The 144,179-nt window shown below is 39.8% G+C and overlaps 4 protein-coding genes across 15 annotated transcripts; 2 read left to right on the top strand and 2 right to left on the bottom strand.

The window, feature by feature from the left end:
* Positions 1 to 51,455: 51,455 nt before the first annotated feature.
* Positions 51,456 to 62,897, bottom strand: MRPL39 (mitochondrial ribosomal protein L39). Its single transcript, XM_071563030.1, has 10 exons — positions 62,817 to 62,897; positions 61,309 to 61,515; positions 60,936 to 61,075; positions 60,178 to 60,277; positions 58,889 to 58,956; positions 57,592 to 57,704; positions 56,364 to 56,429; positions 55,032 to 55,185; positions 54,078 to 54,125; positions 51,456 to 52,785 (listed from the first exon to the last, which is right to left on the bottom strand). The coding sequence occupies exons 1-10, from the start codon at positions 62,869 to 62,871 to the stop codon at positions 52,699 to 52,701; spliced, it is 1,038 nt and encodes a 345-aa protein (XP_071419131.1). The 5' UTR covers positions 62,872 to 62,897; the 3' UTR covers positions 51,456 to 52,698.
* Positions 62,898 to 72,411: 9,514 nt separating this feature from the next.
* On the top strand, positions 72,412 to 114,630 carry JAM2 (junctional adhesion molecule 2). 5 transcript variants are annotated; one of them, XR_011698475.1, is made up of 11 exons: positions 72,412 to 72,762; positions 92,765 to 92,830; positions 96,323 to 96,436; positions 97,858 to 98,010; positions 99,767 to 99,972; positions 105,175 to 105,277; positions 106,943 to 107,050; positions 108,294 to 108,309; positions 109,235 to 109,268; positions 110,097 to 111,659; positions 111,772 to 114,630. XR_011698475.1 is itself a non-coding variant. In XM_071562961.1 (10 exons), the coding sequence occupies exons 1-10, from the start codon at positions 72,708 to 72,710 to the stop codon at positions 110,127 to 110,129; spliced, it is 888 nt and encodes a 295-aa protein (XP_071419062.1). In that variant the 5' UTR covers positions 72,412 to 72,707; the 3' UTR covers positions 110,130 to 114,629. The 5 variants fall into 5 exon arrangements, 3 of the variants coding, with proteins under 3 accessions (XP_071419062.1, XP_071419085.1, XP_071419080.1); XR_011698474.1 differs by having other exon boundaries at positions 110,097 to 111,961; positions 112,910 to 114,630; XM_071562961.1 differs by having other exon boundaries at positions 110,097 to 114,629.
* Positions 114,631 to 114,792: 162 nt separating this feature from the next.
* Positions 114,793 to 119,385, bottom strand: ATP5PF (ATP synthase peripheral stalk subunit F6). 6 transcript variants are annotated; one of them, XM_071563022.1, is made up of 4 exons: positions 119,302 to 119,385; positions 118,418 to 118,607; positions 117,049 to 117,173; positions 114,793 to 114,901 (listed from the first exon to the last, which is right to left on the bottom strand). In XM_071563022.1, the coding sequence occupies exons 2-4, from the start codon at positions 118,585 to 118,587 to the stop codon at positions 114,873 to 114,875; spliced, it is 324 nt and encodes a 107-aa protein (XP_071419123.1). In that variant the 5' UTR covers positions 118,588 to 118,607; positions 119,302 to 119,385; the 3' UTR covers positions 114,793 to 114,872. The 6 variants fall into 6 exon arrangements, with proteins under 6 accessions (XP_071419123.1, XP_071419129.1, XP_071419128.1 ...); XM_071563028.1 differs by lacking the exon at positions 119,302 to 119,385 and adding an exon at positions 119,212 to 119,301; XM_071563027.1 differs by lacking the exon at positions 119,302 to 119,385 and adding an exon at positions 119,188 to 119,277.
* Positions 119,386 to 119,387: 2 nt separating this feature from the next.
* GABPA (GA binding protein transcription factor subunit alpha) lies at positions 119,388 to 143,760 on the top strand. Of its 3 annotated transcripts, none has more exons than XM_071562926.1 (10): positions 119,388 to 119,587; positions 123,202 to 123,302; positions 124,587 to 124,731; positions 125,605 to 125,689; positions 129,571 to 129,816; positions 133,414 to 133,608; positions 134,385 to 134,441; positions 135,431 to 135,571; positions 136,905 to 137,097; positions 140,925 to 143,760. In XM_071562926.1, the coding sequence occupies exons 2-10, from the start codon at positions 123,226 to 123,228 to the stop codon at positions 141,151 to 141,153; spliced, it is 1,368 nt and encodes a 455-aa protein (XP_071419027.1). In that variant the 5' UTR covers positions 119,388 to 119,587; positions 123,202 to 123,225; the 3' UTR covers positions 141,154 to 143,760. The 3 variants fall into 3 exon arrangements, with proteins under 3 accessions (XP_071419027.1, XP_071419048.1, XP_071419037.1); XM_071562947.1 differs by lacking the exon at positions 119,388 to 119,587 and adding an exon at positions 119,676 to 119,959; XM_071562936.1 differs by lacking the exon at positions 119,388 to 119,587 and adding an exon at positions 119,676 to 120,019.
* The last annotated feature ends 419 nt before the right edge of the window (positions 143,761 to 144,179 follow it).

Below are 144,179 nucleotides of genomic sequence, written 5' to 3'. Positions count from 1 at the left end.
TTTGATTATAAGCATCATAATTTATCCATGAATTATTAAAAACTAAAAATTGTAGATGATATCTTTCACATCTATGTTAAGGAATAAAGTAACATGTTTTAATTAGGATAATTGTGAGAAATGTTTTAATCCTGCACACAGAGGAAATTTTATATTCAAAAGTAAACAGCAGAAAGGTGATCAGATAATTAAACCACCTTCAGAAAGATTTAGAAGAGCAAAAATTCTAATTATTACCAGTAGACTCCATTTTGAAGTCAAGAAATTTATAGACACTTCTGAGTCCTGAGCACATTATGCATTGATCAAATAAGCGTTAAGTACCAGGGGCCTGACAGAATTTATTCAAGAATCCTCTAATAGCTGGCTGATGTAATTGCAAAACCTCCCTTGATGTTTTTTGAGCAGTCTTGGGCATCTGGAAAGGTCCCATCTGACTGGAAGCACAGAATGTAATAGTGAATGGGGTAACATCAGACTGGTGACCTGTCACTACTGGGGTTCTGCAGAGCTCCCTCTTGGGCTGTGTTCTCTTCAAAATCCTTATTAATGACTCAGACAAAGGACTGGAAGGGATACTAAGCAAGTATGCAGATGACATAAAACTGTAAGGAGCTGTTGAATCCCTCAAAGGCAGGGAGGCCCTGCAGAGAGATCTCAACAAATTAGGGTGCTGGGCAATCACCAGCCATGTGAAGTTCAACAAGGGTGTCTTGGTTTGAGATAGTTCTGGATTCTGCATCTGGGATGGGGTAACCCAGGATTTACAGACAGACTGGGGAATGAGATGCTGAAAGCAATGCCGAGAAAGGGGCCTGGTGGTCCTGGTCAACAGCAAGTTGAATATGAGTCAGGAGTACCCTGGCAGCCAGGAGGGCCAACCATGTCCTGGGTGGCATCAGGCAAAACATTGCCAGCTGGTCAAGGAAGGTGATTGTCCCATTGTCCTCTGCACTGAAGCAGCCTCACCTTGAATATTGTGTGCAGTTTTGGGCAGTACAATATAAGAAAGATATTAAGCCATTAGAGAGCATCCAAAGGAGGTCAATGAAGATGGTCAAGAGCCTTGAGGGGAAGATGTATGAGGAGCAGCTGAGGGCAGTTGGTCTGTTCAGCCTGGAGAAGATGAGACAGGGGAGACCTCACTGCAGTTACAACTTCCTGGGGAGAGGAAGGGGAGGAGCAGGCACTGATTTCTTCTCTATGGTGATCAGTGACAGGATCTGAGGGAATGGCCTAAAGTTGTGTCAGATGAGGTTTAGGTTGGATATTAGGAAAAAGTTCTTCACCTAGAGAGTGGTTGCGCACTGGAACAGGCTCCCCAAGGAAGTGGTAACAACACCAAGCCCAAAAGAGTTCAAAAAGCATCTGGATGATACACTCTGGCACATGGTGATGGAGATGGTCCTGTGCAGATCCAGAAGTTCAGCTCAATGATCTTTTTAGGTCCCCTCCCACTCTGCATATTCTATGATATTCTGTGACATCTAACAGCAAGTAAAACTTGAGGAGAATTTGACATAATAATAGTGTTACATCTACCTTTGTCAAAACCAAGAAGTACTTAACATAGCTCAAACATGACCTTCCACAGATACAGAAAAAGAAGCCCTTCCATTCAAATACCTTAGTTGCCAAAATCAAGGCAAATATAAGAAAGAAAAGTAAATTAAATGGTTTTTTTTCAGACAAACTTTGAAGATATTATTCACTTTAACAACTGTATAACTTATTTGGCAATAGGTTCATAAGACTAGAAATTAGTAAATTCATCAACAAAGACATGAAAAGAGGGCAGAACTAATACCAAAACAATAGGAATTTATTTGCAAATGGCAAAGAATTACACATTCTTCATCACATGAAATTGGGTATTTCATTTCTCTGGAAACACAACAGCGTGTAAGAATATAATTTGTGTAAAAATCCTTATTCAAAGCACAACTGTCTCTAGCAACATTGGATTACAAAGTTGGATTAGAAAAATCAATCGTTAGAACAGGAAAAGTATGCAGCTTTGAAAGAGAAACTCTTGGCAGAGTTTAACTACATAAGAGTTAGAGTTACAATCCTGAAAATCCTCTCTAGTCAATTACCACCTTCCACTGATGCCACTTAATTCAGTGCATATTAATGCTTCCCTGTGGACCCAAAAGTAAAAGTACAGTTTCATACATGTGTAGAAGCATCTCTGTTGTATTACTCTTGAGCAGTTCAGCACAAGCTTATCCCTAACTGAGATCCAAAAGTCAGGCCCTCCCCAACTTGTAATTCCTAAATACATCTCACTCACACCAACAGACTCAAGTGCCCCAGAAGATGAAATTACTAGTTACCAATTTATTTTGCGATTGCAATGGTCATCCAGCTGCTTCATGGTCAGAGCACCAGAGCAGGAGAACAACATTCAGTTGCTCTTTGAAGATTCCCATCAGCCAAGAGAGCACATCGAGGATGGTCAACAGGCTGCTTGCTACAGGAACACATCGCACCCATCACATCTCAGACTCTTTGAGCCTGACTCACCAAAACACACCACTTAAATTAAGGTGGCCTTGAGAAGACCACTTGAAAAACTGCACTTAGTCTTTTCCTCTCCTTGTGGCCCAAGAAGTCTTTATTTCATGGGCTGAGGCACACCCCCAACAAGAAGTACAAATTATTACTATGGCTGCCCTTCTTAGGATGTCAATTGAATTTGAATTCCTCCTAGGCAAGCAAAGGAACAGAGATTAGTTTCTCACATTCTGTATTTGCATTCTACTCATCAAGCCACGATCCTGCGTATGTTTTGCTTTTTTCCATGTTTTGCAGAGATTTCCCAGGTGACTCACTAAATTGAGTTCTTTTAAGAAATCAAGCACCTAGGTGCCCAAGTCACTTGTTAGTAATCAGAAAAGTGTCATGAACTTGGCACAAGGGCCTCTAGAAGGTGACATTTTAGTGTCTGAAGGACTATGATAGTGATCACATTTTTTAAACCTTTGTCACATGGGAATGGATATTTCCATGAGCCTTAGAAGAATTATTTTACTGTGTTAATAAAAGAGGTCCCATGTTTATTTCTCCAGACTAAGTGGACTCCTCAGTGGTTATTAAAACTTGATGAATGCTCTATATAGATATTCCAGACATGTCATTGGTATTTTGCTTTCTAAGGAGATCTTACTTTTCTCATTTTCATTTCAGACAAACCATATCCTGAAGATAAAAACAGCAGAAGGAAGCTTGTTTTGCATGAGAGGCAGAACAGGTCAAAAATTACTTTTTTAGCACAATGGAATTAATAAAATTGTCATGTAATTATACAACTGAAAGCCTAACTGGTTTTGTTGTGTTTTCTAGCGCTTGTGCTGTAGTCCAATAAAGTGGAAGTGTTACAAGTAGCAGAATGGAAATTATTCACAAGTCAAAAATTATGCAAAACAGAAAAGAAATTACACAATCAGTAACTATTTTGCTAAGACTATTTCTTCCCTTTTTGAGAAAGCAGAACTTAAATAATTCCTAAAAAAATTTCCTTGAAACAAATAGATCTCCAAGACAACTGACTAAAAGTCCTTTTAGGATACTGTTATTTCAGTTTGCTCACTCCAGTTTTGCTATAGAACTGCATGGGTCAGTAGAAAGTCTTCAGAGAGCATAAAACATGATCCAATAACCTTGTCTAAACCATCTCTGCATGTACAAAATCAATAACTAAACAGTGAAAGTTTCCAGAAATAAGCAAATAAACTAATTACAGTACTTCAGCTTAATTAGCACTGAGTATTTTTCAGCTACCACTGCTATTTATCACTGTTGACCTAAGAGTATCCCTTTCAGTTCAGGAGTTTGCCTTGTGCGGATTATGCAGAAGCGGAGCCAAGAACAAAGGCTTTCATTCATGCTGCTGGACATCTCCAGCTATAAGATACTGAGGGGTTTATGTCATACCAGTAAATCTTAATGCTTAGTATACCAGGCCTTTTTCTCGAATTGCCGGATGATACAGGTAATTGTAACTACTCTCAAAGGACAAAGTAGGCATTTTCAGGATCCTGAGATGACTAACATATCACTGAAAGCAAGAATGTTCTATAAGGAAAATAATCAGCCACAGGAAAGCTTAGTGAGATGCATTTCTGCCCTATTCTCTGTTGGCTTCACTATATATATATATATGAGAAAAACAATGGTGAGGGAACAAGAGGCAGAGATAAATTGTACCATAGTAACTTGGTTTTCCACCCTCCTGCACCTTGATGTGTCTAGATGGAATTACTGGGTGGACAGGCAATGTGTTTGATTCCACAATGGCCTCAGGCCAAGGAGGAAAACGCACAAGGCTGTGAAGCTGTAGGAAGATGACAAGTGTCTTTTAGTGAATACAGGCATCCTCAGATCACAGTAGTGTGACAATGTTATCTTAGCAGATATTGCTGTGCAACTTAGACCAAAATACATCCAAATGAGATGAATGTAATAATTTAAACCCATTTTGCATAACTCCAAATAGAACATTAGTGTGATGTTTTGTAAAGGACCGGCATTCACTAACACTTGCAGAAAATATGGCAAGATTTTTGCATTGTCTGCCATCTCTCCTGCTAGACTGTTCTGAATCCAAGACTCTTAGATCAACAGCTAAAAATCACAGGACCCAAATCGTCCAGCTCAGGACATTTCAGCGTCTACTGCTCTACCATAATAATCCTAACATCTCAGCAGCACTGGGAACTCTAGTCTGAGTCAGAGCTTTCCACCTCCTTCCCCTACAGATAGAAGCAAAGAAATCTTTAAAGCCATATACCTGTTACCTACTTTTCCCTGGGAAAATCAGTAGACTATGAAAACCCAAACGAAACTTTCTTCAACTCTTTACTTGCAAAGCAGATTCCAGATGCTGTGCTGTTCTGAATCACAATATAAGCATTTTCAGAGTCAGAATTTCCCCAGAACAAAAATGCTGAATTTTTAGTTGCTCTCCTGGCAACTCACTTGAACAAATGCATTTTTCTGCTGAAAGAAGCACCTGTTTTTGCAAATACACCATTTTCTTGTTCTGTTGGGGTAGTGGAAAACAGCTTATGTGGAGATATTTTGTGTCAAAACCAACATATTTTTTCTGAATACTGTTTTACAAGGATTAATCCAAAGCTTTTCTATTAATATTAATGAACACTATTAACTTAAATACCCTGCAAAGAGAAGAGAGAATGGACACTATCAGTGCATGAAGTCTTACAAATTGCAGAAGCCCTGAGGAAAATTCAGATTCTAGATGAGTCAGTGTGTGATTGAAAGTGACACATCAGGCAAGTATATTCCATTCCATTTAAATTATTGTCTTTCTTTAGGCTCTTATTCTATCTATGATGTATTATATTTTGTTTGTCAGCGATTCTGTGTTTTCATTGTTAGCAAGTGTGCATCTGCTGCTTCAGCACTCCAAGGTACCAGCTTCAATTAGTGTAATATTCTCATTAAATTAAGATGTTTATAATGCCTACCATGCTAATACAACAGGGGAAGAGCATAATATAGGTCAGTTCATATCTCAGTTAAATCACAGGTATGAGCTTTTAAAAGACAAACAATGTTTTCATTAACACAAATATTACACATATCCAAGTCCCATGTGTCTTTGGTTATGAAAGAGGATTGGTACCAGGGGTACAATAGAATGTATTTATTCTGCTAAATGTGATGCCAAACTTCCATTAAAAAACACATAACACATTGAAACAAAGGCAGGTCACATCTTCCCAGTTTTGGAGCTACCAGCATTTTTTTACAATATTAGTCTTGAACAGCACTCATGAGAAATCAGGCAGTGCTGTGCCTTGCCCATATACATGTTTGTTTTTATGACAGGTCTTTTCCCCCTCTCTTATTTCAGGTTTCTTTCTAGAATTTACTACTTATTGAAGTAATAGACAGTCCTCAAATTTCCCATTAAAATGTGCCTCTAGTCTGCACAACTCCCAGCGTGATGTCATCCAGACTTAGCTTCCCACTCTTTTCACTGCTCTCCTTTAATTCTCCCTCATCACACCCACACAGCCTCAGAACTAAAGGACACCATCCTAAGTAAACAGGGAACAAACGTCCACTCATCACCCCTGAATCTTTCCTCCAGACACACTGACATTCCATCTATGATCAGTATCTTCTCATCCTGATTTAGTAAAAAGTAAATACTACTTCTACAAGATCTACAAGTGAGCTTACTCCATACAGATTGTTCTTTGACGTCTGCATAGTAAAACCTCAAACTCTGAATGAGGGTATCACAGCTGTATCAAAACAGTCCATCCGATTCAGTACCCTCATGGAAAAGTTCCTTACCTCTTTTTTGCTTTCCCAATGTGAGGTTTAACACACACTTGTGCACTTTTCAGAATGACATCTGAAGCTCATGTATAATACCTTATTGAAATCTTTCCCATGAAAGGGGGGAGGGGGGAAATCCTGGAATTATACATACACTATTATTAATAAAATTATCAGTATTATCAGCTAAAATGTATTATCACAAAAATCTGTGATAAAAATGATAAAAGATTACTGAACAAAGGGATTCTGAAAAATGTAACAAGGCCTTAAAAGCTCCAACATAAAATTCAGCAGCAAATGAACCCTACAACGAGAGATTGAATCAGGCACAGGTGCACAGTGTAACAATGATGTACTGGATTTCTTTGTCACTCTTACGCCTTCTAAGCTCATGTAATTCCCCACAACTTTCTTCTTCCTTGTTTAACAACCCATATAAACTCAGTCAAAGCAGTCAGTTCAAAACAAAGATAAAACAGAATTTGTTTGTGACCTTGGAAGACACATACAACTATGTTGTTTATTTTTTACTTTTTAGATTTACTGGCTACAATTAATTGTAATAAGGAATACATTTAACATTGTATTTTGGAGTAAGTTATGTTTTGTTAATCTTCATGTTTTATTTCCCATAATGGAGACTAGGTACTTTTGACGTGCTGTATACAGCAGTACTGTAAAAGTAAAGGTTCTTTAGGAAGAATATACGGGTTTCAAGAAAGAAGCAGATAAGTGATATTTGTAAGCAACTAACTCAGTTAAAATCCACAGGAGCCTGAAAATGAGCATCTAAAATTAGAATGGCATATGAGGCTACCGAGGTAACATTTTCTTCATAATGTCATTGCTTTTCTCCCCTGTGAGCAGAAATTTTAAAAAAAGAAATAAAATTTAAGAAAAAGGAAGTGGAACATTTTGAAACATTTTCTTATATTAACAGCTACCCTCTTCGTTTAGCATTTTTTCATTTAAATTGTTAATATTGATTTTTTTATACACAATCCAGTACAACAGCCACTTGTGGAAAGCTCTGTTCATAATTGCAATGACTTCTGCATTGTACTAGAGAAGATGAATATTGATGTCACTGCACTGAGAATTTATAATGTAATAAAACACTGTTCCATAGAGTGCAGAATTGTCATAGTTCTCCAGCCTCATTCTGTTTAAATAGTTAGAATTCACACTCTATTAGAATAGTTCCTAGTAAATTATATTTTTGCAGGGACAACATCAATCTATGGGCACATGTGTTTTTCTCTTTTGTCACATATGAACAGTGACATGAATAATTCTCTTCATAATTCATTTCAGCTTTACAGCACAGACTAATACACACCACAGTAAATAGAGAAATGCATGGAAAAAGCCATTAAACAATGTTATTCTGGGATGTTTTCTGTACTTTCTGAGGGCCAAAAGTGATAACTGGTTTTGGCTTTAATTCCAATATTTATTTTTGACAGAAACAAATGTTAAGAGATTATTACTATGTATTAGTAATTTAGACAGTCATTACTTATATAGCAGCAAATTAGTTGCAGACCACAATGCTAACGACAAAGGTAAGCATCAAACAGTAACCGTATCTTGCAAGGTTGCGAAGATTAATCATTCATCTGTTTGAAGTCTTAAATAAAAAATAAAATTTTCAAAATCAACAGCTGTACAAACAGTTTGATATCTTCTTGGTCAAATTGTGTGACCCACCATTCGTGGATGGTGAAGAATGTTGCCTTTATGAATCAGTTTCTCTTCATGAAAACCATGGACAGAATGGGAGGCATAATCTAAAAGGATTTAGAGCAGAGCAGCATTCTCACAAAAAATGGCAAGTCGGACATGAGAGGTACAACAAAGAATCTCTGTAATCAGGAAGCACAGGTCAACAAGGGAGATGAGCATGTAAAGAAAGTCACAAAGAGGAAAAATCCTACAATTTTCTCCTGCAGCCCAATCTCATGCAGGAAACAGAGGATTAAAAGTTTTGGATTTATTTACTAACAAAAAAACCCACAGCTACCAGTTGAGGTTACAATTTGAAGAAGCCCCAGCATTTTTCATCTTCCAGCCTGAAAATGCTGATTCCTCTCCTACATCTCCTTTCTTTTCAGGCCTTGGACAATTGGAGTCCTAGGTGTTGAATATTACATTATTTTTTCCCATGATTCAGGGTAACTGTAGCAGAAAATCCCAAATTAGACATGCCTTGTAATGTGGAGTTTGTTCAATGGAGAGGTAAAACAATTGGTTATTCTGGCAAAAAACAGTGGTATTCATAAAGCTACCTTTTTAAATACAGAATATTCTCTCTCTTGTACCAGTGAAAAGCATTCCACAAGTTTCACTTAAGTGATGTTCAGACCCAGAGTAACAGCAGGTTCATGGTCTTGTAATATTACATTTCTAAATTTTTAAACACTGGAAAACACAAAAAAAATCGTGTTGTTCAAGTAGTTCTTGCACTAGAACGTCTCAAATTATCAGATCTCTAGTATTATGTCCAAGAGCAGGTAAATTAGGTGATTTTTAGCACTTCCTATTCCACTTCAGGTCTGTTGTTCCTCAGTTTATTATTGTTGACCTCAAAGCCTGTGTCAGCTCTGTCCTGTTACAGATCCTGTTACCCTCATGGTCACATTCCTGATGGCTCATCCTATCTCCTTTCTGGAATGCTGTATGAAATTCCACAGGATGCTCCCACCACACCAGGAGGGAAGAGGCCTTTTGGCTTTCTCAAAGTGTCCATGGTACTGCTGCCTGAATGTCTACTCTGAACTAATGCTAAAAATATTTTAAAAAAATAATAAGAGCATTATATTTCAAATGAATCACATCATCATTAATGGTACTGCCAAGTGGGTTTAGGTTACGGAAAGTTTTTACAGTTAGGAATCTTCATTTTAATTTGAAGCACAGGGGGTTGTGGAATGGTTGGAGGTTATAAGACAATATTCACTGGTCAAGAAATTAATATTCTTGTCCAGCTATACTCTTAAGTAATGCAATTAAAACATTTCCATGCTGGGGAAAAAAAACGAAAAAAAAACACACAAGACCTTTATGAAGTACCATGCATTTCCATACTAAATCTGAGTGAACAAAAATAAATATTTCATTTGTTTTCACCTGTGCCTCATGGACATTTTACCTTACATCTTTACTTTCCTAATAAGGAAAACAGAGGTTTTAATGTTAATGGCAAGATTTTATCCCTTATTATTATGCCCTACCTGAAAAATGTGTGTCGATATATTTATGTTGATTTATGGGAACAACCCTTACTAGGTAATTACTTTCTATCATTATTATGATTGAGTCCAGCTCATCATTGAAACCTAATTTCTGTTTTTTTCAACAGAAGTTAGAGAGCAAAATGTCACCCTGATATTTATTTTCAACAATACAGATTGGAAAAGTATGTTAATAATGAAAGAGATATCTTTATTAATACTTTAAAAACGCATTTTTACTGAAAAGTCACAGATTCATTTAATGGAAAACTGAGACACAGAGAAGCTTCTTGCAATTTTTTCTTATCATGATCAGTTTCCATTTGTTTCACGAAAAATATTTTGCAAGTTAGGAAGGAAAGGCAAAATAAATGAGTCACTGTCTAATAGTTAGTTCCAACTGCAAAGATCCTTTACACAGACCTTATTACATTTCATGTTCCTAAAAAGCAAGGGCTTATTTTCTTAATTGTTTGTCAAGGATCTTTTTTTTAATTGTATATTCAGTTACTCATCAGTACTCTTCTATAACATGGGAAAATGTTTAAGTGCAGCTAACCAATTTTTCTCTTATTTAAAAAACCCATATTTTAGAGATTGTTTTTAAATTACCTAGTGTTAACTACTGTTACTGCCAACTGCTACCTGAAACAGTTTGTCTTTTCCGAAAACAAAATGTTGATTCAGTGTTAAGTGTGATGGGATTTTGGTTATTCCATGGCTAAGAGTTGTAAATCCAGGTTCTTTTTCCAGGGTAAAGCACTGGGGATCCTCAGTCCAGAGGATGTGCATAGGTTGGACTGGTAGAGTGCAGCCCTTTTAGAATTCCTGTGGAGAGAAGAAATTCCAGGAGAGAGGAGGTGCTGTGGAAAGGTTGTCACTTCGTGTGACAGATTACAGCTGTGCATAGTTTTTCCTAGAAATGTCCTTCATGGTGACACACCACAGTTGGCACTGCCCTTTCCAAGGTCCATAAAATGAATTTTATCTCACTGTATATCTTTGTATTTTCACAAACATTTTCATCTGGCTGCACAAGCAAATGCAGCAGAATGAAATGTTTTATTTAAACAGACTCCCCTGAGTCTATGCACAAGTCTCCATAAGGATTAAGGATGTGCTGAGAGGAGCTGTTGTTCTGTAGTTCAGTATTTACTTTTTCATTTTCTGTCAAATATCAGGAAAATACTGTAATCTTTCAAACCTCTAAAGTCAAATAAATTACTTGAAATATTTCACACACACAAAAGAAAAATAAAATAAATAAATAAATAAATAAACATATCTATATAGAGATATGTACATATGCATATGTATATTGCAATTCTGAAGGCTTATCAAAGCATGCCATTACAAAGCAAGCATGAGGGAGGACCCAGAGAATACTGCCTGGTACATTACCCTATTCAGTGATGGAAATAATTCCTTTCTACAGTTAATGTCATATAGTTTTTGTACGCATTTTGGGATTATAACTACACTGCAGGCAGTAAAAGGATACGCTATCCCTTTCTTCCCCCAAATGCTTAGGAAAATAACAAATGTTCACAGATATTCTTGTTTCTAATTGGATTCCTTCTAGGCCACCTACACAGCACAACACAGTTGCTGATGCCTGCAGCAGCCACAGTGCCTGTATACATTGTATAAATAGCTCTGGGAGTTCAATAAAGAGCCAAATCGCATAACAGTTTTCACAAACAGGAGCCTTCATTTGATAAAGGTGAAAAGGTCAATCCTTCAATTTCCAAATTGTTTTTCCTTTTGAAACACTAGAGGGTAAGAGATAGAGATGGGGACAGAAGGGAGGAGGTTGATTTCTGTTTTTTCTTTAGCATTTATCTAGGTATTGGCTCTAAAATGTATCAAATAAATGTAATAATATAAATTGCAGATGATTATACGCAACATTCACAGTAAATAATATGGGATTATGACAGACAATGGGTATAAAATGGACTAGAATGAGACAAAATACATTGCTCCAGCAAAAAATGTCCAGTACAGTGAAAAGGTTCTGAAATCAAAAGTCCTTTAATAGCATGATGCTGTTTGAACAGCTAAAATGGATTATGATTCCTCTGGGTAGATGTGTGTTTTAGCATCCCACATTGTATTAAAATAGATAAAATTCGAGAAGCAACTGCCATCAAGAGAAAACCTTCAAATAGATTTTCACTGCTGGTAAAATTACCACTTACATTTTCCACTTTAAAAAGAAATACAAAGCTGTGGGTTTGTATTAGAATAGATTTTTATTCATGCCAAGAGATAACTAGATAGCTAGATAAATAGATATCAGTAGACAAACACACCAATATTCTATGTACATGCACATGTGTTTTAGATGCATCTAAGCTTAAAAAAAAAAAAAGGCTATGGTGTGAGGCACCTAAAAGTTTATAAATGTAGAAGTTAAGCTTTTCTGTCAAATTTGCTTCCTTTGTCATAGGAAGTGGTGCTGTCTGTAGGTGTATGCTGATTATCCTGGCACTTTGAATTCTCTAAAATCCCTGTTTAAATAGCTTCCTCAGATGTTCCACATTAAAGCAATCCCTTGATTTGCAGTCTGGAAGGACTAGCTGGGCTAGTACATAGCTTCTCAGAAACACAAATTTAATTTTGCTGACCCTCCCAAAAGAGAAACAGGAAACAACGGGACAAAGAAATGGATAAAGGGAGCAGGGGAAAAGATGAGGGAGGAGATTTTAGATTCAAGATTTACAGTTCCTTCCGTGTCATTCCTTAAGGAATGATTCTAGCAAAGAGCTACCAGCTTATATAATCACTAAGTGGAAGTAGCTGTAGTCAGCCTTGCTTACCAGGTCTTCCTATAGGTACATGGACCAGCACGAGTACTGCAAGATTTTCTCAGCTATGCATAATTGAATCAATTGTGGTCTTCTTTTCCCTAAGAAAAGGCAATGCCTTTATTCAAAAACAAATTCCACAAGAGGGTTTTTCCTAACATGGAAGTGGTGGTTCTTCTAAGTGAAGTATTTAAGATCTTTTTAAAGGGCAAACATACTTTCCCCCATTTACATTCTGGGAAATTAGCTAACCATGCCATTATGTCTCTTACAGAAACAACCCAGCATGGGCATTTTCACTGAGAACATTTTAAGCTGTGAAATCTTCTGAGAAACTGAAAACGGGATCTTAAAACAGAACAGGGACAGACCTTAGATGTAGACCCTGCCTACACATGCAATAGAGAGGGGAATCACCCTGGCTTTACCTTGCTGTTCAATGCCTAAACAAAGATTTTGCTCTGCAGAGTACCAGGTTGGGGCTACGTAAGGAACATGAGTGTCTCCAACATGCAGCACAGCAAGTGGTGGAGTTACGCCAGGCTCATCAGTTGACTTCTTCTGCAGTCCTAAAGCCCCATATCAGCACTGAGGAGGAAGGAGAGGGCAAGAATATTTCTTTCAGTCCAGTGGTTTCAGTAGTGATTGCAGGAATTAGTTGCCAGCATGCCTCTCACCTTCGTGGTTTGCAGGAATGGACCATATTTGTGCATATAACATTACTTTCACCTACTGAGAACAAAAGCCTCCTAAAAGCCCCCATCCTAACACCTGCGGTTGTGAATGGTATCCTTAGGATGCAGGGTAGATAGTCTCTGTTAGGCAGAAGCAGTGAGGCCACACAGACTCCTGTGATCCTACTCGCAATGACACTTCTACATTGGTTCCATCAGTCCACCGCTGAAAATATCTTAAGCATTTCTTTTCCTCTTGTTTACTAAGCAGAATAATACATTATTTTCTGCATTCTTCTCTAAAATTCATCTTCTTGCTAATCCTTCTAATACAAAATTCCTTTGTCTTTCCCATGAGTGTGGTTTCCCTCCACTATAATTTTCATTCATTCTTCTCTGCACTACCCACCTAACCTTTCTGTGCAGTCTCTGATGACATACTGGACACATGCTGTCTCTCCTACAGGACCTTGGTCTCACACAGGGAACTGAGCAGAAATACAGGGAGCACCCACAACTGCAGGGAAAGTCTGTTCAGCCCGTGGGGCCCAGGAGGGCTTATGCACCAGTTATTCTGTGGGATGTTGTATTTATTCACATAGGAAAATCCTGTGATGTGGTTAGAGCACATTTAGGCCAAGAAGACTCACCAAATAATGACATTTACAAACTCTTAACAGAGCTTTGCTAAGTACTTGTATACTGACAATCCTCTAGGCTAATCATATGGTCAAATTTGAGCTCATATCTTAGTGACAGTGAAAATTGCTGATCCCTAAAGATCCTCTTTCTAGTTTAAATGCTTCTTCAAAATACAGATATGCTAGAGATGCCTCACAAATAGCTGTTTAATATTTTTAAGAGGTTTAAAGCTCGTTTTGCTTTCCTGAAATCTTCTAATACTGTTCACGCGTGTCAAGTTGCAGGCAACATTCTGTGTCTGCACCAGCTCTAGGCAAGCCCCTGATAGCACTGCACCTGGTTTACATCCCTTCAGGAGCTCAGAAATTATAGTACTCGCACATTAACCTGCATTTTTAGCATTTTTTCAGAATTCTAATGTGAGGAATAGATTGGGAGAAATTTGTCAGTCCATTAGAACTTTTTACATCATAATTTGATCACGGAAGAAAAACTTAGTTTTCTAAGCAGTTGGAAACATTATGGAGATACAATTTATTTTCCAAATAAGGAAAATATTGTGGAATTGGATGTTAAAAGGGGTTCATTCTTCTGTTAGTACAACACTTCAGCTTTTAACATTAACTATTGCATTTACTCTGAATTTTGGCATCTATATTAAGAGACCTGAAATCTTTAAAATATCTTGCTGTTGAACCGAGTTTGCTTTAAAACCATCAAAACTATGTAAATGCAATGCAATACAAGAAAAATGGGAAAATAGAATGGAAATGCTGTGAAAAGAAACTGATGAGGTTCTCCTGCCATCTTGTGGCTCTACAGAGTTGTAAGAACATAAACTCATTCTTTTCTATACTTAAACTAGGTTTCAGTATTCATTCTCCTGGTCCCTACCTGTGGCACAGGACTGACAATAACAGCCATACACACATGAACTGTTCAGATAAAGCATAGCCATGTTTTACAATAGAAACAATTTCTACCAGGTCAAAATATTCAGAATGAGACATTTTTACTTTGTAGACCTCTTTCATTCTCCTCTGGGCTCCAGCTATGCTTTCAAAAAAAATTATTAGATTTATATAAGCACAAGAATATATATACACATATTACCTACATATAAAAGTATTTTTAATTTTTCTCCTGGAAGAACAGATACCATTTAAAATGTATGCATTTAAATATCTGTGATTCTAAATCAGACCTGTAGATAAAATACGTGATCAATCTTACTTATTTCAATTTCACTTCTTCCTAAGAGAATCAAAACATATGACTACTTCCCCTACAACTGCAGGTTCCAGGACCTACCACATTAAGTCAGACAATCTGACCCGATGTAAGCTATTCGACTCAATTCAACAAACCGTCATGTCTCCCTTCAGATAGATTCAGTCTGAAATTAAATATTGAGCTTGTTCTTCCAATTGTAAAGCAAAACTTTGCTACAGAACTGAAACTTTAGGAATGAAAATTTATACTTTTCAGACTCTGGTCTGTTCAGGTCATTGTGGCACCATTCATTTTTCAATAGAAAGCCCTAATGAGATTTAATCAAAAGCCACTCCCCTGATCAATCAGTATAAACAGAAACTGCTGACATCCCTCATTTCACCTTGGAGCACAAAGACAGAACATGGCAATTTCTCTCTGCCCTGAGAACTTCAGCCCAGATCACATCTGATCAAGGCTTACATAGTACATTTGTCACCAGTTCCATAGAGCAAACACACACACACGCACTCAAACACCAAAACCAGAAAGAAATTTGAGTGTGAAGAATGAGTGGCCAGGTTCCTGGGCCCTGAGATGACTTGAAAAGAGGCTATGATGTGGGATTTTAGCAGATTGCACCCTGCAAAGAAGGCAGATGCAATTCCTACTGCAGAGGAGGAGTAAAGTGTTTACCATTCCACCCTGGACATGTCCTGTGTCAATATATTAAATGTGCTTGATTCTTACATGAAGAGACTGGCACATTAGAGTGCTATCAAGACCCCTCACCTGTAGTCCTCTCTCTTTCTGATGAAAAAGGAAAACTATATCTGGAGAGAAAAGATTGGGTTGGCATCTTCAAAACAGAACTATTAATACCATCGAAGAATTTTTACCATGGTGAAGAAATTACATGTGTTTACTGAGGGAACATTGCTGCTGGTTCACTGAATGCTGTTTGGTGCCACGCAGCACAAATAGTTAGATAACAACAGTCACAATTGCTCACACACAGCTGGGATGAATGGTTAAAATGGAAATTGAAAAACACATTTAACTCCTTGACTCAGAGTAGGAGTGCTTTACCAGTAGTCAAAGCAGTCCCAGCACAGGGTGTGTACTGACTCATGTGATTGGAGAACATGGATCAAAGAGTCTCATTCCACCATCATTTCATCCAAGCAGGTGCCTGGAACTGGAAGACTTCACTCACTTTTTCTAAGCACTGTGACTATGCCTCAAAGGTGTGCTATCCCAGAAGAAAAGGGACTGTGACACATGGTATCAATAGACTGCTTTGCACCAGAAAGTGTCCGGTGTGTAAATGCTTCTCACTTTGATCACATTTGCTTTATCATAGATAAGCATATCACAGGCCTCATTACCCACAGGTGGTCAGCACTGGTTGTAAGTAAAAAAAAATTTTGATGAGTCTTACTTTACAAGTTTATCATGCCCAGGAAAGGGGATTTTTCCAGAATTATAGATCTGTATACCTTGGAAAATATCTCTGGAGGTCATCTGGTCCAACACCCTGCTCAGAGGGTGAATTCACAGCTGGTTGCTCAGCTGAATTACAAACAGCTCCAAGGATGGAGATTGCACAACCTCCTTAGGAAACCTGCACCAATACTTGAATACCTTATTGGAGAAAAAAAGTCCCCTAAAAATTAATATCTAATTGGACTTTCCTATACTGCTCTTCATGACCTTTATCTCTCTCCTTTCTTCCCAGTCAAGATCCAGCCTCTGGCTCAGGTCTCCAGGTTTGACTTTGCTGAACTTTATGATTGTTACTATGAAATATTCTTTGCATATGTTGAAGAAAAAATAACTGGTGATTATCAGAAGGGTGCAGTTTTAAAGTTAGTCATTGTTCAAAAGTATTTAGATGGTTAATATCAGGTCTCTTCAGGTTTCTATAGAATAACTCACCTTAAATATTTGATATGTAATAACAAAATCAACTGAGAGTTTTTAGACACTCTCAGAAACAGACTGACTTTTTTCACTATAGAGTTATGTTTCCAGCCATTTTTATTTTTCTGAACATTTTTTTCTAAATGTAGTCTTCTGGCTCCTATTGTCCTGTTCACAAATTATTGCAGAAAATCTAAACACCATCAAGTGAGAGGTTGGTAAAAATAAATTAACTTCTTCAGTTATAAGAAAATAATTACATTTACATTTATTTGAATGAAATATGTTGGAGGAAAATAAAGCTTTAACTGAATATATAACACATTACACAGTGCTAGACCTCCATGCAACACACTTCATTGGTGGATGACCAGGCCTAATTTTCAGAATGAGGGTGCATATATGTGTTTATCTGTATTGCAGTAGCATGTACCAGAATTGCAGTCACATACCAGGATATATCATCACCAGTATCCTGTTGTACTAGGCACAAGACAAAGACTGTGTCTGCCTCAAACAACTAGCATCTAGGAGCAGGAAAAAAGAACACAGAGAGAAATATTAAACAATTTCTATGACAAGTAAACTGAAAAAAAAATTAATAACATGTTAAGACAGACTAGGTTCCCTATTATACCAAAGGGGTTTTAGATCTTTTTATTTTTTCATTTTTATAGATTTTAGAAGTACTTTTAGCAGTAGTAAAATGTAGATTTACTGTGCTAATATTTTTAGCTGCTTAAGTTCATTGTTTATGTATCCTAACCTCTGCTATTTATCAGTAGCCCAAATTCTTTTAGTTATTTTGTCTTGTTTAGACTCTCTTCAAGGTAAAGAGCTGAAGAGGAGGTCTCACCAACCCCAGACTCAGATCCTGAGGGGTGGAACAGGGGTGGGACCAGGGGCAGAACAGGGTTGGACCAAGAGATGTGTGAACTGGGGATTGGGTGGATCATATTATAAAAGCCATGGAAATTAGAGCTTGCGGGCATGCATGTCATCATGTATTCCTAAAGGCCTTAGGCCTGATATTAAAGGAATTTCCCTTTTTATCTCATCCCACGCTAACTTGGCTCAGAGTCTTGCTTTGTTGGGGTCTCTCACGGCACCACCTATCAGTGAATCAAATTCCCAAGATCAAATTCCACTGAAACTGGAGAATACATGTGAAATTCAGTGGCCTAATAAAAGTTTTAACACCCCAGTCCACACAGAGAATGAGTGTCAGTTTTATCAGTTCCTTTTAGCTTAAATATCAGAATTGTGTACTGATTTAAGAGTAGCAACCTTGCCAATAGTTATGTGTTGCTATAGGGCCTAATTTCCTTTTCTAACTCCTTGTCTTGTATTTTAAGGCCTTGAAAATTATGCATAACTGGATATTTTAAAGTGACTTCTGCAAAATTAAATACATTAAAATTAAGAAACATGAGGAATAAAGTGGTATCTGTCACCTGAATTTCATATCCCTGTTGAATACATTGTAAAAGTCTTAATTATACCACAGATTTATGTTGTACAGATTTATGCCTCTCAGTAGGTGATAGGAATGGTCTCTGGGAACACGTCTCTGATTCACAGCAAAAGAAGCAGCTGTCCGTAAGACTTGGGTGTGGTTTATCATTCACTCTGGGAGGTGCAAACTAAAATAGCAATCAAGAGGGTTTTCTGAATAAGACAGTTGAAATCTGTCCCACCGAATTCCATTTTATCCCTGCCTGTGTCACAGACATGCTCATCAGCTAAGCAGTAAAGCTTTTAAATTATTTTCTCATGTGTCTACTAATTATGAGTTTCTCATTAATGCCCAACTTGAGACTCTGCACTGTGGTCAAAGTTGATCATTCACAAACAAAACTGAAGTCAACAAAAATTACATTTTCAACCTGAAAATTTATAACAGTAAGTGTTTTGATAAAAATCAAGCTCCATATATCTTTGAGTAGACATCCAAGACTGGGATGTTTCAGACCTATAATCTTTGCGTACCTCAGTTTCCCCTCTGTAAAAATAAGTCAACATTTTTAGAGTTCCAGTATTAAGCAAATAAATGTATCACTGCCCACATGACTCAGCATTCTGTCTTCAAGGAAGACCAATTAGAGTAAATGTTGTGTATATACACACCATGATATTAATGAAACATATTAAATAGCTTCTTACTAAGCAAGCATAAATTTGGAAAAACAAAACAACCAGGATATCTCAAAGAATGCATGTATAAGGGTATTTTTCAGCAGTAATGTTTTGCATGCACAGAAAACCTTACTTTTTGCTTTCTTTATGCTTGAGGTAGTTGATCTTGCAGCAAATACGTTCCTTGTTACACAAGAGAGATTAAATTTTTAGTATTTAAATTTCAGGTAAATTCATTCATTCTGGTAACTGAGTGAATGATAGAATAGTTGCTACAGCTTTGCAATACTCAACTTATTTATATTGTGATAGTGCCATCAAATTCGAAACTGGTGTTTTTCTTCAGCTCTAGATTGGGACAAACTCACCATTACAGCTCATCAGTAACAGTTCATAACTCTAAGAGTTCTAAATAAATCGCTTCATTTGATTTAGTATTTTTTGTCTCACAAGATTGTTATTTTTAAAGCTTTTATCATTGGAATAGGCTACAGACGTAAATCAGCTAAAAAACTAAGTGTATGGTTTTATTTTCATAGGAACTTAGCTGTTGTTAATGTGTTTTTAAGCAGACACAAATAATCACTCAGATCCAAAGACAGTTGCACTACTTAAACCAAAGGTAGAAACTTTTATTTACATGTCTGTGTCTAGACTGAGTAACAAGAAAGCCTGTAGCTTTGGTGTAAAGGGAACTTTAGTACACTAATAACATTAGAATTTGGCTTTTTAGAGACTGAATTTCCATCAGCTTATGAAAAATGCAAAAGACTGTCAGGTTCAAAAGTAGTCTTTCATATATCAGAGCTATTTGTGGTGTGCTTGTCTATGGTAGATTGGCTTCAATCCAGCTCATCAACTTGCCTTTTAGCAATACTTTACTTATGATTAAGCCTTTACTCACTGGTTGTACAGATTGCTTAACATTTAAAATGAAGTTTTATTGAAAAGGTTGCTGCTGTGGTTCAGACACCTTTTTCTTTTTTCAAATTACTAATTACTGTAGGGAGAATCCTTCCTACACTGATTACTGAATATTAAAGAGAACAGTGGAAGACTAACCAGAAATATCCATTCCAGAGTTAACCAAGTCTTATGATACAAATGTAAACTTTTAGACTGAGCTATCACAGGTTAAACTGCTAATCTGTGCTAAAATACAACTGATGCATCTTTATAGCCATGTATTACTAAAAATAATTAGAACAAAACTTTTGGATGGAAGACAGCTGACTTGCAAAATTTTGTTTCTGCTGCTCAACCCAAGACATATATACAGGTGAAAAGCACTAGTACTCTCAGTATGGGGAGAAAAACAAAGTCTTGGGGCTTAGAGGATACAGGAATACTGAATATTAGGGCTGCAGGGCACAGAATTCACGGAATTACAGATTTTACTGTTCAGGAGATAGATTCACTCAGGCTACTGAATCTGGATGCTATTGCTTTCACCATGCATTATGAGATGCAAAGGGCTTGGAAATACCCAGTGGAAGCATTGAGAGTTCATTTTGCAGATGCAGAAGACCTTGTATACCTCCTTCAGCCAACTTATTGCAGGAGGGCGGATGTCGTGTCATATCACTGTCGACTCTTACAACACTAGGTACTCAGCATGGCCTGACCTCTTATTCAAGCTACGAAAGAGAAATACGTAGTAGGACCAAGTTTCCTTTTTTATTCTCTTAGAAGAGGAGGGGAGCAATGCAATTGAAAAATTCATTCAGTGATAGCTGTCCAAAAGCCCAATATGCATTTGCAGACAGTGAATTTGCCTTACAGTCACACCCAGAGGGTAAATTCATGGCATCTTAAAAAGAGATCAGTAAGAAAGTAAGGTCGAATCAACAACTGATAGACACTATCTTTCTGTATTATTTATAGAAAAATGCCACATGAACAAATTAGGTAAAAGGAGTCTTACTCAGATTAGCCAAATATCTCTGTTAGGCAGACACACTTGATAAAAACAAATACATTTCTTCAGTGATCAGAACTTTGCCATTTGTTTGTTGCTGCCCCTCAGTGACTGGTATGACTTCTTTGAACATCATTTCTACTACTCTGAAATGTTATAGGATATTTTATAATTTTATTCTCTCTGCAACATCAAAACACATCTGCAACCTTTCACTATAAATGGAATGTAAATTAACTGTTTGATACAAGAGGTCAGGTTTCTCTGGAGACAGAGCTCTGGCACGTGCCAGATCCTTTTTAATTCTGCTCTTTTACTTATTCTAGGATGATCAAAAATTCAACAAATGCTGGCAAGTACTTGGGCACTAAAATGTACCTGAAAATCCAAATATTGCCAGTTTCTTTCTTGATAAAGATTGATATACTTTTGCTTGGAAATCCCTTGAAGAAATAATTTTTCTATAGCTTCTCCATTATTTTCTTATTCTTTGAAGCAGAACTAGAAAAGATCCAAAGTTTTTTTCCTTCCATTCATGTGAGTATTCAGTTTCTTTTAGTCAGGAGGCTAAAAGTGAAAAAAAAAACCAGACTTAGAAAGACAAGGAAAACAACTCAAGTAATATTTTCCAATACTGAGAGGGAAAAGGAACATTTGGGTTTAGATAAGGTTGGGGCTTTTTTTTATATACTTTCTGTTCTCTCTTCAAACCTTGTTTTTAAAAATAATACTGTACAAATATTACACATCTACTAGCTGTCAGTATTAATTGTTTTACTTCCAGCACAAACAAGATTTAAAGAGTAAAAAACACTAAGCATGCACTTCCAAGTTAAAGAAAGACCTTGGAAATTACTACATTAAAATTCACAATATAACTACACTGCTGAATTTGTTGTCTGCAGTTCTTCTGTTTTCCCTCAGGAATGTAATGCCTATGACTTTAAATGAGAATTTAAGTCTATTCCTTATATATGTAACCAGTTATTTCATCTTGTAGTTCAAAGTTTTTCACTTTGTCTGTATTACCAAGGTTATGCATAACAGAAGTGAAAGGTCTGATTAATACTACTATCAGGATCGTGTGCTAATCTCTTCTATCCAGAGAAGATGTAGGTTATTTCCGAGCTGATGTCATTTGTAGAAAAAAAGCATTTTTGAAAATCCTGACATGATTGGGAAATTTATAATCTAAAATAAAGCCTCCTTATGAAGTTGTTGGTTTGGGGTTTTTCTGCAGATTATTCAGTCTGGCCACTTTTGCCCCTTTCATTCTGTGAATTACATCAGGACACTGTTAACAGATATAGCATAAATAAAAGGTCAAAATTGTATTGCCAAAGCAGGACATATAAAAATTAGTGCTTCAGAGGTTCATACTTAGAGGAAGTAAATCACAATCATACATGTGTATTTCCTGTCTAAACAGAAATTATTGCTGTCCTGACAGTCAGCCACAGTACTTATTTGTGCTTAACAAAAATCACCTTTTATAGTGCATGCTCATCCCAACCCAGAGGGCTCTGGAAAAAGGCAGGAAAAAGGCTGTTCCTGAGCTGAGAGTCAGCACTGCTCCACTACAGCTCCAAAGAAAAGGAAGGCCTGGGACTGAGCTTATATTGAGCTCCTGGAGCCACAGATGTGGGTGTATCCCTCGGGTGAGGCTGCTCAGCAGTTTCATGGCTTATTAGTGTAGTCAGGGCCCTGATAATGGGAATGGTGAGTCAGAATGAACTTAGCGATGCCAGACTACACATTCTTGGTTTTACCAGTACAGAAGTACAAACTAAATATTGACCTGACTAAAGCAAGACAGAAGAACACTTATTCCACTCACAGGAAGCACAAAAGACAGTTCTTGATTTCAAAACTTATATAAGCGGCAACTTTTGATTTCTCTGTCAAAAGCCATATCACAGAACCACCAAACCCAGCATATGAATGGATTTATAAACACCATACTGTGCATTCACCTGCCCCAAATGCTGTAGAACTGAAGGTGTATCCTTCCTAACAGCTGATCTTGAAAGTCTCAATTAATCATTCTATAAAGACATATGCCTAAGGTACAGGCACTGCTGGAAAATATTTGGGGGTTTGTGTAGGTTTTTTAATTCAAGAGTTTATGTTAATTCTTTTTACTTTGGAGTCTATTATTTCTTATCCCGTCTATGAAGAACACAGAGAACAGACTGGGTTTTTTCCCCTTCTTCAGTTAGTTTCTTCAGGTTTTCAAGACTGATCCATCACTTCTATCTTTTCCTTGCTGACTAAACACCTCCAGATCTTCCAAGTTTTCCTCATATGTCACAAGTTTTAAGAGATGGACCACTCTTGTTTATTTCTAAATTTTCTCCAGTTGTTCTGTATTGTTTGTGAAGCATGAGTATTGAAAGAAATACTCTGATTGCTGAATGCATGCTAAATACACCGGAAAGCTGACTTTCAAGGCAAAACCCGACATTTGTCTGTATTGCTTTGCACCCTTCATTTCCAGATTTTTTTTCTCAGGTTTGCTAGGAGCACTCCAAATTGCAATTCTATTTTCTAGTGTAGTTGCTGTCATTTGTAACTTCAGGAGTCATACTGCCTATTTTCTCATCATGGACACTAGTGAAAATTTATTCTCCTCTTCTGGTGATGAATCACTAACTAACATTCTGTAAGAACAGTTTCCCAGCCAGCTTTGCACTCTACTGTAGTTTTATCTAAACTGTTTTTCTACTGTTTGTTTATGACAATGTCATGTGAGAAAGTGTCAAAAGATGTAAAATCAAGCTTCTTTCCTAGCAAAAAACCATGTTCACCTTTGTGAATGAAACTACTTTACACAATTTATTCTTAATGAATCTGTACATGTAGGTGTTTATAAATTCTTCATTTCATTATTGGTTTACAAAGATAACTGTGCAGGACTTATCAAGCTATATCAAGCTTTTTCTTGAAGTGTTTAATGAGGAACTCCCTTGAGCCACTCTTTAGTGAGGAATTCCTATTTTCCACTTTGAAGAATGTGTGTTTTAGTAGCCATCAATCTCACATTCCACTGTTTTCAAGCTCACTTCGAGACTTCAAGTTAGTCAGTGATGTTTCCTATTGTATCCATGGAATTCACTGAAATGCTTTATTTCTTTAGTGAAATGCAGTATCTGCAGCAGATCAAAACAGCCTGCCATGAGGTAGCATGAATTAGCTGCATACCCTTCCTATTGTTAAATAGATTAAACCCACCTGCCAGCCTTTTAGGTGTCCATTTTCTAGCCAAGGATGGTTTTTTTTGGAGGAGCTAAATAAAGCAAATATGTCTTTAACAACAATAATCTAAAATAAAGGATTCACCTAGATAAAAGTCATTTGAAAGCCAAGGACAGACATTAAATGTCATAGCTTTTCCATTCCCAGCAGAGGTTATCATGCCTACCTGTGGTCTAGGAGGATGAAAGTTAAAAACCTCTCTAGACAAATTGAGAAACTTGATGCTTATCTTCCTCTTGTGAGGTGGAACATCATTAACAAATTTCCATCTCCAGGTCACATTGAAGTAAAGGCTGAGTTGAAATGAGTGCTGGGAATACTTTCCCAGGACAAACATTCTCTTCATCAGTTTATCAGCTATGTCTGCATACAAAGAGTCACTCTAGAGGTGCTTCAACTGCATTCCAGGAGGAGTTTTTTGAGGAAAAACAGATATACAACAGAAACAATTGTGTTCTAATATACTTCAGTTTACTCCTGATCATCCAGATTTTCAGTCTGGTTTCTCAATAGACTAAGATTGTAGCAAACAGCTTGGAGTTCATGTGCTAAGATTCAGCCTTTCAATGCAACTTCATCTGGTCTGTATTTAAGAGACACATTTTCTTCATCTGCTTTTAGCTTTTAGAGCTAATGTACTAGCTTTCTCCTTGGAAATAAAAAAAAAACAGCTTCATCTTAAAAGTGACAAAATGGCAAGTCACAATTACTTTTTAAACAGCATTATTTTGATTGCTCTTTCTACATCGCTTCTCCACATGTCTCCTGTAGCATCCACTGGTTTGTTGAATTCTGAAAATCCTTCAGAAGACAAATTCCCAGAGACAGATCATTGATAAAGATGTAAAACAGGGTTGTCCCCAGCCCTGACCCTGGGGAACAGCATTTGTGACCGAACACCAACTGGATTTAGTTCCATTCCCTACTGCTCTCTGGGCCCAGCCATCCAGACACTTTTTAATGCAGTGAAGGGTGAAACAGTCCAAGTCATGAGCAGCCACTTTCTCCAGGACAATGCTGTGGGAAACACTGTCAAAGGCTTTATTACAGTCCAGACAGACACATCCACAGCCTTTCCCTCATCCACTAAGTCAGTCACCTTCTCAGAGAGGGCCACAAATTTGGTCAAGCAGAACCTGTCTTTCACAAATGTTGCTGACTGGCTCTGATCCCCTGGTTGTCCTGCACATGCTGTGTGATCACACTCCAGATGATCTACTCCATGACCTTCCCCAGCACCAAGGTCAGGCAGACAGGCCTGTAACTCCACATATCCTCCTTCTGGCCTTTCTTAGCATCACATTTGCTAACTTGCAGTCAACTGGTACCTTCCCAGGTTAACAGGACTGCTGGTAAAGTACTGAGAGTGTGTTGGATAAATAAGCCAAGAAGCCAAGAGGGGTGAGATCATAAAGAATTTTATCTTTTTTTGTTTCTGATGAAGAAAGAGAGGTTTTGAATAGAAGGAGAAAAGAAGGCACATTCATATTTTTTTATCTCTTGACAATGAAGAAAGAAGTACAACAATGAGAAGCCAAGTACTACATGGAAGTGGTATCAACCCCCCACATTGTGGAATGCAGTACCCCAAATCTGGGTAGAAGGGACATGAATTAGTGCAAGAGTGAGAACATCAGCAAATGTACATGTAGGATGATAAAGTTCTGATCTTCACTATAGAGCTGAGATCAGAAATGTGCTGAGATGCAGAAATTCTCTTTCAAGCACTCTTAGAATTACCCTTGTTCAGTGGGAATCCCCATCTAATGTACAAAATCAATGAGAATTGCCAGGATGAATCATAGCAGTGGTCCAACTTGCCCAAGCCAAAACCCAAGATATTAAGTTCCAGTACCTTGGTTTTAAAATCACTAAAAAATATGTTGCTTTTTAAGTCACAGTTCTAATTTGCTGTTATTTCTGTATATATTTCAAGTCCACTTTGTGTAAGCCACATTGCTTTGTCATAGCTTTAAGACTGGAATAATAGAAAAGGGATACATTTATTTATAAATATGTGCCAAACTAATAATTCTTTTTAAATTGTTACCTGTCCATAGTTTGGTTGCAAAATTGACTTTTACTTTTTTTTTCCTTTTTGTGGCAAAAGCACAAAGGTTCACAAAATTAACATAAGCAAATGTCAACAGATGAAAAAATGCAATGGATCAGTGTGATCACTGAACACTATTCATATACATCAAACAGTAAAACATGTCCACCCTGGAACATGAGAAACAGCTGGAATTATCAGGGAACTTAAAGGCAGATAGGTATCCAGAGGCAATAATGGTTCTCTTATGGCCATCACCTTCTCTCTCTATCTGTGATTTAGTGGACTTAAAATACCAAAAAATGACCCATTACAACTGTAGGTCCCAAGAGGGAAACATTACCAAGCTAAAAATGAGATGTAAATGTTCTTTAGGTAATGGCATTTCTGAAATGTTTGTTACAAGGGATCTAAAAAATTATTTCACCATCTTTTCCTGTGCACCACAATAATTTTCATTAATCCTGCAGAAATTCAGGCTCTAATCCTACAGAGATATACTCTAGTTTAAACTTTTCAATAGTCCCATTAGCTATGCTGAAATAACCCTCACATGAAGCCAAGCACTGTTACCAGGATTTCTGTGACTAGAGAAAAGTTTCCAAAGTTCATTAAAGTATTAGTGAAAGAAGCAGGTAGCTCAGTAGATCTCTGCCAGGGCAATAGGAATTAAACTGAAATGTAGGACACTTCATGTCACATTGAGGAGGACTCCACAGACACTGAATATTGCTGAAATACCTCATATTTTATCTGGACATGCTATTGGTATGAAAAAATTTGAAGTGTATTTGAGGAATTAAAAATGAACTAATAAAAAAATGTAGTGAGAACACAGACAAACAGGTATCATTACTTAAGCTACACTCAATTCTTCCCAATAAGATAAAAGATGAACTTTCCTTGGACATGTTAAACAGATCAGTTCCCATTTCTGTGTGCACAACCAATACCATGGTCTTAGAGCCCCAGCTCTGTGGGAGCAGAAGACAGGTTTGGAAGCTCACAGATCCCCTGTGGCTGGTAAGAACCCTGAGTAATTTCATGTTAGCACATGAAGTTTCAGGATGAAAGGTGTAAAAGTGAGAGGTTTTAGCTTTTCCTTGTAATGTTCCCAAAAGAAATATCAAACAAACCCCACACTGATTTTATTAATGAGATTCTCAGCTTAAAATGACTGCCAGCCACTGCAAAAATCAGATTCATTTCTTGAACAGAAACATGGAGAAGGGACATTTGTCTAAGAGTCTATCAGCTCAGACTAGCTTGTCATTCTGATACCTGATTTTTAATTTTAAATGAAAGATATTACTTGAGTTCCAAGTTTAATTAAAATTAAAAAAAAAAGAAAGGACATTTTCTACTTCAAATTTCAAATAGAGAAATCTACTTTCGAATCATTTCTCTAGCTGTTGAGGCATTGGCTAATCAAAAATAAGTCATAGTTGCATGAAACAAAAAATAAGGTTACACAAGATTTTCTATTGAATTTAACAGTATGTTTTCACAAAGTCTCTGAGTAAATGCATGTATTATGTCAAGGTACATATATGACATATATTTCTTTATTTTTAGGAATAGTTTCTATGATAAATATGTGGAATTAACATGAATAAATCCATTCATTCCCTTCAGTGAATCCTTATTAATTTTATGTAATATTCAAAACAATTTAATTATATATTCCAGATGATAATATAGAAATTATTTCTCTTTATTTTATATAATTTCTATGCAAATCCGTTCCAACTGAAAAGTCTGGAAAACTCATATTGCTTTTAAAAGATCAATGGGGAACATGTCCACTAACCAGAAAATTTTATTGTGGTTTTAAATTAAATATTGCACCTATATTTGGTATTTAATTGACAAATTTACTTATCTGGCGCCCTACCCCCCCACACACACACACCCCTCCCCCTGCCAGGAGGAACTGAGCATCCCAAATTTGCATTGACGTAACTGACTGGAATGAAACATTTTTCATTTTCCAAGCCCTTGTAGGTCACTCCACTCCACAAGTTTTGCTGAAATCCAGGACCTTTCTTTTAAATAATTGCTCCTTTTTTATCCTGTGCATGTGCCTGTCTCAGAAGTCAGTCAGAATATAGTAATTTTGTTTCACAGCACAAATGTTGTGGTTAAAACAGTCCTGTTTCTAAAAATCTGATAAAATTAAGTGGCATTTCCTGTTTGAAAGAGGAGAGCAACAGAATTTTTCAGGAGCATGCAATGCCAGAAACCTTCAAGTGGAGCAATTGATTTCATGAGGTGGTTTCTCTACAGCTCAAAAGTAAGAAGGAGTATTCCCTGCACTCAATACATGTGTATTTTCTTACCTATTTACCAGGAGCTAGAAATGCAACATTAGAGTAGGCCATTAGATGAACATCTAATTAAAGGTATAACATGTACTTCTGCAAATCTGTGAGGAAATTCCTTCCCTATCAGCCCTTTTTTCTGTGGCTTTCCTGTATCAGCGGAGCAGACAAGTGGACAGTAAATCCAGTGTACTAACTTTAAACAGAGCTGATCATCTGAGTATGACAAGCCTTTCAGAGCTCAAATATCGTTAACATAATTTGGACATCTGCATGTAAATATCCACAGAAAGTTTTGATGTCTTGATCAAGATAAATGTTCTTTCATTGCACTCCATTAATCAGAAATACATCAGTCAACTAAAATGACTGCCTTTCAAGGATGCCCTCACTATGCAGAGGATGTCCAGTCTCTCATTTGCCTGTGGCAAATAGAGATCATTACAGGTACATTTACTCAGATGACACATTCAAGCTAATTGTACATAAAACTGCAAACTGATAAATTTCCTGCAGGATCTTTCATAAATGGATTTCAGATGTTTTCTTTAGTTTTTTTTAGTCATGGAATCATGCACAATGATTTAGATCATGTTCCAGTAAATTCAAGTATTCATCTGCAACATCATATGTTAAAAATAAAACCCTTTTGGAAAGTAAATACACACCTGAAATCTAGTAGAATAACTCCACCAACATTCTGCAATTGTGTTTTTGTTGCTGAAGTTGGTAATCAGTACTGGATCTTGACCACTATACCTGTATAACTCCCTGTTTGAGGAGAATACTGAGGCTCCTGCACTTTCACTGGACTTTTCTGATTTACCAATGACTTGGCCTGGGCTTGGGGAATAGAATTCACCTGAAAAAATGTAGTGTCTAACTAAGTAGACCTGAGCATGCAAGATAAAGTTATAGATTTTCTTTTTAGTCATGGAGACAAATAGGTCTTCTGGAGCATAAATCATCTCCATCTAAAGTAGAAATCTAAGCCAGGCTAGATGAACTGTGTCAAAAAGTCTGTTTTCTTCCCACTTACAGACCTTTCAGAGAATCCAGGGTAACTAACACAAACACAGATGTCAATACCATGAAAGTCCATTTTACATGAGATTAATGCCTGGTCAAAGGTCTAAAGCTGCCTGAATTCAAGCCCAAATGTTTCAGAATTGCCCTGCTCCTGTAGAAAGTCCCAAGTCCATTAAAATGATTGTCCCTGGGAGATCCCTGGCAAAAAAAGATTCCATTAACAGACTTGTTCACCTGCATGTGCAGCAGTCTCATGCAAGAACTGACCTTTCACATGCATCAAAACCTCCTTTTCATATGAAATAGTTAAACTCTGACCTATGCATGGCATCTCTTGTTGAGATTTTCAAATATCCAATAGCCTGTGCTGGCAAAAATCTGGAAATCTGGGAGGCAAATAAATTACTATACAAATACTACCAATTGCCTAAGACAGTAAAATCAGGTCAGCAGCAAATGAAAGATAAAGGCATCACCCTGTAGTATGACATATAGGAGACAAAAATACATGTACATTGATAAGCTGATTTTAGGATTTTTTTAATGTATATTTTTTTCCAAGGTAAAGCATCCAAATGCCCTAGCAACCCATGTTATACACAAAAGTCTATGCAATATGATAAATGCTGTGTCTGTAAGTAAATGTCCACACATACATATACAGGAATTAAATAAAATCTAAAACAAGAATGAGTGTGAAAGTTTATGAATAAGTGAAAGCACACAAAGCAAGGCATATGTAAACTTATTTTGTGTACTATGAATCATTCTTGACATACAACTGTAACGGCAGCCTTCATTAGAAAGGGGAACAGCAAAAACTTCTAAGAAATGAAGTAGGAATGCTTCCTAACGTTCAGTGGTTTGGCATTCTTTGTCAAGAAGGTGAAGAAAGCATAAACAGAGCCACATGGATTTCATGAGTCACTGCAGAAATTAAAATTTTGTGCATAAAGCTATGTCACTTGGAAAAAATGATATGTATGTGGTGGGCATGAAAATACTAGATATGTTTCTTGTTGCTAGTTGTGAGCTCTGCTTTATAAATGCTCATCTTTCAAAGGCTGAAATTTCAGAGAAACAGGTAATATTTGATATTTTATTCTGGAATGTAGACACATCCTATAGAAATTAAGATAATGCAGTTTTAGGGACTCAGGAAATAAGTGTGTCTGTGCCTGTGTCTGTGTGTTGTAACCTTTATGTCTTCTAGGATCATAAATTAATTTACAGATCTACTGATCCTCCAGCCAATGTCTTATTTTCTCTGAAAATCATTCAGAGATATATTTAGTATTCTGGAAAGGGCACACAGTCATCTGATGGCCATGCACTGGAGCAGAGAGGGAAGGGATGGACCCTGGTGAATGTACATACTTACAGTGACCACATTCAACCTCCAATGGCAGACTGAGCTACGTCTTTACTGTGAAGTCCTAGAAGGAATGGACAGCTACCTGCAATCAACTTCTTCATCCCAAACTACCTTTCCTCAGGCTGAGGAGTTTTACAGGTCTGTCTCTTCTCCAACTAGATCATCCCTTTTCATCTCACCAGCTCTGCTTTGGCAGCAAATTTTCTAGCCAGATGAGTGCTATTGTGCACACTAAAAAGAACTGGTAATTCATATCAATTTATCTCTTTGTAACATCAAACACACAGCAACACAGTTGTCTGATGTTTTAAATAATTAGAAGGTAATGTTTCCCATTAAGTTTCACTTGTGCTCAGTTACCAACTACTGCACGGAGCTGAAATGACAGAGGAAAATATTTTGACTGATGCCAGATCTTCCTTGCTCTGCTCTGCCACCTGTTCTTCCTGCAGGATAAGGGAATGCAGGAAAGAGAGAATAAACTAAAAATGAAGTTGTGCATTGGTTATTTTTTGCTGGACAGAGCAACACACGAAATGCTGAGTTATTTATTGGGTGTTTTCCTTAGCAAACTCGGGCTCAAGAATTCTCAGTAACTTCATATTCCCAGTTTTCACTCAGGGAAGCCTGCAAGCAGGCACATAAACAAACTGAAAACATGACCCTAAAATGCAGAACACATGAAAGAACAGAAAAACCTGTTTCACCACTTCTAAATCAATGTGCTTGCATTTTGCTTCTGACTGAATTTTTTCGCACTTGGAGACATCACATAGAATTCAGGAACATAATGCAATTTTATGACAATCATAGACCTCATGGAAACATTTCTTTTTCAAAAGACTCTCACTAAACAGGGAGCAGCATTCCCTGTGGTTTCCTGCCACCTCATCTCTCTGCCATGAGCTCTGCTCACTGCGGCTTGTGGCCCCAGACTATCACTGCTCTTCCACTATGACTGCATCAGGACCAAACTGCCCCAAATTGAAGGAGTTTTAAGACACCTTAGCGAAATCTCCAGCCTCTCTGGAGGAGGTAGAACTTAGGTCTCTGCTATGTCCCACTATGCAGAGTTGTATGGATTTTTGCTGAAGCCAGACTTCCTCTGTCTCCTGGGCTTTGCACTTCATAGCACATAGGGATGTGCACTGAGGGACTTTGCAACCACTCCTGTGTGTCAGAGACTCTCTGGGAGTCCGATTTCCTACTGCAGTCTGATGGTTGCTGGGAGCAGCCCATGATTAGCCCAGATCTCCAGCTGTATCACACTTGTAGAATCTCACCTCCAGCTTCACTTCACAGGAGAAAGTCCTGTGTACCATTGTCAGCCATGCTCAGGCTGATGAGAAAGCTTGAAACAATGGATCATTCACAGAAGCAAGAGTTATGTGGATACAGACATACTGGGCTGCACTTCCTCACAGTTAGCCACTTATTAGGTGTGATTCTACTTGCTGTTCACATTTTTGCTGTTGAGGCAGGCTCTGGTCTGGAGTAATTTTCTTTGTTTTTTTCCCAGTTCCAGAAGGAGGAAGAGGTGATCCAGGTCCTACCATGAACAGACAGATGTAATCCTATTTATCCCAACAACAGGACTGGCCATGTGAGGAAGTGCTGCTCACCTGAGCAAAACCACAGGGTAGTCCTCAGTGCTACCATGCTCTTCTTTAAAAGCAGCACACACTGTTACAAATACAGCTGTAACTTTACTGGATGTGGGATTGTGTTGCTCTCTTTCGAACAAGACAGATATATTCTTTTGTCTCTCCTTCTAACAGCAAAGATATCAGTTGAGGCTGTGACTCAAAGTAAAACTGTTGGCCCTATTGAAGACCACAGCCTCTCCTTTGAAGACCATGTTAGATGTGACTTAATAACACAATTTTTAGGCACATAATTACTAGTTCGTTTTCCAAGATAACCTGTTGTTGACAACACGTGCTGCAGATCCTTGAGTCTTGATTATTCTAGTTCTCCCATTGCCATTTACAGAAGGCTGTTAGTAGGAGCCCTGGAGATCTTCATGGCACTGGAACACCCTCTTAAATGTAACACCCTGCCCTCTGCAGCCATAGCTTCCAGGTCATCAGCCCAACCAAAGGACACTCCATTTTTCCTTCCTTCTAAAAAGTTAAATAGAAATGTAGTTACAGTAATATTGGTTACAATGAGATCTTACCTATCCAGCTACAACTTAGTTTTGTGTGACCTCTGTCCTGCCTGAAGTCCTCCCTCAGAAGTGTGTTACCTCACTGAAGCCAGCCCTCCCCACTTGTTCATGTGTTGCTTTTGTTTTACTTACCTATTCATACATTTCTTGAATGCAGAGTTCTTATAACTAATGAGAATATTTAATGACTGTGATTCAGCAAATGAGTTATGCATTAAATTATTAGTTATTATTTCTGCTGCTGTTATTAATAGGCCTTATTGATAGTTATTAATAGACTTCACTGATATTTAAAGATAAAATGCAATTTTGTAACAATTTATGAAGTTATTCAGTTTTCCTAGGAACACACAAGAGCATAGAATACATCCAAGCAAGTAATATTTATTCAACATATCTCTCTCTCTGACACAAAAATACTTATTACCACATTACCAGGCAATCTTTTTTCTATTATTAATCCCATGTCTCTGTAGGACCAAGCAGTGTTGTCATTAAGGGCATTTTGGGAAGGAAGTATTCATCACTGAAAAAAAACCACAAAATCCCATGTACTTTACAGAAAGAAAGATCATTGATTGAAGAAGACCAGCTTCTTCAGAAATTTCTGAACTTGTGTGTAGCTTGTAAAAATTCCCCACCCACATTATTCTCTTTGAAGCACACTCTCACAGAGCTGCTCCTTCCATTTCTTGCCATAAAACTGTCAGCTGAGTGTTTCATGTTGTGATACAGCTCTGTCTCTTACAGGAAATCGACCTAAGCAGTTTTCCTGTGAATATAAAAGAAGCAGATAAAATCCATTAACCCTTTCAATACATGATGTATTTACACATTTGTAACTTTGCATGTCTTAGAACAAAGAGAAACAATCTCAGTGGGAAACAGCAATGGTTGCGGGGAGGGTTCTTTTTTCATTGTGAACATATTATTTTCAGCTCATTGGGTAATTTATTTATCCCCAAAAGATATGTGAGGGTGTTTCCAAGAGTGGCCCTTTTTTACAACATTGCTGTTTCTAACAGCTGCAAAATAATTATTTTCATACTCAACATGAGCGTACCCTCTCAGCCTAGAAAATTAACATCTGGTTTTCTTCTTGATTTGGCAGCCCAGTATGTTGCTGAAATAGAGCTGTGCCATGAGCTCAGACCCAGCTCTAAATTCAAAACCTGTGGTAGATATTTCTGATTTAGTTCTTGCTGAAGTCTCTTGCTAGATTGTTAGAGATGTGCAGACTGCAAGAGATTAGGAGGTGTGAATGTAAATTCATAATCCTTATCTAAATTTCCCTAGACATCCAGACAAAGAGAAAGTCTGGAGCTGTAATAAGGATATCTTGCACTGTGGAATTCTTAATAATTCTTAATGATCAGCAGATAATGGTTTATCAAAATACACACTCTCCTAGAACTATCCTAATATTGCACATGAATAAATTTGCAGTACAAATGGGAGAAGACAGCACAGAGGTTCTCAGCATAAACCTTAATAAGAGGTGAGCAGAGCTTGTAAACTCAAGATTCTCAAACCCCAAAATGTGTACTAGTAACTTCATCTATGAGAATTTTTTATCATCTGTCTATGAATTTTGCATTTTTCTCCAATAAATCCTTTATCTGTGATATATTTCATGTGAACTCTGCTGTTCAAACCACTGAATAAAACCAGGTTAGAAGGAACTTCAATTACAAGACCACCTTATCTCATTGTATCTGACCATACTGCAAAGAGAGTAAACAAAACCACTGAAGAGACACACAGATGCACAGGGAGAGGATTTTTGACCTTCCAGTGGCACTCACAAAAAGCTGCAGATAGCCCCTAATCCGGATAAAATACTGACAACTTGTGAGGAAACAAGACACTTGCCTAGCCTTACTTTTGCTTTGTACTCAGTCTTATATTCTCATAAATTCTGAACTACAACTTCTTACACTTCTATTTCCCACGTTCTTGCTGAGGATGTCACCATGTACCTTTGGAATATAATCGTACTTTTTCATTAAGTTCAAACAGTTAATAGTTATTGTTAGAGTGAGCTGTCCCTTAGTCCAGTTTTCACAACTGAAACCACTTATTTGGCAAAAGGTAGGAATGACAGAACGCACAATTTCTTTCACAGCACCAACCTGGCTTATGCAAAAACCTCTCCATGTTTACAACACTCAGAAATACAATAAAATTTCTGAAATAATAAATTCCACAAATGCACGGTTTTCTTCAGCTTAAGTGATCTCAATAATCTATAAAAACATTCTTCTGATTCCCAAAAGTGTAATTCTGATTTTTAGGAGGAAATAAAAACTGAAGGATTTGATATCTAGTCTGTGCTTGGGGGCACTTATGTGTGATCTACGCATTTTTCTGTGTAGCTTATATTAAAATCATATATGTACTGTCCTGACTATTCAGGGCACTTACCCTCAAATGCCATGCAAGGAAGGCATGCAGCACATAGACGGCAGGTACAAGGAGGTTCCCCAACACTGAAGGCAAGTCAGAGTTTTCTGTTTTCCCCTTCTCTGTGAAAGTGCAAGTGCAACAGTTGGGTTAGGATGAGAAAAAGTTCTCTTTTAGTTTTTGGTCTAAGCTTATCTGGGATCCCAATGAAGACACCTACAGGATGTTTTAGCTAAGTGAGGGACCTAAGGGGTTTGTGAAGGTCATTTCTGCAAGTTTAGCCATGTTGTCCCTTCAGCCTACCAAGATTAAGTGTAAAAAACAAGTAGAAACATAAAACTTCCTTGCATAAGGTTACACATCTTTCTGTAAGCTTAAACATCAACTAAACATACTTCTGTGGTGATTAATTTCCTCAATCATATCTTCATTGCCTAATGTAATCATAGACTATATTGCATAGCTGAACAGGAAAGCTCCAAGCAGTTCTTAAAGAATCATGAGCAAACACATGCAAATTCGTTTTTTCTGAACTCTGCTACAAAAATAGCTTTTGTTACTTCCTTACTTAGAGAATGCTCCTGTACCCCTGCTCCTTTTTGCTCCTGCCAAACCCAGCAGAGATTTCTCTTCTACCTGCCATATTGTCTCTTAACTGGTATCTCTAAAGAGGGAGAAGCTGAAGAGGATTACGAATGCTGTGCAGACAGTGAGCACTTCCAGGGGCCAGCCATGGCCCTGTGCTCCTCGTCAGCTCCCATCCCCTCCGTCTCCCTCTGCATCTGCCCTTGCCCCTGGAAAGGTGCTGGAGCACCACTGAGGCTGATCTGTAAAGCACCTGTGCACAGCCAGGGCTGCTTTCCATGAAGTAGTCACTCTGAGTACCAATTCATGTCTTCTTGTCTTCCTTCCTAGCAGCAAAGTGGACAATGCATGGGTGCTAAGCATAATGAAAAATGAAAGATTATCTCACAGTCTGGTAGAGATTAAAATTACTGAAAGGCTGGTTTTCCATCAAGAATAAAAGGCTTTAATGTAGAAAATATCCAGAAAATATGCAAGCTCCAAATGTAAGTTGAGAACAGTGAAAATAACATGAAGATACATATCCAATCATTATTCTTTGATGGCTGGATACAATTTAAAGCACTTAGAAATTACACTTAGTATTTAGGCATTATGAAACATATTCTTAATTATACACAAATTCTATTCAGTTACACTTAGACTTATTATCCACAATACATTAAAAAGCATACTTTATGAGCATAGTACATTCTTCCATGTAAAGATAATCTCAAAGGCAGTTCACAATAACATCCATTCCCTTTTTAAATTAGAGTCTTCCTTACTGCTTCCAGTCTTCATTGCTTTCCAGGAGTGAATCTTTCCCTTTAAGATGTAGGAAGAAGTTTTCCCTGAGATGTAACTTTTAAAACAGCTTTCTCCATCACTGCTGTGTCCTTCCAGGGCCTTGAGTATGGGGGCTCTGAAGTTCATGTCAAATCCTGATTTTCATTTTTTTTTCCACTGGAACACCCTCCTAGCTGCACTCCAGCATCTGTGCAGCCTTCTTATTGTTCTGGCATATCCCAGGTTTCTCACTCTCCATTTTGACACGAGTGGAAGAGGACCATAAGGTTTACCTGAGCCTACACAGCTCCTGGGGCACTGGCTCTTGCTCTAGTTCCTCGGAAGAGACTACAAGTTCCACTGAAAGTAGATCCTCAAGAACATCTTGCTTTTGTGGCAGCTTTAAAAAGGAATATCTCCATTGTATGGACAAGAAGATGGACAAGAAAGAGAAGGCACTATTCATCAGAGTTTAAAGCTGTGCCTAGGACTTAGGAGCTTTGCATCAGAAAAGGAAGATAGATCTGAGCAATCACATTCTGGCTCCTCTATCGCTCGTGAGCACAATTTCAGTATCACAGAAGAAGTGATAGACATTTACAGAGTAACTTGCGCAGAATTTTGGTGACCACAAGAAAAAACTGCTCTCCTGTAAAAGTGACTGTTTTCATCAAGACCCGGTACTGCACAACTGGAAATGCCAGAGGATGTTGGGAAGTAATAGAGGAGTGTTTGAAAGAGCTTCAAACAACTATCTCAAATAATGTTTTAGACTAGGCAATGTGACAAAAACTGATTAAAATATATACAATAATTTTTGGCTAACTTAAATGTTAACATTTAAGGAACTTATGTTCAAAAATATCTTGTCTAATCAATGTCAAAATTTCCATAGAAGTATTAAAAGTGTACTGAAAATAAAGATTTGCAGTCAGTTCTTATTGCATAACCCAGTTTTAGGAATTTTGGAATTTTCAATGCAAAAACCCTCATTAAAGGTATAAAACAATTTCTTTCAAAAGGGAGAAGAAGATGAGTCTGAACAGAGTGAAGAAAATTACAGCTAATTTAAACAGACATTTGCTATATCTAGTTTTTTATTACTTTTTCCACTGACCCATATTTTAAACCTCTGCAGTTACTCATGAACAAACTCTATTTAAAAATGGTACTTATGTCATTAAATAGCTTTAATTAAGTCTAGCATTTCCGCCTTTTGCATTATTTATTTTCTAATAGAGCTTGAGTTGTGATTTGCTTCTGCCTCTGATAGATTTCATTATAAGCCTTAACCACTATCTCAAGTACAGTTAGTATTAAGTGTCACGGGTCTGACCAGTGCCATACTCAGCTCAAGCTCTCCTTGACTTCCATAAGGTTTGGACTGTAGTCCATTCCTTGCATGGATTCATTGCCCTCTGTTGGTCAGGTGTATCTCACAGAGCATCATAGAAGACAGGAAACCTGACTATCTTTAATGTGTCAACCAGGAAATTTATTTTTCTATGTCAGTTGGACAGACTGGAAAGACAACTGGAAAGACTCCAGGAATTTAAAAATATATGGAACACTTGGAGAGACTTTGTTTTTAATTATCCTAAATTTCTTTTCTTTTACATTCTTGCAAGGCATTATTGCTTTGCATCTCAGGGTAGCCACTGGAATCATATTTTCATGCCTGAAAATACAAAAGAACATTTATTCTTTTCCAGAAAATTATGGGAGTGTGAGGTACTCTAGTGCAGAACCAGAGTGACAACTGCTGTAGTGTGAAAAAACAGTTTAGGGAGTGAGACCCAGAGGAGCAGGAATAGAGCTTGGGACAGCTCCAGCAAGGCCATGGGAATACCACCAGACCACCTCACAGCATCCATTGGTCTGGGCATTTGAAGCTGCTTTCCTGCCAGCCTTCAAACAAATGCACACAGAGAACCCTGATTAGGCTACTACTAATTAGGCATCAATGCCTAATTGACAGCTCTCCCGCTACATTATCTGGGCATATTGTTCTTAGCAACATTAAGATTTTATTTCCTCTTTAACATGAAATTGTCTCTTGAACAATGTATTAATTGGTGTTTTTGTGGATTTAACATAATCTCTTAGAAATCAGGTCATTTTGTGAGTGGAGAAAAGAGTAAAACCTCATTTCCTACAGATTTGTAATTGAGTTCCCATGTGGACTCTGATATTTAACAAGAGTTGAACTCAAATGACCATCCTTTCCTCAAGTGGGAATTTTAATAAGGTATTTCCTAATGTGCACATTTGTTTTCACAAATATTATAGGAGTTTCATATCCTTGACATGTCCCTCCATCATCATGGGTTCAAATTAACCCATGATTTCAAGTTATTAGAGAGGGGACCAACAGATATGCACAGACATACACGTGCCAAGTAATTCTGGAGTTCTTATCTATAGGTTTCCAATTTATATTGAAATCAAGTAAAAATGCAAGTCAAAACAAAAATAGTTTGGGTTAAAAATGAAGAAATTGTTGTGTGGGTGGAGACAATCTCAGGGTCTTCTGTCACTGAAATGGATCCACCTTTTTTTGTTCCTATAAAACTGGCCCCAAGGTTTGGCCCTACATCAAGTACCAAGTAAGAGAAGATGTCTAGGGCAGAGAACCGAGGAGCTCAGTGATTGGGTTTTTCCCCCTGTAAGTGCCCCAGAGAAATCCAGCCTCCTTTTGACCCTCAGGCACAGGAAGAACACGGAGAGGTGTCTGTCATAACCCAGCCGCAGCTTCAAACTCTTCTTGGTAACTACAGGAATCAAAATTCATCACACTGTTTATGAGGCATGAGGGTCTGATGGAACCATGTAAGTGCAAACCTGAGGACAAGAACTCGAAACTTATGTGGGGTCAATGAGGAAAATTAAGACATTTATAATTATACACCTAAAGCAGAGGGAAGATTAATGTGTGTAAGATGGAATTTGATAGATTTTTTTTTCCTTATATTTCAGTGGTTGGCACACAGAACTATTGTATACATCCACCTTAATGAGTTCTGAAATGAAAATATCTTTTTTGAAAGACATCACGGAACTTTCTAAGATCGAGGCAAAAGGAATTTTGTTATTCATAATGAAAATGTAGTATTTTGAAAACATAAAACCCTCAATGTCTGAGGAAAATCAGGAGGTAGCTGGCCACAGCTTTCGTTGCTAGAAATTCATACAAACTGTTTTTTTGCGGGAATGTGTTCAGAACCTAAGGACTGTATAAAATGGTATCTCCTGTTCATTTAGGCCAACCTGTCTTTCCTGTCATCTGCAGTGGTCTTCCCATGGTGTTAAAATGCCATATAATTTTAGCAGCAGGCTTCCACAATCCACTTGTTTTACAGTCTTCCACGTAACCCCTAACTTGGCTAGAACCTGCCCCTGGTTTTAGAGGTTTGCAGCTCTTCCAGCTACAGCTGTTGGGTGCCTCTAAACATTTCTTGAGGTTCAATTTTTTCTGCCTGGATCTGCCAGGATTAATTGTCACACAAAATCTGTGCAGGACAGCTCTGGATAAATAATAATACAGAGAAAAGTAAGAGACAGCTCACCACAGTAAACTCTCCAGTCAGATCTCTGAAGATACTGGCAAGAACTCTGTCTTGCACAGCATACCTGCAACTCGTTTAAGTGCAGTTAAACAGTTAAACAATCATTTGCATTTATTACTATTACTCATTTCAGAGGCTGATGTCAAGCTGTCTGAGGGAAGGAAAGTACATAGTGCATTTTTAAAAATTCCTCAATTTGATTGGAGTTTTCTGTTTTCCTTGGGTTTTCTTTTTTTTTTTTTAGTTTCTTCTTTTTTTTTTTTTTAGCTGTGTTCTAAGAAAAGGAAAGGAGGGGATTTACTAAAGGCAAGGCAAGTCGGTTAGTTATGAGTCACCTTCATGACTTATAAAGGGTCTCAGCTGTTTGGAGCGGGCTTTCTTCACCTGACCTGTGCTGGAGGGATATCAGGGGACCATCCACACCAACAGACCTCTGGCGACTGCTGCTGTCTCTGTTTGTGTTTGCCTTCTTTCTCTCTCTTTGTCTCATTCTCCCTCTCTCTCTTTAAGAAAAAAAAAAAAAGAAAACACAAGCCAAGCTGAGTGATCATGGTTAACCTGTGAGATGGAACAAAGGAAGTCTGTGGCCTTCTTGCTGCACTGGTTTTTCTTGCATCTCTGTGTAAAGAAAGTGCCTCGTAGCAGGTAGGTTTTTCAGTTTGCTTCTTTGACTTCTTGGTTTGTTTTTGTGTGTGCTCTTTTCTTTTTTTAAATGAGAAGCTTGTCTGTTACAGAGGATGGGAGCAGGCCAAGGGAGGGGGCCCCAGGGCAGGGTTTAGAAGCCTCAAGAGCCAGGGAGGCTGGGCTTCAAACTCTGTCACCCATGCAGAAAATACTGAGGCAGGCATCCTTACAGGAATATGTCTTCAGACATCCAGGATCACACAGTCTCAAGGGAATACAAACCCAGTCTCCTCACTGTCTTTGAATTCACTTTTGTGGGTCACTTTACATGACCAGTGGCCGGCACACACACTGGAAAGGTGTCTGTGCGCTGCTTTTCAGCTCCTGCATCCCTCCTTTTGCTTGGAGATTAATACTTTAGAAGACATACAACATGGAAACGAATTGCTACAGTGGTTCAGTTACCTGTTTGGAAGAGTTTTATGACTAATTTGCAGCTATTCTCTTGCCTACAGCTTGCCAGAGACATCTTGAGGTGGGGAAAAGTAACTGTACAGATGAGTTTGACCAATAGAATTTTGGCCATATAAGTAGTTTTGGCTATGGGTCAAGTTCTGGTCCTCATTTCATAAATAAGCAGCAGAGAAACACCTTCTTTACAATATAGCCATTAGACTTCCATCATTTAGGCATGATTTGTTTTAATCCCTTTTAAAATGAACCTGTTTAAATTGCCCATGTAAGAATTTACATAACTTTCTTGAAATGCATAACCATACTAACAAAACAGGAGCTCCATGCTCAGCAGTAATACCTGTTTTGAGAAAACGCTAAGGTTTAGTTTGGTGATAAAAATTTGCTCTGGAATAAAATTTTGGCAGCCAATAAACACGATGAATCATTTCTTTCATTAGGTTTTCAATATGGCATTTTTTAATTTCCAAATGAACAAGAAAAGCAGCTGAAATTTAGTATTAAAAGAAAAATTATTAGGCTACTTGAGCCACAAAGTGGAGGCACTTTCTATTTCAGAGGGAAGTTTTCAGCAGAGAAAAGCTTCTTCTATCCATATTCACATCCTTAGAACTCTTCCAGTATCCTAAGTAAGAGACTTGAATTCAGTAATTTTCTAAGCATTTCAAAAAGAACAGCTTTACTTTCTGAAAAGTTAGAGATAGAGGACTTAAAATCTTTCTAAAAATGTAAATAGGGTGTCTGAAAATGGATGTCTGGTATTTTGTTTATATATAATGGCATCTTGTAGGTGATTAAAATTTCGTAGAATGTGCTGATTATATTAACTCTAATTCCCTTTCAGTCAAAATTAGATTTCTGCTATTCAAAGGTAATAACATCTCTGAAACTGGTGCATTTCATTTTGGTCTTTTTACCAAAAAAAGGGGGATGTTCATGACTGCAGAGGAAGACAGATTCAAAAGCTACTCTCATATACTAAACCAAATTTAGTTTTTACAAATGAATGGAAATAGGCTTTTCCAGAGAGCGTTTTGCAATGTTCTAAGAAAGATGGTCAGTACCCACTTCTCTCTCTGGTGAACGCTAAGGAAGGATACAGAGAGACTGCACAGACAGAAGACTTACTTCTGATATAGCTGCAGGTGGGTGACGTGGGTCCCACCTCTTGTTCCCTGCAAATCTATTCGCACAGTCTGCTGGCTGGCACAAGACCCTGAAACTCCTTCAGGTTTTTCCTCCCAGAATCAGGTCTTTGATTTATTTTCAGCAGGTAACCTGACATTGCACTTGTGAGCTGTACCTTGTTTATGTGCAGGCAAATGCAGGGCCTGCTCAAAGCCTGTTGTGGTCTGTGGGGATTTCTGTTATTTAACATCAAAGTCTCATGCCTGAGGTGTACCACATTTTGATTCCTCTAGTGTGCCTGTAAGTTTACAAACTCATGGGCGTGAGCACTGCAGATTTCTGACCTCGGTAATTGCCTTTTCTCCCAGCAAAAAAGGACTTTGTAGCAGAGGTGACAGCACAACCCTAAGCACCATCAGATGAGGCTTCCTAAAAGGCAAGTTCTAAATTCTTTTTGCTGCTTGCAAAATTTGGTAGCCAGTTTAGAAAAGATAAAAGGTGTTCTCCAGAGTTGGAATTACTTTCCTAACCTGCACATGCTTTTCATAAAAGAAATTATATTGGCAAGTACTATCAAAGCAGGCATGTCCTCTTGCTAGCAATCTAAAGAAAAAGGGTTCAGGTTTTTTTCCAGATTCATGGCCAAGGATGTCCTCTAGTTAACCAATAAGTAAATAAGAATTTGGTCATTTGGACTGGAGAGGCATAACTGGCTAATAATCAAACAACAAGACTAATGAGCTGGATGCTTCTAGTCCATCAGTGGGCCAGTGTCAGTCCATTCAGAACCTTGAGGTACAATGAGGTACACACCCAAATACTTTGAAATACACTTATGGTAATTCATCTGAAAGGAATCTGACCTTTTAAGTGGACAGTTCCTGTGGAGACAGTGGCAATGAAAGCAGGTAAGAAGTTTGGAAATGAAAACACAAACCTATCTGAGGTCACTGCAACAGATGAAGGAACAGAAAAGCTGAGTGGATGGTATGTAATGACCAGAAATCAGCAAAATAACATAGGAAGGATACATGTGTTCTTCTGATGTTACTGACTGAAGGAAGAGAGTGCTGGAAAGGGGAAGAGGGAAATCACATCTGATCTTATAAGCTTTTTCTTTATTAATATTGTAAGGGAAATAATAGGGGATTTTATTTCATTATATTTAAGCATGAGTAGATGGTCATTGTTTCCACTGATGGCAAGGCCACATTCTTAGAGCTGTAAGAGCAGACCACAGGCAGCAATACAGCTATTTGTTCATGTAATGGAAACCTGACAGCTGTACAAAAGGCTGTTACAAAGGTTCAGCAAGAGGAAACGCGTGTCATTTCTCACCACTTCCTGATAAAGCATGGTTCTTAATTTTGCCTTTAGCACACAGAAGCAAAACAGTTTGCAAAGTTGGAGATGCTATGCAGCTTTTAAACCCAAAACTGAAATGCTAGCCTAGCAGTCTAGCAAAACTATTCCATTGCCTAAACTCAAGATCATGGGATTAGAAAAGCCCCAAAGTGAGGTCTTGTCTGTGGTTATGTTTATGTGCTTACCCATGGAGAAAAGCTGCAGAGACCAAATGCTGCCTGAAGTCTCTCCCTTCCCTCACTGCTGAAAGTAGACATAGGCAAGTACAGCACTCATTCAGCTTCTTTAGAGAAACAATTATTAGATCTGTGCAAGTGATCAATTTCAAAAACATCTCTTCTCCAAGTCTAAACACAGGCAGACTGAAGAGGAAAGTGCTGTCAACCACAAATGGCTGCTACAAACCACAGATAAAAATATTTGCTTTTTTAGCAAAACCCATAAAAAATATGAAAGAATTAGGGGTTGGGAAGCATAGCATAAAGAGTGGCAACCTGGAATACATTTAAGAGAGTGAAAATTTACATATTCTACAAATATTCTTGGGGCATTAGACTTGGAGGTGACAGAAGCTTCTGATAGGAAAGCTCTTGTCCTACTGCCTACTGTGATCCTTAATGAACCCCAATCTAGTGTTCCCACAAGAGGAACAGATGCCTTGCATCAAGCCCTTCATAAATATGTATGCCCAGTGGGTGATAGCAAGTGATTAAGGATTTAGGGACTTAGAGATATTAAAAGCACAATAATTGAATTAAAGAATAATTTAGGTTGGAAGTGATCTCTGAAGGTCATCAAATTCCAATCCCTTTTCAAAGCAGTTTCAATCCAGAAAAAATTTAGAAAGAAAATAGCCTTTAATTGACAGGAATTATTTATTTGCTTTCTTACTAAAACAATGAAAAAAAGAAAATTAATATCCTAACTTGGATTTCTCATCTTCCTCCCCTGACCTGTGTCCCTTACCCTCCACACACAGCACATACACATTTTATCACAGGTTTAGAAACTGTTCACTTCACTGCCCACAAATGCAAATGTTACACCACAAGTCTGAGTGCCTAACTTCAGTAGGAGTTTAGTCTGAACATTCACCAAAGTTCTGAATCATCACCTTAAATTTGAGGTTTGGAAATTTCTAAACTGTTTTTTTTCTGCCTACCAAAATGTTATATTCAACTTGGAATTTTTGCTTGCCACTTGCACATCACAGCCATGTACCGGTTGGTTTCATTTAGAGTGGCACAAAGTGAAAGGTAATTTCCCTAAAATCTCTAAATTAGATCACAGTCTTACTATGACATTTTGACTTCCTCTTAAAACATGTGCTAGTAACAGTAGGGAAGTTATAAAGGTACATAAGTTTCTTTAAATTTACATATAAAATATCCTCAAAACTGCCTTATATATAATGTCTCATTTCCCAAAACAGGTTCCTTGTTACTTTTTGATTAAACAACAGAAAGGTGATTTCTTGTTTGTTTTTGTTTTTTAAGTGGTTACTGGGAGACCAAACAGAAAGCAAACAAGATTCAACTACTTATGAACTCTGCCCAGGAGCTGATATTTTATTTTAGAAGGATGGAGAAAGAAAAATACATTTCAATCAAGATATACTTAGCAAAGAACTCACAGGGCATCTCTTAGGCCTTTCTAAAACTACTTGGAATGACTGTGTCAACTATTCTACCCTTATTACTGATGTAAGTAACTGAAAATTGTGAAGATAAATCAGCTAATTTGATGTATAATGAGGATTCTCTAACTTTTCTTCTACTGAGTGTATTTCTATTTCATTGTGTGATTTCTTTGCACATTTTGGAAATATTTTTAAGGATTACTGATTTCTTAAACTATGCTTCCTTGTTAGTTTCCACAGGAGAGCTCACAATAGGCTGAAAAAAGTAAAAAAATTGTTGCAATTTCATCAAAAAATTCAGCACATTAATTTATGGCTAAAGCATTAGTTAACAGCCTGGTTAATATTATGAAGTGATTAGCAAACACTGTATTGTTCAACTCAGTTATAATTAAGTTCTTAAACATTTTGGGGAACTAGGCTGATATTAAAAGTCTTCATTAACTGATATCTAAAGGGATATAAAATTAGGCAAGATCGTGCCATCATCTGTATTCCTTCTGCTTCCAGCAAGCACAACACACTCACTGCTCGATGCACTCTGGTTTTCTTATAAAAGTAACTAAAACAATTGCAAGTTTGTCTCATTTTAAATGTACAGCATTCCTGTATATTTAACTAACTACAGTAATTTTCTCTCTGATGTCTGTACTTCCTCTGACATATTTTTTTAATATGCATTTCTGTCTTTTTTTTTTTTTCTTAGGTCTATCGAGGGGAAAAACCAGTGGTTTCAGTTCTTTAAGTCTCATCCTCCATCCTCTGGAGTTCTCTAGGCTGTATGTTGTTAATGCTAATCGTGATAGGGGTTTTTACCTCTGACTGACTCCTACATGTTAGCATTAACACTGTACCAAGCCTCTTACCAGAATTCACATGGAGCAAAGTGCTGCTGTGGGAGGAGAACAGAAATCGTGAATCAGTCAGTGCTGCGCTGGGAAAACCTCTGCTCTATGTGTTAAAACACGAGTTGTTCTGCAGACAAACACACTCACTATAATGCTTACTAGGTTTAGGGTCTGGAAAAGCTGGGAAAAAAAGCAGCTTTGTGTATCAGCAAACCCTTACTAGGCTGTCAAATGTAACATTTTGATCACATCAACCCGTTTTTTATTCCATCTTATTGATCTTTAGCTCTTCTGGCTTTACTTTCCACATGAACATTTGATTTCTTCTTATTTAGGACAGAAAAATGATGAATTTTGGCATGTGTACCTGTGCAGTCTATTCATTCCTATAGATTTTATTATATGTAAGAGAAAAAAATGACAGAAAATGTTTCTCTGAGATTTTATTGTCAGGAGAGATGGGTCAATGTGCTAGTAGGAGCAAATGAAAATACTTTAGGATTACCAGTGCATTCCAACCCTTTAAAAATCTCAGAAAATTGCACAGTATTGCAGTATTTATTTTGTGGAAGGTCAAAACAGTTGCTGAATACTCACAGTCACAAAACCTGAGTGACAGAGCCAGTTTTTAAAACTCTCCTTCTTATGCTCTACTTAAATCTACTTAGTGAATAGTTTATCTATGAAACACTAATTTGATGGGGGAGCAGAAGGGGAAACAAAAAGCCTCAAATTACTCACCATTAATCAATGAATCAGGTTACTGTTTGTACTGTATCAATACGAACACTTCTTCTGTTATCAGTGTTCTGTCTGTAAGCCCTCAGCATGAGGTAAGATCACAGAGCATCCAGACTGCAGACACTTCTGAATCAATGGTCTCATATACAAAACAGTCTCACATACAAAGAGTCTTACTGTATGTGATTTTTCCTAACAGAACCACTGCAGGGCATAAATGTTTTCCAAATCAGGCTGTTAAATTCAGTGACTCTGCTGGGAATGAACACAGCCAGGGGGCCATGACCACCAAAAAGCAATAGTTTCATATCTTCCAACACCAGAGCTACAGCTCTGAGAGAGAAAGCTCAATATGGTGAAGCAGAGTTTGGTAGAGAAAAGCAAAGTCCTATTAGCTTTGCAGGGAAAACGGCTTAGAAAGCAGGAAGAAAATTGTGGGAAAAGAGGAGACTTGATAGAAATTCTCATTTCTTGGGACGAGATGAAACTCAAGCGGTTTCATTTCCATTTGAGGCAACCTTGGCAGTACCAGTTCTCTTGCTGAAGCCAAGATGGTCCCCAAGCCCCAAGCAGCACGGGGGCTCACAGGTCACTGCTGCTTGTCTTCCATGGTGCACTTCCCAGAGACCCAGCAGTTAAGTTTGGTGCTGCCCTGACGCAACTGCAGAACTTACAGTTGCTGCATGACTAACTTTTAAAGATAATTTTAAAGCTAAGATTTCTGTGAAACACAGATCTGGTGATGCTCCTGAGCTTCTCTCTGCAACTTAAATTCCCCCATGGGATGTACAGGTCGAAGTGAAATATTAATCAAGTGATTACATTTATTATGTCAACTGTGCTCACAAAAAGATGTTACATGGTATTTTCCTTGGTTGCTCATTGCATTCAAAGAAGTCTCATTTTCTGAAGAGCCCCCCAAGCCTGCAAACAGTAAGAGATGCTTTTTACCAAAGGCTTGATTAACATCAGAGCAGTGTACCTGAAGTATTCTGTGCTTGTGAGTGATATAGTACTGAAGCAATTACCAGCTGTGACTTCTTCACTTCAACCCACCTTCCCACACCCCAGCTTGGACTTCCCATTGCTATCCTGTATAGACACATGCCAATAGATGGTATTTTAAGGAAGAAAACAGGTCTTACCACTCACCATCCTGATTCATAGTCATGCTATAAAACTCAAGTTTGTTCCCTTACATATTCACTCTTAAAAATGTAAATTGAGTAACCTGCAAATTTAAGAAATAGATAGCAAACATAAATGTGGTCATTAGACCAATTATATGTGTTCTTTCTGCATAGCTGATTCCCCAGAAAAGCAGGCATATTAGGTTGTAGATATTAATTAACAGATATTAAAAAGTTAGGTTTTCTTTTTACTCTGAACAAATGTTAATGCTATTAATGACTGGGGTTAATTCTCGTGAAAGACCACAGCATGATAGCGTTACCATTTTCAGATGGTTGGTATTCTTCAAGAAATATCCAATCAACTATTCCCATCAAACGCCTCTATGCTGCCAAGTTCCCATGTCTGAATTCCTTAAAAAATAAAATAAAATAAATGAAGCAAGTTCACCGGCTTCAAATATAACAAAGTATTGCACTAAGCTGAGTGGTCTAGCACTAGATAAATTACCAAAGAGCAGTAAGGGATTATTTCCTGCCAGAGGTTAAAATAGAAAGGAAGCTCATTCTGGCTGCTGTCATAAAAGGTCTTGATGTCTACTGATGATTGAGTTTTCATCACTTGCATGTGCTCAATTTCACAGGGAAGAGCTTTACTTCCCTGCAAAGACAAAAATAACTCTCTATTGACATTTAACTCCTTCTCTTATGAAGTAAATCAGACTATATCCTAATTGCCTTTTCCATCTACAAAATCCATAACATGACATACAGAAAAAAACCTCATTTTGGTCATACATGTCAGCAGGAACTGACTGAGCTCAACTTTCCTACTGCCACCTCTTAAGATCCATGCACCACGTAGCTTTACCCTTAGTACATTTTGGACAAATACAGTAAATAAAAGGGAAGGCTTAAAAGTTTCAACTCTCTTTAAACAAGGGGCAGAAGGAGGAACAACTTAAATGTGAAAAGCCAGAGCTACTACTGAGATGTGCAGCAAAGAAGAAAGCCTCAGTTCCTGCCTTTTCCCCTGTCAACATAGAATCCTGGAATAGTTTAGGTTAGAAGGGACCTTAAAGATCATCTAGTTCCAATGCCCCTGCCATGGACAGGGACACCTTCCACTAGACCAGGCTGTTCCAAGTCCTGTTCAACCTGAACTTAAATATTTCCAAGGTTGAGATAGTCACAATTTCTCTGAACATGTTCCAGTATCTCACCACTTTCACCACAAAATTCATTTATTCCTTACCAGAATCTGACCACTGTTGTCTTCTGCTCATGTTTGTAGGCCTAAATGACTCTGCTCCCCTTTCTCTACTTTGCAGGATGCTGTCTTCCTAGATTCTTCCTTACCTGTAACTGGCTCTGCAGCTCTTTTACTGAACAGGTAGAATAAAAATTGCCTCTTTACACCCAAAAAGAAATTTAATAAAGAGAAATACTCAAGGAAAAGACTTGGCTTAATTCTGCAGTCTCTTTTGTCCATCTAACCATCCTTAATCCCTGCAGTTTCCTATTGTGTTCAGAATAAAAAATAACAGCATCTACCTTCTTATCTCTTTTTGAACTGACCAGGTGTGATCTCTTATGATGGAGAAGATGGGGTCCCAGGGTAAGCAGGACAGTGCACACACATCCAAAACCCACACTCAACCAGAGATTTGGTCTTTTATATAACCCCATAGCTTTAGGCCATTTTGGTCTTTTATATAACCCCATAGCTTTAACTTTTGTATATAGGGATATTTCCAAGTGTCTGTTGGAGCACAGCTCTAAACAGTCAGACTGGTACCAGCCTACAGTTCAGATGAAGTTTAGAAAACTTGAAGCCAAAAAGAGACTCCAACCCAGCTGCTGCACCAGTCTTCTTGGCAGATAGTTTCAGCATTTCACACGCATTTTACACCAGTCCATGGTAAAATAGAGAAATGGCCCTGAGCTCAGGGTCAGGATCTCCCTGCTGCTCCATGGCTGCCCTGGGCACAGATCACTGCTTCCGTCTGCTCTCATGCTCATCCAAAAAAATATTCAGGACTACTTTCTAGCAGTGCCATCACTTCATAAAGATCAGGTGGGGAGTACTCAAAGTACCTTATGGTCCATCCCCCCCCAAAAAACACAGATGTTTCCCGCTGCACAGGTGGCTCTGAACCCGTCTGGCAGAACAGGGACTCAAATCTACATTCCTACTTCAAAAAGTGTTGTGGTAAGAAAGAAGTGGATACTATCTCCTATTACGCAGTTCTCTTAACTGCTACTATGATCTGGGAGAATCCTGGAGCTTTTCAAAGGCATCCTCCACCTACATCTCTCTTCAAGGAAGACCTGCCCTCAGGAGCTCATGAAAGCCAAGATGTGAACCAGCACTAAGTTCTGCAGAAGTTTAAGCTTCCATGTTTTTAGGTACAGACCACTGAGAAAGGGTCTGCTTCAGACCTCATCAGCTGGCAGACCTCAGCAGCATTTTCAGTGTTGTAGTTCTGCACTCACAAAGCCCCCTTCCCATCTGGTGACTCTCCTGCTCCTCCCCAAGCTGCTGCTCCCAGACAGCCATCGGAGCTCTGCAGATTCCCCAGGCTCTGTGGCAAATTCCCCTTCCTGCCAGTCCCACACCTACTTGTCATAACTCAGTTAAGGTCAGGAAAGGGAAATTCCCTCTCCAGATTTTCAGCCCAGCTATATGCCTTTCAAAACTTAAAACACTATAAAGGCCAAGTTTCCTCCCTCTCAAAAAAAACCAAAAAAACCCAAAAAAGCCACCAAAAAACCCACAAAAAACCCAGAACAGGTCTGAAATCCCAGTAAAGGTTACAAAATTCCCAAAGAAGATGCAGCATTCTCACTCTCCTCTGCCGATGGTGGAATCCAGGAGGAATTCTGTATTGAGAGTAGACATCAGGAGACTGTGTGGGTTCTAATATAACAGGTTTAGGATTCAAAACAGACCTCCTGAGTCAGATCCCACTGGCAAAACTTCACTACAGTCTTGAGTTAACCGGACATGGCAGGTACTGCATTAAAAAGAAAACAACACAAACAGCACACTTTTGTGTTTCTCAGGACAAGAACCAAGCCCTGCTTTTTCAGCAGCACTAGAGCAACAGGTTCAAAGCCAAAGTATGCTCTGGCAAGTTAGGTTCAATACAGAATGTGTAAATGCATGTGTGCACTTTCAAGGTAAAAACTGAATCAAAAATCTTATTTAAAAAAATAAGCACCTGATACCATTATAGAAAGTCCACTGCAACTTTAATGAGGGGGGGGAAAAAAGGTTTTCTAGTACTCTGAGAAGACATGGGCTATAATTAAAAGAAGTGTTGAATTTAACATGTAGAAATAAACACATTTTAACACATACTTTAAGATTTCTGCAATTTCACCAAAAGCTGCTATTACCACTTGCATTTCTTCCATGCCCTGAAACATTCAGCATTTACTGTTCAATTAAGGTAGGACAGACTTCCTTACCTACATGTATTTTACTGACTTGCTAACCTGCTTTCACAAAACTGTAGTGTTAACTGATCAGAAATGAAGTGATGCAATTAATGGTAAAAATAGGATAAAATTTGAATAAAATTCAGAGAAAATATTTGCACTTCAAAAAGTAATTAAAATCTCTCCCATAAAATGACAACAGTTCTAATGAGCCAGAGACAAAAATAGAGAATGTCAGAAAACATCACCTAACAAACCTCCTTGTGAAACTTAATTGAAGTCACCATATTTAAATATCCAGGGAAGAAAAGGCACAATAAATCTTACTGCACTGTGGAGGCAAGTAATGAACTACATTCCTGGTACTATTCTGGAAAACAATCTTGAACTGTACTTGTGTAGCACAAAGAAATCATTAAACTCAAAAAGTTTTTCCCCTTTTACACCTGCTATTTTTGTATTGGTAAAGTTGTGGCCATTACAGTTCTCTACTGAATGGAGACTTTGCAACCAGAAACACAATAAAGTAGCTAATTCAAATCAGACAGGAAATGAAAATTAGTAAATACTATTTTGGAAACTTCTATGGGTATCTTTTTAAAACACTATTTGTCTCAACTTTCTGTTGCAGTAGACAATAACATAGAGACATATATGATTACTGTCATCAAGGTAAGGAGAGGGGCAACTTGCAAGATGAATTATTGCAGATAAAACACTACCTTCCCTACCCTCTACCCATCTTTTTTTATTGAAATCTTTCAAGTGGACTGAAATGTCTCATATATACCTGTCTCTTTATACCTACCTATGATTTAGCTCCACAGAATTCAAATTAATTACCCAAGATATTTTTATATGAGACATGTAAAAATACACATTTTTATTATGTACATTTAGAGGTTCAAGTTAATTTAAATTGATACAGTTTTTCCTTCTTCAGTTCCATCTTTTGCCTCAAGATCTTCTGTTGCTGCTTCCATGTATTTTTCTTCCATGACCTGTAGAAACATAAATTTTGTTATATTTTTTTAAATTATTTATTTCTCCTTGATCCTGAAATTCCCTCAGGCTATCACTGCAACAAGAAACAATAGCTTACAAAGACAATTATATTCTCCAAAACTAAACAACCTGAAGGACAAGAATATTCAAACTAAGTTCTAGGAAAATACTGTGGGGTAGGCTCAGAACACATCTTTGGCTAACAAGTTTCAGCAGACATACTGCACATTTTTCTCCCCCACCACATAAACAAGTAAAATATTTCATTTGAAGGCTACAAAGCATCTGCTGTTCAATTCTTACAAAGACTTCCTATGTTTAAACGTGCCTTGACAGTGAGTGTCTGGTTATATGTAGCTTATGGTATTCCATAGTTCCATTTATCTTAAAAACTTGCCTTTTGCATTTATTCAAAGATTGTAAACCTTCCCTTGGGTAAATACATTTCAACTTTGAAACACTGGTTCTTTAACAGAAGAGTGTTTGCAAGAAATTCATTTGCCATGTAGGTTTTAAACAGGAAAAAAAAAACCTAAATAGTGTATTTATGCAGCTTATTGAAATAGCATTCCCTTTTATCTCCACTAACTTCCACCTAGGTTCAAGGTCAGGCTGGACAGGGCTCTGAGCAACCTGATCTAGTGGAAGGTGTTCCTGTGTCCCTGCCCATGTCATGAGGTTGGAGCTAGATGACCACTAAGGTCCCTTCCAACCCAGACCATTCAGTGATTCTGTGATTCAATCATGGTATTATATTTTATCCCTGTATTTACTCATATGAAACATATTGACATGTGCTCTCTCAAACCTGTGGCAGAAAATATAGATAAGTGTAAACAGTCCTATGTTCATGACTTAAATAGGAAAAATAAATTAAATTCTACACACATGCATCAACATTAATTCTAGAGATTCATCTGAAATATAAAGTAATAATTAACAACAGCTTTAAATATTACTATAAAAAACACATGGAATTCTCAGAAGCAGACAGCTTCTGAGCCACAGATGTAAAGTCTGAAATAAGTTGCTTCATTTTTTTAATTGTACAAATTATATCAATTGAAATGTATTTTTTAATGGCACAATGCATTTTAATAACCAGACTCCAGAAGCAATACTAGCATGTCCTCTACTACACAAACAGTTAGATTTCTGACTTTCCTTCACCTGTGAACATTTCAATTCCTAAAAACACATTCTTGAATATATTACCCACCTCTAATCATTCAAATTGTCTACCATAGCATACCTTTGTATCTGGTAAGCATCACTAATGAAGACTTACCAGCCTCTTTGATCTTTCCAGAAGTTTGTGCCACACGGTATGGTGAGCCTGTGTGAAATGACATTAAATTTTATAGTGAGGTAAAAAATAGTCTTATGATAGAACAGATTCTGACAAATGTATAGAAATGATGGCACAAAATCGTAATAATGCCTAGTTCAGATGCTACAGGTGTCTGATTTGCCCATTATTCCTTTTGGAGACTTGCCCCATCATTGGCAGTGTTCAAGGCCAGGCTGGATGGGGTTTGAGCAACCTGATCTAGTGGAAGGTGTCCCTGCCCGTGACAGAAGGGGTGGAATGAGATGATCTTTAAGGTCCCTTCCAACCCAACCCATTCTATGCTTCCATGATTCAATCACTGTGGGGAATCCTTGAGGGCAAAAATGGCAATTACAGTGAGGAAGGGAACACAGAGGAAGCCTTGAAAACTCCCCCAACTGAGGCAATAGCACATGTGCTGCACCACAGGTCAAAATCACGTAAGTCAACAGGAATGGTAAGAAAGACTACTGCCTACACCTACAGTTCTGCAAGGTCTTTGTTTAAGACTGATTAGCATTAGGACTTCTTCTAGTATTGTTAAGTTTTACTTCGGTGTCTTGGAAGATTTTCAATTATATCCTGCATTATAAGTACAAATTCCAAGTTCTGCTATTTCCTGAGAGTGAATGAACTATCCATGCAGAAATTGCACAACGAAAACAACACTTTCAGTACTGAAAAATAACATCAAGGCCATCTGATGCAAACTCTTCTAGTTCTGATTCCACAACCGTAACAATTCCAGCAAAACAACCCCAAAATATCCAACATGGTCCTCATCATGGACCTTCCTTTTATCTTTTTCTCACCCCTGAATTATGTTCAGCTACCAGCACAGCACATAATAAAAATCAGAAAGTAAGCAAAATGCTCTAATTTAAAGAAGGAAAACCTGCACAAATTAATTACCTTCAAATGGACTGGCAGGGACACACCCTGGAACCTCCTTATCAATTCAGAGTGGTCAGTCTGAAGATTATGGGCTGCCGTTATCTCATACTGGAAACAGAAACTTGTCCTTGGAATATGAGGGCCTTCACTAACATCTACAAAGTCACCAAATCTGATGGGAGAAAAAAGAAAACAACCTATGCCAAATATATTCAGAGAAAAGTATAGGCAGATTAGGTTTTATTTTTGATTGGCAAATTTCAATCAACAAAAAGAAAATCCACTCAAATACCAAACCAAATCTAAACAAAGCCACAGTTCAGCTTTTCTGGGTTTCCTAAACAAAGAATACAGATCACACAATTTCCTTAAATGAACTTAGGAAATTTAAACCTCAAGTCTACGAAAGGATCCTTGGTTTAACAAATCTTTGATGCCACGTTGGCTCTAAAACTTGGATAACTCTGTCATTCAACAGAAAAAGATTTGTCTCCAACATCACCTATTTTCCACAGTATAGTATTTACAACAGGTATTTCCCTTTCAGGTCTTGAAGAACTGCAAATCAATTAAGAAAAGTGAGACACAAAAAGATGTACAGCATAGAAATACTTAGAACAAACCTCTCCCAGAAATCAAAAGGTAAGTCCATTTTCCGTATTATTGAGCAAACTAGACTGGGAGGAAGGAGAGAACAACAGGTAACATTGTCTTATAATTTCAAGAACCATGACTGCAAAGACGTCTGTTCCTTTAGAGATGTGGACTCCAAAATCAAACACAGAACTATTTAGATATCTAGAAAACTCAGTATCCTACGAGCCTAAGCTAGAGAGAAATTCTTTTAGTTGCCTGAGATACAAGCTTCCTCACTGCAGCCTCAGAACCTTGTGTCTTACCCTGTATCCTGGGAGGCTGTTCCATTCTCATCTCCAGCACCACAATGCAGTAGCTTGCCAGTTAGGAAAATCTTGACAACTTTAGCAGAAAAACCCACTATACAATGCTAACTCCTGTTCTCAAACAAGTATTTGGTTTGTATGTTATTAAACAACCAAGCTCTAGAGGTTTATTTAGATTTCATGTAAAAGCACCGAAAGCAGCTAAGACTTCTCTTGCAATTACTACCTTTAACATAACAAGAAATAGAAACATAGTATCATAAAGTATCACAAACTACTGGTTATTAAAAAAATAAACCACCCAAAAAAACCTTAGACAGACTATAAATACATATGATTCTTAAATTTAAAATCATCACAAGTAACTTACTCTTCTCGCTTGCTGAGAGCACTTGCAATATAATCAAATCAGAGAATGATTACAAAATAAGAATTCAGTTTTGCTCACCTATGTAACGTTACAATTCCTTCCATATTTTGGGAAGCTTTTCGTTCTATCATCTCCATTTTGTATCTGACCAAGACAAAAAAATTATTTAAAAAATCCTCACCTGTAGCACCCAGTTCTTTCATGAAAACTTCAGAAACCAATTTAAGAAGCATTCTCAAAAATGTTTATATTTATGTGAGCTTTGAGACAGGTTTTAACTCCTAATGATAACACATATTGTTGTTGGTCCCTTCCTACTGGAACAGTTCATTTCAGTCTACTCTATACTCTCCCTCAGCAGAGTTTTATTCTGAAAGATCAAATGAATCTACTACTTCAAATAATAAGAGCTTTTCAAGGCACATGTAAACCTAGAAGATACCATCAGATCACCTAAACTTATTTTAAACAATGTGTGGCCCTCAACAGCTGGTCACCTGCAATACAGCAAGGTGTTGTCTGTACTTTCTATACATACAATGTCTAAAGCTACAATCAAAAGTCAGCTCCTACCTGCTGTCAGTCAACATAGTGAAGAGATGATGGTCCATATGTCACATTAATATCACCTGCAGCTTTAAGCTAAAAAACTTGCTATTTTTGCAATTTTAGCTTCAGCACAGTTTTATCTTAGTCCACAAAATTATTCTTTAGTTATCATCCCCTCACACACACATCTCTCCAACTGCCAAAAAGCTGTGGATCAAAGAATTATTCTCCCAAAACATTGCTGAAGTGTTTTTTTCTCAGCAAAGACTACGGTGTTTTGAACAAGACTTTCTTCATAGCACAGACCAAAGTATTTCAGCTATTTCTCCCCTGCAGAGCTCAAAACATGCATTTCATCAAATCTTCATCTGAAGATATTAAGACATGAAAAACCTACATTTCTTTAAATATGGAAGACTTTCAGCAAAGGCTGAGTAACTATCATGCCAAGGTTAACCACCAGAGCTTCAATTTAATAGTAGAGAAATCTTGAAGCTCACTAGTGAACAAAAGAAGTTTTACAGTCTTTCAGTTTGTCACATCCAGTAAAGACACCTGGCATTGGCTTCTGGAGAGAGCATTAAAAATTAAATAAGTTAATGTGACAAAAAGAATGGAGACAGGCTGGTTCCAAGCAGTGGGAGAAGTACCTTCTCACTTCACCTGTCACACCTTATTTTAGATACACAAAACCAAGCAGAGATTTGAATTGATTTCTAATTGTCTTTTTGAAAGAAAGGCAACTTCAGACACTTGCCTGTTATGCTGAAACATTTCACGTGCTACTTTTGCTTCCACACACAGTGTTTCAAAGGGCAGGTCTTGATGGATTAACTTTTTGGCATCCCGTGTAAGAGAACGGAAGTTTTCCTAAAAAACAAGGGCATACAAAACTGTCACCACCATTTCTCAGCTGCAGTGAACAGATAAAGCACAGCAAACACTAAATTTAAGTCAAAACCACAATCAACTACTACAAATCCTAAATATGCTACAGATCATCAGAGTTTAAATGGACTGATTGAATGTCAAATCAATAGGCATTTTTCCATTGGAAACAATATATAGAAATTAAACTCCTCACGTTTTCCCTACATGACATATACATATACACACAGTCATGCTACTGTTAAATATTCATCTGTATATCTTGTTTCCCAGAGTGGTGACATCACTTGTAAATGTCCTCTGTTTGGATGGACTCAAACGAAAAAACGGTACTGAATACTTAATAAATAGAAATTGGTCACCTTGGTCCAGAATCTGAAGTTCTGCAGAACTCAGATTTACTGAGAAATAAAGAGATTGTTATGAGGCGAAATTACATTTATAATGTAGTGTGGAAAATATTTCTACATAAGTTACTTCAGCTCCAATATCATATTGAAGAAAAATTCTGCCTTGTACAAATACTGCTTTGTTAGCCACACACAGCTCTGCTGGTATTTGGGCATGAGAACAAGAATGGGCACCAAATGAGTAAAACATTTGTGATCACAAAAGGCTCTGAGATTTAGAAGGTTCACATTATTAGATTTTGCTGCAAAGCACACAAGCTATTAAGGGGAGCTTCGGCTGAATATAGTCATAGTTCTTGTTCAACAACAAACTGATTCTGCTGTAAACCATGAGGTGAAAATACGCATCTTACACACATTTTCACTTCTGGAGGGCTCTACTCACATAATGACTGTGGTTGCACCTACATTACCAGGAAAGAGTGAGCAGGAGCAGATCTGTACAGTAACGGAGATGGCACTGAGAGTGCCCATTAACTGTTTCTGGAATTGTATTTCAGGCTAGAACTTACTCTAACCCCACAGACCTAAAACCTGTAAGCATCTGGAGGACAGCTCAAGGTTTAATTTCATCTGAAAGGAACTCTGAGAGCAACCTGCAACAGAGCCAGTTCATTGTAAATGCAGAGATCAGCTCCCAAAGAGTACTCCTGATACACACCCAACAAGAAAAACAAACCTCTGCCTCTTCTCTCCTATTAAAAAAGAACCACTAGGCAAGGACACAAGTTATAGAACTTTTCAGGCAATGCTTACATTTGTTGGTTTCCATTCATTCAGTCTACTGTCCAAAAGCACATCATAACAGAAAGCTCCAGAGATCACTGCAATTCCAATCCAAACAGAAAAATATTCATGGTTGTAACAAAGTATGTATTTTACTGCCACATTATATTCTTATAGCAAAATGATTGAGAAGGAAAATGGTTATCTCAAGAAATTCATCATAAACTAAAAATTTTCAGCTGTGATTATACAATAAAAAGGCAGAATAAGCCTGTATCATTTTAATTTCTCTGTATGAGAAAGTAAGTTGAAAATAGTCAGAATTATAAAACCCCATTAAAGAGGGGAAAAACATACTGCTTAACAAAACTGCATCTTAGACTGGGAAGAAAAAACACAAAACACACACTGAAAATACTTCACATTTTTTTCTTTGTAAGCATCCTATACTAAACATAAATTTGAAGTACTAAATTATAAAGAAATATTACACAGAGAAATCTGACAATATTAGAGCTGAAGTACAATGTTTATCTATGACACAAGCATGGCACTAATTTCTGATAAAGACAACACAAATTTCTGTGGTAGCTGTTAGAACACTCTTTATCTATATTTGTTCAGTTACTGCCATTTAGAAACCAAATCTATGAACCCAGCAAGCTCACCCTATTTCTACACATACAGTATAACAATATAGTTCAGTATAGCCAAGATTATTCCAAATTCTGGTAGAACTGAATTATCCACCTGTACTTACCAATCAAGACAAATGGTGAAATTGCTAAGAGATTCAGCAGCCAAATTTGTATATCAAATGCATAATCAAGCAGGTTTTGTTATTGAAACAACCTCCTCCCTTGTTCTCACTTTCCTAAATCTTCATTCAGGCCACAGATGAGCAGAAGTTGTTGCTAACCCTGTTTGTAACTCAATAATCTTCCAATTTATTCCACTGTCATTTTTAGTAAGTCAAGTATTCAAAGGTTATGCAGTTATTAGACCAAATTTCACAGAAACACATCACATTGTACCTAGAAACCCTGCTCAGGTCACTTCACAAAGTTACTTACTAAAGCTACAAAATCCTAAGTGGTCTAAAATTCAGTGGCCAAACAGACCAATTTTCTGTACATTGATAACAAAACCAGGTTTAGTATGATTACTATAAATTAAAGGCAACAGCATGTAATACACATACCAACGAGAAGTACCATCAATCATTGGAAAAGGAGTCTCTGATTTATTGGTAATTTTTGTTATTAAACAGTCACTTAAGAAGCAGAAAAAGACAATGAATAATAAATACTTTTTATCACCTGGCACTTCTAGAGCTTTAACGAGGCTAACTGAGTACTCGTCCTTGAATGCCTTCTTCAGCACACACGCCATGATCATGGCACAGGAACGCCAGTACGCCTGTAAAGGGAATTTCAAAACATGGATTTATTCCCGAGAAGCTAACAAGCCATAGCAGCTGAACATCAGCTAATTATTTGAAACAAATACCATAATTTAACTGAATTATGTACAAACCTAGCTGTCTACTCAAGTATTCCATCCCTGAAAGTGTCCATGGCCAGGTGGGATGGGACTTTGAGCAACCTGTTCCAGTGAAGGTGTCCGTGCTCAAGGCTAGGGGTTGGAACTGGATGATCTTTAAGGTCCCTTCCAACCCAAACCATTTTATGATTCTATGATTACTTTCTTCAGTTTTTAAACTTCTATTTAGAGATGATTCTCCTCCATACAGAATCAAAACAAAACAAAATTACACTTAGAATGCAATCCACATGTTTCATTGGAGATAAGTCTGAAATAGGAGAATGCAATAATATAGGTTGAAAGGGATGCCAGCACATCACATGTTCCACATGCTGGTTTAACAATACCCTAATGATGTGCCTACCAGCCATTAAAAGTATCTGAACTTTCATGACAACAAACTTCAAGAAACCAGACAAACATTGAACTGAAATGGGCACACAGAACTAAGTGGTCATAATCAGGGTCACCTGCAATGAGATAAGAGACAGACAACCAGGATCACCTACAATGGAAGAAGACATTGACTTACCTTGTTTACTTCCTCTGGATCTTCATCTTTGAAGGTGAGGAACTGAATTTCACATGATTTGGTCAAGGGTCTGTACATATCCCAGACTTCTCCATCCACAAGAGCCAAAACAGATTTATTGCAATGCCATTCACTTAAATCTAAAGAAAGTGAAAAAAAAAACCAAAATCATTACACAGTTATTAACCATATTTCTCAGGATCAGTTCAGACTCCTGCATTTGTAACAACAAACTGCAAATTTTACTTTTGCAAATCATGTGGGAAGATGAGACGTTAACAGATCCTCCAAAAATTAGCTGTTTCTAGTTCAGTTGGCAGCACAATATTCACCACAAGGGGCACAGTGTGAGTTCACAAGTCCACCCACTTACGCATGGCACAGTTGTAGGGCGTAGACAGAGCCTTGTTCATGACAAATACACTGCCAGGGTGCGACTTCCCGGTGTATTTCACCTCGATTTTCTCAATCCGTGGGTGAAGAGACAACTGCCTCTCTTTCTCTTTGGTGAAGAGCTCGTTACGCATCTGAACCATCTCCTCGGGTGTCAGCTGAGACACGGCTGGTCCAGAGATGAACCCTGGTGGAAGGAAAGATCCAGAGTGAGCAATAATCCTGGAGTGGGCCCAGTGGAGGGCAACAAGGATGACTCAAGGACTGGCACATCTCTCTTACAAGGAGAGGCTCAGAGAATTGGGTCTGTTCAGCCTCGAGAAGAGACGACTGAGGGAGGACCTCATCAATGTCTGTCAGAATCTGCAGGGAGGGATCAGGGGATGGACCAGGCTCTGCTCTGAGGGGGCCAACAATAGGACAAGAGGCAATGGGCAGAAACTGATGCACAGGAAGTTCCACCTGAATATGAGGAGGAAATTCTTTCCTGTACAGGTGATCACACTCTGGAACAGATCACCTGGAGAGAGTGTAAAGTCTCCCTCACTGGAGATGTTCCATAACTGTCTGGACACAACACTGAGTAAGGGACCCTGCTTGAGCAGGGCGGTTGGACCAGGTATCTACTGTGGTCCCTTCCAACATGACCTACTCTGGGACCCATTCTGAGTTTTCAAAGCCTCTTTATAAGGTTTTGGTTTCTAAAAAAGCCGAAAAGGAAGACCAAACTGGCAATCACCCACATGTCTGTCTCAATATGCACAAGGTAAGCACTATCAGCAGCTCCAGCAAGTGACTATGCTTGATTCCCTGCAGTGCCTGCACAAAGTTAAAACACAAGACTCTGAGGAAACAAAAGGGGTCACAAAGATGTCTCAAACATCTGTCTTACAGAGAGACTGCAGGAGCTGGGCCTGTTCAGTCTAGAGAAGAGTGAGAGGGGATCTCACTAATGCATATGAACATCTCAAAGGCAGGTCCCAAGAGGATGGTGCAGGACTCTTTTCAGTGACAGGACAAGGGACAATGGCAGTAAACTAAAACGCAGTAAGTTCCACCTCAAAGTGAGGAAGAACTTCTTTGAGGATGGCAGAGCACTAGAACAGGTTGCCCAGGGAGGGCGTGGAGTCTCCCTCCCTAGAGACATTCCACCTGGACGCGTCCCTGTGTCACCTGCTCTAGGTAACCCTGTCTTGGGAAGGGGGTTGGGCTGGATGATCCCCTCCATTCTGTGATTCTGTGAAAAGGTTGATGTCGCTCCCTGGCTGCAAAGGCCCTTTCCTCAGACAGCCCGGCTCCCCTGTGGCCTCCACAGGACACCTCAGCCCCTCACGGCACCGCCGCAGGGCGAGGACGAGCCCGATCTCGAGCGCGGCCCAGCTCGGCCCTGAACTCACAGCTCCCGCCCCGCTACAGCATGCATTCCCCCTTCCCCGGCTCCCTCCCGCACTCACGGCTCCCCCTCCCCCGGCTCCCTCCCGCACTCACGGCTCCCGGCCCTGTTCCCGGCCCGCAACCCGCGGGCAGCCCAGGACCCCGCCATGTTCCCACCGCCCGGTGCCGCTTCCCCCGGGCCCCGCCGGGAACAGCGGCCGCGGCCGCGCCGTTCCGCTGCCGTTCCGGGGCCGCTGCGCCCTTGGCCGCCGGGCGGGGGAGCTGCCGCTCCGCGCGGGCACCGCGGCCTTGAGACTCATAAAATAGTCACAAGGGAGCACAACCTGAGTGGGGAGCGACCCACAGGGATCATCGGAGCGTGATCCTCTCGTCCTGGTGGGTGAGACATGCCCCGGCCATGTGCGCTCACAGCCCGGAGACCAGCCGTGTCCTGGGCTGCATCCAAAGCAGTGTGGGCAGCAGGGAGGGAGGGGATTCTGCCCCTCTGCTCTGCTCTGGTGAGACCCCACCTGCAGTGCTGCCTTCAGCTCTGGGGTCACAGCACAGGAAGGACATGGACCTGTTGGAGCGAGTCCACAGGAGGGGCATCAGGATGATCAGAAGGATGGGGCACCTCTGCTATGTGGAAAGGCTGAGAGAATTGGGACTGTTGAGCCTGGAAAAGAGAAGGCTTTGGGGTGATCTTATTGTGGCCTTCCAGTACCTGAAGGGAGCCAACAGGAAAGATGGAGAGAGACTATTCATGTGGGCATGGAGTGACTGGACAAGCAGGAATGGTTTCAACCTGGAATTGGTTTAGATTACATATTAGGAAGAAATTCTTTACTGTGAGGGTGGTGAGACCCCAGCACAGGTTGCCCCTGGAAGTTGTGGCTGTCCCATCGCTGAAAGTGTTGAAGGTCAGGTTGGATGGAGCTCTGAGCAACCTGATCATGACAGGGGATTGGAAAAAGATGATCTTCAAGGTGTCTTCCAACCCAGGCCGTTCTATGATTCTGTGATCAGAGTCCAAGTCCTGGGGCTGCACAGGACAGCCCCAAGAATATCATCATGTGCCTGAGAGAGAAGTGGTGGAACCACACGCTGTTTGCCCATAGAGGTTGTGAAGTCTCCTCACCAGAGATATTCCAGAACTGTCTGGACACAATCCTGTGCCATGTGCTCTGGAATGACCCTACCTCAGTGGGGAGGTTGGACCAGATAATCCACTGTGGTCCCTTCCAACATGACCCATTCTGTGATTCTGAAAGTGTTGTCCCAACACTCCATGAGCTCTGGCAGTCTCAGTGCTGTGACCTCTGCTGTGTGGAGCTGTTCTATTCATTACCCTGGGCAGGAATGTCATCCCAAAACCGGGTAACCACCAGCAGCCCCCGTTTCCTGACACTGACCACCTGCACTGGGTTTGAGTGGCCAGGCTTTGACAGTGGCATGTTGCAGGGAAGACACTCTCCTGTATTTTTGTGTGAGAAGCTGCCAGAAGCTTTGCCTATGGCCAACAGAGCCAATGCCAGCTGGATCCAAGGCATACCTGCTGCTGGCCGAGGCCAAGCCATCAGCAATTGTGGTCACACCTCGCAGATAAGAATTTAAGAAGGGAAAAAAGTTACTGTGCAGTGGCAGCTACGGAGAGATAAGAGAGAAGTGAGAATGTGTCAGAGGAAGAGCCCTGCAGGCACCAAGGTCAGTGCAGATGGAGAGAGAGAAGGTGCTCCAGGCACTGGAGCAGAGGTTCCCCTGCCCGCACTGGAGCAGGCAGTGAGGAATCCTCCCTTCTAGGGGAAAGCAGCAGCAGAGACAGTGTGTGATGAACTAACCACAGCCAACATTCCCCATATCCCTGTGCTTCTGGGAGAGAGAAGGAAGTAGGGAATTTGGGAGTAAAGTTGAACCCAGGAAGAAGCAGGGGGTGGGGGGAAGTGTTTTTAAGATTTGGGTTTATTTCTCACTACTCTACTTGGATTTGATCGTCCATAAATTAAGTTAATTTTCCTGGGTGGAGTCTGGTTTGCCTGTGATGGTATGATGAGTGATCTCTCAACCCACAAGCCTTTTGTTGCATTTTCTCTCCCCTGTCCAATTGAGAAGAGGAGGGATAGAAAGGCTTGGTGGCATCTGGCATCTGGCCAGGGTGAAACCCCCACACGTCCCAGCTGTCCTTCCCAAAAGACTGAACCCAAGTGGAAATTAGCAGCTGCCCATTGTTTGGATTAAAACTTATTAAAATTTGTGAAATGAAAGAATTTGTTTTGATGCTTAACAATTTAGCCTGTGGTTATCTTCATCCCTTTCCTCAGATGGCAATGACATAACAATGGTTGTCGAGAAGCAAATTGTCGCAGTCTTGGTCTCTTTGGGAAGGGACCAGACCAGCGACGGGGTTCGCAGACTGCCAGCTGAGTTGTAGTTTGCTGCTATTCCCTGACCCTAGGTATGGTTTGCCTCGCGAGCTGAGAACAAACACCCAGGAGCCAAGGATGGTCTGACCTGATCCAAAGATCCAGGCTGATCCGCTGATCCAACTTTATTGAGGGGAACAGGGGTTTATATAACTTGGGATAGGGAAGGTTCTGGAAAAGGGGAGGAACTAAGGCGGAGCATGCAAATCCGCTAACAACTATAGGGTAAGAGAACTGAGGGGGAGTGAACTGGGGTGTGGACTAATGACAGGCAGGACAAGGCCCGCCCCCTAGAGGGAGCCGGCCAATGGTAGCTGCACCCTTGGTGACAGCTCCTGCCTGCCTGGGGAAGGTTCTGGAACTGGGATAGACAGAGGCAACATGACCTCAAGAAAAATGAAATGGGGGTAGTAACAAGCAAAGTCCGTAGTAAAAGGTACAGTCCAGTTCAGGGTTGGTCCTCCTGGACCTTCCCTCCGTCAAATTCTGTCCGACGGTCTCTTGCCCTTCTCCATTCTTGCATCCATGTGCTTGCCACCTCCAACAGCAAATGTCAAACAGTTACACTGAATTAGTGCCATTAAGAGCTAAATCATGTCATTAAAGTCAGCATAAAAACAAAATAAAAGACAGAGAATTTTCCACTGTGGAAACACATCCATGGAGCAGTGAGACAGCTGGCTCCCCCTGTTTTGGTACCTGGCACTGGCTTCCGTGTTCACCTGAGCTCTCATCCCGAAAACCAGCTGTGCAAGTGTAAGCTATTTCGGTCCTTCATTACATTATTTGATAGATTAAGAATTTCAGCAAGTCAATCATCCCCTTTCCTCATTTGTTAAAACAAATTAAATACAATTTATTTAAACCAGAATGATGCTGTTACTTTTTGTGTCATTACAGCTCAGCTATACCATTTCTTCTATTAACTTTTTCTTCTGTAGCTTGAGGAATCATATGTGGTCAAGGATAACATGACATAAAAAAACTACAAGCAAAACAAAGTTAACAAAATAGGGTATAAAAAGAACATTTTTATTCTATGAGGAGATAAATGCAAAATGCTCAGAGAATGAAAGACACAAACACTCTGAGGGAGCCTTGAATGACAGAAATAAAATCCTATTTGATACTGCTCACTTTATTATGTTTCTCTGTTTTAAAATGCCACTTTCTAAATCTTCTTCTGTACGAGTATTTGCAACTTTTTATTCAGATGGATTGTCATAAAAAATATGGTAGAATATCTGCTCCCTCCTTTCACTCATTTGATGTTGCTCTGAAAGCACAATTCAGATAAAAAATCCACCTGGGACTTGTAACACACTGAAGACTACAGTGAGAGGCGAAAAACTCCTGGGTGCACTCAAACCCCATGCTCTGGGCTGAGGGTCAGCTGGGGGTTACTGTCAGCTGCCTGGGATGTATAGACCTGCTGCAATTCCACAGCTGTTGATCCCTCAGTGCCCAAAACCAAATGCCTTTCAACTGACAAGTACTTGAGGAAGGGTTTGACTGAAGTCCAGTTTTGGCATGTCACAACACTGAGCATATTTGTGGTACACAGAAGAGATTGATAACAGAACTGTCCAAGAATAATTGCAAGGTATCTGTCTTCATAAAGCCCTTTGACTTCCAGGAAAACTGTGGCTGTTGTATTATAATGGTCAGAAAATCAGAGGTTGCCCTCTGAGGCAACAGGAACCCTGCAATTGCTCTTATACCATGGTATGTGGCCCAACAGGAATGCATAAGTGACAAACCAAGATGGTTTATCACCCTCACGGTCCCAAAGCCAGCTCTGAGCTCACTTACAAATTGCTTCAAAAGTAAAACTGCCTTAAAAATTCTTGTGCCTCCTTTGCACTCTGGACTGTTTCTCACTTCTTACCCTTTAGGTAGACAAATGTAGCAGTCCTGCACAAAGCCCTGAACACAAGGCCACTGAAAAGATACAAATTGCAGGATCAGTATTGCTGAAAGGTTATGTTTCATTCACGATTCACATTATTTTGTATAGACATTTCTGTGCACAAGCAAAGTGATAGCAGTAGTCCATGGCCAGAGGCAGCAATAGCCTTGGAAAATAACACACAGTGTAACTACACTTTGAGACATACGCTTCATAACACCACAGAATCATGGAATCACTTAAGCTGGAAAAGACCTTCAAGACAACCAAGTCCCACCTAGGACTCAATACCACCATGCCCACTAAATTATATTGTGAAATGCCATATCTACTCTTTTTTTTAACACTTCCAGGAATGGTGACTCCACCACTTCTCTAGGCAGCCCATTCCAAATGCTTTACAACCCTTTCTGTGAAGAAATTTATCCTAATATCCGATCTGGACCTCCCTTGGCACAACTTGAAGCTGTTTCCCCTTGTCCTACCACTTGTTACTTGGGAGAAGAGGCCAACCTCACCTGGATACAACCTTCTTTCAGGGAGTTGTACAGATTGACAAGGTCCCTCCTGAGCCTCCTTTTCTCCAGGCTGAACAATCTCAGTGCCCGCAGTCACTCTTCATACTTGTGCTCCAAACCCTTTCCCAGCTCCATTGCCCTTCTCTGAATGTGCTTCAGAACCTCAATGTCTTTCATGGAGCAAAGGACCCAAAACTGAACCCAGGATTTGAGGTGTGACCGCCTCAGCGCCCAGTGCAGGAGGACAATCACTGCCCTGGTCCTGCTGGCCACACTATTTCTGGTACAGGCCAAGTGTCATTGGCATTTTTGGCCACTTGAGCACACACTGGATCATGTTCAGCCGCTGTCAACCAGCACCTCCAGGTACTTTTTCCCACTGGGCATCTTTCCAGCCACTCGGCTTGTAGTGCTGCAGGAGGTTGTTGTGCCCCAAGTTCAGGACCCAGTACTTGGCCTTGTTGAACCTCATACCATTGGCCTCAGCCCATCAATCCAGCCTGTCCAGATCCATCTGCAGAGCCTTCCTGCCCTCCAGTAGATCAACTTATCCCCAGCTTAGCCCCAGCACTGAGTGCTGGGCACAGCATTAGTGACCGGCCATCAACCACATCTAACACCACTCACCAGAACTCTCTGGGCTCAGTCATCCAGACTGTTTTTTACCCATGAGCAGTAAACCATTATAAACACCATGGCAAAATAATTCTGAATCCATCACTATCAGCATTGTAGCTAATGCATTGTCCACTGTTGCTTAGGTTAAACTGGAAAGTGCCCTACAATGCTGTATTTGATGTATCATTTTTAGAAATGTACCTTAGATTACTACATAGCTGCCTACTCAGTTGCAATAATCTTGCACACTCAATTGAAATAAAGAAAAAGGCATTGATTCTGTGCTCTGTAAGTCAAAGATAAAATCATACAAGGCATTCCAGAAAATGGAGGTGGAGGGTTGGGGGTTTCACAGAAAAAAGCTACTGGGAACAAGTAATTTGTATTACTATAATCTTGTTCTGCCTTTCTTGGTTCAAGTATGGCAGACACATTAGATATGAGATATTTTAACTGTCTAATAGAGATGCAGTGTTCTCTCACAGTGCTCCAGTCCATTGCATTACAGCCAGGCAACTAATCCATGGCATGCTGTGGCTTTAAACAGCTAACCACAACAGCTTGGTGGGGAAAAAAAGAATATCTGAATTTGGGGGGGGGGGTTGTTTCTTTTCTCAAAATTGTTCTTGCTTAGAGTTTTCAGTTTCAAAGTACAAAACAATCAGATAATTTGTCAGCTAATTCAGATTTTTTTCCCCCACACAGAAGTTAAAACAATTAACATGAAGCGGCTAAAAAAAATTAAGATGCCACAGAAGTCAAAAGGAGACAAGGCCTTCTGTAACTAGGGCAGTGGACCACCATTAAAGCACTACCCCAGAACATTATAAAAAACTAGGGGTGGTGGTAACTAAAATTGCAAATGGAATTTGTATATATCGGCCTATCCACACACTTACACGTGGCTGCTGATAATTCTTCACACTAAGGGGCAAGGCTTTTAAGCTGACAGATTCATTGTACTGCAAGCTGGCAGTCTGAGCACCACAAAAATACACAGCACATTGATCAACAATGAGTTTCAGGAAAAATTTTGTTACTTGGAGCATAAAATATGTATATCGATGATTAATGTACATTAATTGGAATCTGTTTTAACAGTTTTACAAAATAGTTTTCCATCAACTTGTCCCATTGCTGTGACCAGAATCACATCAGAGCACAGCCCTGTTCTCCTGTCTTCAGCACTTACTAGATCAAATATATGCAACCATAATGTAGCATGCTAGGGAAAAAATGTGCACAGAGATTTAATGCACAGGCTATGGCACTGAATCTCAAATGGCATCTCTGACTACCTCAAACATATAATTTCTCTTTTTAGAAATATGAAAAAATCTGTTTCTTCTTCTTTAAATATAGAAAAATATTCAAAGATGTCTTTTTTATAAAAAACCAAACAATATAAATTACAATAACAGTAAGCCCTCCAACTCTCCATATAAAGAAAAAATATAGATATAATTATGCAGATTATCATCAGTATTTCACATTTGCAATACAAAGTTTCAATAAAAGGAGAAATAATTCTGTTACAATGTAAGAATGTAGATTTATCTAAAATATCATCTAATAAAATGAAGGAACCTTTTGTTTAATGAATTTCTGAGATCAGTAAGAAACATTCAAATCTTGAAATCATGTTGTAATTCCACTCCCTTCTTAAAGGCTTTTCTATACAAAGAACTTGACTAGAATAGCTATTACAAAATAAGATAGCTATTCTTGACTAGCATTTTGTGTGCAGATGTTAATCATAGACTGTTTTTATTATTCTAAAAAGGAGTCTCTATGGAAAGTTCTCCAAGAATAACTGTTAAACTGAACATCTCGAAGAAATTCTTCCGTGTTGGGCTCTATGTGCTGTTTAATGAAAATATTTTTGCTACATTCAACTTTAAAAGATTAAAACTATGGATAGCAGTCTTGTGCTCTTCTAACAAAGTACTTAACGGTACTTTTAAGAATACCATTGTTCAGCAATCTGCACACAGAAAAGGTGTATATATTAAATGAACTATATGCATTACAACCACTTTTCCAGTAATTCTGTAAATGCATTCAGAATACTGACACTTAATTGCTGGTGTTTCCTGCAGTTATATAAAGCAAGCAGAGAAACCACATTCTAGATTGTTGGAGTAAAAGAGGGAAATGGAAAGCAAACAAAAACTGTACTACAAAAAGTCAGAGACAATTCTGTGTAGTGGGCATTTTCTTCACTTGCAAGACAAATGAAACAGTGAACAGAAAAAAGGAACTTTACTGCTTATATAAACCCTGTGCGCTTAAGTGAATTTACTGTGGTATCAGAATCATGTTTATGAAATCCACATTAAAAGTTTTATGTAAATCTATGTGTCTGGGTAATTAGAACTGAATGTTTACTGTGGTGTAAAGGTTATGGTACAGGTCTAAACTTCATCCCATCATCTAATGGGATACCTTCTCTTCACGATTAATCTCCTCATCAATTCATTGTATAGAATCATAGAATGGCCTGGTTGCAAGGGACCTTAAAGATCATCCTGTTCCAGCCCCCCACCTGGCATGGGCAGGGACACCTCCCACTAGACCGAGTTGCTCCAATACCCATCCAACCTGGCCTTGAACACTTCCAGGGATGGGGTAGCCACAGCTTTTCTGGGCTTCAGTGCTTCACCACCCCACAGGGAAGAATTCCTTCCTAATATCTAATCTAAACCTACTCTCAGTTTGAATCCATTCCTTCTTGTCCTGTCCCTACAGTTCCTGATGAAGAGTCCCTCTGTGACTCCCTCATAGACCCCTTCAGGTACTGGAATGTTCTCTAAGGTCTTCACTCAACTTTCTCTTCTCTGATCCAAACAGCCCCCACTCTCTCAGCCTGTCTTCTTAGGGGAGGTGCTCCATCCTTCTGATCATGTGAGTAGCCTCCTCTGGACTCACTCCAACAGGTCCATGTCTTTCTTGTTCTGAGCCCCCAGAGCTGGAGGCAGCGCTGCAGGTGGGGTCTCTCCAGAGCAGAGCAGAGGGGCAGAATCCCCTCCCTGTCCTGATGCCCACACTGCTTTGGATGCAGCCCAGGACACAGCTGGCTTTCCAGGCTGCCAGCACACATGGCTGCAGCATGATGAGTTTTTCATCAAATCAGCTTTAATAGCCACCTATCCTTCAATTTAATTCCATGCTGCCATTTCTTCACATTCACCACCTCTGTACCTTTCCCACCAGGTTGCTCCCATATATTTAAATGTTATATCAAGACAGCATTTATACCTCTGCCTGACTAAATAGTAAAGCAGTCCTACATTCTTAAAGTTATGATGTGCTGGGACACAAAAAATAAAGAACTTTTCTGTTTTCAATGGGACGGTATTGATTTTATTAAATGCTTGTCACTGGCCTCTGTGTGTGTGTCCCACACACATACATATGTATAAATATATATGTGCAGATTTTTTTCAGAAATATGACTTGTATTCTGTATACATTTTTTCCACGTGAAAAATAAGCTAAGAAGATTTAGACATGAAGAGCTTTGTGGCATCCTACTTCCTTGATCTCCATTAAATTAGCTCTTAGAGAATTTATTTATAAACAATCTTTCCAAATTTTACTGCAGTCTAACAAAATATAGCCAGTGTTCCTGTTCTGATTATCAAAGACATGCTTGTGATACTTTTCTTGTTATAGAACGGTTTTACATCAGTGGTAATGTATTTTTAAAATGTCATTGGAAACTACTCAGATTCACTATTAACTGTCACGATGAGTAATTTTCCTCGATTCATAAATTTAAAGGGCCATTACACCTCCTGTATATTTAATCAAAAATCTCTGTCTGATATATACACTAATAATATAAAAGACTTTGAAGGTCACCGTGTGGTCCACGTCCTGCTGTAGGTGGGATTCTGTCCAGCTCAGCTGCACAGACAGGCACAAGGAGTCACTGTGACTTCCTTTGGCTTAAAACAGCGCCTCAACTTCACATCTCTTTTTTTGTCAGCCGGAACATTTAAATGTTTGTTCCGTGATTTCACCTCGTTATCCTTCCACCCTGGCTGGGTTTGCCTTCGGGAAACTTACCAACAGAGTCAATGCGCTTCTTTGCGAAGTTTAAGCTTTTTGTAACGAAAAGTTTATTCTGTTGCAACAAATGTCCTTGAGCTTATGTAGCTCGTCCAGTTTCAAAGTAAACAAATAAACGAACATAACGGAGGGAAGGGCTGCTGGATACAACACAACACAGCCCACGGGATGCGCGGGGGAGGAGAGGGATGCTCCTGGAGCCTCTGCCCGCCGCGGCTCCGCACTCCAGTGCGGGCGGGCGGCCAGGGCACATCCCCGCATCCAGCCCCAGGTCCTGCGCTCGGAGCGGGGAGGCGCCTTCTCAGACACGTTAAAACTTCGGGGCGGCTCCGGCGGCGCGGAGGAGGCAGAGCCCGGGCAGCGCGGGCGCTGCACCCCGGTTGCCGCATCTGCTCCGCGGGCACCGCGCCCCGGCCCGCCGGCACCGCCCCGCTCCGCGCCCCGGCCCTTCGCCGCCGCCGCGAAGATGGCGAGCCGCAGCCTCCGCCTGCTGCTCCTCGGTTACTTGGGGGTCCTGAGCAGTAAGTGCCCGCGTCCTCTCCCCTCGGCGCTGTCGCGTACCGCTGACTGTGGGAGCGCCCCGACTCCCCGCCCCGGCTCCCTTGGGCTGCGGGGGGACGGTCCCCCGAAATGTGCTTATATCTGTATGTGTGTGTGTTCCCTCAACCCCGGAGTGGAGGATGTCGCTTCCCCTCCCTTACTCCGGAGCCAAAGGAGCTAAGTCCTGTCTCCAACAGAGAGAGAAACGCGAGGGAGCGCGTCCCCCACCGCAGCCAGGGCGGTGCGCGCTGATTATTTCCATGTGTCTCTTGTTTTCACGCAGATGTAACCTGTTTAAGCCCGGCCTATTTGAGCGCAAGCCAGCTGTTCTCTGCCGCCGTGCAAACTTTAGGGTGCGGGTTGCATAGTTTCCTTTTCTGATGGCCTTTACAAGGTGAATGAGCAAGGGTCGGGAGTGTAGCACTGGATGCTACAGCTCCAGAACAGAGTTCTGTTTCCAGTATTTTTATGGACCTATTGTCTAACTCCTTAAAAACAGAAGTGGAAGGGGGAATATTGGAAGAAGTGGCAAAAAGGTTCTCCACACAGAAACCACACAGAAATAAGAGAAAAACAGGTCACGGGGCCACATACCTGCAGAGAAGCAGCAGTTTAACGCAGTGTTAAGGCTGTCACTTTCAGATCTCTTCCTTGCTCTTGTTTTACGCTTCTTGTGTCTTGCTAGTGTTTTAAGGAAAGAAGCTATATGTGGAAATAGCATTTTGAGAAGAATTACGTAGCACAGTTGTGCAATGAAATGACCACCTGGGACCAGCCTGGGGTGAGTTCTGAGTTGCTATGGGTGCAGCATATCCAAGGTGGTGATCTTGCATATGTTTTGAGGTTTATCTTTTCCTCATCTCTTAACTGAAACTTCTGTGTGTGGAAACTCCTTTTTTTGCAGAGGAGTCCTGCTGAAGAGACTCTTGAAGTGATGTCTGGTGGGATAAGTCTTTGGCTTGGTAGCAGTCTTTCTTTTCCTCTCTCTTTGCTTCTACAAGGTCTTACAGAAATGTTGGGCTGTTAGATTAATAGCTAGTGAAAATTTTCTCTTTCATGTAGTAAACAATGAATTTTTTGTATTCTTTTTCTTTCCTTTGTTGTTAATTGCATGGGTATATCTGAGTAGGTGAGCTGTGGGTTTTTTGTTGACAGGTTTTGATGTGTTCAAGCTGCTCAGCTTTCTGCTTAGTTGTGTCTGTTAGTATTGCTGACTTTGACTAGTGAGGAAATGAGAGAAGGTTGTTTGGAAGCAGTACAGTGCATCAAAGTCTGGTGCCTACATTGTTCCCAGAATTAGTTGTTTGGAAATTTTTTTCCTCTTCCTCTCCCAGTTCCCAAAAAACACCAGGTGGGAAGAAAGTTTACCAGCAAGGTGCTGATAAGAAGTCTTTGCGTGAAGAACATGACTGTAGGTGTGTGGGTGTGCAGATGTGGATTGTTTATATGAGCCAGAGGAAATCCAGGCAGAAATCCAGCAGCAGGCCAGAATCTGCTGCTGCTCCTGTGGCTGTAATGTGTTCACAAACAATAAAGTTGAGTAATTCTGGTGTCCAAATCAGGTGTATGGACTGAGCGGTCTCTTATATGGGACCCACGTGCTCTGGAGATGGTGGGGAATGGGCAGAAACTAGCAAGGGGAAAAGAAGTAGTGGTTGATACCTGACAAGCGAGGTTGGGATTGGTCTCTTCTCCCAGGCAACCAGTGACAGGACAAGATGGCACAGCCTCAAGCTGCACCACAGGAGGTTCAGGTTGGACATCAGGTGGAATTTCTTCACAGAAAGAGTTGTAAAACTTTGGAATGGGCTGTCCAGGGAGGTGGTGGAGTCACCATTTCTGGAAGTGTTTAAGAAATAACTGGACATGGCTCTTGTCCAGTTGATAAGGGAAAGGGTTGAACTCAATGATCTTAGAGCTCTTTTCCAACCTAAATGATTCTGTCATTCTATGATTATATTGTGGAGCAGATGTAGACAACTTTCTTTGTAGCAGAGCTGCAGAAATGAAAAGCTGTATAAGTTGGTCACAGGATATTTTCAGTGAGAATCCACTAAGAAATATTTGTGACCTGTGGAACTAGTGCTTTCTCTGAGCTGTCTTCCCTTTAATTTAGGGGAAAGTAAAGGAGTTGGGGATCTTTCATTATGTTCTCTCTCAAGCTTCTGAAACTGATGATATTTGGAAAGTTTTATCAGATGCCAGAGGGTGAGATTTCTGAGCTCTGTTGGCAAGACAGAAAACGTACAGAAATCACTGTTATTAACCATCATGACTGCTGTGAAGGAGATAGTAAGTACTGATGAACTGGCCTTTCTGTGAAGCTTCTAAGTGTGTTTTTTCTTGTGTTAGTGTACATTAAAATTAAACTTAAGTTGGTGATGCTAGATGTAAATCTAGTACAATGTGTCTGTGTGAGGACAGTGCAGAAGCAATAAATAGTATTCTGACATAAATATTTGATGGTGCTCACAGGGATAGTGAGCAATAAATAAGGTGATACTTTGTTTGTTTTGGATTGAAATCCCCTATACTTTATTCCTCAAGAATTTTTCAGTCAGATACAGAGTTTCTAAACCAAAAAAGCCTTTTGTATCTCTCCCTTGTGCCCAACAGGCAATAAGGCATGTCTGCATTGGCTGTAGAAATTGATCGTCAAAGTGTTTAAGTTATACTTTCTTGATTATATGTGATGTACAACTGATGTACTCAAGGATATTGTCAACCCCCAGTCTTCTGTTGAACCTTCTTTGCTGGATTAGCTTGGTAGGAACTGATTTCTAAATCAGGCCATAATCAGGTGAGATGAGGTTTCTTAAATTTGTAAGACTGCATACTTTAATAATTTCTGTTCACCATAATGCTATAAAGCAGACTATCTGGTTTTGGAGAGGGAACTGGGGGGAGAGGTGTCAAAGGAAGGTTCTTCCTCTTGCTGTTTTAAATGAGAAAGTGTTTCTTTGCTATGGGATGCTCATGGTCTACAAACCTGGAGACTCTTACATACCCTAACATAAGCTGTGAGAGGAGAGTAAGCTGCTTAAATATAGACAAACAAAAGAAAGCTAACCACAGAAAAGCAATGTTTGTTTCTGTCTTGAGCCTAACATTTTTATGACTGTGGTGACACTGCACAAGATACCCAAATGCTTCTATGAGGAGCTGGTGGGAAGACTTTTCTGTCCTTAAAAGGGAGACATGCTTCTCTCAAGCTCATTTAATAACCTTCACAATTTCACCCTCTGGATTAGATCCTCAAGGCTCAAAAGAAACTGGCTGTGTTCCTGGCAAGTCTTTCAGAAATCATGGCATTTGCTGTATTTCAGCAAGTCATGCTGTTTTCCTTAAACCTAAGCATTCTGCTTGGAAGTGACTCTGAATTCCTGAGAGGACTCAGCCAGGAGTGATCTTCTCTGACAAGGGCTCTGTCTCTTTCTGATAGAGTGAGCTGGTCCCCAGTGGCCCCATGGTATCCTTATTTTATGTTCCTCGGCCCACAGTCTACTATTGGATGTGCAAAACTAAAAATAAGTCTTCCCTCACTGCATACAGGAGACAGGAAACATACCTGGAAACGTCATGTAAAGACAGTCATATTTTCTCTTGTTTCTTCTGTTTTAAGGTGGATATATGCAAGAGAAGGACTTGCTGTTGTTGTTATTTGGCCTCTGTGGGCATGTTTTTTTCTGCTTTAAAGTTGCAACAATTTCTTTTTCATGCTGTAGGATATGTATTTCTGGGAATTGTGAAGATCATATGGCATCTGGCATTAATAATGAGAGTTAAAACTACCATTGTGATTAACAGACCTAATTAAGCCTGGGTGAATTCTTCCCATTGGTTATTTAACTGAATTACACAATGATATTTTTGCAATTATTTCCTGTATTATACCTATAATTCCTATGGCAGCCTGTTTTGGTAGCTGCCAGGTTCTGCTGCAGAAACTGGCTGATGCGAGTGCAAAGGATTAGGTAAGAAGGCAGAAGTAATTGAACTTTGACGTCACCTTTTCTGTTCAGCTGATTGACTTAACAAAACACCTGGGTCTGCACTTACTGACTAACCCCAAATGTTATTTGGGGTGTGTGAAGACCTGTTTTTTAAGTGAGATAAAAAAGTTAAAGGCATTTCTCCTTCCTTAAACAGTGCTTTAGCTGCTTCTCAGGTGCTGATGGTCACTAGAGAAGAGTGCTCTTGTGAAATGTGGGAGAATCTTCTTGTACAATTCTTAATATCTTCAGATATTAAGAAAATAGTTTCTTCATAAATTTACATGAGTAAATAATAGTGATATTTCTTCATGGTAGATAGATAGTGACATCTATGTTAACCTTCTGCAGTAAGCAAGTTTCTCTTGTTTGAGCAGGAGTAGTTTTGGTTGTTGGTGCTTTTGAAGGGTCAGGAACAACTAGTAATCTAGTTCTGCAGTTGGGATATAAAAGTTTACATCTGGTATAATCTACTTAGAGTCCATCAAAATGTCATGTTTCTGTTGGAGCAGTTCTGTTTAGACAATCTATCACTGGTTTCCTGCACCTGGTGATCCCTTCTAGGAACACTTTTAGAAAAGTAAGGCTTATTGTAATACTTTCCCTTTACAATGCTAGAGGTGACTTTAGTGCAAGTGCTTATGTAAAGGAGGGTTACTAAGAAATGTGGACACAGCCAGAAACATTCACATTGCAATATAAATATCTTGTATATTAAAGCAATTGAAGCACAAGTTAGACATTTGTATTTGTCCTTGCAGACTGTTTGCCAGGGCCATATGGAATGGCTAAATTAAGGTTCCTTTGAGGTTATACAACAATATCAAGAAAAAAAAGAAAAAAAGGCATAAAATGGTGTCCGTGTGGTTGTATACAGTGAGTGGTCTTATTGCTGGTTTTTCTTCTTTGGCTGATTGGTGGTTTTTTCTCCACCATGAAACCTTGTTATATATATTTGGGAAAAGAGATGGTTTACAAGTTCTTACTTTCTAGTTCAGTGGCTAGTTGAGTTCTAGTTCAGATAGCAAGAGGTGAACACTTTAATAGAAACTGAGGGAAAGGTTATGTGGAAGCTGAAGGCAATTTGGTTTGTTTACAAATAATTAAATCTATTCCAGTTAGTTCACGCAATCCCACCCCCAATTTTGTGAAGTTAACTTTGCTACAGTTTTACTTTCCAACATGTCTTCTCTCATTCCCAATACTTCAGAAAGAATAATTTTTAACAAAACATTTCTGCAGAAAAGCCAGTGGTGTCTTCTTCAATGTACTGTAAGTGATTGTGCTGTAATTCCACCTCAGGAAGCTTAAAGCAAATATCATGGTGTCTTGTTATCAAGACAAATTATTTGTTTCCTTCTTCTAAATGCTGGGTATTTCTAGGAAAATGAATATATATTCCAAAGAATGAGACAGCAGATAAGGCTAGAGGAGTTTTTGGATGATTGCCAGTGCTTATGTTCACCTGTATTTCCAAAGTCATTTTTTTGTCTGGAGGACTCCAATGAGTTGTCACCTCTGTGCTCACAGTGCATCATCAGGCACTCAAGTGCTTACATAAAATTTCTTAAAGCAGGCAGAAGGCAAGCTTGGCAGCTGAACATCTGGTCCTGTTTACTTGTCGGTTTCTAGCACACCCTGGGAGGTGAAGGAGCTCTTGGAGAAGGAAAAAGAGGAAAATGGCCATTTGTGAACAACAGCAAGCAATATAACAGTGGTAGTTGTTGAACCACTAGTAAGTCTGTAAGCCTTCCTGGTTAATAGGAATTATACCAGGCATCCAGTTTCTCTCAAAAATTATTTGCAGGTGAAAACATGATAGAAAAAATTGGTAATAAACCTTTCTGAATACTTGCAATTTTGGTAAGAGATGGGAAGATTGAACTTGAATTGGAATTGCTACAGCTTGATTCTGACTGTTAAAAGGGTAAGAAGTGGTCAGATTTGAGCTGGAAAGAACAAACTCTACAGGTATGAAGTTTCAAAAGATACATTTTCGTAGCTCTTGCATGGACTAACTTCTTAAGTGTTGAACATGTTTTTGACCCCGTCCAAACCACTGGACCAGACTCAAAGGGGAGCAAAACTTATTATTGTCTGGATGGAAAAATGATGCATTGTAGGATTGTTTTGATACCAGATAATGTTAACAATATGGGCTATATTTGTTGCTCACAAACTGCTAGCATAGTACTTGGAGGTAATGATGGAACATTCCTGATAAGTAACTTTTGCTCAAATGAATAAAATAAAAGAAACCCAAATGATTATGTATTTTATCTCAGCCTGCAGAAAGTGCCCAGGCCTTGGCTAGGGCACTCTGAGCCACTGTTTTCATGCCACAAGGGCTTGCTGGTCTGATGGACCGATGTTAAGATATTGAGCTTGGGGTAAGTCAGGTAGTGCCGAGAATAAAGCCCTTAGCTGACCCATGCTGTATGAATGATGTGTACATTAATTAACTCTTAACTCATGTAAGTTAATTCTAAGTAGAAATATATGCTTTTTGTAATAAATGTGATATGCCTGAAAACTCTTTAAATGCTGCTGCTGAATTGTAATGTGACCTCTTGCCAATTAAGATGTTATATGCCAAGATTTGGGATAAGGCATAAATTTTAGTAACTTCAAACAGATAAATGCATATATTTCATTGCTTGAAGCTTAGAAGATTATAAGTAATCAGAAAGTTTTATTGCACATAAACAACTCCAGCTTGTTTCAGATGTTTGCAACACTTAACTGTAGGACTGATTAAATAGAGGAGGGTTATTTCTAAAGCTCAAGTATTAAAATATCAAAGGGAAACATCACTGGTATCTGCTGTTCAGAAACAAAAACAGGTGCTAAATGTTGCTGGGTTAAGTTCTTCTGTTATTTGTGTGTTATTGATTTGTTGGGTTTTTCTTCCCATCTTTCCATATGTCCTGCATTTTGGTTTTTTTTTTTTAAGAACAAACATGTGTCACAGGGTTCTCCTCAGAAGGTGGGGAAGATGTCATGTATTTCTTCGTTTTGTTCTTTTTTTTCCTCTAGTGTCCACGTAAAGCACAAATAACAGATCATTAATAGCAATGTTGGAAGAGTTTGTGCAGAAAAGGTCTTCATCCTCCAAGAAGTCTTTTATTTCCTTTTAAATGTTAGAAAATATTTTTATGTGAATGGTAAATGCTTTATTTTTAGTCAGTATTTGAACATTCTTTGTATCATGCAATGAATGCTGCTGTTGCCTTCTGTTCATCGGCAAAATGGCCCTCCCTGGTGAATTGTGACTCACCAAATCACAAGAAGATCATAATCATTTGAGACACTCCTGAGAGGAAGGTCAGTATTGGAAAAGCACAACTCAGCATCTGAGAATGTAAAAGAGAGGGAGGGTTGGGGCAGACAGGCAGTGGTAAGGGCTTGTAAGATTTTAAGATGATGCTGTTCTAGTATTGCAGTGACCAGTAAAGCAAATGCATTACTTGAAAGTCACTGGTAACATCAAAGTCAGCACCTGGGAGAGGATATAGAGAAAAGTGAACAGATAAATCCATAGTGGAAGTATGCTTAGATATCAGAGGCATCCCTTTGGGCCATGTTCATGTATGGTTTTTTTACTTATTAGACAGTCCAAGAGGCCTTCACATAATTCCATTAGTACGTCGACTGCTTTATTTTTTTCTTTTTTTCTAAATAAGACTTACATCCTGGACATCAGCTGATGCTATTCCAGTCAAGTGATACAGAGGTCTTACAATACAGTGTATTAGCCATAAAGAGTAAATGTGATTATTCAGTTTAAATGTTGTTGAAATTATGGCTCAGAAGTTAATGTACTGATAGCACTTCTCTTCAGGCCCTTTCAATAAATAATATTTTAGGGGATAAAAGTAATCTGGGGAAGCTGTTTCTCAACAAGGAATCAACACCATATGTAGAGACACTAAAGGGGTTTTCTTCAGCTCAACTTTACACCACCATTGCATACTCTACTTCTTATTTCATTCACATTCCAGTTGTATTACTGGCTGAGTTCTCAAGCCTGTAGCAATCCACACAGAGTTACTGTCTTCTTTTTAGCTGTGTTCAAATTCTTGTCTGCCTTTTTCCAAGGAAGCTTCTATGGCTAAATGGGGCAAAAGGCTTTGTTATGAAGTTAGTTTCTTCAAGTAGAAGATATGTGTAGACTTGGCTATAAAGAGTTGCATTACATATCTGTAAGCTCTTACACAGGAAAGACTATCCCTTTCAGAGTAACTTATTTTGTCTTCTGAGGAACCTTTTCATTTTCTGCCCTAATACACCTCACACTCAACACATGTAGGCTTATTTTCCAAAGTTGCTTTCAGCAGAACTATAGCCCTGACTGAGTTGGTGATGTTTCTATTTGAGAAGAGAAATGCTGGCAGCAATATATTATTCAACAAGCCATCTTGTTCCCTTGATTCCTTGGCCGCTTGTAGCTCTTCTGATGCTCTGTACCATTGAGGCTCATTGCAAGAAGCTCAGCCCTGCAACAACAGTGGGAATAAATATGTAAATGGACCCAGATTCCCTACGAATTGGCCTTGGTGATCCTTGTGGGTCCCTTCCAACTCAACATATTTTGTGATTCTCAAAAACATTTGTTCTATGAATTTAGAGCTGAACTTGAAGACCTTATTTTGTATTTGGGTTCCTTGTGATCATGGTGTTTATGCTAATGTGCATCTGCCTGTATAATCTCTTTGCCAACGTAGTCCTTGGGTGTTCTTCAGTCAAAGTGGTATTATTTAGTCTTATTACAATCAGAACTAGGGCAGTGACTGACTCCCTGTACTCAGCACTGTTGAGGCCACACTTCCAGAGCTGTGTCCAGTTCTGGGCCCCTCAGTTCAGAAAGGATGCTAAGGTGCTGGAGTGTGTCCAGAGAAGGGCAGCAGAGCTGGTGAAGGGTCTGGAGCACACATCTGGTAAGGGACAGCTAAGGGAGCTGGGAGGGCTCAGCTGGGAAAAAACAGAGGCTCAGGGAAGACCCTTCTCACTCTATACAACTGCCTGACAGGAGGGTGTAGTGATGTGGGAGTCAGGCCCTTCTCCCAGACAACTCATGAAAGGACATGGCCTCAAGCTGTGCTGGGGAGGTTCAGGTTGGACACTGGAAGAAATCCTTCATGGAAAGGTAGGTCAAGCACTGGAATGGGCTGCTTGGGGAGGTGATTTAATGGTCATTCCTGGAGGTGTTCAAGAAATGACTGGAGGTGCACTCAGTGCTCTAGTCTAGGTGATAAGGTGATGATCCATCAAAGGTTGGATTTGATGATCTTGAAGGTCTTTTCCCACCTAAATTTTTCCGTAATTCTGTAATTTCTAAAGCAAGCTTCAGTTTAAGCAACAGTAGCGTCCCACAGGTTTCTAGAACGTAGGTATCCCATGAGCAGTTGTTTATAAAGGGAATATGGTCAGAAGTAGGCAAAGCAGGTGGTAAAACAATAGTTTAAAGCAGCAATAGATGCCATGGTGACAGGCACGGCTTCATGAAATGTGTTGATCTATTGACTCACACAAGTATTCTAGTAATGTAACGCATGGGGTTTGATGATATTATGTGTGCTGTAGAGTATTGCAGTATCCATTTTAACAAGCAGACTTTCAAGCACTTAAGTTGTGCTGGAGAAGGTAGCAACCTAGGGGGCTGAATCCTTAATTGCATATAGTTTATTCTGAAAAATAAAATAAAATAAAAATTAATTACTTTTTAAAAACTTGGTGTATTTTTACAGCATTACAGGATTGCTGACAGTCTTTTTTGTGTGTGTTATTTTTGTGACAGTGAAAGAGCTGGTACTTTCTTGGTGTAAGTATCTGCAGACAAGATCATCAGATCCCATTGTGTGAAGCAGCAAACCACTGAATTGTGAATATTGGCTCATGTACTGAGCTTTTCATTCTTAAGCAAAGCATCAGTGTGTTACATTAAAGAAGTACTCTTGAGGATATGACTCCTAACACACCTTTCCTCTTGAAAAGTTGTGATGGTCACCAAGTTAAAATTTATGCTTGATTTAAAAATAAATAAAAGAGGCACAGAGTTTATGTTTATTCCTGCTTCCTGTGTAACTTTCCAGTGTTGTTCTAATTTTTCTAATCTGAATACCCATATGTTGTTTTGCTTGTATGGCTTTTAATGTGATGAAGATGGTAGTAGTTTTTATTTGTTTTGTCTTTTTAACTCTCTTCATCCCCTTGAAGAAAAACTTGGCACCTCTTATACTGTGACCTATTGTTCCTAGCTCTACCTTCCGGAGGATTTCTTCTAATCAACCTTCTCCTTTAAGCATGAAAAACACTTTCTGTTTGTTCTCACTTCTCTTGGTGCTTATCAGCCTTACTGGAATTAAAGGAGTGGCTTTGGTCTTGCTCAAATGGGCCAGAAGATGATTCTATAAAATCTGGTATTAACTAAATTGTCTATTAAAGACCTGTAGAATTAATGTTAAAGATGCACATTAATACTGTAAAGCATGATGCTGATTGAAAGTACCAATCATCAAACATGATTGTTAGTTGCTTCTGGCAGGAAGAGACTGTTGAGCAACCTGGGCAGTATAAAAGGTCATGAGTGGATGAAAATGGGATAAGCTAAGTGGCCACCATGTTTCCTGCTCATATTAGCAAGAAATCTGGTCTGCAGTCTGGAGGAAAAAAAGCTAAAAAAACTAGTTCAGTGCTGTCTATCACTCAATAGGATGCTGTCCTAAAATATATGGTTTGAGTGGCATTTACTCAAGTGAAACCACCACCCCCAGTTACCGGAAACATCTCCTCAGAAATCCCAAATTCACAAAGCATTGCACAAGGCTCTTGCTGAGTACTTGTATTTTAAGAGCATCATCCTGGTTTTGGAAGGACTCTGAACTTTTTGTTTTGTTGGGTTTTTTTTTAAATGGACATGCTAGCTAGAATGAAGTCATGGTACTTGTCCAAAGTCAGGAAAGTGGAATGAGAGAAAGCCTGTGTCGAACCCTTTTTAAAAACTCATCACAAGGCATTATTTGTGAATTCATTGCATATAGAAGTATAGTTCAGGTCAATGTTTGCTTCAGAAAGAACGGGGTTTAAATAAATTAGAATATTTCAGGTGTTTTACCTCCTTCAGTGGGGGTGACAATGCTGACGTGGCTTAGATTATTACACTTGGCTGCAAATGAGAGATTTTGCTGTAGTTGGTTCAAGCAGCTCTCCTGCCTGATACTTGGGATATGTTTGCAACACACAGTTCTGGTTAGTTACATACGTGTAGTCCTGTACCTCTGCAGGGGAAGTACTTTGTAGAAATGCTGAGATGAGTCAAAAAGGTATTGAGAAGGTCCACCAGGGAAAGTGCCATGAACTTGAGAAAGGGCTGAGGATGGCAGAGGGTTTGGATCTAGATGATCTTTAAGGTCTCTTGCAACCTAAACCATTCTATGATTCTGTAAGGCACAGGAAATTTGATTCCGATTTAAATCAATAAGAGTAACTATATGATGAGACATCACTTTACCAATGTATTTACTTACAAAAATTTAAAATTGTAGCATCCAGATGTACTTCCTAACATCTGGAAACAAGCTCCTGTGGTAAGGCAGCTTGTCTGACTTCACTGGTTCTGAATGAGCCAGGCTCTAGTTTCATATTGTGGTTACTGGAATTGTAACTAAAGCTGGTTCCTACAGTTGGAAAGTAAACTAAATCTGTTTTCAGTCATTTTAAGGTAAGTAGTGGGTGTATTTGTAGGTTTATAAATGAGGCAACTTCATGAAAGTGTTTATTCTTTCCAAATTGCTTGTCAATTGCAGCAAAAGTCACTTAAAGGTTGTAGGAGACTTCAGAGATCTTTATCTCCAGCTGTGGGCCAGAATGGTTGTGTTCATTTTTGGATGGTGGAATGTTGTTTGTTTCTTCTAGTTTCCCAACTCTCTTGTGTTTCAGAGCTGATTTTTCTGTTGACGTAAATGAATCTTAGTACTATTGACTTCAGAGGAACATGCCGATTTGCACTAGGTATTTAGCCTTGTTCTGTAAGTTTAATAACTATTCTGCAATTTTTTTGGGTATTTGCAGAGGCACAAGTGTCCTGCTGAATCGTTACCCCTAGAAAAAACAAAGGAAATCTGTTTGCTCAGCTCTGTATTGTGTGATATGGGGTGGGCGGGGCAGCAGTGGCAGGGGGCTTCTACCCCCATAGACTATTCTCATGGTCTTTTGAAACATGATGGCACTAGACGCATGCCCTCAGTGTCCCGATGCATCTTAAAATAAGCAACAGCTGAAGCAGCTTTTTAGTCTCTCTCTGCATTTATGAACTGTCTTTGAGCTGCCGGTGAGTTGCTGTGGAAACCAATGCTGAACAGGGCTGGGAGATAGATGGCTGAAAAATAGGCTTTTCTTGTGAGATCCTGACTAGTTTGCAGAAGCTCCCTCTGAATTGCCATGGAGACAAGTGAAGTGGTGAAGTCTTGAGCCCTGTAAAAGTGCGAGCTATAAATATTTGGTTAATAGCATGTGTTTCCTGCAATATCTCTGTTGGAATAAACTCTCTGCTATATTGCCAGCAGTGCATTCAAACCTTTCCTCTCTTCTGTGTAAGTAAAAAATAAAAGGATGCAAAATAAACTTTGAAGGGAATTGAATTTTACATTTTGATTATTAATTGTAAAACCTTTAATAATATTTTTTGCTCCAGCATTTCCCCTGCTCATGCAGTAATCTTTCAGTGTTGGGGACTACTGAAAGCTCTAAGAAGGCTGTTCAGTTTATCTGAAATTTTTGTACTTTGGTGTTAAATTTCTCCAGAAAGGCTGATCTAAATAATCTCTTCCTTTCTTGTCTTCTGACATGGGTTTTGTTGGGTTTTTTTCCCTTCCCACTCTCTCCCCTACAAGCACTTAAGTTTTTGCCAGGGCCAGCTGTCCTTGGGGCTTTGCTCTGAATTGAATCATTAACGTGATCCTAAAGTGTCAAGACTCCTACTGATAACTTTAGATAATTGGCTCCGAAAACTTCAATCTTTTATTTTACTTTCTAGACATTTTTTTGCTGAACTTGAAAGTGAAGAATAAAGGCACTGTGACTGCTGTGCTGCCTGTCCAGATTGCAGAAAAAGCGGAGAATCAATAAATTCATAGGTTATTGCTTTATAAATGAAAACCTCTTTGCTGGTCTGATCTGTAGTTGAGGCATTTAACACAGGAACTTCTTTTTCCTTTGAGACTGAATGCTCCACAGATCATCCAACAGCAGCTTTTGAAACAAGTAGAAATCCACTCTTAGTCACTTTCTGGAAAAGCTTCTCTACTCTGTTTAGGGAACTCCTGACTGGATGAAAACGCAGTTCTGCCTTCTGTTTCTCACGTGATTTCCATTACAAGGACAAAGTTAGTGAAACTGCTTAATACCTGTATTCTGTAACACATAAGTGTGAAGGATTGGATTTGGGTTTATGGTACATCTAAGTAAAACAGTACTTTAAAATTAAGCTCTGAAATTCTGGATGTGTAATTAGTAAATCCACATATAGTTACTGTTGGTTTGTGTTCAAATTCTTAGCTGCCTTTCCTAGGGGAGAGAAGGGAGGGAAATCAATGCTACAAAGGCTTTACTCAGTTGTCAAAGAGTTCACTGGCTTTCTAACATAAACAGCTGTTAGGATAATGCACTGATTTTTGTGAGAAACGAATTATGTCTCTATAAGCATTTAAACATATTTAAATTTATTCAAAGTTTTTAAAGCTCTGTAAACAGAGCAGTAGGATGGGGACGGCCAGTTCTTGTATGCACAGAACATGTTTCTTGAGTCAAGTCTATTTCCAGGCATACTATGTAAAATGGTATGTCCATTATAAATATGTTAGTAACTTGAACATCTTCAGTTTTGGGATGGGACTAATCACCTGACAACAGGGAAAAATTTCTCTACTGCATCATGTTGCAGTAGAGAAAAGCTATTTGAACTTGAACAGCTTGGCCACTTAAACTCTGCCACTTTAGCTTAAGTTTTGGTTGTTAGGCATTGTTTTTTGTTGTTGTCATTGTTTTCCTTTTTATCCCCCTCTGAAACAACTTATTGAGGAGGAACCAATGGTACACTTTAAGGTGATCCCTTGCTTTGTTGCAAGAGAAGTCCTGCAGACAAGATACCTTAAAACTTGACTGATTTTCTTACTTCTGTGTCTACAGATACCATTTTTAATTTTAATTTTACTGCTTTTGCTCTTGAGATTTTTATTTTAAAAAGTTGAAGATAATATCTGCTGACTTCCCAGCAAGACATCTAGTGTGTGTGTTGTATATCTAACCAACTTACCATCTGAATATTGGCCTAGTTATCAGCAGTGCCCTTGTGGCCAAGAAGGCCAATGGGATCTTGGGTGCATTAGGAAGGGCATTGCCAGCTGGTCGAGGGTGGTGATCCTGCCCTGATGAGGCACATTTGGGGTGCTGTGGCCAGTTCTGGGCTCTTCAGGATGAGACAGACATGATGCTCCTGGAGCAGGTCCAGTGGAGGGCTACATAGCTAATTAGGGGAGCGAAGCATCTCTCTCATGAGGAGAGGGTGAGGGAGATGGGCCTGTTCAGCCTGGAGAAGAGACAACTGAGAGGGGACCCCATCAATGTCTGTCAGTGTCTGCAGGGAAGGGGTCAGAGGATGGACCAGACTCTGCTCCATGGTGCCCAGCAACAGGGCAAGAGGCAATGGGCAGAAACTGATGGCCAGGAAGTTCCACCTGAACATGGAGAAGAACTTCTTTACTGTGCAAATCACTGAGCACTGAAACAGATAATCCAGAGAGGGTGTGGGGTCTTCCTTACTACAGATATTCCAAACATGTGCAACCTGCTCTAGGTGACTCTACTTTAGCATAATTGGACCACATGATCTCTAGAAGTCCCTTACAAGCCCAGGCATTCTGTGATTTACTCAATTCTGTATCATTCTGTGCCTGGGCTGGAAGTAGTGATGTTTTTGGGGTTGGGGGATTTTTTTGTTTGTTTGTTTGTTTTGCTGGGGTTGGAGAGAAGGTCCATTTTGTCTGTTAGGTGCTCAGCTATAGAGATGAAATTTTAATTTTGTAATAGCTGCTCTTCCAAAAGGGGAGCCAAACCAAATACTGGATTTAACTGTTTGTTTCTCACTGCCCCAGCTCTTCCCTTGCTCCAAAAACCTAGTCCATTCCTTCATGAATAAAAAAATCTGTTGGGAGAGGGCTTGTATAAAATGAGGGGAGGGAAAGCTGACAGGCACAAAAATTGTGGCTCATGATATGGCTTTTCATGAGGTGACTAATAACTGTCGCTATGGAAAAGGCACTGCTTACAACACAGAAGTTTCACTGTGAAACTCTGCCAGTGAGCATTTATTTCTTGTGTCCCCCTATGTTTTGAGTCTACTGAGTATGTAAAGCCTGCTGCTTTGGCTGTATTTCTGTCATTTCCAAGAGTAAAGACCAAGACATTTCTATTACAGTTTAAGGAGTGAAAATAACCAGCCATATTTTTTTCCTGGTGCTTGAAACACTGCTAGTGTGATACACCACAGCTTCTTTGTAGTGGTAGGAAACCAGCACTGTGTCTGCTCATATCAAGGAACAGTTTTCCCTATAGTTGTAAGGACTAAAAATTTAACTTCTTTGTTAAATGCAGTTTCTTCAGCTGCTGGAGAAAGTTTTCTCATTTTCCACTGATGTAGGAATAGCACATGTGTCCATAGAGTAGGGTTCCTCCTTTTCTTCCTTGAGTAAAAACATCTGCTTAGTCTATGTCCTAATTAGCCAGTAAGACTGTTTAATATCTTGCCACGTATCATGCTGCATGTTAAGCTCCTCTCAAAAGCTGTCTGTGTTACCACCAGGTCTCAGGGAGCTGCAGCAGCTCCAGAGTCTGAACAACTAAAACTTACTGGGTTTAATCTAGCAGTTTCCAAAACCTGAGAGAAGTGCTGCTGACAGCTCTCGTATAAGTATGGCACATCTGAGAAGCTCCTTTTGTGTTTCAGATCCCATTGTCCAGTCAGAAAATGTGCCTCCTCTCTTAGGCTGCCATGCTTTATAGAGTCACACCATGCCTATTATGAGCCAAATTAATTCCACACATCTGGGTGTAGATGGGCTTATTATTCCCACACCGCAGACTTTCCATTCAGACTACTCCTTTGTTTTCTGTGCCTGAAGATATGCAAGATTGTTTCTTGTGATTCAGATGAACTGTCCAAAGGAAATCTTCTTCTATTACTGTTCTTTAAGATTCAAGAAATTTTGTAAGTCAACTGAAAGACTGAAATGGAGTTTCTTTTGTCTGTTTTTTTTTCCCTCATGATTTGGGGTGACTTCTTATAGCTTTTATCCAAACTTTGAGGTCTTAATGCCATGTTGATTTTATGTTTACTTAACCACAGAATCACAGAATGGTTTGGGTTGGAGGGACCTTAAAGATCACCTCATTCCAACCACCATGCCAAGGGACAGGGACACCTTCTGTTAGATCAGGTTGCTTAAAGCTCCATCCAACCTGACCTTGAACACTTCCAGGGATGGGGCATCCACAGCCTCTTTGGGCAGTCTGTGGCAGGGGCTCACCACCATCATAGAGAAGAATTTGTTTCTCATATCTAATTGAAACCTGCCCTCTCTCGGTTTAGAGCTGTTGCCCCTTGTCCTATTACCACATTCCTGTATAAATAGTCCCTCTCCAGGTCCCTTTTGGCTCCTTTATGTACAGAAAGGCCACAATAAGGCTCTTCTCCAGGCTGAACAACCCCAGCTCTCTCAGCCTGTCTTCACAGCAGATGTGTTCCAACTTTCTGATCATCCTCATGGCCTCCTCTAGACTTGTTCCAAGAGGTCCATGTCCTTCTTGTATTGGGGACCCCAGAGCTGAAGACAGCACTGCAGGCGGGGTCTTACCAAAGTAGATTGGAGGGGCAGAATCCCCTTCCTTGCCCTGTTGCCCACGCTGCTTTGGATGCAGCCCAGGGCACGACTGACCATGTTGATGTGTGATTGACTTCACACAATGAGGCTGGGTTTGCTCCAGTAGTTTCAGGCTGTTTTGGTGCCTAAATTGCCAGTTTCAGAGGTGGATTAAGGCCTGTCCAACTCAGGAGACTCCTGCAGAGGCTGTGAATACTCCCAGTCTTTCCAGCGCACTTGCTGGAGGTTGGCATTCACCAAGAAGCATTGATGCAAGGTGAAAGCTACTGACAGGAAACTGCCTCCTGCCAGGGGCATGGCTGGAAAGAGTGGTGGGTCTGAGCTCTGTCTGTCAATGACTGTCAGAGTTAACATAATCCAACGTGCTGATGCCACTCTGAGCAGGAGTGGTAGCTTTTTGGTCATAGCAACTGCATTGTAGACTTCGAAAAAGAACAGGAATTAGTAGTTTTGGAGTTTTTGTAGGGGATTCACAACTAATCCTGTCTAAAGGTAGGTAGCTTCTCCTCCCTATTCCTCATTTATGGAAAGTGTAGTCTATGAACTGCATCTTTTAGGAAGAAGTATGGTAACAAGTGAGCCAAAACATGTGACAGTGACAAAACTCTAGGTATCTTTTGAGGGCCACATGATAGGTAGTTCCATGTCTGAGAAGTTCTGCATCAGCATCTAATGTCACTGAGGCTTTTCCGTGTGGTGGTCACATGTCTGAAGGATGCTACCACCAAACAGGTGTCTGGTTTCCTATTATCTTTCAGGGATTTCAGGAAGGGAACTGGCTTTGTTATTACTTTATTCTTGGGACATGATACTTCCTAAAATTACAGTATCCTTGGACACCCTTTGTTAAGTTTTGCTTTAGACCACCTGCTATTTAGAACTTGGCAACAGAAATACAAGACTCCTTTTTCTCTTGTACTTAAACTTTGTTTTGGTTGTTCTCATGTCATTTCCTCCAGGCACACTGTTTCCTTTGATTTGATTTGACTAATACGGTTTTCCTTAATGATTCCTCCAGCTAGTAGTTTCAGCTTACAGTTGTGTGAGCATTTATCAAATGGACAGTGTGTATTTTTGGAATTTCTTTCTAAACAAATAGACTTAGTGACACATAAGAGTAGCACCTTTTTGTTGGTTTTTTGGGGGGAGGGTTGTTTGGTCTGTATAAAAGCATTTGCTGAATAAAAGGCTTCCTGTTACAGTAATATGTCATCTTTTCACTATTGCTCTTTATATGGTGAATCAAAATCCAAAGCTGAAGTCTTGGATTCTGAATAAATAGCAGAGGCATCTCTGGAGATGCTCTAAGTTTAAGGACTTCTCCTTCTGTCTGCTTGATTATAATGGTTTATATTTGGTCAGCTTTCTCTACACCACCTTAAGTTTGGACTCTACAGCTTCTTGAAGAGGGTCATATAGATGTGTGGTTTGTGTGTGTCAGGAGGAGGGCTGTGTGTATGTTGAAATTTCTTCTCTTTTCTGATATATTTTGTACTCACTGCTTTGCGTAATAGAGTCTTTATGTATTTGGTAAATCCATTGATGTGAGAGAAAATATGGAAACTTTGTGCAACTGTAAGCTCCCAATACAAAGCATGTGAAGTAATTTTGTAATTCCATAGTGAAAAGTAACCACCATGGTCCTGCCCCAGAAGTCATAAAATGTGTTTTCCTGTTGTGCCTTCTAGCTTATGAATATGTAGATGGTGACAGCAAGCTGTGTGACACCTGTATTAAAGAGGAGGGAAATTTCCAGGTCCACAAAATAGTGAATGTAATGCAGTAGTGAATTGCATGTATTTGAGGTGGTTTTTGTCCAGACAGAGAGGGTTGATGTGCCAATAATTTATAAGTGGCTTCATCCACACTTTGGAGTCATAGAAATGCTTCCTACCTAAGTATTAGCAAATGTTGGCTGCTATAAGAGTCTCAGAAAAAAATGATCCTCCCCATCATGATCAAATGAAGGAAGATGTTATTTCAATACATGATTTGTTATTTATTAGTATATAGGATATGGAAGGGAGGGAAAAACAAAGGTATTGTAGAAACATGGTTTGGGTAAAAGTCAAAAGCTAATGTGAGATACAACTAGAAAGCAACATGGAGAATCTGTGTTAGAGCAGGATCCTGGCAGTAACTGTGACCCATGGAGAGCAGCCCACACTGAAGCAGGGGAAAGTGTGTGGAGGAAGAGGCAGCAGAGAGGAGCTTCTCTGGCCTAACCACAACCCTCATTCCCACAGTCACTGCGCTTACTCTATTTTTGATTGGCAATAAATTTAATTAATTTTTCCTGAGTTGAGTCTGTTTTGCCTGTGATGGTAACTGCTGAGTAATCTCTCTGCCTTTCTCTTGACCTGTGAGTTTTTCAGTTGTATTTTGTCCCCTGTCATGTTGAGGAGGAGGAGTGCAAGAGCAGCTCTGTAGGTGTCTGACAGCCATCCAAGGTCAACCCACCCCAACATACAGTAAATGACTGACTGAACTCTTGGTTCAATGCCAGGAGCTCAAATACCTATTCTGACCTTTGCTCCATGACTCACAGAGGCAGTGGTTATAGATACCAGTAGAACTGCAGTTTGTGTTTTTAAAGGATGCTGGAAAAAACTAGAAAATTGTAAATGGAAAGGGACATAGTAACAGTTTAGATGGAGAATTCCCTCTGTTGTGCCAGACTTAAACAATAAGGAGCGATCTTTGAGAAGAAAAGTGATGATGTGTTCCATGTCCCCAATTAGAAACAGACTGAGACATTACCCCAGCATAAACCAACATCTACTGTTTCTATAGAACTTCTCACATGTAAATATTATCATGCTATTGTAAAAAAGAATTGTTACTATATTTTACAGGTTCCAGAGCATGGAGAGGAAAAGATTAATTGTTCAAGGCCAGCCCTGGTCTAGCTCTTAGTTCTGTGCTCTCTCTAGCAGACAATGTCTAACCTGTCCAGTGCAAGGAGGTCTGAAAAATATTGCTTGTAGTTGCTGAAGCACATAGGAAATCGCAAGTGTTTGTTGCTGATTTGTCTTTTTTTTTCTTTTCCCTTACAGATCCTGAAGTGTCTGGAATTTCCATTGAAACTGATAACAAAAACGTAAAAGCAGAGGAGTTTAAGGGTACAGTATGGGCATTGCTGTGATAATGTTTAATGTATACACAATACATGAAAACTATGTATGCAGAAGTTGTGCAGCTGTTAATACTGTCTTCTTCTTTCCTAGGGGTCCTGCTTCTACTCTCTCCATTTACCCTTTGGGTTGCCTTGTTCTTATTCCCATTTTCTCTCGATATGGAGTTGGACTTTGTGCTCCCCAAAGTCCTTTTCAACCTCACCTGTTCTGTGATTCTATGACTTGTTTTGTCAGTCCTGATAGCTCACTCTATAACTGGTCTATGCCTGGTCTCCTTCCACTCAAAACCATGGGAGCTGATGGAAAGGAGAAGCATTAAATACCTTCAAAGACAGAGAAGTGAGGGACTGGAGAGGACAGCTATAATTTAGCTAATTATAAGTAACTATAATTTATTGGCTTTTTTTAATAGCACCAAGGTCAGAGTTCAAGGAGCATCTGGGCAACACTTTGAGTTGTATGGTTTAGTTTTAGACAGTCCTGTTAGGCTCAGTAATCCTTAGAGTTCCTTCCAACTTGACATATTCTATAATTCCATAACCAAATTATAGGCTCCCAACCAGACATAAATCCAAATTAAACATTGTCCAGACCTCTTCAAGATCCCAGAAGGTTTTTCTAGGTCTGGTGGTGCCAGTTCTGATGCACAGCATCCTGTGGGCAAATTACCTTAATGCAAGTTAAGTAGATCTGCTCTGGAAAATACCTCTCACTGACTCTGTTACTATGGGGAAAAGTGGGAGAGGGGAACTATAACTAAGGAGCGTTTTATTATGTTGTCTTTGTTCTGTGCATGCTCCCTTTCTTCCATCCATTCCTTTGCTCCAAATAAGATTAGTGGATGGGCATCAATGCTATTTTTTTTCTGAAACAAAAACATGTGGCATGTAAGAAAGGGGCAGGCCATTCAAGACAGAGGTGACTTGTTCAGCTGAGCTGTGTCTGGGTCAGCTACTAGAGACCAGCTCATGAGACCAGCCAACTGTCACAAGGTCAGCAGCAAAAGAAAGCTGAGCTTGAATGATGGTTTTTCTTTGTAAGAAGGATACAAAAACAAAATGGAAAGGAAACTTTAGCAAATCTTAAGATTCAGGAAGCCTCCACCCATCCACTCAACCTGAAGTCAGGAACCTCGGGCTTCCTGAATGCACAGCATGTTTTTCGAAGAGGCCAGTGCATGTGTAACATGTTTCTGGCAAGGAATGACCTCTTGCCTCAATTTTTCTTTCAAGTCTGGACGGTTTTTTTTCCCCTGTGAGATATCACCAAGGCTACCAGTCTGGCTTTTTGTTTCTTTTCAGAGCAGTCCTAGGAAATCAGACCCTGAAGGGAGAGTGGATAGATCTGTCAGTAGCTCTTAATTGCCCTCCAGTCTTGTTTGCTGAGACTAGAAAGGAGGGAAATGTAGGTTGACTATATTTGAGCAGTGAGTGTTTGTCTCATGAAAGCTCAACAGGCATTGCCAAAACTATAGAGGCTTTTGATCCTTGATACTCTGGCTGTATTGGAAGATGAGTAGCCTAAAGGTGGGAAGATCTATATTATATTAATTTCTTTTACAGAAGTTTCTGGGAGAGACTATATTTTACTTTATTAATAGATTTGGAGCCAGTCAGATGTGTGGTTGGATTCCTTCCTCTGATGTTGTTTCTAAATAATTCTTATTAGTACCTTGACTTAAGAGTTATTTATTGAGGGTGGGGAAAATATATTTCTATATATTTCAGCATGCTCTTCCATGGAGAATGGAACTACTGAAATGTCCTTCTGTGAGAACAGTTTAGCTTCCAGGATTTCCTGTTCTTCATTAGGGGCACTAATTTTCCTTTTTTTTTTCTTAGCGAGTTATGGTAACTTTAGCAATAATCCAATCATTAGTAACTCTTGAAGTCTCAGCCTCTCTATGAAATTTGATCAGTGATGCCCATTGTGCAGGAGTCAGGGAAACTTCAGTGGACAGGCAGAAAGGTGAACAATTATATGAACCTTCTTTTCACGAGAACTCAGGACAACTAAGAGAAAACTCCCAAGGGGTGTTACGAGCAGACCCTGCTGCCAGAAACTCTGGGGGCCTGAGGGTTCCTCCTGCCCAGCCACTGGAGCCCAGCCTGGATAACTAAAGGTCTTTTTCCCAGGTTGATGTGCACAGCATCTGCTTTGCTATTTGCATGTTCAACCAGTGGCAAGGCTGTGTGTTTATCCCAGCAATGGCTTGGTGTGTCCACTGGTGACACTGGATTGCTACACTGACCACCTGGGACAAGGCACTGCCCTCAGCAGCACTCACGCCTGTATGCTGCCTATGCTCACATAAAGCAGCAGGCACAGAGAGCAGAGCCTCCTTCCTTGTCTCTGTCTGGTGGAGATTGAAGTTCACCAGATTCACAAGCACACACATGGTCTTGGATCCCCTGAGTTGCAGCACAGCCCCACTGCCCATCCCCTGCTCCTGCCCTGCTCAGCATCTCCCCCAGCTGGAGGCTTACGGTGAATTACACACACCCCTCCAGGCACACCAGCTTTAGGGAAGGTACAAACACTGCATACCCCACACACCCCAGCTTGCACAAGCCAGCACTGCAAGCCCAGGGGTGGCCACATTCTCCCAGTGTGACCCCAACTGCTGGACCTAAATTTATTCAAGCTACCCTTCATATAAAAATACAGCCCCTGCACTGCAGGTGTGGAGATTCACCCACACATCCTCCCACTATCTGTGGCCCCTCCAGCTACTGCAGAGACCCTCACTCACTCCATTTGCTCCATTGGCCCACACTACAGCCCCAGCACTTTGTTTGGAGAACTGATGGTCTTTGCCATCCTCTCTGTTAGTCCCTGTTTATGTCACTGTGATTTTGTTTGTTGCTGCCCTTTTACTTATTATCACTTCTAAGTGATAATGTCCTTAACTGGAAACCTTAATGAAGCAGACTCTCAACTTCCACATACCCTCACAATAACCAAAGTGAAATTATAACTAAATACATAAACATAAGATACTTAGAAGAATGTTTAACCATCTTAGTGTATGTTTTCCATCTGCATTAAGTTACATATTTAAACACTTAAACTATTCATACTGAATTCAGAATGGTAATTTACAAAATATTGTTAATAACAAGGTCAGAGTCCTTTTTTTAACAATGGTCTGCCCACTGAAGAAAATATTTAAACCTAAAATGAGGGTAGTAGTACAAAATCTCTGCCCATCCAACATGAGAATATCTAGTCCCCAACATCTGAAGTTTGATCCAAAGGCCACTGAAGTATGGGAAAACTAATGGTTTCTGTTTCCCCACTGTGTTTTTGTAAATCTAGAGTCATCACTTTGAGAAGCAGATCTGACCTTTGCTGACTGCTCAATTTCTTTTGAAGGGGGAATATTAATTTCGAAGCCTGAATGTGAACCAAACAAGTAAAGTCTCTAATTTTCCCTTTTGTATTCTCTCCTCCCTCCCCCCCCCTCCTTTCCTCTAGAGGCTATTCTTAGTTGCAAACACAAATTTTCAAGAGGGATGAGCTTAAGAATAGAATGGAAGAAAATCCAGTCTCAAGGAGTCTCATTTGTCTACTACAATGGTGAATTTACAGGTATAGTACTACAAACACAATGATGGTTTATGTTCTCTAGCATAGATATTGACTGTTTCTTGGGGAATAACACTAGGAAAATGACTGAAAGAGAAGGCTCTAGACTATGTGGAACAGCTGTCCTTTTGAGGAAAATAATTGTTTTCCAGAGGAAAAAAGACTTTTTTTTATAAAATTGTCAATTATTAGCTACATTTTAAATTAATTTAAATATAATAAAACTCAAGACTAAGAAAAATGGCATTGCAGATCCTTGGCATTTTTCAACAATCAAATTACATGCAGATATGAACTCCCCAAAACTACCACAGGCTCTGCACTCCTACCCTAAAAAGAGGTTTCTGGAGCTTCTTTTAGAGCTGGAGGCCTAGAAATGAATAATGCAGCAATTTTTATATACATAAAATATAAACTCAGCTGTATATTTTAAATAATTTGTATTCTTTTCAGAAGTAGAATTTCTGTTTCTATGTTCTGAAAAGGATTTACCTCAGCTTTGTGTGTTGGAGAAAATATGGGTCTTTCGTTACCTCATGCACAATAAATGAAGGTTGAGAAGTAAAATAAAAGCACAAGGATTTTGTTAGTTTGTAAAGCTTGCAGATGTGCTGACCTTGTTGATGAACATGTTTTTTTCTGCATATATTTAATTTAGAGAAACACTGGAACTTGTGATTCTGTGTGTGCATGTAACTTAATTTCATAATAAGTTGTAGAATTAAAGAAAACCCAAACTCATTTTAAGAGGTCTGGTGGCAATATCTTTGCTATATCCATCCAGTTTTTCTTGCCAAGTTAAAATGTCAAATATTTTGCTGTGGTGTCACTCACAATTCTTTCTGTAAGGTAATTAAGTTAGTGATTACCACCTCTCTAATGGAAAGTGATCTCTTTTTGCCACCCAACTACTGCTATGTTTTCTTGAAATATCTGCAGAAAAAAGCATTCCATTTTCCAACTGGAAAATGTATAGCAGATGTAGGGTTTTTAACTGAGGGAGTTTTTTGAACTAAATGACCAAGTTGTGGAAGGTTCTTACTGTCTTGGGAAGGTGATAGATAAATAACACAGAACAAAGGAGCAATGGTTTCATGTACAATGTTACATAAAGTATCAATAAACAGTACATGATTTCAGAATAAGCTGTAGATATTTGTTTTCAAACTGAAAGAGGGGAAATACAGATTAGATATACAGCGGAAATTCCTTACTGTGAGGGTCCTGGGACGTTGGCACAGGTTTCCCAGAGAAGCTGTTCAAGGCTGAGTTGGATGGAGCTCTGAGAATCCTGGTCTAGAGAAAGGCATCCCTGCTCTCCTGGCAGGGGCTTGGAACTGGATGATCTTTAAGGGCCCAGCCAACCCAAACCATTATGTGATTCTATAAGAAAAGACTAGAAAACTCTCTGTTCTTCCTTAAAGGTGATCTTCAAGGCCGAGCAGAGATGCTGAACACAGGAATACGAATTAGAAATGTGACTAGAAGGGATTCTGGGACCTACCGCTGCGAAATCAGTGTCAAGAGCGAAGAGGGGCAACACCTGGGAGAGGCTACAATTACCCTCACAGTACTGGGTACAAACTTTATTACTTGGGCTTCTGTTCAGAAACTGCATGATGGTGTGTTGGGGTGTTGAAGAGAGGGTTGTCCACATGGTGAGTGGCTGCTCAGTTTTGGGTCTTCTCTGGGTCTACAACATACTTCATGAAAAAAGCTTTGCAAAAGCCCCACTTGCATTAGAAAGGAACATAACTAAGGTTTTGTTGATATATAAAAGTGAGTTTCAATTCTCAAAACTTAGCAAGTATGCTCATCTATGTGGTGCTGAAACTTCCATTTCTACTAAGACTGAAGTCGCTAAGTGGCTGAGAACCTGGATAAGATGATCGTGATGTTTGGCACTGGAAAGTCAGCATCTGTCAACAGTTATTAAATATTCATAAGCAGAAGTTCACTCCAATATGCTACAGTCTCCTCCTGGTTTTGGAAGGAGAAACTGCTGCAGTGTATGTGCAATGAGAACTGGCAGTCTGTGGACTTTATTTACAGGAGAGATACTGTTGGCTGATAGTTGTTGCTCTTTGTGGGAATTTATTTGTTTTCTTTCCCAGTTGGGGAAAGGAGGGAAAAGTGAATACTGAGCACATTCTTCTCACATTGTTTCTGGTATTTTCCCAGTGGATGAGTAGTAGAGGATGATGATTTTCTTTTTTTCCTGTATAGGAGGAAAAGAAGAAATTTGGTTTTGTAGCTTTTGTAATTTTTTCTGTACAAAAATTATTGATCTTTCAAAATGATAAATAAAGTGTCAAGATTTTTCATAAAGGAGGATAAATTCATGAACTCCTGATTAGCTCCAACAATGAGATAACCCCACTTATTCCTTCTTTCTTCCACTCTCACCACAGCTTTCCTTTTTAAAATGTGGGTTCTTAATCTGAAGTTGGAATCTTAGAGCCCAAAGGAGAAAGAGTGTCTGTGTTGTTTACAAACTTTTTTGGAAGTTAATGTGAGTTAGTATTTCATTTGATTTTCTTCATTTTTACTTTTTATCTTAAAATCAGCTAAGAAAAAACTATCAATACTTGTTAAGGTGTCACATGTGCTTTTAATGTTCCATCCATGCCTCTTCACCTTTAGTTTTCTTCTATATAGCATCAGGTACCAAAAAAAAAAATTGCATTCCTTTTCCGTTTACACATTAAAAATTAGAAAAGAGACATTCATCTCCATGGGAGAAGGAATTAACAGTTCTCTGTGTGGGAATATTTGTTTTTAATTTAAACTGAAATGTAGTAACAAATTGGTTTTGGTCCTTGACCTGCGGTTTACACAATGGCTGTGATGATTGCCAGTCTCAGTGATTCTTTCTGACAATCACTTTCCTAAAGCCAGTTGACTTCTTTTAATACAAGAAAGTCTTTTTCCTCTTCCTCATTTCTGTTTTTAAATAGTAGGGCAGGGAAGGGTGGAATTGCTGGACTACAGATTCCCTGAGTTATCCCATCTCTGTCTGTGAACAAGAGGTTCCACACAAGAAACGAAACAAACTCTGGGATTGGGTGAGAGTGCACAGATTGGAGGCAGGATGACACAGCATGTGGTGGGGAGGCTGGCAGGAAGCATCTCTTTCAGTTTTAGCAACTCATAAATTTCACTCTGCTCTCAGTAGCAGGAGTCTGCCTTCAACCACTTCTCCCGCACCTCATTTCTTTCATGTGGTGGTTGCTGAGCATGTACAAAAGTGCTCACCTCCTCACCATGACTGTCCATCTGTTGTCATGCAGACAGTACTGATAAGTGTGTAACAAGTGCAATTTCACTATCCAGTTGCTCCAACTACTCCGGTGTGTGATGTGCCGAGCTCTGCCATGACGGGAACAGTGGTGCAGCTGAGCTGTAAGGAGACTGAGGGCTCTCCTCCATCCGAGTACCAGTGGTACAAGAATGGTGTTGCCTTGCTTGAAAAGACAGGAACAGGCAATGCTAGAACACCAAATATAACTTACACCATGAATAAAAAGTCTGGCACTCTGGTAAGTATAATAATCAATTCTGTCATAGCCAGCTATCAAGGAGACCAAATTTACTCTTCTGTACAATGATGCCCAGGGGTCTTAATCCAAAAATGTGCAAGGTATTTGTCAGAGATCAATGTCATGCTGAGATGTGTGCTAACAAATGTAGAAGGTAGTTTCTGCCTCAAACCAGTGCCAAGCTGTAGACATTGAGTGATACAGACAAATTGGGCAAAGTGCAAGTCTACAGTGATGAAAACAGCAGGATCGAGAAAATACATGACAGATTTCACCTTGTCACTAGAAAACTAGCACCAGGTAAGAATGAGCTCTCTGTATGGCAACAGAGCTATATTTGATAGCGCATTAAAATCTGAATAGCAGCTTCAGGGGACTGCAGCACTCAGAGCAGTACAAAATCTCTGCAATCCAGTGGAATTTACAAGCTCCCATCCAGGACCTGTGAAGTCAGTGGGAATGAGATGGGACTGTGAGAAAGGTTAGTAGATTCTTTGTTTTAGTTGTAGTTTGTTTTGTGGGTTGTGTTGTTGGGGATTTTTTTCCCTCAGAACTGGCCATGTCTCATTCATCACTCCCCTGTTAGCTGATCCCTCAAAAGAACTTGACACTACTTAGGGTGCATTGTCAGCTGAGATTTTTCAGAAAAGTTGTTCTAGAACACCTTACTCTTGTGTGAGATCAAATATGGAAATTGCAATGTGACTCAGCACTCAGAAGTGCTGGGAATCTTTCATCTCGCTTTCGAAATCAGGTGGTCTACCCAAATTTACTTCTTAAAATTTCAAAGTATGGCATATATTAAAGGAAAAGAGCAAGTCTAAAAAAATTACACGGAAACACTGAAATTGACATGAGATCAGTCCCTGTCCATCTCTTGGTTCTTCATTTGCATTTTTACAGTAGTAGTATTTGAAAGATAGTGTGGTTTAGCATTTCTGCATTGGAAGAAGAAAGAAAGTGCCATTTTTGGAGGGTAAGAACCTCCCAAACTAATCTTTCCTTATGAAAAGGAAAGGAAGGAAGCCTAAGGAAAGGAAGGAAGGAAGCTTCCTAAGGAAGCCCAGCAGGAGGTGGTGAAGCCCAGCCCCTCCTGCCATCAGGCAGACAGAACAGACCATGGCGGGGGGGGCGAATGGAAACAGGTGCCTGGTCGTAGAGGCAAAAACACCCCCTCTCGACCCCTTTCACCTGCCAAGGTGCCCTTTTTAACAGGTATATGGCCCTGGACTTGGACTGTCTGTTGGAGGACAGTCAGGAGGAGGATCTGTCTACAAGGTCTTCTGGTTACCCCCAGTCTACCGGACGGGTTACAACCACAAGAGGAAAAAGAGAAGGATTGTTGTAATTGGTAACTCCCTTCTGAGGGGAACTGAGGGCCCTATATGTCAGCCAGACCCATCCCACAGGGAAGTTTGCTGCCTTCCCGGGGCCAGGGTGAGGGATATTACCAAAAGACTTCCTAAGCTTATCCGACCCTCAGACTATTACCTGCTGTTGATTGTCCAGGTTGGAAGTGATGACATTAATAAAAGGAGTACCAGAGTAATTAAAAAAGATTTCAAGGCACTGACCCAATCTCTTCAGGGGACAGGAGCACAGGTAGTAATTGCCTCAGTTCCTGTGCTAGCTGGGATGAATGAGGAGAGGTTTAGGAAAGCCCAGCTTATCAATAGGTGGCTTAGGGGATGGTGCTATCGTCAAAATTTTGGGTTTTTTGATCATGGGGCAAACTTCGTGTTGCCCAGTCTCGTCAAACCAGATGGGCTTCATTTATCTAGGGAGGGCAAAAGAACTGTAGCCCATAAGTTGGCAGGGTTGGTTAGGAGGGCTTTAAACTAGGTTTGAAGGGGGAAGGGATGGCAACTGGGCTCTCCAGAGATAGGCCTAAGGGCATAGAGCCCGAGTTGAGAATGAAATCAATGGCCCAGCTGAAGTGCATGTACACCAATGCACGCAGTATGGGAAACAAACAAGAGGAGCTGGAAGCCATAGTGCAGCAGGAAAACTATGACATAGTTGCTGTCACAGAAATGTGGTGGGATGACTCACATGACTGGAGTGTTGCTGTGGGGGGCTACAAGCTCTTCAGAAAGGACAGGCAGAGAAGGAGAGGTGGACAGGTGGCTTTATATGTTAGAGAGTCTCTTGACTCTGTTGAAGTTGAGGTCAGCAGTGACAAGGTTGAGTGCCTGTGGGCCAGAACCAGGGGCAAGGCCAACAAGGCTGACACCCTTGTGGGTGTCTGTTACAGACCGCCCAACCAGGATGATGAAGGAGATGAATTATTCTACAAGCAGCTGGCAGATGTCTCAAAATCTCCAGCCCTTTTTCTTGTGGGTGACTTTAACCTGCCAGATATCTGCTGGGAGCTTCATACTGCAGAGAAGAGGCAGTCAAGGAGGTTCCTGGAGTGTATAGAGGACAATTTCCTTCATCAACTGGTAAATGAGCCTACCAGGGGTAAGGCCCTGCTAGACCTACTGTTTACAAACAGAGAGGGGCTGGTAGATGATGTAGTGGTTGGAGGCTGCCTGGGGCACAGTGACCATGAAATAATAGAATTTTCAGTCCTCAGGGATGTAAGGAGAGCCACCATTAAAACCTCTACTCTGGACTTCCAGAGAGCAGATTTTGGCCTATTCAAAAACCGGTTCAGAGCATACCCTGGGAAACAACCCTTAAAGGCAAGGGGGTCCAGGAGGGATGGACATGTTTTAAGAAGGAAATTTTGAATGCACAGCAACAGACTGTCCCAGTGTGCCGAAAGGCCAGCTGGAGGGGAAGATGGCCAGCTTGATTAAATAGGGAGATTCTGCAAGAAATCAGGGATAAAAAGAAAGTTTACAGACTATGAAAAAAAGGGCTGGCTACTTACGAAGAATTTACAGATAGAGCTAGGTCATGCAGGAAAAAAATTAGGGAAAGAAAATTAGAATTTGAAGAAAATTTGGCTATTTCAGTTAGGGATAACAAAAAGTCATTTTATAAATACATTAATAACAAAAGGAGGGGCAAGGAAAACCTCCATTCTCTGTTGGACTTGGAGGGAAATATAGTTAAGGAAGGTGAGGAGAAGGCTGAGGTACTTAACACCTACTTTGCCTCAGTTTTCACCAGTAAGACAGGTGGCCCTGAAGACAACTGGCCTCTGGAGCTGGTAGACAGGGAGAGGGAGCTGAATAGCCCTCCAGTATTCCAGGAGGAAATAGTGACCGACTTACTGAGCCAGCTGGATCCTAACAAATCTATGGGACCAGATGGGATCCATCCCAGGGTGATGAGGGAGCTGGCAGAAGAGCTTGCCAAACCACTCTCCATCATCTTCCAACAGTCCTGGCTCTCTGGGGAGGTCCCATATGATTGGAGGTTGGCCAATGTCACCCCAATCCACAAAAAGGGCTGCAAGCAGGACCCTGGCAACTACAGGCCTGTTAGCCTGACCTCCGTGCCTGGCAGGGTTATGGAGCAGTTCATCCTGAGTGCAATCACACAGCACCTTCAGGGTGGACAAGGGATTAGACCCAGCCAGCATGGGTTTAGGAGGGGCAGGTCCTGTCTGACCAACCTGATCTCTTTCTACGATCAGGTGACCCACCTGGTGGATGAGGGGAAGGCTGTGGATGTGGTCTATCTGCACTTCAGCAAGGCCTTTTACACTGTCTCCCATAATATACTCCTGGAAAAGCTGGTAGCCCATGGCCCGGACAAGTGTACCCTCTCCTGGATTAAGAGCTGGCTGGAGGGTCGGGCCCAGAGAGTGCTGGTGAATGGAGCTGCATCCAGCTGGCGGCCGGTCACCAGTGGTGTTCCCCAGGGGTCTCTTTTGGGTCCAGTCCTGTTTAACATCTTTATTGATGATTTAGATGAGGGGATTGAGTCCATCATCAGCAAATTTGCTGATGACACCAAGTTGGGAGGGAGTGTTGACCTGCTGGAAGGCAGGAGGGCTCTGCAGAGGGATCTGGATAGACTTGAGAGATGGGCTGATCGCAATGGGATGAAGTTCAATAAGGCCAAGGGCCGGGTCCTGCACTTTGGCCACAACAACCCCCTGCAGCGCTACAGGCTGGGCACAGAGTGGCTGGAGAGCAGCCAGGCAGAAAGGGACCTTGGGGTACTAATTGACAGGAAGCTCAACATGAGCCAACAGTGTGCCCAGGTGGCCAAGAAGGCCAATGGGATCCTGGCCTGTATCAAAACTAGCGTGGCCAGCAGGACCAGGGAAGTGATCCTTCCCCTGTACTCTGCATTGGTGAGGCCACACCTTGAGTACTGTGTTCAGTTCTGGGCCCCTCAGTTCAGAAAGGATATTGAGGTGCTGGAGCGAGTCCAGAGAAGAGCAACAAGGCTGGTGAAGGGACTGGAGCACAAGCCCTATGGGGAGAGGCTGAGGGAGCTGGGGTTGTTTAGCCTGGAGAAGAGGAGGCTCAGAGGGAAGGGAAGTTATAGCCAGGTGGGGGCTGGTCTCTTCCCCCAGGCACTCAGCAATAGGACAAGGGGGCATGGGCTTAAGCTCTGCCAGGGGAAATTTAAGTTGGAGAGCAGAAAAAAATTCTTTACAGAGAGAGTAATCAGGCATTGGAATGGGCTGCCCAGAGAGTTGGTAGATTCACCATCCCTGGAGGTTTTTAAACTGAGATTGGATGTGGCACTGAGTGCCATGATCTAGTAAATGGACTAGAGTTGGACCAAGAGTTGGACTCGATCTCGGAGGTCTTTTCCAACCCAATCGATTGATTCTATGATTCTAAAAGTCTCAGCTGACAAGGCAACATAAGTAGTAAAAGTCAAGTGTTTTTGAAGAATCAGCTAATGGGGTTGTTGTTTTGATAAAATAAACAAACTGTTCTGATTTCAGGTATTCTGAAATTAGAGCATGTCTTTAAAAAGCATATTATATAAGATATGATCCACTGAAAAAGAACCTGGTTATAGATACACTCCACTTAATTAAAATGTGCATCTAAAAGACCTCTTAGACCAGAAGCTGAAGTTTAAGGACCAGAGAATGTGACAAGGAAGTTGAGTTAGAAGGTCAAAATGGACCAGAATTTCTCTTTCCTTCAGGGGTTTGTGTGTTGCATCTTTTTAAAACAAACATTTCCCCCTTCCTCCCACCCACTGTCTAAGTTTCTATCCCTCAGGAAGTGCTGATTCTTTTTTCCATTCTGATAATGGTTTTGGACCCTTTCTTAACAGATATTTAACACAGTTACAAAGAATGACACTGGAGAGTATTTCTGTGAAGCCTCCAATGGGGTTGGATTATCCCAGAAATGCTCAGTGAAGAGAATGCAAGTCGGTATGTGTCAAAGACAATAATGGTGGAAAACAGTCTTGCAATTGGATATATTTAATTGTTCAACTAAGAAGCTAAGATCAGATTGAATTAAATCTTTTTGTTTGGTTATTGCATTTTGGAGGAGGAATAATAATATGAGTTTCTTACATGTAGTTGCTGTGGCTACTTGAAGTTTTTCTTTCTTACAGCACAAATGTATCTCATTGTATTTAGAGAAAAACAGCTAGTTTAGTATGTAAGGATTATTGCAGTACCCAATCCTTAGGCTGCTAAACACTGAACTTCACAGAACAACAGCAGCCATATGAGTGCCTTCATATTTCCATATGCTTTTGTGGAAGGCCTACAGGATAATGTGCCAGTCCACTGGGGTATTTTTTTTATGCAAAGCCTCCCTTTTGGGTTGTATTTAGGTGAGATCTCAAGTAACAGAATAGAAAGCTAACTGAGTGATACATTTATACCTGACAAAGGAACACTGAAGAAGTCAGCATATCTTAAAAATAAATAAGTAAATAAATGAAGCCTGCTGCCTGCTTCTTTTCTACTTGTACAGTGTGAGTGAAGTGTAACACTGATTAGCTGATATGGAATTTAGCAAAGGCTGGAAGGGTCAGAGTCTGTAATTGCCAAAATGCATAAAACTTTTTGCAAAATATACAACTAGCTCTTGTAGATGTGATAGGAAAGCAAATGGTAACAAATTCTAATAACTACTACAGAGAAGATTCCACCCAAGTGTTCCATAAAGCAGTTGACTGGCGCTTTTAGAACTTAGCTGAAAGTCACTGTCACAGCTTTTGATGCACTCCTGGTAGATTGTGAGCAAGTGTTCCTCAAACTACTGAGATAGAATCTCTCTGCTGTGGAAATACTCACTGAAGTCCTAAATTACTGTCAACCAGTGCATAAAAATTTATAGGTTTGGGAGCAAAATTCTCAACTATATATTAATGTATATTTAAAGTCAGGATCCATATAGGTAATTGGACACTTCACAAAAATCTATGAAAACACAGCAGTTTTTTGATGGTTTTGTTTTTCCTAGAATGGATGATTGCCTGAAGCTCTTTGTGATTGTATCAGGAAATGGACATGGTCCATGTCACAGTTTAACCCAAACCCTCACCTTCAAAATAAAAACAGCTAGGTATTTTCATAGCCTGGTGAGAGTTTAACTTCAGACAACTTGGTTTATTGTGTTCCATTAAAAATGCCTTGGTATTTAAAAAACTAAAATTTTAAGTAACTCATTTGTAGAGCTGGAGCCATCAGCTGTTTCAGTTGTTTTAGGCAAATTAACTGCATAGAAACCCTTGCTGTAAGACTTTAAGATTTCAAGGTATTTTCCTTTAGATACACATGACTTGGATAATACTTGGGATAGATAAAATGAGGAGTATGTATTCTTGGCCTCTCTTATTCTTTCCTTACTTTTCAAGGAAACTGTGCAGTTGAAGTGTATCAAGGACTTGTATTCGCATGGCTGTAATACAGTAGTGCTTTTGGATTGCTTATTCATGTTTAAGTGTTATTAGTTAACTTATCCAGCTTGGGCCAAAGACCACCTATGGATAGGAAAGGTGCTTATAGCAATTAGGGAAAAATCCAGCCAACAGAAATATTTATAATACACAACATTGGATTTGTGTTTTATAATTACAGATGACCTGAATGTAAGTGGTATCATTGCTGCTGTAGTATTTGTGGCTTTGGTAATGGCACTCTGTGGCCTTGGAGTATTTTATGCCCAAAAAAAGGGCTACTTTTCAAGTAAGTAAAATAAAATCACTCTTTCCTTGTGTCAAAAAATGTCTGAACATAGCAGAGTTTCACAAAAGATTTCTGTTGCCCACAGAAGCGGTGGCTGCCCTATCCCAGGAAGTGTTCAAGGCCAGGTGGGACAGGGCTTTGAGCAACCTGGTCTAGTAAAAGTTGCCCCCTCCCCATGGTAGGAGACTTGGAACTAGTTGATCTTTAAGGTCCCTCCCAATCCAAACCATTCTATAATTTTATGATTCTGCTGACAGTAACATGCCCTCCTTTTCATGAATGCTCTCCCAGGCACTCAGCAATAGGACAAGGGGGCACGGGTTTAAGCTCTGCCAGGGGAAATTCAAGTTGGATATCAGAAAAAAAATTCTTTACAAAGAGAGTAATCAGGCATTGGAATGGCCTGCCCAGAGAGTTGGTAGATTCACCATCCCTGGAGGTTTTTAAACTGAGATTGGATGTGGCACTGAGTGCCATGATCTAGTAAATGCACTGGAGTTGGATCAAGGGTTGGACTTGATGATCTTGGAGGTCTTTTCCAACCCAATCAATTCTATGATTCTTTGATTCTAATGTTGTAATGCTGGGGAGCAGTACAATAGCAATGTTTTTTACACACACAGTTTTATTCTGCCAACTTCTGCTACAAAAAATACTTAAAGAATGACATGGAGACATTTGTGCAGTTGCTTAGAGCTACCAAACAGCAATCTAGAGAAAGCAACAAGCCAAATCCTGATTCCTGGAGCCTCTCTGCTTTAGTTTTGAGAGGACATGGCAAAGAAAGGCAACATAAAAATAAGCAGGTCTGACCTGCTGAGTTATGATGAGAGGGAAAATAAATTAACTGCCTCCTTCCTCCAGGTCATGGAGAAAATTTGCTTTTAGGGGTTGCTGCAAAAATCTTGACACCCAGCAACCCTGTATGGAGTTTACATTAGTGCCTGCAATTGAGCACAGCAAGAAGGAATGACAAATATCAGGGTCTGAAGACATCGTCTGTCTGAAACTAACAAAGGCTACAGAGCTGCTGTTACAGTTCACTTGGAGCTTCATTTAGCCTTGAAAGCACCCTAATCTTTTTTTCTGTTCAAACTCATTACACCAAAAAGAGACATTTGGTTCAGAAACTCCTTCTAGAAACTGGAAAAGTGAATAATCTAGGAATAATTATTTCAAAGAACTTTAAATCATTGAGGAAACTGTTCTTGTGCTAATTTTTTTTGTTTTTTTTCTTTTTCAGAGGAAAGCTCTTCCCAGTAAGTATCTTGTTGCATGTAGTACACACTGCAAATTTCATTTACATTTTTGGTGACTTAGTAACTGTAATGATTTTCATGGCCTTTAATACGTGGTTCTTGTACACTAGCTTTATTGACACGAAAATAAACCTGATCCTAACACCAGCTGGTTCCCTTATTAGAACCAGTGTGTTGGTCAGAAAGTGAATCATTATATTGCTGTGATAAATGTGCAGAGATGTTTCTTAAATTTTTAGTTATAGCTTACACCCTAACTCAGCTACAGGCCTTCATGTGTCTCCTCTTCAAACTAGACAAAAGACAATCAGAACCAAATTGAACTGCCTTCACAGCCATGTCTACAGGTTATTTTAGGAAGTGTTTTGTAAAAATATAACTGGTGGAAACTTTCTGACTGTGCCTGATCTACTCCTTTGATATGGATTTATTTTACTCTCTGAAATTTCTTAGTAGCGAGTCAAAATTCCTAAAGCGATTTTAGTGCTCCCACATGATGCTAAAATTGTGTGTTTCACTGGAGGAGGCCTCCAGTATTTTTTAATTATTTTTGCTTTAAAAGTTTGTCTTACCACTTCTAGGTAATGGCATTAAAAAAAAGTAATATACTAAAGGGAAGTACAAATATTACTTCCAAATACAATGTGATTTATACAGGCCATGGATGAGATAAAAACCCTTAAGTGAAAGACTTGAAAAGACAAGCTAGAGAAGGTGATTTGCAGTGGTTTATGAGTTAATGACAGCTATCTAAAAGCATTCAATGGATTTTGTTATTGTGACTTTTTTAAGAAAGGGGGGGAAAATCCCTTAAGGATGACTGGAAATCTGAAAAAATGCATTCATACATAAGATTCTCAAATGGTTAAAACCAACCCCAGAAAATCACTATTTCACCTGTGTTCCTTTCCTGCTCTGTTAACAGAGAGAAGACAAACTATCAATCTACTAGTGAAAAGGCAAGTGTTTTGTGTTCAGTAGTTTTTAAAAGGTTTTAGATGCATTTACAGCTTCCTATCATGTAGTCTTAAGTGCCACACAACTACAGCACCTTCCTCCATACTTTGCCATCTTTAACCAAGGAAACTAACTCAGATACAGTCCAAGGAAGCAGTTAGAGGAAGATTGTGCCTTAATTCCTCTAAGAACAAAAGGTTTGACTAAATATAAAAGCTGAACATACTACTTTCCCCACCCCCACCCCGCTTAGAGGGGTTCAGGGGCTTTACCTGTGTGTACATTGCTCCTGTTTTTCAGACTGGCACAAGAAGAATGGAGTTCCTAATAAAACTTAAACTAAGAGCAACTTAATTTAACAATCTATATGTTAAGGTTATTAAGTAGCATTAGTAGTACTAATGTAGCCTTAAAAGCTCCCTGAACTCCTTGCATTTCCTTAATCAAAGCAGAATGTTCTAAACTGCATAAGCCTTTTTCCTTGACCTAGTGTATATATAAGAAATTACTGAGGCCAGCTACCCAGTTGCTCTGAGTGGAAAGGAGGAAGTTTTGATGAGCTGTGGTATCTGTTTATCTGTATTAATGCACTTACGAATCAGATGCTCAACAGAGCTGTTTGATACTTGTATTTATGAATAGGTTATTCCTTCTGTTCTGTGTAGCAGTGTGTTCTGTAGACTTGCCATTCTAGAAAAGAGTAAATATTAACTAACAGTGCCTCAGACATCTTGCCAGTCTCAATGCCCTAATTTCTTCTGAAATGTACACTGATCACTTGTTTAAAATCTTTGAACTATCACTTATATAACGTTGTTTCCTTCATTTAGGATTTCAAGCATACCAAGTCCTTTGTTATTTAGAAGATTTCAGCCTCTGTGAGGGACAGACATCAAATGACTACTTGTTATACAAAAGTATCAAAGTGTCCTGGCTTCGGCTGGGATAATTTTCTTCCTAGTAGCTGGTACAGTGCTATGATTTGGATTTAATGTGAGAATAATGTTGATTACACACTGATGTTTTTGTTGTTGTTAAGTAGTGCTTACACAAAGTCAGAAACTTCTCAGTGTCTCATGCTCGGCTAGTGAGGAGATGCACAAGAAGCTGGGAGGGAGCACGGCTGGGACACCTGACCTGAGCTGGCCAAAGGGATGTTCCACACCATAGACCATCATGCCCAGTATATAAACTGGGGTCGTTGGCAGGAAGGGGCCAATCGCTGCTGGGGGATGGGCTGCACATCAGTCAGTGGGTAAGCGGTGAGAAACCGTGTGGTGCGTCACTTGTCTTTCTTGGGCTTTTCTCCTTTCTCTTCTTTTCATTGCAATTATTATTGTTGTTATTATTTTCATTAGTATTATTAGTGTCGTTAAATTTTCCTTTGTTTCAATTATTAAACTGCTGTTACCTCAACTCACAATTTTTACTTTTTTTTTCCCAATTTTCCCCACCAGGGCTGGGGTGGGTGGCAGTGACCGAGTGGCTGCTGGGGCTGAGTTGCTGGCTGGGGTTAACCCATGGTAGTCCTTTTGGGCACCCAACGTGTCATTTGAAAGGGTTGAGATAACAACAGATCTGACAAGAGCATGTTGACACAAGTTTGTTATAAACATTTGTTGTATTGGTTTAATAGTTGCTGGTCACCATGTTGATTCATTTGCTCTGGGCCTGGGCTATGGTTGTTACTGTGTTTTTTGTCGTACTGGCTTTCGATATGATGGAATGAGATCGTGAGCCTTGCCTGATGTGTCCCCTCCGTCCCTCGGGAGCCATCTGGTGGGAATTATCCACAATTACATCTATTGCCTTTTTCCCTCGGAAAGCGAACCTGTGGGAGAAACATCTTCCCCCTCCAGCATGATTACGGTAGTGTTTGAGAAATTTAAAGACTTTCAATATCTTTTGACTACCCTTGAAACCAGCCTGGTCCTTTTGCTGGCAACCAGCATATTGTTGCATGTGGTTCACGTTGTCTTCAGGTTAAGCAACAACCTGTGGCTACTCAAATCCCAGAGAAAAATGTGGCTACTCAAAATCCAGCAACAGGTACTGTGCTTTCACAAACTCCAGTGACAGGCCAACAAGACCAAGAGGCAACCACTCAATCCTTATCCCTGAGTGAGCTGTGGGATAGCCAAAAAGATTTCAGCCATTGTCCCAGTGAGCACATGACCACCCGGCTGCTCAAATGTTGGGATAATGGAGCTAACACTTCGAGTTAGAGGATAGGGAAGCCATGAAGTTGTGATCACTTTCTAGGGAACCAGGTATTGCCCAGGTGATTGGAAGAGAGACACAAGTCCCCAGCCTCTGGACACAACTCCACTCAAGAGTGAAAGAAAAGTATCCCTAAGTATGTTGCCCAGGCAAATGGACAGCAGCAGAGAAAGGTATGCAGTGCCTGAGGAAATTAGCCATGCTGAGATGATTTATTTTGACCTGAAGCATGCAGGTTTCCCCACAGATCTAGACCAAGTGCTGCACACATTATTCATGTTGCAGAAACTTATACAGACCATACCAAGAGCACACACCAATCCACAGGCAACCTTGACCTGGGAAGATACAACACTACCACCAGCAGATGCCAGTGGCTTGACTTCGCTGGAAGGCAACCTCTCTTCCTTTCTTATCTCATCTGTGGAGAAACTGTCAGATAAATTGTCCGAGGAGTTCCAGCAGTTCAGAGAAGGTATGTCCTATTCACCACCTGCACAGACCCACATATCAAGCTAGTAACAGTAAGCATCCATTGGTTCAAGAGGGATGATATGGAAGGTACAAACCATGGGATACACTCTGGTTTTAGCCGAGGGACCACAGAGAGAACATGAGGAATTGACATGGAAGGTCTACCTCGACTGTAGAGACATGAATTGCAAGGGAAAACAATCTAAATAGGGGTTGTTCTAGAAAAGTTACTACTCCAGTCTTCAGTGGACAGTTTCCCAGGCAGAGTGGAAGGGCTGAATTTAGTTCTGATCCTACAGAAGGAAATTCTAATCCATTTCTTCAAAAAGTAAGCTTTCTTAGTCATTGTGGGTTTTCAGTGTGCATGTGCCAAACTACAGTCTGCTTGTAACCCCTCTCTATCAGGTGACTTAAAGAAATGATTTCACATGGGGCTCAGAGCAGCACCAAGCCTTTGAACTAATTTAAACAAGAAATACTTGGAAAACACTCATAGACACTTGGGCCAAAGAACATGGCATTGAGTGGGGGGACCTTCAAACATTGGGATACACACCGGCAAAGGCCACCTGGTGAGTCAGCACCAGAGGATCTGCCAGCTGGGGTGACTGCCTGACCAAAGCTTCTACGTACTGTGGAAGGAAATAAAGTTCTTGTAGTGCACATAAAAATTATGTTGGGGAAGACAGTCTCGGTTACTCCTGCCTGGGGCAAAGGCAAACCCGTTTGTGGGATTGCTTTTGCTCAAGGACCTGGGCACACTTGTTAAAGCAGAAAGATTGGAATTCTGGTTTGTGCCTCGAGGGGGTTTGATTTTGGGTGAGAAAAGCCTAATGAACTTATTGTGTGATGTTAATTGCCATATAACACTGTGTGTTATCACTGCTGTATCAGCTGTGTGCCCACCAGTGCACTGAGCACCTCATAATGCCTGCCTCCACCACTCCAGATTTGGGGGTTTGAACCGAAGTTCCCTTTGATCATGATATTAAGGAAGAATGCACTTTGATGAAACCAAACAAGCACAGCAGTGATGGAATCAAAACTGGCTTCAAGATGCAACAATCCAACACCATCTTTCCTGAGACAGCCCTGAGATACTGTTATGACAGATGGAGCCAAAAGTCATGGACTAAATGGACTTGATGGACTTCTGTAGGGATTGTCTTTAGTCTAATATCTGTGTGTGTATCTATCAAAAGGCAGGAAAGGTGGTGTGTATTAGAAAATGTGGGACCTGAAATGACATAAATGGTATGGAATAAGCAGTAGATGTGGTTCTGGTTTCAGCTGAGAGGGAGTTAATTTTCTTCCTAGTAGCTGGTACAGAGCTGTTGATTCAGCATGAGAATAACCACAGACTGATGTTTAGTTGATCAGTAGTACCTGCCCTGAGTTGAAGACTTTTCAGTGTCTGATGCTCTGCCACCAGCACACAAGCTCTGAGAACAGGGCTAGGACACCTGATGTGAACTGGAAAAAGGGATATTCCACACCACAGACCATGGTGCCCAGTATATAAACTGGGTAAAGGTGACTGAGGGGCCAATCACTGCTGGGGGATGGTGATGAGCACCTGCATCCCTTGTGTTTCTCAGGTTTTATCTCTCTGTCTCCATAACAATTATTATTACTTTGTTTCAATTATTTAACTGTTCTTATCTCAACCCACAAGTTCAGTTTCCAATTTCACTCTCCACAGCAGCGGTAAGGGGACAGGGAGTGAACCAGCAGCTGTGGGATGATTAGTTGCCAGCTGGAGTTAAACAACACAAAGAGATCTTTTGACATATACACTGTAAATATTCTTTCCATGTACTACATACTGAAAATAGAAACAGCCAATGTTTCCAATCAAGTCAACCCAACCACCCGTGATGTCATTTTAAAAACAAAAAGCCAACCCCCAAAAACCCTAAATTAACTTATATATTTAATCTGTGTGAAGACATCTCATTTTGTTCGCATATACATGCAGCAATAACAAGATTCACTCTTGTAGCTTGAAACAATCTATTCAAATAACTTCCATAGATGACCTTGGTACCAGTACTTCTACTACTTATGTCTTCACTACTGTTAGGGGCTCAAACTCTCCTGTAATTCTGATTTATGAAGACCTTGAAATTGTATCAGATTTGCCAAAGCCATCTATAAGCCTGTAGTTGTGCAAAGGTAAACTCAGTACTCTGACAGAATAAATCTTCCTGTAATTAAGGCTCAAGGAGTGTTTTATTGTCTAATGTGGAAGTCTCTCCCTCTCTTTCTCTGTAGACTGCATATATAATTTCCTTCTGAAGAAAACTTGTGCCAGTACAACTCAGGCTGTAGTATCTACACCCTAATTGTTGAAGTGTTTGTTTATACAATTTTTTTCAGATAACACTTATATTATTATATATAAATAAATAGTTCCTCAGGAGCTGAAGTGTTTGTGTCAATAGTTTAGTCATGGAAATTTAAATCTCACAACCTAATTAACAGCTTTCAGTTTCTTCTCTAAGAGTAACACAATGCAGAGTAGAATTGGGGTCTTTGTGCCTATGCTTTTAGCTGTGCAGCTTTATCACTAACATAGGGCTCTGCTATAGATCTAGGGTTCATGGAGGGTTTTTCCTGCAGAAGCTTTTTTGGGTGCACTAAACTAAGAACAAGAAGTAGCTTCTTCTTGAGATATCATTATCAGTGTTACAATGTCTCAACACTGAAATGTAGCTCAGTGTTAACTGCAAAACTCCCTTGCTAAGAAACACCAGTCAGCTGCCTCAGTCAGAGCTGATGATCACAGCTAATCAGGCAGACCATACAGTTAAGAACTTCACACCACTGGAATCAGACTGAACCACTGCATTTTATTAAGTTACAACAGGTGCCCTGTTTGGCAGCTCCATGGCTGTACACAGATGCAGAGATCACTTTGGAGCCTCCTCAAACTTGGGCTCTAGAGGGAGAAAGAGAAAAGTCGTATTAGTCGCTTTTTATTCAATCCTCAAACACCACAATTAATTTGTAATTCAAAGAAAACTAACCATTAAGTTGGTAAGCTAAAGCAAGCTCTTGTACATTGCAGTTTACACTTCCACTTACTTTGCATCAAGGTCTGATTGAATGTGGGCAGCACTAAAGACTAAACTACACTGGAGACAGGTCTTTTCCACCTTACAGGAGTTATCCATAAAGGCCAAGACTTAGTAACATTCTGCTAAAATAGTTTTTAGCAACCCCTAGGGTAATAGAGAAGGCAGCAGGGAAACTGGAGAAGACAACCAGAACATTACTGGACATGACAAAAGAATTTCCAACCCAACTCTGATACAAGAAGAAGAAACCAAGCTCTTCTCTCCTCTTGATTAGTGTTATTAACAGGAGTGCACAATTTCAATCCACTCAGCAAAAGACACTCTCCACATGCAAACACTGAGGAAGGAGTTCTTGATGTCAAAGGTACAAACTCAGAAGGGTTAGGTCTTTGGACAGGGGGGCTACTAATGCCTGTTCTTAATACAAGGTCTGAGAGGTAATACTTGGCTTATAGTAATTGTCACTAAGACAAAAAATTGAAGTTCCTACCCACATAACCACTCAGTTTTGAAACCCTGTGAAATCAGAATAAGGATAGGCAACAGTGATAAAAAACACAGTTGTGTGTGTTTGTGTGTATCCCCTAGTTCTGTTCCAGTGGTCACACAAGTTTTGTTTCCTTACAAAAACAAATCTGAATTGTTTCACATATAACACAGAAAAAAAAAAAGAAACCACATCCCTAAAACTGGGACGGGGGGAGTGGGGGAGGAAAAAGAAACACCATAGATCCCACTTTACAGATACTCTCTTTTATTTGCAACAGTATAACCTGACACCACTCCTGGCTTCCCCTTGGCTGGTTTCCAGAGCCCACTAAGCCTCATGCTCTCTGCTCTTTCCTTCCATGCTAATACAAACTTAGAGCACTTAAACAGAGGTCAAATCCAAATAGTTGGAGAAAAAGGTTTAATACAATTTAGACATGAAATATTCATACGTAGAAAAGTTAAGTTCTATGTTCGTTTTCTGAAATCACTGGAGGAAATCCAGGGGAGCTTACAAAATCTAAAAATCATAGTTGGGATGACTTAAGGCAACTGATTTTCAATTTATAGTCTGCTGATCTCTTTGGAACAATGAGAAAAAAAAACAAAACAGGCCCTGGGCTATTTCTATTTGGGCTCTTTCTTCCGGGTCTGTGAAGGGCAATTAAGATACCCTGACCTGACTACAGGTTTTGTAAGCCATCAGTATAAAGAAGTCCACATCTCTATGGGAAAAGACAAAAAAATCAAAAAAAAAGGAGTCAAGTAGAATCAGATATGAGTTGTGCAAAAGCAGGGAGATTCCCAGAGGGCATCTGTCAGAGGCTGAAACGGTTAATGATTTATGCATTCTAAGAGACTTCGAAGGCTTTTGACTTTGCATTATAACCCCTGATGGGCAGGTGGGCCCATCCCTTCCTCCAGTGCTCGAGCCCTGAAGAGGCAAGAAGAGCCATTGCCCTGCCCTGTGGGGGTTCACAGCCCGGCTGGCAACACTGCTTCGTGGAAAACAACCCCCTGCCTCAGGAGAGGTGCAAAAGGCATGCTGAGGGTATAAAAATGGACTGATGACTTTGGGAATCTGGGTGGGTTCTGTTCTTCGCCCACCCCCCTGCCTGCAGGACTGCTGAGATTCAACGCTGGATTCCTAGGGCGGTGACTATGTAACCTTTCCATTCTCACCTTCTCTCATCTCTTCTTTTTTCCTTGCTGTCCTGGACTCTTCTCCTGTCTTTCTTCCCCCTATGCATCTTTTCCCCCCCACTAAGGTTATTTACTATGTCACACTATACAGAATTGTTAAATAAACACCGATTATATGGTATCGTTTCACTTTAATCCACCCCAAAGGGAATGATTAAAAACAAACTAGGTTACCCCTGTCCCCTTCTCAGGAGCGGGTCGTGACAGCATCTTACACAAAATTAATGGTACAAATAAAAACAGAACAGGAATTAAGAAAACCTGTCAGCAAATATGCCCCTACTTGCATAAGAATTCAGTAAGATTGGTAACTTACCCTCAAATTTAAATTCTGGAAACTTAGTTAGATCTCCCTCACCATATGCCCGTTGGAGTCTTGCAAGGGACTCATTCATGTCTTTCTGAAATTCAGGTCCTGCATCAACAGGCCCTCCAGCTTGCCTAAAAGAACATTAGAAGTTGTGATTAACAACTCAGTTCTAACATTTCATGTGGAAATTCTACATTTTTATGCCCATGTGTGAATTAACAATCTTTTCTGTAACCAACCAAATGAAATAATTTGAAGGATTTCTGAAAGTCAACATAAGACACACCTTAGGGACTCCTTACCTTACACATTAACAAGGTTCTCAAGGTAAAGTACAGGCTTTCCACTGTCACTGACGAAAATCCAAGCTACAGAGGTAGTTTTTTGAGACATAAAACTACACTGACTATCCAGGCTCTCAGGGCCTTTACTTTCACTTGTACCACATGTAAATTCCTACCCAGAATTGTGATCTGCACCTCTGCTATCTCTGAATTAGTCATCTTGGTTAGTAAAGCTTAACTGTCCTTGCAAAGAGAGTATGTTTTGAACACTAAAGGAGCAAACAAAAAAAATCCACAACAGAACTTCTTGGGATACAAATATAAAACAATTAAAATAGTAACTCTGTAGATTACCATGTTCAGCTCACCAGCACAGGTAACACTTAGGATGGATAAAACCACCAAAACTCTGCCTCCCTACAGACTGGCTTGGAGGTGTGGAAACACACAACTTTCACGAGTAGAGCTAAGAAGTGACTTATTTCCTTCCCAAGAATAATTCCCAACAATAAATCATACAGAATATTACTATACTTTCAGTTTCCTGTTCAGTAGTTCGCTCAAATGTTACAAGAATCTAAGATTCTGTTTGGATGAGCTGCTTATTAACTGAAGATTAACTATCATCCTGATAGTTCCATTAATTATTTACTGTTTTTGGAAATAATACTGGAGAAAAATGGTTTCCCTCAGACAAAAGCAATAAAGGGTTTGTTTGGCTTTTTATTCCCCCTATTCACAGAGCACATAGAAGGGTAAAAATCAATATACTGGTATGTTCACGTAGGATGCAAGAGGCCTTAACTGAGTGCCTTAACTCCCCAAGAAGAACACCAGGTTTTTAATTTTTTAAAGGAAAAAAATGACATTTTCTATTAGGTGTGCAAGAATAAACCTTTTCACTGGTGACACCATCAGTAAGTGCTGCAGGAAAGCCTTAAGTGGCCAGCCCACAAAGCTATCCAAGTGTAGTCAAAAATTAAACAGCTCATGTTTGATGTTCTTATGTCAAAATCAACAATTTTTCCCCTTTTGGCACTGCCCTCCCTCCCCACCCCCCCCCCCCAAAAAAAATAGTTTCCTTTACTTACTTGCTCTTCGTGTTGTACTCTTTGATCTTGTCCAAGAAGAGCTTCTGAACAGGGTCGAGCTCTTTTGTCTTGTTGAAGACAATCGCAGAGAGCCCGATGTTCCTGTGCAGCTGGACGGAAACAGCGGAGTGGAAAAGGGAGGAGAGACGCAGGATCTGCCGCAGGATCATGATGGCACCGGTGCTTTAGCCTTTAAAAAAACCAACAAAACAGGAATATGGAATTAGTCACCGCGATGCAAATGCATAAAGAAGCAAAAAAAAAAAATAAATTGTAATTTGGAGCAGGCTTTAAACCAGGGAAGTACTTAAAGGTAGGAAAGCTGCAGGATTACAATAACTGGTCCTCTAGGCTTAAAAAAAAAACCAAACCCCAGGAATACGGAATTAAGTTACCGCCACGTAAACGCATAAAGAAATAAGCAAACAAAAGTAGTCTGGAGCTGAACTTTACGCCAGAGAGGTTTTCAGAGGTATTTTCAGGTATCTAAGGGGTATTTCAAAGGGTGTTTAAGGCAACATGGAGGCTGCGGTAGGAACTCCCGCAGCCTCCGCACCCGAGAGCGCCCCGACACCGCTCCGCGACCGAGCCGCCCAGGCACACCCGGGATTTCATATTTCGGCCCGTTTGAGTAAAAAAAAGTGACAACTTTAACCCAACCGAAGTCTCCACAGAGTCACCTTGGCCGAACCGCCGCCTCAGCCCGGCCCCGCCCCCGCGCGGTGCACGCTGGGACCGCTCCCACCGCGCGCCCCCGCGCCCCCACACACCGCACGGCCCCGCTTGGCGCCCACCGGGGCCGGGAGCCTGGGGAGAGCCCGCCTCGCACCGCAAGTCCCGCACGGCCAATCCCACACCACCAACCCCGCACACCCCGCACGAACCCGCTCCCGGGGGAAGGGAAGCGCTGGGAGCCTTCCGGCGCCGCGCGGGGACCGACGGGAGCTGTAGTCCCCGCGCGGGGGCTGCCGGGAGCTGTAGTTCCCGCGGGGGCGCGGCGGAGACGCGCGCCTTCCCCGCGCTGGGCCCGCGCGCAGGCCCGATCCCGGCGGGAGCCGCTCCCGGAGCCGCTCCTGGAGCCGCATCTGCACCGGAGCCGGAGCCGCAGCCGCGGGAGCTGCCGGACTCGGACGCCCAACGGAAAGACGGACGGACGGACGGTGGCGGCGGGTGAGCGCGGCCCGGCCCGTGTTTTGTTTCCGTTTCTCCCCCGGCGGCTCCGCGATCCCATTTCCGTTTCGGGTTCAAACAACGCCACGGAGGCGCCGCGGGAAGCGGGGCCTGCGGGGACATGGACATGGCGCCTGGGCGGGCGCGGGGAAGGGCCCGCGGGGTCCAGAACCGAGAGGAGGCGCCGCGGGACTCGCGGAGCGGAGAGAGCTCCGCGAGGCCTCCCCGGGGCGTAACAGGTTATCCCGCTTGGGAAAGCCTTGTTCTGGGGGGAATCCTGAGAGGATGTGTCGTCTCGTGGTTCTCCCTCTGTACTCGGCACTGGGGAGGCGCCTTCCAGTGCCGTGTCCAGTTCTGGGGCCCTCCCTGCAGGTACTGAGTGTGTCCAGGGAAGGGCAGCGCAGCCGGGGAAGGGTCTGGAGCACAAGTCTGGTAAGGGGCAGCTGAGGGCGCTGGGGGTGTTCAGCCTGGAGAAAGGGGGGCTCAGAGGGAGTCATCTCACTCTGCATCTGCCTGAAAGGAGGCTGTAGCCAGGTAGGGGTCGGTCTCTTCTCCCAGGCAACCAGTGACTGGACAGGAGGACATAGGCTCAAGCTAGGCCAGGATAGGTGTACGTTGGATGTCAGAAAGTATGTATTCACAGAGCGGGGGGTTAGATACTGGATTGGTTTCCCAGGGAGGTTGTGAAGTCACAATCCCTGGAGGTGTTAAGAAGACGGCTGGATATGGCACTCGATGCTATGGTTTACTTGACAGGGTGGTGTTCAGTCATAGTTTGGATCTTGGAGAGCTTCTCCAGCCTAATTGATTCTGTGATCTTGCATAGTTTGCTTTCTGGTGCTTGGCTAGGTACGTGCTGCACAGCCACAGCTCCCAGTTTCTGTATATTTTCCTATTTCGGGATGTGGGTAAGGACGGTAAACATGGAATCAGACGTGACTTCCCCCCACACCATTCAGTAGTCCACTGTTTTTGACATAAATCCAAACTGGCTTATTGAGTTGTAAAAGCTGACCTTTAAAGGGCAGACTGTCCTCTTTGTTACCTACTTTGTGTTGGTATTTACAGTTTGGATAATAGGGATGGATAGGACCATATGTAGCATGTGCTGCACACAGCAGAGCTTCTTGGGAGCACAGAAAACTCCAGTGACTGGGCTTCCAGTATCATCTGATAATGCATCTGGGCTGCAGGACTGGTCCCCACTTCACAATTACGTGCTGCAATAGCAAACATTAATTCTCTAGCAGAGTTTGTGCCCATATCTCTTCCTTAAATCCAGCACAGTTTTATATATTTCTCTGAACACGTGCTGGTGATGCCGTGTTCCTACCACATGACCCTCCAGGCAAGCCAGGCTCTTGGAATCCTCTCTCAGAAAGCTTCAAGGAAGGCTCAGACAGCTCAGTCCTATTGGAACCTGTGTTTACTTTCAAAGTGCATCATCCTGTAGCAACAAACTTTGCTAGATTTCATGTGAAATATGCATATCATTGGAAGTCTCTTTATTCTGCCAATGGAAAGGCTGAATAATTTTCCCTGTTAGGCTTCTCTGAAGTTTAATGACTCTACATCTTTCCATCACATTGTTCTTCTTTCCACTTGTCATCTCCTTCCTCATATCTGTGCTCAGTGGGACTATTATTCTTGCTCTTCTGTACCTACTCTCTGTGTCTTTGCTCCCCTCTCCCACCTCCCCAGGGATCAAAAAATGCCTGAGAGATGCAAATACAAACTGCCTTTGAAGAGTGAGTGAAGAGTTATTAGTCCAGCTGCCCTTTTGGTGTCCGGTCCATAGGGACTTCAAAATGCCTTGCCTAATTCTGTGCAGTTACTGTGTGCAGTAATACTTGCTCAGTGTCCATCACTTTGCGTTTAGCAATATTGAATATTTTCTGCCATGAATCATTCAAGACAGTGAGTTCCTTCTGCGAGTCTGCACAGTTTTCTCAATAAGTAACTTATGAATATGTCAGGGAACAGAAATCCCAGCCTAACCCCTTCTGTGACCTTACTGGTAAACTCCATTACAAAAAACCCCATAACTTACTCTTGTTTTGGGTTTTGCATCTGATGCTAGTACAGAAAAGACATTTGCTCATTTTTTTATCATACCATTTTGCTTCTTTGTGAGTTTTCAGTAAGTGACATTGCCCAAAGCTTGGTTTTGAAATATTATTTAAAAATCAGATAGATCACCTGCAACCCATGTAGGTGTCAGTACATTCAGATATTTAAGCCTGTCTGCATTTTTCAGAAGTCTTATCGTGAAGATGATACACAGGATTAAGGGATACAGGAACTGGATTCCCAGGGCTCTGTTTAGTTGACACCAACTGGCAGTTTGGAGATTTTCACAGAGCCAGATCTGTGAACAAAACAAGTTCTGGGTTTGCTTCTTGTGGTGAGATACTGATAAGGTGATTCTTTACTTCTTGTCTGGCTTTGGCAGCTTTTACAGAACTGCACCACATGCAGCATTTGATTTCTTCACAACTGATATTACAGAATAGGTTTTGAAGGAGATGATAGGCAGTTTGAATTTCTTTAAAACAGTTTATGTATCAGCTGTAGAATGTAGTTGGCTATTCTTCCTTTTGAGAAGATTTAAAGTTTACTGGGTTCCCTTATTAACCTGTCTAGCAAGCTTCTCATGCTAACAATCAGGTTTGGGATAGAGTAGCCCCTGGGAAAGAATGATTCCAGAATGGAAACCTTGATAATCTCTTCTGTAATGGATATTTAAATAGTAGCATGTTTTGCTTTTTCTGCTGTTATCTCTCTTCCTCTGTGCTCCTACTTTCTGTTCCTTTTACTATGAATTTGACGTGTTTATTATGAACTGTTAACATAATTTGGCCTGTTCTCTATCATATGTATTTCATAGTTACAGTGTATGGGCTGGCTACTGAAACACAATAATACCATGAAAACGATGTCTTTACAGACCAAGTGCTGTAATTCTTTCTTTCCCTCTTATGTTCCCAACACACTCCAGTGTTCTGCAAGGCATGAAAATCTGCAGTGTCAGTGATAATATCACAGCGTAGCTTTCCCTTTTATTGCTACTGTCCTGCATTAGTTTGGGACTTCACAAGACACACTCATTGTTTCATCAACCCATCGCCCACAGGAGAGATGGGTGGAAAGATGGGACAGTCAACAGACACTTTGTTGTTCAGTTTACTTATCTGTGAAGAAATCATGGATCTTATCCCTAACTTGCTGCTGCAGCATTTCCTGTAAAGTACTGTTTAAATTTATAAGCAGCATCTTTCAGACTTGCTGAGAAGGTAGTATGAATTTGCAGATGGTCTTTGCTGTAGGTGACGAAACAAAACAAAACAAGTCTGTAACTTTGGATGCCTCCAAGAGAATCAGGCTTTGGGCTCTGTACTAGTGTCCATTTATAGTCCTGGGTTTGTCCCTAGAACGTTTGTTTGAAGAACAGGTATTGTCACCTGTTCTGTGAAATCTGTAGAATCTTGGAGTTATTTTTAGATGAATTCTTGGTTTTAAAAGGCTATTCTGGGATTTGGTTTAAAAAGTGCTTGATAGTACAAATCATCTAGTCCTGTTGATATGTGACATAAAACATTCTTATCTATTCCTAGCTCTATTCTTAAGCCATTTCAGCCATGACTAAGAGAGAGGCAGAGGAGCTGATAGAAATAGAAATTGATGGAACTGTGAAACAGGAGTGCACTGAAGAAAGGTAAGTACTGTCTTTGCTTTTGGGGGTCCTTAATCAGCAATTATTTAAATAATTAATTTGTTTTTATGTTTCTTACCTAATTAACTGGTGTTTTTCTTAAAGTTGAAATGCAGCCACTAAAGAAAATTATTTAAATCCCAAACTGTTTTGTTTATTTCTTGCTGCATTATTATTATGTCTCCTTTCCTACTTTCATGTCTGTAGGAGCATGTCTGTGTTTATGTGCTGCAGACCTTTCAGCTTCAGCGTATCCTATAACCTTTCAATTTCTCCAGTTCATTGCTTTACTGTTACACTGGATTTGTACAGAATCATTTGTTTCTAACAGAGCAGAAATTGTTCTGTAGCGACTGTAGTTGGGGCCATTGAAACCATAGATAATGAAGTCTGATGTCCTCTGACTTCATTACCTCAGCCTGGTGTTTTCGTTCCTCATACTTCCCTCCTAATTTTTACAACTGTATTTGGAAGCCCAGAGCATCAGTTAATGCATTGGATAGAAGTAGCTGAGGTTGGTTAGGTGAGCTGCTCTTTAGGAACCCATTTTGGAGAACTGATTTAAAACCTCCTACTAGTTTTTCCTTATATTTTTGCTACTTACAAACTATGTCTGTACACTTTCTGATTTCCTTCTTTGTAAATGAAGGAACTGTCTGAGGTTGTTATGGCTGGAGTCCTGTAATATTGATATTTCTGAATGTCAATCATACCATCATTGTTGTGGTGCAGGACAACTGTGACAACATGGCTGATTGATTCTTCAAGACTCCATACTGCTGTACTTTCATTGTGGTTGTGTCTTGTATGTGTTAACCTTATAGTTGTGCTGACTGGTGGAAAGACATGGACTGTTACTCCATAGGACAATGAGCATTTTTTTTCCTTTTGCCCCTCTCTGTTAAGTTTCTGTGTTTGCTTTTAACTTGAATATCTTTTACATACAGTCTAGGCCAGACAAAGAGATTTAGTTTACTCTACATGCAAGTTAAAATCGTCTAATAATGTTAATCATGACTTAGTCCTTTGAAAGAGGTGGTCTGAATCTTTGTGTTTAACCCAGCTTTTTAGCTTTGACAGGGTGAAAGAAGACTTGCACCACTGTAAAATCAATGAGGCCAAATTTAGTAATTCACTCTTTGCCCAAGAGTGTTTATTTGCATGGTATTAAGATTTCAGAGTCAATATTAACTTTTACCTAATTTACTTCAAACTTTTATTAAGCTTTCCTTTACCTGCTCCATTAACATGTAAGTAATGCTTTATTATATTAATTTGGTATTAAAGCATCGTCGAGCAAACTTACACCACAGCAGAATTTGTGAGTCAGGCTATTGACATCAATGAACCTATTGGAAATCTTAAGAAGTTGCTGGAACCCAGACTACAATGTTCCTTGGATGCACATGAAATTTGCCTGCAAGATATCCAGGTAAATAGAAAGGCTATGAAAGATTTAACTCTTCATGGAGAAGCATTTTAAATAGTTTGTCCCTTTCTTGCACTGTCCATGGAATTCATGCTTCATGTGGATTATTAATTACAATTAAGAGTTTAATTTTATGTGAGGTTCATTATCATCAGACTATTTAATATATACACACTAGTTCAGTGTAAATAAAATTAAAATATGTTTGGATTTCTGGTGTGAGGGTAAGAAAGCACCTTGCCGGTGAAAGAAGATTGAGGGCAACAATAATACTACTTTCCCTTGAGGTTGCCCAAATCATTCATTGCTGCCTGAACTTCTGTGAGTCTAATCTTATCTTGAATCTGAGTGAAATGAGAGGTTTTTATATTACTCAGGTGTAGAGATAGCAAAGCATTACTCAAAAAATCCCCTGATTTTTGCAGGCATCACCACATGTTAGACAGTATAACTGCTTTGCATTCTGTTTAGCTGCATGTTTTGTTTGTAGTTGTAATCAGACATCTGTGGCTTTTCCAGACATAACAGGAGAATGCTGTTGTAAAGACACCTTTCTATGAAGGTGTTAAAAACTCAGAAAAGGAACTGTAGATAGTTTTCAGGTAGTGAAGGTACAGCCCAGTATTGCATTGCTTCTTTTAGGTCACAAAATGTCCATCTAAGTGAAACTGTCTTAAACAGAACAGAGTGGCAAGTTGCAAATACACATCAAATTCCTTTGTCATGTACTGTGTCTGAATAGCACTAAAAATGCTTGCACACTTCTTCAGAAAATTTACTGCAGGCACCAACTGTTTATAAAGTTTAAAGAAGAATAAGTTTCATGTTATTGTGAGACTAATACATATTTTTAATTTTTTTAATGATTTTGTCAAGCTGGACCCAGATCGAAGCCTTTTTGATCAAGGTGTGAAAACAGATGGAACAGTGCAACTCAGTGTGCAGGTGATATCTAGGCAAGGTAAGCAGTTATGTTTGTCTGTTGTACAGAAAAACTAATATTGTAGGAATACTTGTGAGCAAACCTAGTCTTCTCCCATTCCTAGCTGTAAAATTCAGAAAATCACTGAATGCTCACAGAGCTTCAGAACATCTCTTTTGTTGTGTACTATTGTTATAAGTAGTAAACTTAAAATAAATGTCATGGATTAATGCTATTTGAAATGTTTTTATAGGTACTTCAGATGATTTTATAAGTAAAACACCCAAACATAAAGCCAAAACCCAACAAAATCTATGTCAAACAGTGACAGTTACAGTATGAGGCTTTCCTCAAGGTTTACTCATATCAGACGAAATACCAAAGCAGGCAAAAGAATTTTGTGTAGGTTGGTGATAGTTTCGTCTCTGTGAGGTGAGTGAGCTTGTGTACTTTGGAAACAATTAGAATGTAAAAGTGTAGTAGCTAACTTGAAATTATTATCAAAGTCCAGGATCACTATCTATTATCTGTTTTCTTTGTATGAGAAGTCAAAGTAAACCATTGTGGCAGGAGCAATAACCGGGTGGGTAGGGATTTGTTGGCATATAGTTTTTATTTGTATTATTCTGTATGACAGGATTTCCCTTTGTCAAATCCTCAGGAATTAATTGTTTTGCTTTCTGCATTGTTCTGCTTTGCTCTTTCCATATGTCTTGAGTGAAAGGACTGCCACCACTCACTGAAGACAAGGTTCATGTTGGGCTGTGGGAACAGCCACAGGTGTTAATTTACCTATTTACAAACAGTGACAACAATTTCCTACTAGAGTGGATTGGTTATCTCCTTTGAGTTTCATCAGCCAAGCAAAGTTACATCAGCAGATTTTGGGGAGCACATTTAGTTTTCTTGTGACTTCAGTGTAAGTTTTACAGAAGAAAACCTTTCTGTTTTGTCTTAGCTATCTTCAGTAAGATGTAATTTGCATTTAGTGATGAGTGTCAGGTGAATAGTGCTGGGCTGAATCCTCAGTTCCCCAAATGTAATGGGGATTGAACTACTTTTCTGCTTCTAAAAATAAAGTAGAAATATCCTTCAGGGAACTACAATAACTGCTCTTAATTCATGCCAGTGGCTTACAGTATTCAGTGCTCAGACTTCTGTTTTCAAAAGGATGTGGGTGATACATATCTTCACTATTATCTTCTATTTTCTTTCTGTGTTTCGTGGTGTTTTTTGTCTTTAATGTAAGACTGACCATATAGTACCAGGACCTTCTTGCTCCCAACCCCCATCACACCTGTCTCTCTCTCTCTCTCTCTTTCTTTTCTCTCCCTGCTTAAAAGAAACATTTGAATATTAAGTACTTCTATGTAACTTTGGGACAATCCTCAGTGTTGTTTTTGAGGCCTTGACACTTAAATAACTCATAAGAAATCTGTATGTTGAAGGCGTGTAAAATATGCCAGGACAGAATGTCAGAAAACAAATAACATGAATATAAATAAAAGGAAGATATTTCATAGAATCATAGAATTGATTGGGTTGGAAAAGACCTCCGAGATCATCAAGTCCAACCCTCGGTCCAACTCCAGTCCCTTTACCAGATCATGGCACTCAGTGCCATATCCAATCTCAGTTTAAAAACCTCCAGGGATGGGGAATCCACCACCTCTCTGGGCAGGCCATTCCAATGCCTGATTACTCTCTCTGTAAAGAATTTTTTCCTGATATCCAGCTTAAATTTCCCCTGGCAGAGCTTGAGCCTGTGCCCCCTTGTCCTATTGCTGAGTGCCTGGGAGAAGAGACCAACCCCCACCTGGCTAGAACTTCCCTTCAGGTAGTTCTAGACAGTGATAGGTCACCTCTGAGCCTCCTCTTCTCCAGGATTTGGATCACTAACAGGAAAATGGGCTTGTTACTCTTCATGTCAGTGTCCCTTTGAGCCAGAGGAAGAAAACAGCTTCTTATGCCAACAGCTATTTTACTTGCATGGATGAGGTTTTTCTTGAAAGATTTTGAGTTTATTTATTTTTATTTTTCCTCGACTTATGTAATGTATAGAATTCAGCTATTAGTAATCAGTGGTGCTAATCCTTTTGGTGGATTGCACTCTTTTATTTCTTAAAAGCTGCTACATCAGTTCAAGTGTTCTACCAAATTTTGATTAGCCACCTGTAAATTCAAAGGAATAAACACTAGCTGGAATATAGTCCAGTGTAGTTCTTTTATAGCATTAATGTTGCTTTTATAGAATTAGTGTTGCAGTAGGTTAGGTGGCAGACTTAGCTCACAGCATTTTTACTTGTAAGCTGATTCCTCTACAGAAACTCATCGCTTTGATCTCCATGTTTGTGTTGTGGATAAAGCACAAAGTTCTTTTGACATGTAATTATTTGACAGACAGTGAATTATTTTGTTAAGCAATAGTGAAGTGTTTCTCTCCAGAAATGTTTTCTTTATCTTCTTTTCTGAAGATCAAAAATAGGATCTTAACCCCTACTGTTTTCCCTTGCTCATTTTTGTCTGATTTTCAAAGAAGCCTGTGCTCTGCATATTAATTTTAGGTGGCCCAGACAAAATACTCCCCTATGTAAGGTACTTATTTGCTTTTCCCTCATGTTTTCTTTTTCGTCAATAAACCACTTACTGGTTGTCTGCATCTCTTTTCACTTCCTTAATTTCACATTGCTGCATTTTGTACTTAGGATGTTTGCAGTGTTCCCTTTCTAATATTTTTCTCAAGCTGAATTCCTTTTGAAATCTAGAGGAATATTTGTCTGAAAAAGAATTGGTTTGTTCTTACTTGTAGTACAGATATGTACTCCATTTATTTTTCTTTATAAACTATGACTGGATTGTGGCTTCAGCTCTTAAGGGCATTACCTGCAGCAGTTACCATCTCACATTGAGCCTTAATATAGATTAGACAGGAAGGACACAAAATAATACTTTATGGCTCAGGATACTGTAGTTATCCTGGCCATATGATGTTCTGTGAATCCTACTTTCATCTGCCTAACCCTAGTTGGGTTTTCCAAGTCATAATAAAATGGAATTTTAAAGTGTTTTTTTTAATGTGCAAATATGTTTGATAAGAATATCTTTAAAGAAGTGGTGTTGTTAGCTGTCATTACAATGGAAAAATAAATTCCATTATCTTGGAAGTTATATGTTAGAAAAATTAAAATTATTTTGAAAAATCTTCTGTACAATGTTGGACAAAATACCTTCTCAGAAGATGGCAGAGAAGGTGGTGATACAAAGCTTTAATGAATGTATTCTTAATGCTGCAGAATAGATACAGGCATAGACCTTCCAGCTCCATGATCTGATATCTGAAATGACAGACATAAAGCTGAAACATGGATAGCTGATGAAGCTCGAAATATGAAGAATTTTCTAGTTTTCTTTTAACTTGCTCTTGAACACACTGCCTGCCACAGAGTACAGAAAGAAAATGTTATCTGCTGTGTGTAGACCCCAGAGATAACAGAGGAGTATTGTAAAGGCTGAAAATAATACCTCCTGGCTGGAGGAAAGGGCTGCATGCTTATTCTGGGTCTTCTTGGGTGGTTTGTGTTTTTTATTTTTTGGTGTATTTTTTATAGCCCAAAATACTTGTACTTTATGCCCACATGCTGAACATTCTGTTCAAGATCTGTGAAATGGATCACCTAAATAGAAAAGAAAGCTGTAATACTGGAGGAGGAAAGAGGGACAGCTTTGTATTCACCTTACTGAAGTATATGCTGTATAATAGGATATATGTCATTCTAATTTAGGACTCTTACAGAAATTTAATGCTGCTTTTGTGTCCTGTTTCTTCCCTGAGTATGCTGACCTTACATAAGAAAGCTTTAAAACAATGTTTTCTTGGTATTGGCATTACAATCTTTGTTTTGTGTTCTTTCCATACATAGGGATAGAGCCCAAGTTGAACATCCTTGAAATTGTGAAGCCTGTGGAGACGGTGGAGGTGGTGATTGATCCAGATGCTCATCATGGAGAGGCTGAAGCTCACCTCGTTGAGGAAGCTCAAGTGATAACCTTGGATGGAACAAAACATATCGCAACAATTTCAGATGAAACCTCTGAGCAAGTGACACGATGGGCTGCAGCACTGGAAGGCTACCGGAAGGAACAGGAGCGCCTTGGAATTCCTTATGGTAGTAACACACAGCGTGGTCTGTATGCATGTGTGTGTTTGGGCAGGGTGTGGGTTCTTAGGTTTTGGGGACTGGTGATCCAGGCCCTCAGAGAGGGCAACTTAGGGTATGGGTAAGTACGATGCAAGTATCTGCATAAGAGAATTGTAGAATCATGGATTGGTGTGGGTTGGAAGGGACCTTAAAGATCATCCAGTTCCAATCTCCCTATCATAAGCAGGGACGCTTTCCACTAGACCAGGTTGCTCCAAGCCCTATCCAACCTGTCCTTGAACACTTTCAGGGATGAGTCAGCCACAGCTCCTCTGGGTAACCTGTTCCAGTGCCTCACCACCCTCACAGGGAAGAATTTCTTCCCAATATCTAATCTGAAAACTAAAGAGAAGTAGAATTAGTGCTCATATATAGTTTTATTAAATCAACATTTTTTGCTCCATAGCCATTTTGTCTATGCGGTTATTAGAAAGCACTTTTCTTCCTGCCCTCCTTAAAAATGTGTCCAATGATGATAAAGCTCCTGTTGTGTGTGAATTTGAACTGGACTCAGTACTTTGTGGGAGTTGCTCCTAAAGGAGTGAAACAAAGTGTTCATGGACTCAAGGATGCTGAATCTGGTGTTAAGTCAGATTTTGCATGGAAAGCCATACTGGACTTCAGCATACTGGAGGAAGATGATTCAGAACTGACAATAAATGTTCTGGTAGATTACTATCTCCTTTGAATTAATGTTGTTACTTACCAGGCTGCTCTTTTAATGGTAGCTTAGAAAAATCATCTTTGATGAAAATTGAACTGAAACTGTGGAGTTTAGACCTGTATAACATTCAGATTATCCAGCTCAGTTGCTTCCTGTGACTGGCAGACATGTACTGTCAAAGCACAGGAAGATGTAGTGTCTGAGCAAACCTGTAAAGCTGGAATGTGTTTGACAAGTGTTTAACATTCCAGTCAAGTCACAGGTCTTTGCAGGACAATGTTATGAATGTATTTTTGATAACTAAAGCAATAGTTTTTCATGGCTTTTTGTTGTTCTTATTGGCAAGCACTTCAAAAATAGTTTTCATCATGTTACATCTGTTGATAATCAGGGATTTGATGCAAAATGTTGGGAAAAAAAAGTGGAAGAAAACTACTTAAACTGATGTTGTTGTTACATTGAGTAATGTTTTTAAGAAATGTCCTAGTTTGACAGCCGGGACCAGTTTATCACTGTGTGGGTGTGACCAAAGCTGTGTATTCTCCACCCTCTATTCCATTTCTCATGAACTGGTCACAGTGGACCATTTGCAGCAGCTGCCCAGGGCACACCCAACTCCTCAGGCTGTAAGATGGGTGTTAAAGAAGCCTGTGAGATAAGAGCTGTAATAACTCCCCTCCAGGAAGTCGTTAGCACCTCCACACCCTGCCTGAGGAGGTGTGTCTGCTAATGGGCCATCAATGACTCCAAAAAATACCCCATGACTCACAGAGTTTGATCACCCATTGTGGAACTCCCTGCCCTGGGGGAGGTACTGGTCGTTCCCAGCTGAACCAGAGGGTATATAATCTCGAGGTCTAGGGGCTTCTGGGACCACTCATTGGATCCAGAGGAGGACCAGAACCTCGACAGGAGTGTGACCACCACTCATGACCAGACTGTGACTGTCATCTGCACCAACAGGTTTTTCCCTTTTACTTTGGACTCGGGGGAACCGTGGAGGGGTCTCAGCACAGGGGCTAATGAACACCATTCTGTTCATGCAACGGGGTGCTGGGTTACACTTCTGGGTTTTGTGGGTCAAAACCAATTTCTCTTTGTATCATTGCATTCATTGTAATATTTTTATTAAATTGTAACTGTGATTTATAATCTCCTCTGAGTTAGGTTCACTTCTTCTGCCAGTTTACCTTTAAAACCAGCACAATAAACTTTCATAATGTTGATGCTTCAAAAAAAACCTATAACCCACAACTGTGGCTTTAAAAATTTAATGTCTTTTGAGTCATAGGAGTGGACATTTTTCAGGAATATCATGCTAGGTCATTATGACAGGTCTCTCTATTATGAATAATTGTGTTCTCTTGATACCAGAAGAATATGCTGAACTGGCCTCCCAGAAAGAATAAAATTTTGTTTTCTGAGGTGATATTGCTGAGACTTGGGCTGAAATCACATACCTACATACACTACAGTTCTGCAGTTTAATCTGAAACTATTCATTGAATCTTTTCAGAATACAGGGTGTGATGACATTAAACTCAAGTGCAGTCAATAAATAATCATCCAGAAAGGTTGTTCACTGTCTTCATCCTTACAGGCTTCTCAGCTTTGCTGCAAGTGAAAAATGAGCTTTTTAGGAGCTCTTTAAAATGTTTTGGCTTTCTCTTTCTGTCCTGTTTTGGTGGATTTTATTAGAGATTACAAATCTCTATCTGTTAAAGGTGTTTCTGCCATTAGAATCCAGTATTCGGTACCCCTGCAAAGGTCCCTAATAAGGAGGAAAGTATAGTTATGAGAAATTGTCCTAGTTACAGTGGCCGGACCAGTTTATCACTGTGTAGGTGTAACCACAACTGTGTATGTAAAACTACACCCTCTATGTCATTTCTCATGAACTGTTAATAATGAACCGTTCGGAGCAGCCGCCCAGGGCACACCTGACCGCTCAGCCTACCAGCTGGGTGTTAAAGAACCCTGTGAGATAGGAGCGTGTTCCTGTCTTCACACCAATGACGTAGCCGTGATAACGCCCCTTGGGGAGGCATCAGCACCTCCATACCCAGCCTGAGGAGGCATGTCTGCTAATGGGCCATCAAAGATTCCAAAAATATCCCATAACTCACTGAGAGCAACAGAAGCTTGGAAACCACAGAAAGGGTTAGTAAAAGTAATGACTAATGTTTCCTTGCAGATTGTGTCCCATCAATGAGAACAAATTAGCAAGGTTTTGATGCAGATTCACTACTGATAATGTTTGGAAGACCAAACCCCTTGTGGTGTATCTTTTGCCCAAGGATTACATTGTGTGGCCTTAGGTAGCATCAGGGAGAAATGATGCCCTGTAACTGTCCTTTATTAAGCAGTAGCCAAAACATCTCAGTGTGTTATTAACACTGGTTTGGTCACCAACCTAAAACATAGCATGGTGTGGGTTTTGAGAAGAAAATTAATCCATCCCAGCCAAACCTAGTACAGTGGTGACTTCTGTTACTGTAGAAATCGAGATAATGTGAATGAGTTTAGAATGTAATATTTTGTCACAATTGCATACTGATCAACATGTTTGAGGAAAGTATCATTTCTTGAAACTAAAGACGTATGGAAAAGGAATAATTATTTTCTGTGTTTGAGATATGTGTGGTGTTGTTCTGATGTTAAAACTTTTACAAAAGAAAATCCCCCTTTTGCCCTTTCTGTCTCCCCACCAACCCACACCACTCCTGCTGTATTTTAAGAGCTGTCAAATTTCCAGTCAGATTTGGTCATGGTAACTCTGGTTCTTGATGATAACTCTGCTTCTTGATGTTACACATTTACTTTTATGGAAGTTATTATGCAATTGAGGGACCTTGCAGTACATAATGAGGTGACTTGCAGTTTCATCCCTCTTTCTGCAGACCCAGTGCAGTGGTCGACAGACCAGGTGCTGCATTGGGTGGTGTGGGTGATGAAGGAGTTCAGCATGACTGACATTGACCTCAGCACGCTCAGCATTCCTGGGAGGGAGCTCTGCAGCCTCAGCCAGGAAGACTTCTTCCAACGTGTCCCACGGGGAGAAATCCTCTGGAGCCACCTGGAGCTTCTCCGAAAGTGTATGGCAGATTTTCCTGTAACTGATTTTACTTATTCCCCCTCCCCACTTTTCTCTTTCCCTTTATTTCTTTAAAGATGAAACCAATTGAGAGCAGTTATTTTTCCTTTACTTAATATTGGGAGTGAAAATGAGGGCATCAGTATAAGGTAACAGGAGGTATTAGAGAGAACATCTGCTGCCATGTAACATTTGCATACTAAACACGGCTTGTCTTTTGTCAAACTTCATCATTAGTAGAAGGTAGTGACTGATGATTCCTCCTTTGTTTTTAATACAGATTTGCAGTTTGTGCATGTACTGAATTTGATCTATAATTAAATATCAATTATGAGTTATTAAATGTACATTTCTGTGTCATATAGAAGTGAAGATTATTAAGCAGAGGCAATGAAATCCTTAGATGGTACATAATACAACTGATGAGTGATGCATTGTATGAACATAATACAGAGATAAATATGTGCATTTCAGATTTACAGTGTAATTTGCCAGACTAAAAGCTACTTCCATCTTCATTTATGTGATAATAGATAAGGGGTTTAGGGGATGGAGAATGTGAGATACCTTGAAATTTGTCAAGTGCACCCTTATTTCTAAAAATTGAGTGACATGTTAAATGTGTCTTCTCATAGGACCGTGAACTATACATGTCTCTTGCAGACTGATAGCAAATTTTGACTTTTTTCGTCTTCGAAAGACGAAAATTTTTGATCTTCAGTGACTTGAAATTTGTGTGTTAAGTAAAACCATACTGATTTTGTTTCTGATTTGCAGATGTGTTGGCTAGCCAAGAGCACACTGGAGAAATAGCAACTGTTACTATTGATCAGCGTAAGTACTTCTGTCAACATTAAGTCACATTGTTTACAGGTGTAGCACTGTACTTTTGCTCAGCTCTATGATAGGACAACATTTAGAAACTCACTTGAGAGAAAAGTTTTCCTTGAATAGGAGGGGAGGTAATATTTTAAAATTCAAAACATGATACTGACTTTCTCTATATTTTGTTAGTGGATGAAAGATGGCCTGAACTGTGGAAGATTGTAACTTGCATTTTGGATGGTAGAATTTTCATTCACTTGAAATAAACTGTCTAGGTTTTTAGTTGTTATGGTGTTTTCAGTTATATATTGCATTAATGAATGGATATATTAAAGTATTACTTAAAAAAAAGGCATTTCCAAAAGCTGAAGGGAGTGTGGAAGACTTGCTTATAAACCAATATTAGAAATAATACATTAAAGTTACTTTCCAGTTATTTGAAGCTCATTCTTTCAGCTGAAGAAGCGTCATCAATTATTAAAACGAATCAATTTTCAGAAGACTTGTAAGCAGCCTATATTAAACATAAACTGTCTGTTTATGTCCTGGGGTTGTGTCTGGTTAAAGCCAGCTCCAGTGGGGCATTTGCATCGTCCTCTGTTGCAGTAGAAGGGCATTTACTGTTTGAATAGCAGGTGTGGAGGTTGCAACAGTGACTGGAGAGAAAAAGTCATTAGGGCTGACCATGTGGGAACAGCATAAAGATGAAACATGAGGGAGTTTGAGGGGTTTTTAATGAAAACATGCAATACACATGACAGTAAACTAAAATTGATGTTTTATCTGTAATGTGACACTTCTACAATGAGTCTAAAACTACAATTTTCACTATAAGAGGTAAAAAGTCTTTAAATTAGGATTGTGATTTACCCAGTGTGCCTTTTTGGCAAAGGAAAAGACCAAGCTTCTACATGTTATGATAATACAGATAATAAATAAAATATGCCTGTTTCTGTGCAATTTATAATCGATGTTCTGCTACATTCTCTGTTCCACAGCTGTGCAGATTATTCCAGCATCTGTACAACCTGCTACCCCGACTACCATTAAAGTAATAAACAGCAGTGCAAAGGCAGCCAAAGTGCAAAGATCTCCCAGGATCTCTGGGGAAGACAGGAGTTCCCCTGGGAACAGAACAGGTACTGTCTCATTATTTTTACATGCAAATGCAGTGAACACTGACTCATTAATTTGAATCACAGTTTGGTGGAACATGTCTTTGTTGCTCCAAATGTGAGGCTTGTAGGAGTCTGTGTGGTAGGAAGGGAACAGCAACTACAAAATCCATGACAAGCATGTGCAGCCCTGGCAGGTTGGTCAGCTCACAGAAACGCTGTGTTAACATGGTGCTGCAGTTTATCAGTCCTGCAATAAATAAAATGCATAAAATTGTTTCTTTTCCCCATCAAGTCTGTCCTCTCAAAACACTGCTTAGCATTTCTTCGCTTTTAGCTTCTTTCCCTTTGCAGAAAGGGGAGAAAATAAATTGTTGTAGAAACCTGGCCTAGATGCTACTTGCTCTACTTGTTCCCCTCCTCCTCTGTTCCTCTTCAGTTTGGTGACTTCAAAATTTAGCAAGTTTCATCTTTCTTGTTTAGTTAAATGAATGCACATCTGAAAAATAGCACACTAAATCTGCAGGTTTTTTTTTTAATTTTTGTTACATGTTGCATACTCTTTGATTATTACTAACACTTCTTAATTTCCTTACCTTATTTTTTCTTGCTGCCATTTTTGTTTTGGTTCCCTCCACTGTTTTGAATTTTTCTGTTAAATCCTTTCCTCTTCTTCTCCTTAAGTTTTAATTTGTTTTAAACCCTCCTTAAAAGTCTATAATAATGTCCTCTAGAGTTCTTAGGCCAAGATTTTATTGACTGACATTAGCAGGGAATACTCTGTGTTTCTCTTTAGTTATCAGGTCTGTTTCCAGTATGTCATTGAGAATTTGGGAATTTTACTGCAGGTACTTGAGTTGGAAAGAAATCTTAATGATTAGACATGAAAGATGTTACTTTGATGTAATCTGAAGTTTGGGGGGCGTTCTTATGTATTTCTAATATATTGGAAATTGGAGACCAAATTATTAAAAAAAACCCACCATCTTCTGTTACAGAAGAGGAATGTGTGAAGAGGAATAAAACAGCTCTTGCTAAATCTGTTCTGTTTTAGAGATAAATATGTGTCTCAATGATTATGTTCAGTGGAGGGTTTTTTGGGTTTTTTTAAGTTCCAGGGACAGATTTATGAGAAGTCGTGATTTTTTTTTCCCTGAATTTGTCAGTTTTTTAATAAGTCAATACTTATGACTTTGCAGGAAAATTTTTGCAAAAGAATTATTAGAAGAGACTTGCAAGTTTTCCTTCCATCATATATTCTATGTTGATCTGCTTAAATATGTTGGTTGAAAATTTTCATCTGTGAGGGAAACATAAAAAGGACAAGCTGAAATGGATCTTGTTCCTATTTCAACAGGGAACAATGGCCAGATCCAGCTGTGGCAGTTTTTGTTAGAGCTTCTCACTGACAAAGATGCTCGGGACTGTATTTCTTGGGTTGGTGATGAAGGAGAGTTTAAATTGAATCAACCTGAACTGGTTGCACAGAAGTGGGGACAGCGCAAAAACAAGCCCACGATGAACTACGAGAAGCTTAGTCGGGCCTTGAGGTAAGAAACTTCCGGGACTTGTTGGATATGATTTGCTTTCATTTGGCTTCTTCTTCCGTAACTATCATAGTCCAAGACTTGCAGCTTTTTTAATAAATGGATAAACAAAACTTCTGAATCTGGTCCTTTCCATTAGATTAAAAGAAAGGAGACTTCCTTCTTCAAGACTGTTAATTTGAGTAGCTCACTTTCAGAAATAAACTTTTGTTCCATATCTTCAGCATTTATGCTCTTAGTAGCATGCCAAACAATATTGGTTATTGGTGAAATATACAGAAATATGTGAATTATTAACTTATGTTTTACTGTTTGTATTCCTCTTGCTCTTGTTATGGAATAAATCACATACTTTCCTGTAATTACGTAATTGTGCTTAGTTTTCTGTATGTAACATCCTTTTCTAACTTCACATATTCGTTGATCCCTTTCATTGTTCTTATTGTGAGGATGTTAAATTGAAAAATGCAGTGTGACAGGTAAGTTTCAACAGCTACAATTCAACTACAGTGAACTTTTCTTATCTGAAGAAATGGAAATGTTTCGATGTCTTCATTCCATTGTGATTTTACAGGTTGAATTTGGTGAAAGGGACTTGTATTATTGAATCACTGTGGGTGATGTACTTGAGGAGGGGGAATAATGCAAGTACCTGAATTTTAGGCTTCTTTTCCCTGATTATTTTGATCTCTGGAATCATTTGAAACTTCATCCGAATTCCCTGATATCATTAAGAGTGAACTTCTGATTTCTTATTGTGATATGTAAAATATATTTCTCCTGATTTGTTTTTAAGGAAGATATTTACTGCCTAATCCTGAAAATTATTTAAGCAGTTTTAGGAATTCTTTTTATATGAGTGAAATTCCGTAGTGATCAAAGTCTGAGATCTGTGATTTACTCTTCAGCATTTCCACTTTTGACTACTTTTTTTTGTTTGGCTTTTTTGTTTGATTTGGTTTTTTTAAGTAAACTCCTCTAGCATTGTTTAAAAAAAATCAGCTTCTACCTAAAAATACCTCTGTGAGAAATGATGGTAAAGTTACCATATTCTGGCTTCCTTAGTCTTTTAGGGAGGATATAATTAACATCTGGCAGGCACCAGATACACAGTTTAACCTTTTGTTTGTCTTGGAATTTCTTCAGGCACAATGTTATGGAGGCCAGAATTATTTTATATGTTTGAGAGGCAAGTGGAAAGAATCTTGAAAAAGAAGTATTTTGAAGGATATTAGGTGTAGAAAGATTCAACTTCTAAGAGTTCCTGAGCCTCAGCTCATTGAAAGTAAGGAAGAGCATTGATACATCCTTACTCTCATGCTTTTCTTTAGCTGTCGTGTTTTGGTCTGTTTGGAGTCTGTTCTGTTCTAGGTGGATCTTCAGTCTGGCCTTGTGTGGCTGTTCTTGCATTATTGATATATTAAATTAGGATGTTAATTTTTTCATAGGAACACAGAATCCCTTGGGTTGGAAGGGCCTCAGGAGGTCCCTGGTCCAACCCCCTGCCCAAAGCAGAACCCTCCCAGTACAGCTGATCCCCAGCCTGTATTGTTTTAGTACCATTCCCATGTTTCCAACCTGTTTTTGTGTGTCTGAGTTTGTGTACTGAAGGCATACATGTAACCTTTCTGGAACATAAAAATCATGTAAACTATACTGATATTTTTTAGGTTTTGTCAGCAAACTGTGCAGATCTCAAAGGCAGCTGAAGAACTTCAGAATATTGTTCTTATCACTGGGATATTAAAGGGATGTCTGCACAGTCATTTGCATAAATCACTATTCGAGAAGTTTTGTGTTTATATCTTAGTCACAGAAGTATAGAAATCACATTCCTCAAAGTGTTGCCATTTTGGCAGCTGCATCAATATTGACATATTTTCTAACACTTAAATGTCTGAAGGGATATTTAATGCCTCTTGCTACTCTGATGATAAACATTGGTGCCAAGCTAATGTTGTATTAAGCAGTGATGTGTTTTGTTTACTAATGTACTGAAATCACTGTGTCAGTTGTTGGTTAATACAGAAAATGATGTTGCTATTATTGAGAAACGTGCTGGCTCTTCTGCCCAGCTGTAGGAAAAGTAGCCAATATGGTAATGAGGGCAGGAGGGAAAGGGAAGAGCAGCTTTTTTTGTTACAAATACCTTGGTAAATTTTCTAAAATCAGCATTGTTTAGTTATCCAGTAGGGAAGTGAGACTTGAAGGAAAATAATTCATCTCCCATATCCTGAAACAAGGTTTTCATGTGTCTTGGAACATTCTAGTAGTTAAAGCTTTGTAAACTTTTTGTGGGTATTTACTTTTAGCTTTCTGTATTTTTGAATAAGCAAATGCTTAATCAGAAACACCTTCAACATAATACTGAAAATACATTTTGCCACATAGCGTTGATTTTAACTTGAGTGTTTCTAGCATGAGATGTGGGAATCTTCCAAGGTTTTGAACCCTCATGTTAATGTGATCAGATTTCTTGTGGTCCTTTTCCTTTCTGATCTTATCAGCAATGCAGACTAAATAATTTAAAGCATATTCAGCTCTATAAAGCATTTTTACTACATTATTTTGAGACAGCCATTATTGTACAGGATTGTACAGTAAATGTAAATGCTTGTACAGAGTTAACTAACTTTAAAAAATCATGGACATTGGCACTTTTCATGGCTACATTTTAGAAACCTACTCTTCTAATGATGTCATTTTGCTAGTGAACGAGAATCACCTTTGCTTTAAGAGTGTGTCACTCAGGATTGAGGTTTAGTCAAGAAATCTGGCTCCATTTGTACTACTGGGTTATGGTTTCAAGGCAATTAAGTTGTGTGATTCGCATTGGTTGGTTGGGTTGAGTTTTGATTTTTTTTTCCAAATTTATCACAAGCTTGTTGAGCTCATCAAATCCAAGTTACGTCCCAGCCACTTAGGTTTGCTTAATGGGAAATGTAACAAGCATTCTATTAATGCCTTCAAGTGAGACAAGAACAGCAACAAAACTGCACAGTTCTAACTTCTGTTTTACTGGTGTGCCCTGAAGTTTTATAACATCTCTGAAGTACAATGGGTCATGTAGACTGCATTTCTACCTAGTCTGATAATTCTTCTGTCACACAGTATAAAAAGTATTTAGTTAGAGAAGTCACTTGGAGTTGTAAATGAACGCAAAGATGTAGCTTTGTCAGCATATGAACTGCAACAAAACCCCAGCCAACCAAAACACTACAAAAAACTCCCATAAAACCAAAACCAAACAAACAACAGAAAAGAAACCCTGCCCAAAAACCAAAATCCAACTCATGCTTTTAGTTTTATTACCACCTTTGAAAACAGTAGGGAGAGAATGGCTGCTTTTGTATCATAAAAACTACAATACTGATTTCCAATGAGTTTCCGACATGAATTTTTTTTCCTCAGAAAAGCAGACAAGAGCAAAGCAAAGGGCAATAATGAATGGGGAGATAATATTTTCTTACTGTGTCCAAACTATAAACTTTGTCATATAGACTATATATAATAAAGCTTCTTCCACCTCCAGCTGTTTTTAAACTGCTGTAAGAATTTTATTTCTGAAGTGATGCTTCTGACTGCCTATAAAATAATTACTGTGTTTTATTTCTCCTTAACATAGCAAGGTGCAGGGACAATTTTCCACTCTTTCTTTTTCTCATACAAGAAAATGCCTAAACAGTATCTTGGTATATGAAATTATAATAATCTTAATGAGAAAAGGAATCCTATTTTGCCCTCTGAGGTGACCTTTAGGAAATCACTGATGCATATGGGAATCACAGATGCTGAAAATTTGCATTGATGGTTTCTTTTCCATTGTGCAGGTATTACTATGATGGAGACATGATCTGCAAAGTGCAAGGGAAGAGGTTTGTCTACAAGTTTGTCTGTGACCTGAAGACCCTGATCGGGTACAGCGCGGCGGAGCTGAACCGGCTGGTCACGGAGTGCGAGCAGAAGAAACTGGCCAAGATGCAGCTCCACGGCATTGCACAGCCAGTTACAGCAGTGGCACTGGCCACAGCATCCCTGCAAGCAGAGAAAGATAACTAAGCACTGGGACCTGAAAGTGGGAACCTGAGGCCTTTCCTTTATAACCAGAGCACTTGCTGCTCCTACCTTTATCAGAATTGGAAACTTCTTTTGTTTCTTGACCATACAATATAGAGCATGATTTTCTATAAAGAACTGGGACTCTCTTAAATTTGGATCTTTTAACAGCATATATTTCAGTGTAATTTAAGGGATCTCCCCAGCTTCTGCAGCTGTGTGTCAGGGGCCTCCATGGTGTGTAGCTGGTGAGAAGTGAAACAGCTCCATGCTCTGTGACCATGGCCATGCAAAGTCATTTCTGCAGCACTTCTAAAAAAAAATAGGAGTCCTCACAGCAAAAAGGCTGATCAGTTGTCTGAACACAGCCCTTCCCAGTCTTTTGTTCTCTTTTGAACTACCAAATGATATTTGATGTTTTCAAAGTTAAACTCTGTTCATTAATCTCAGTTAATCAAGCAGAGCCGAAAGACACATTAAATACTATGAAGCATCAGGTTCTTAAAATAGCTTCTGTTTATAAGCAAAGGAAAATAAGACTAGGCCTAACTGGAGATCAGTGCTGAAGGAGGAGATCCAGGTTTAGATCTGGCTTAGGTGAAAAGCCAATTATGAGTATTTTATTGTAATGTGTAGATAATATACATATGAGGGCAAATACCTCTTTTGAAATACGTCATTGACATTTGCCATTTAGCAAAAAGCAAAGATAAAGCTTCTTCCCCACTACCGCCCTCCATCAGGTCATTCAAAAACTGTAAGAAAAAAAAGCCCTCACCCAAAGAGCAGTTTGTTTTGGGAGGGTGGGTGGTTAATGCTGTGTCCTGCAAGGTGCTTAAACCTGCACTGTAGTCAACCTTAGTGTCTAAGACTTAATCGCAGTCAGTAGTCCATGGTTAGGAACAAAAAGCAAGGTAAAAGTAGTTTACAGACAGCTGAAGTTTTATTTCCCAATCATTGTACAGTCTGACGTATATTAAAGTACAAAGCGGCATTTTTTATTTAAAATTAATTTCTCTCCGAACTTCAAGTGGTATTTTTGAAGCTTCTTAAGCCAAATGGATGACCCGTGGCTGGGTGCAATTTGAAGAGGGGATGATGAATTAGAAATAGTTGGAATGTATCCTGAATTCTGAGCTATGCTTCGTGCGAACTTAAAAATACAGGAAAAACAAGCTGCAGCTTTTGAGCTTCTGTACTGGTGCCTATGAGACTGCTGCTTCTGGTGGCTGACAGTGGTGCAATTTGGGAGTTGCTTTTTCCCTTCACGTTGTTAAACAGTATAATTATTATATCACCATTGGTATTTACCAACTTTTTATAAGTGAAATGCCCTCTGGTAATGCTTAAAAATTAAAAGGGAAGACCTTTAATTCTGTGAGGGATCTAGCTACTCTTAAACCTTAAACCCAAAGTCCCTGTACAGTGAGGTTCTGAACATGAAGTATGTTTGTGCTGAGTAGGGAGAGCAGGAATGGTCACACTTGGAGGCAGAAGGTAGAGAACGTGAAGACTTGCATATTATAAAGATGTGTTGAGGACAAACCTTTTTGTTTGTAGGTGGATGCTCATTTCCACATAGTTTTTGCTTAACTGGAAATCTTGTGTGTAGTTCTAGCTTACTTTTTTCATCATCACCATGATTATAAAATTAAAACTTGTTGCCAGATTTTTTGGTACCTCTCACTATTGTTTTTGCTCTTGAGCTCTCAAAGCATTCCATCTGCTGAGCATGCTGGCTTCATCTTGCTTCAAAAAGAAGTCATAAACCCTGAGCAAAAAATATATATGTATCTGTCATGAGAGGTCAACATCAGTTGCTATTAGAGCAGTCTGATGCCACCAGCTGGCTGCTGTTTGTGGTGGCTTGTGCAGAGAGATGAGGGTTTGTTTACCAAGAATGATGTGAAGGTGGTAGTTTGGTGGCAGCAGCTCTAATTATAAGTCCAGTACTAGTCACTGGTTCTATTTAGCAGAGTTCTTGAGAGGCCTTTTTAGTTAAAATACAGTGTAAAATACCAGCTTTTTAGATCAAATTACTGTGGGAGGATAAACAGCAAAATTGAAATGAATTCGGAACTATTCCTCTGCATGTTCCTGTTACATGATGAGCCCCATGGGGGAAACTCCTGCTCCTACCCTTTGTTTGTAAATACATCCCATTATTGTTTTGCAGCTTTTCAGTAGATGTGATGGTCCTTTGGGTTCTTTGTTATACTTCCATCTGTTTTTCCACCACGTTCTAATGAGTAAAGAATCTTTCAAACGGTATAAAATCATTTTCACATTCTCTGTAGTTGAGGGAGAAGTCTGTGACTAACTTGATGTCTTCAATGAAACAAAAGATGTAGAATATAGTGTCAAAGGTTGTTCTGTTGCTGCCAGAAGGAAAACAGAAAGAATATTCCAAATTTTTGTAAAAGGAAAGTTTTTTGCATACTTTTTACTCTTTAAATAAATACACTTATACTCTGCTAATAATTACATATTTCTTTTGTGGTTTGCTTTGTTTTTTTGGTAATTTTACATGAAACATTTTCTATTTTTACTCTAATGAAATATTTGTGCATAAAATGTCAATATAGTAAAATAAAAATGTTATACAGCTAATGCCTGTTGACTTCTTAATTTTTCAGAAAGCCATTTGTAGTGTCATTCAGGTGTAAGCAGTTCAAAGATGAATACCTGCCTTTTTTTCTTTTATAAGGTCAGAAGCTCAGTACAGGAAAAAGGCAGACACCATATAGTCTGAAGATGCATCTTCATTGACTCAATACTTGGATGTGTGTTTCTACTTTTAAACTCGAACTTGGTGTCCTTTCTTTCTGTAGCAGCTTTCCTTAACATCTTCAGTGTGGATCTCAAGGTGGTGCTTTGATTAAAAAAATGATGAAAACTTCATGGTAGAACAAAATGGAACTCTATGAAATGGTTCATTTTGTGCTTTTAGTGGTGTTTAAATCAGAAAGGTTCAAAAACAAAAAGTTCTGTAAACTTTGGACTTTTCCATTCCTGCAAATGGCCCCAAC

This window comes from Pithys albifrons, chromosome 1, assembly GCF_047495875.1.
Source record: "Pithys albifrons albifrons isolate INPA30051 chromosome 1, PitAlb_v1, whole genome shotgun sequence".
NCBI lineage: Eukaryota > Metazoa > Chordata > Aves > Passeriformes > Thamnophilidae > Pithys > Pithys albifrons.
This window is presented reverse-complemented; position numbering and strand designations above follow the sequence as displayed.

Bases quoted from the DNA above. Each gene is read 5' to 3' on its own strand.
- GABPA (XM_071562926.1), top strand. From the start codon at position 123,226: ATGACTAAGAGAGAGGCAGAGGAGCTGATAGAAATAGAAATTGATGGA. The intron at 124,732-125,604 runs GTAAATAGAAAG...GATTTTGTCAAG, and splicing joins TTTGCCTGCAAGATATCCAG to CTGGACCCAGATCGAAGCCT. The intron at 129,817-133,413 runs GTAGTAACACAC...CTCTTTCTGCAG, and splicing joins GCGCCTTGGAATTCCTTATG to ACCCAGTGCAGTGGTCGACA.
- ATP5PF (XM_071563022.1), bottom strand. From the start codon at position 118,587: ATGATCCTGCGGCAGATCCTGCGTCTCTCCTCCCTTTTCCACTCCGCT. The intron at 117,174-118,417 runs GTAAGTAAAGGA...ATGTTCTTTTAG, and splicing joins GAGTACAACACGAAGAGCAA to GCAAGCTGGAGGGCCTGTTG. The intron at 114,902-117,048 runs GTAAGTTACCAA...TTCTCCCTCTAG, and splicing joins TCCAGAATTTAAATTTGAGG to AGCCCAAGTTTGAGGAGGCT.
- MRPL39 (XM_071563030.1), bottom strand. From the start codon at position 62,871: ATGGCGGGGTCCTGGGCTGCCCGCGGGTTGCGGGCCGGGAACAGGGCC. The intron at 61,516-62,816 runs GTGAGTGCGGGA...TCCTTCCACCAG, and splicing joins CGGGAACAGGGCCGGGAGCC to GGTTCATCTCTGGACCAGCC. The intron at 58,957-60,177 runs GTGATAAAAAGT...TTGGAATTGCAG, and splicing joins TAAAGCTCTAGAAGTGCCAG to TGATCTCTGGAGCTTTCTGT.
- JAM2 (XM_071562961.1), top strand. From the start codon at position 72,708: ATGGCGAGCCGCAGCCTCCGCCTGCTGCTCCTCGGTTACTTGGGGGTC. The intron at 96,437-97,857 runs GTATAGTACTAC...TCTTCCTTAAAG, and splicing joins CTACAATGGTGAATTTACAG to GTGATCTTCAAGGCCGAGCA. The intron at 98,011-99,766 runs GTACAAACTTTA...TTCACTATCCAG, and splicing joins AATTACCCTCACAGTACTGG to TTGCTCCAACTACTCCGGTG.